The sequence below is a fragment of the Podarcis vaucheri genome, assembly GCF_965113315.1.
Source record: "Podarcis vaucheri genome assembly, chromosome: 12".
Classification (NCBI taxonomy): Eukaryota; Metazoa; Chordata; class Lepidosauria; order Squamata; family Lacertidae; genus Podarcis; species Podarcis vaucheri.
This window is the reverse complement of record NC_138750.1, coordinates 54,265,723-54,409,901: the sequence shown is the minus strand read 5'-3', so window position 1 is coordinate 54,409,901 and position 144,179 is coordinate 54,265,723.

Genomic DNA, 144,179 nt, shown 5'->3' with positions numbered 1-144,179 from the left:
GCTTCTGACAAACCAGAGCAGTGCACGGAAACGCCGTTTACCTTCCCGCCGGAGCGGTACCTATTTATCTACTTTGCACTTTGACGTGCTTGCGAACTGCTAGGTGGGCAGGAGCAGGGACCGAGCAACGGGAGCTCACCCCATCGTGGGGATTCGAACCGCCAACCTTCTGATCGGCAAGCCCTAGGCTCAGTGGTTTAACCCACAGCGCCACCCATGTCCCTCCAATGTTCACATAGCACACGACAAAGGACACAGTTCATTGCCACAAGATATCCCGGTGCCTTTGAAAAAGGATTAGACCTCACAGTTGTCCTTCAGATTTTGCTGACCTCCCTCTCCCATCAGTCGCACCCGGCCTGGCCAGTGGTTAGAAATAACGGATGTTCTAGTTCAGCAACATATAGAAACAAATGCTGGTGTCCGAGTGTCTCAAGAGGCAATGGAGTGCGCTTCCAGGGATGAAGTCAAACCGCTGCATCAGCAGCACCGAAGTGGCCTCTATGGGGTGCAAACCTGTGTCGCGTATTCCACGCGGCGTTTTCAGCGAAACACTAAGAGTTCCAGGTTTTTCAGTGCAGTGCTTTTTTAATGTGAGTTATATACAGGCATTTACAAAAGAAACAGTCCATACAGAGTACTTACAAACGAATACTCTCCACCACAGCACCACCACACTACAGCACAACCACCACACCCCCTGTTAAACAGGCTTTCCTTTTTAAAACAGGTGATAGCCAATTATCCTAATCACACTCCTGCTGAGTCACTCTGACCCAGCAGAGTATTGCATCATCCTGTTGAAGCCTGCAGACTTATCCAGTATCCTGCGAATCCCAACAACCTGGGCAGTGTGTATGGAGGTCCTGGGCTGCCCAGGTGACAAGACCCCTCTCTCAGCCTCTCTGATGTAGTCCAAAGGAAAGCAGAGCAAGACGTTTGGTACCAGCTTGGCTGCAGGAATTGCTGGAAGGAAGAGAACAAGGTGCCATCCAACTGTCTTAGGGACTCCACTCTGGATTTGTGAGGCCTTTTTTTCTTCAGAAGATTTAGGACCAGAGTTTTCTTATCCCTATATGGGCTACCTTTACCAATTGATGAGCCTCATCTGCCTCTCGCTTCCCTCTAAAACACACGCAGTAACTGCCTTCTTGACTGTTGGACCCACTATTGGTCTTGTCCGCTCAATCCGCTGAAGCCTGTCTTTGCATAGAGGGGAAGTCCCTAACTCACAGAGGGCTTGAGTCCCGTCAGCTACCCTCCCCTGGTTTAGCTGGCCAGTCACAAGCTGTTCCTGGGGTGTGGCTGCTGTCACATTCTGACACCCTCTAGGAGCCCCAGGTGAGAAGTGAGTGAATGCTTGCCATGGCTTGTGGCTTGCATGAAGAATACCTGCTTCATCAAGCTGTTAATCATGGAATTGTAGCATTGGAAGGGACCACCAGGGTCATCTAGTCCAACCCCCTGCAATGCAGGAATCTTTCCCCCAACATGGGGCTTGAAGCCATGACCCTGAAATTAAGGGTTTTGTTGAACAGATCACGCTAGTAGGATTGCAAGAAGTTTTGTAAGGAGGACTATTTGAAATATTGCAAGAAAGACTATGAGAAGAACCTAGACAGCATCTTAAAAAGCAGAGACATCACCTTGCCAGCAAAGGTCCATATAGTTCAAGCTATGGTTTTCCCAGTAGTGATGTATGGAGGTGAGAGCTGGACCATAAAGAAGGCTGATCGTCGAAGAATTGATGCTTTTGAATTATGGTGCTGGAGGAGACTCTTGAGAGTCCCATGGACTGCAAGAAGATCAAACCTCTCCATTCTGAAGGAAATCAGCCCTGAGTGCTCACTGGAAGGACAGATCCTGAAGCTAAGGCTCCAATACTTTGGCCACCTCATGAGAAGAGAAGACTCCCTGGCAAAGACCCTGATGTTGGGAAAGATTGAGGGCACAAGGAGAAGGGGACGATGGAGGACGAGATGGTTGGATAGTGTTCTCGAAGCTACCAGCATGAGTTTGACCAAACTGCGGGAGGCAGTGGAGGACAGGCGTGCCTGGCGTGCTCTGGTCCATGGGGTCACGAAGAGTCGGACACCACTAAACGACTAAACAACAACAAAGAGTAATAGAGAAATTAAGAAATGCAGAATAAGCGATAAAGAACGAAAAATCATCAGAGGTGTTGACGGAAGCCTAAAATATTGTATAAGATAAGAAGTTATGTTATATGATTGTTGGAAATGATATGTTAAAAAAACCAATAAAAATGTGTGTGTATATGTGTGTGTGTGTGTGTGTGTGTGTGTGTGTGTGTGTGTATAAGATTAAGGGCTTTGTGCTCTACCAACTGGGTTATCTGGCACATGCTGAGGTGGAGAACCTTTTTCAGGATTCACAGCAGGCCAACCTTCTAGTGGAGCCAAAGTGGGCAGGTCCTGAGGGAAAGGGGGAAAAAAAGCAAAAAAATATTTTATTGGTTTCCACCCCTTTCTCCCACTGCACCTTACTCCATCCATTTTATGATTTCTTCCCATCTCTTCTCCCGCATTTGGCCGACGGTGAGGGATGATGGGAGCTGTCGTTCAAAATACCTGGAAGGCCCCAGCCTGCGGACGGCTGGCTGGAGTCTCCAGAGTTTGCAATCCCAGAGCTCTCAGGGACACAAAGGAGAAAGGCCAGTGAATGGGCGGCAGAGTTCAAAGCGCCAACAAAGGAAGCCCCTCACAATGACTAACTGCAATCTATTATCTCTGCGGAATTAATGCCCATTCATGGGTGGGGATAAATGATATCCTGTCACTGAAGCATTTTGCTGAGAAATTCATTGTGCTCTTGCCATGCAGCGAGGCTGGTGCCAAAATCCACACACTGAGATTCCGCCGGGCAGAGAACGTGGATCTCAGCAAAGTGCCAAGTCAAAACCTTGGAGCTGGATGTTGACAGAGGTCGCTGAGTTTCCCACAGTATCGGCCCCGGAGAGACCCTGCAAGGGAGCGAAGGGAAAGCGAGGTGAGCGATGGCAAGACGGGGAGCAGGCTTTGTGCGCACGTGGAATGACGTCAGCAGATGAGTCATCCGTCGCCTATAAAGGAAGCTATACAAAATGACAAAAAGGCAGAAGTTGGCAGCCTGGGAGAAAAGTCCTGCAGGGAGGGGGATAAAGGCTGAGGAAATTCCTTTGCTTGGTGCTCAAGTAGAGGGTTGAAGCAGAGATTCCTAAACATGGGCACAGCATGTTTAATAATAATAACAATAATCCCTGCTCATATTGTTTAGGAGATTGAAGGGAGGCTGGGGTCAGGGCTTGCTGTAGGTCTGTGCTCCTTCTGGGTAAGATCCCCCATGCCTTTGGTTGTGTGTCCCCCCCATTGCAATGGGTGATGAGCAGCTTTAGCTACCCTCTTCATCTCCTGATCGTCATCATTATCACCACCACCTCCAAGGAGCTCACAGTAGGGCTTCTCCTCCCCACTCTCCTCCCCACATAGCTGTCTGGGCTAGTAGTCAGGGCTGTCTTAAGCATATGCAGCTCTGGGGTGCAAAGATCCGCCGGTGCCCCCCCAGTTGCCCACTCCCAGGAGTGCAGGAGAGTGGAGCCGGCTGGCCACCTCAGCATCTCACTGGCTCAGTTGCCCCCAAACTCGTGGCGCATAGCCACCCACAGCAAAATAGCCCATCACAGCGCTGCAACCGATGGGTGGGCTCTTCCCCAGACTCAATTCTCGGGTCCCGGACTCTTGGCCTAGCACAGGGGTCTGCAACCTGCGGCTCCGGAGCTGCATGTGGCTCTTTTACACCTTTGCCACGACTCCGGGGCGGATACTAGCAAGGGGAGGAGGCGCATTGTGCGCCCCGACACTCCCCACTGTGGCGGGCGCTGTACTGGCTGTGACGTCGCATGGGGGCGGTGCGTGCGTTAGTCACACACCGTCCCGACGTCACCTTCCCAGTTTTGCGGCTCCCAGTTTTTCCCCCCCTTCAGAAACGGGTCCAAGTGGCTCTTTTTGTCTTAAAGGTTGCAGACCCCTGGCCTAGCACCCCTGAAAGTCCGGCGCCCGGGTGTCCCACACCCCTAGCGCCTATGGGTAAGACGGCCCTGCTAGTAGCCATTGATCTATGAACAAAACATGTTGGGCAGCAACAATGTTCCTTGCTCTATGTCTCTCCAGACATTGTCAAGTACGGCTAGTGCCTCTTTGAAGAGGTCCATGGCAGCAGCAACTGTATGTGGAAACAGAAACACTCCCACGTCACCAAGATGTGACCCTGCTTTTCCTGGGACAGAGCCTGGGAAACAGGTGAGGTCACACACAGTGGCATAGCAAGGTCAGGTGGTACCCGGTGTGAAAAACGTCTTGTCACCCTCCCACATTGAATTTTTTTTTTGCCTGCAAAAATGGTTTGACTTTATTATTATTATTATTATTATTATTGCAGAGCCAGAGTTGTTTAGCTTTTTTTGGGGATATCGCGTGCCTTGGACAAGGAGTCTACCACCCGCCCAACAGCTGAGGCGAAAGCGGGGAGCCTGTGTGCGCCAAAGCCACAGCGTCTCTCACAGACGTTGACTGCCGCACAGCATTTTGTCACCCCCCTCAAAGGTAACGCCCGGGGCAGACCGCACCCACCTTGCGACGCCTCTGGTCACACACACACCCCGCTGAAAGATGTGGATTACTGGAGCTCAGCAAAAGAGTGCTGAATTAGCTTGCCCTGTCTCCAGTGGGTTTAGTTTGTATGTGTCCCTGGACAGAGATAGATGCATAGCTTGTTAGGTTTTGTATACTGTACATGGAAAGACTGCAGCTCCGTGCTAAATCAACTGTTGTCCGGTCCAATGGAAGCATTTCAAAAGAGCCTGCTAGAATTCACAAGCAAAGCAAATTCTCCCCTGGGAGAGCGTTCGTAGAGAAATGCATGGATCCAAGGAGATGGGTGGACATAGAATCATAGATTTGGAAGGGAACCCTGAGGGCCATATAGTCCAACCCCCTGAAATGCAGGAATATGCAACTGATCCATACGGGGATTGAACCTGCAACCTTGGTGTGATCAGCACCACGCTCTGACCGAACTATCCAGTAGGGAAGATGGGTGATGAAGTGTAGGTGGGGTCTCACGAGGCAGAACACAGTGATAATAGCGAGAACCTTTATTGAACTAACAGAACTGGACAACAGGGGCAACGCAACTGCTTGGCTGTCTAAACTTACAAGCTGCAAATCATGACTCAGAGTTCAAGGGCCAATGGCAGAGGCCCAAATCTTGAAATGTTCTGTGATTGGATATCATGTATCGAATCAGAACGCAGGAGCTCAGAATCCTCAATCCAGACTCAAAGCTCAGGCAAACACAGACCACTGAACACATAACAGGTGAAGTGCCTAGTTTTTTGCTTCACACAAGGAAGAGCAACAGAAGAGACCATCTCTGCATCTAGAGCAATAAATCCCACGCACAATCCAAATGCACCCTCCCTGTTACAGTAAGAGCATCTACCATCCTTGCATTTTGTCACAAAATGTGTGTGATCATTAGGCACCCTGTTAACTTCTGAGATTACAGTCAAAACTGGGTGGAATCGTGGGACATGATTTTCGCTTGGGGTTACAGGTTTGTATTCTGAATCAGGCTTTGTGGCCCTCAGAGCTATCGTTAATTACTTTGTAATGGCTCATGGTGGGAGCTGTTCTGGTACAGCCCCCCCCCCCATTCCATTCCATTCAGGTAGCACCACTAGGCTGCAGGAATTGCAGGCGCCATCACGCCAATTCAAATGAATATTTAAAGCCGCCAAGAGATAAAAGAGAAGGATTTTCAACACATCAAAAGAGAAGCAGTTGTAACATCTAATAGGATGAGAAGTCAGCCCCTTTTTCACACAGAGGTCCTGCCAAAGGGCTTCAGACCTTGCTTACTATCCACAAGAATTTAACAATGAAAACAGAGGAAAACGTACTAAACGGATATGAAAATGTGAAAGACATGGCGTAGCTCAGATCTACAAGAGTGAGAAAATAGTCTGTGAAAATCTACTTTTAAAAATATTGTGTTTGGATTCTCCGGCAAAGAGAAAGTTTCCAGGTCTAGCTTGGCTTGTTAATTTCTCTGTGAGCACAGAAGGTTATATGGTGAGATTATAATAAAATGTGTTTGTGTGTCTAGACTGAAGTACTCAATTATTGAGGTTCTGGTTGGGTACAAGCGACGGCACACTGAAAGCAGCAGCAAAGTCCTACTGATTTTTATGAAATAGGGTTGTGGCTGAAATATGATTGGAAGACATATTAGTCAAGCTTATCTCTATGCGCACAGTACGTCATGATAACCTTAAGGACCTTCTAGTGGTGTTCTGGATATTATTGCCCTCTGCTTAAATGGTTTGATGTTTCAGTGGCAGTAGGTTGGTGGCGCATGGTTTAAGCCATTTTTACCACTGCAAAACAGCATCTAACCTTTGGCCAACACTGTGTTCCTCACAGGTTCACCCTCCCACATGCCCAGTTTAGGGTCAAATAAAATCTGTCAAGAGATTTGCTGACTAGCAACGGACTTGTTCATGCTTCTCCTGAGGTATTTTGTGGGTGATCTGGTGCTTCCATCCAGATGTGCCTGATCACCCTCCATCAAAAGGTAGGTCTTCAAAAGGGGCTGCAAAGAACAATGGAGACAGCACCAGTCTGGTGTGTAACAGAAGTTCCAAAGCGTAGGTGCCACCACACGGAAGACCTCGTTCCTACACCAGGGCCTCCTGATGAGATGGTATCTGCAGGAGGACTCTTTCCTGCAGAGCACGTGGAATTCTTCTTCTTCTTCTTCTTCTTCTTCTTCTTCTTCTTCTTCTTCTTCTCTCTGTCCCTATCTCTATCCCTATCCCTTCCTTTTCCAGACCAGGACTCAAGGCGGCTTACACAAATTAAAACAACACAGAAGGCTAAAAACATATAAAACATAATAGTTAAAGAATAATTAAACTGTCGTAGAATTAAAACAATATGAAAACAGATCTGTTATCTATTATTGAACTACAATATAAATAATAAAAACAGCACAGCACTCTTTCAAAGCCCTTTCCTTAAAAAAACAGTCCTCCAAAGCCTGTCCGAATAAAACAGTCCATATGTGTGTGTGTGTGTGTACTGTTTTACCATTTAGAATATTCATTTAAACTACCTTAAAATAGCAAAGACTTCCCTTCTTCTCTTTCCATGGTTCATTTTGCATAACATAAATCCCTGCATATTTTACATAAACTAAACCATTCAGTTTATTATTGCATCCATCAAAACTTATTTACACTATTGAATTTATCTTAATGCTGCCAACATTTTCAAGTGCCGAATAAAGTAGTCTTCACCTGCCGGCACATGGGCAACTGGGAGGGAGCCACTCCCCGTTCCAAAGTCTAGCGGCAGCAACCAAGAAGCCCCTCTCCTGAATATCCATGAAGCGTGCCAGTGAGAGTGGCGGAACCAGGTGAAGGGCTTCCCAGAAGAGTCCTGTGTGGGTTTGTATGGGAGAATACAGCCTGAGCCCAAAGCCGTATAGGGCTTGATAGGTCGTAACCAGCGCCTTGAATTTTGCCCAGACTGGGAGCCAGTGGCGCTGTTGTAACAAGGGAGTCGTATGAGGGGTGAGGCAATCTTTTAGCGCCAAGACTAAGACAATATCAACATGACGGTGCCCCACTTGCCAGAACCTGAGAGTGCCAAGAGGAGAGATGGAGTAGGCAATTTGCAGCATTTGTGTGAAGCAGGAATAAACACCGTTACGTATAATGGCGTTTTGCCGAAATAATTACTGTTGCAGAGGGTGATTCTCCTCTCCCCCTCCCTTCTGAATTCGAGGGCTTTAACTGGTAAAAAGCTAGAAATGGTATAATGAGTTTTCAGTCAATTGCTTTTGACTGTCAATATAAAGCCAGCGCTACCATCCCACAATATCATTATGCAATCAATAGCAATTAGTGTCTAGTCAAGCCCGGGATTTTAATCATTCACATCAAAATACTCTGTCATTGCTTTGTTGTATGTAAATATCCGAAGATGGGGGTTGGTTTGCAAAATGAACAAATCCTTTCATTCCCCTTAAGAAATCGGGAAGGTTTCAGGGCTGAGCCCGTGGGGCGGCTGAGCAAGGACAAGATCAAACATATCAAGAGTCATGGCCTTCTCTTGAGCCAGACCATGTGAGGGAAATACTTTGGTCCTTTCTGCATGCAAATGACACGCTCTACCACTGACCTGCCGCCAAGACCACATAACACCGGTCTTGAAAGATCTACACTGGCTCCCAGTATGTTTCCGAGCACAATTCAAAGTGTTGGTGCTGTCCTTTAAAGCCCTAAACGGCCTCGGTCCTGTATACCTGAAGGAGTGTCTCCACCCCCATCGTTCTGCCTGGACACTGTGGTCCAGTGCTGAGGGCCTTCTGGCGGTTCCCTCCATGCGAGAAGCCAAGTTACAGGGAACCAGGCAGAGGGCCTTCTTGGTAGTGGCACCCGCCCTGTGGAACGCCCTCCCACCAGATGTCAAAGACAAGAACAACCACCAGACTTTTAGAAGACATCTGAAGGCAGCCCTGTTTCGGGAAGCTTTTAATGTTTAACAGACCACTGTATTTTAATACAGTGGTACTTCGGGTTACATACGCTTCAGGTTACATATGCTTCAGGTTACAGACTCCGCTAACTCAGAAATCTTACCTCGGGTTAAGAACTTTGCTTCAGGATGAGAACAGAAATCGTGTTAAGGCAGTGCGGCGGCAGCAGGAGGCCCCATTAGCTAAAGTGGTGCCTCAGGTTAAGAACAGTTTCAGGTTAAGAACAGACTTCCAGAACGAATTAAGTACTTAACCCGAGGTACCACTGTATTTTGTTGGAAGCCGTCCAGAGTGGCTGGGGAAACCCAGCCAGATGGGCAGGGTATAAATAATAATATATTATTATTATTATTATTATTATTATTATTATTATTATTATTATTATTATTATTTCAATAAGAGGTAGTGACAGCCTTCAACTTGGATAGCTTTCAAGGCAATTTAGAAGATAAAACTACCAATGACTTCTGGCCATGATGACTGGGTTCTGTTGAAGGTATCGCTGTTGATATCCATCTGTCCCAGGAGACAATGGAAGAGCGTGCTTTCAAGGGTGAATTCAAACCATTGGAGAATTACAGCACCTGCTGTGGCTGTACAGACCAATACGGGGTAATCAGGGCAGATGAAGGCATCCAGTTGTGCTGCTGCAGATGCACCATGACATTTCTTCTGTACTCCTCCCAGTGGTCAGTCCTTCTCTGGTCACTACTGTGGATGCACAACCTGACCATCTGTCCCCAGGTGTTGCAATCGTCTGTAAGGGATTCCCACATGACACAGTTAATGTTGTCAGCCTTCACATCCCGTCTGCAGACATCTTTGTAATGCAGAGTTGGTCTGTCACTACCAGTGAATCAAATCCTTAAAATACAGGGAGAAAGGAATCTGCTTGCGGTCCTCATGAGAATTCATAGTGTGGCAGCATGCAACCGGGCCTTCTCTGTGGTGGCACCACAACTTTAGAATTTCCCCTCTTGGGGATAGTTCTTTTTATATTTATATTTCAGCTTAATATATTTCCGTTTACAGCAGGGGTCAGCAAACTTTTTCAGCAGGGGGCCGGTCCACTGTCCCTCAGGCCTTGTGGGGAGCTGGACTATATTTTGGAGAGAGAAAAAATGAACGAATTCCTGTGCCCCACAAATAACCCAGAGATGCATTTTAAATAAAAGGACACATTCTACTCATGTAAAAACACACTGATTCCTGGACCGTCCGTGGGCTGGATTGAGAAGGCGATTGGGCTGGATCCAGCCCTCGGGCCTTAGTTTGCCTACCCATGGTTTACACAGGCTTTTACAAATTGAGTTAGACTGTTTTAATACCTAGCAGCTGCAGGTAGCTTTTTGTGTTTTAAGGGCTCTGGTTTTGTGTATGTTGGGGGGGGGCGTTATTTAAAAATATTGCTGTTTTCCATGTTGTCTTTAAGTTGTTTTTATTGCATGTTGCACATTGCCTTGAGACTTGTGTGGAAACTGATAAATAAATAATATTTTAGAGCTATATTTTGGTAATCCATTGTTTTATTTTTGCCTGGGACCACCAATGTTTTTAGGATTATTGGTACACTTGAGGTTTTGAGTGTTCTCTGGATGTTCCCTGGTCACTTCTCTCCACCGTTCCCTAAATTGCCCCCAAAGAGACAGAGACAGATAACTCACTTCACTTTTCCAAGAGTTATGGGTAAAAGCTGAATCCAGCAGAATTCATCTTAGCCGTTAAAAGCACACAGAGCTAAAAGATGAAGTGGCAAAGATTATTACTCTTTCAACTTCTTCCTTCACCTTTATTTACTTTTCAAATGAGGAGAAAAGGTGATCATCCTCACCAGGAAGGGGAAGTAAGTTGTGATGGTGAGCTCAGAAGTTTCATCCAGGGTTCACACCAAGTTGTCATCCTCTGATTTATGGGATGTTTTGTTGTTTTATTCTATATTTGCATCATTCTGGGCTCTCTTGGGAAGAAATGGGATTTACCAATGCAATGCAAGAGATGGATGAGAACCTAATCGTACCTAGGCCCTGAAATGATTTTAATTCCCCACCCCAAGAAGCCCTGGTGAACCCTGGACCAAAGTAGGCTGCCTGTTTTGACAGAACCTCATAATGTTCTACCAGGTACTTTTATTCAGGACTCTTAGGAGTTCTCAAACCAGCAATACCACGATGTACACAGATCAATGCTCCCTGAACAGAACATCTAGCTGAGGAAAGTTAATTGAATTCTTACTTACATTACTAGGCAAGTTGGCTTTGGGGAGGGAAGTGTGGAGAGAGGACCAGAATAAGAAAAGGGGAAAGAAAAACACAATTAATTGGTCCAGTAGTTCTTGCTGTGGGTCCCAGCTTTCGAGTACAAACCTATAGCAGGTGAGAGGGGAGGTCTGTAAAGAATCCTTTTGGATATGTGTCTAATGAGCCACAAATGGTGAACTTGCAGTAGTGTTTGAACAGTAGGTTTTTATTACTGGAAGCGATGAGCAACATGCATGTCCTACTTCTCTCGCAAGGAACACACCAGTCTGAGAAAGCATTGCACCTGTGCTCAGTTTTTCTCAATGGAAAAGCTTAAGCTATCTGTGGAGGGAGGGGTGGCAAGATGCCAGGGCAATGATCAGAGCCACAGCACTTCGTTGACTCTGTCGTTAAGGAAGGGCATGAGGCAGCTGGCAGCGGTAGCTGAAGCCCGTGTGTGTGATAATTGCATTGGCTGCTTATAATCCTTGCAGGAGCCTCGCTTATCTCCTTGCCGTGGGTGGGTGTCAGGAAGGGTTGCCAGGTTGCAAGCAGGGATGTAAGAAGCAATTTCTGTTCCGACCTGTATTCATCACGATCAGCCTTGTTTCCGTTCCACTGCAGATCAGTTCCCACCATATACTATGTTACTCATTCCCACCATATACTATGTTACTCAAGCTTAAGGGACGCCGGGGGGGGGGGCTGTGGTCTAAACCACAGAGCCTAGGGCTTGCCGATCAGAAGGCCAGCGGTTCAAATCCTCACAATAAATAGTAGATAAATAGGTACCGCTCCGGCGGGAAGGTAAAGGGCATTTCCGTGTGCTGCTCTGGTTCACCAGAAGCGGCTTAGTCATGCTGGCCACATGACCCGGAAGCTGTAAGCCAGCTCCCTCGCCAGTAAAGCAAGATGAGCGCCGCAACCCCAGAGTCGGCCACAACTGGACCTAATGGTCAAGGGTCCCGTTACCTTTACCTTTTACATGTAGGTTATGTAGCTACATATGCAACTTACATTACTTGTTTTCATAGAATCATAGAATCATAGAGTTGGAAGAGACCACAAGGGCCATCGAGTCCAACCCCCTGCCAAGCATTTGTATGATCTAGTTGAATTCTTGCATTGTAGGGGGTGGGAATAGATAGGTCCCTTCCAATTCTACAATTCTATGATTTCAGAAATGTCAAAATAATCTAACCCCCTATCACTAATTACATTTAGTTTGTGTCCTTTTATTTTTTCCAAAGGACAATTTGAATGAATACCAATTTTGGTTTTTGATATACTGCTTTCCATCAGAAGTCAGGGCAGTTTACAACATACAACACAAATGTACCATATAGCATAATAGCTATACAACAGAAATCAAAACAAGTATATAATTACCATTATAATAAGGAACACGTAATAAAATACAGATTCTTGTAACAGCAACAGCAGAAAAAGATTTCTGTTCTTGACTACAGATGAACATGGGCAGCAATTTCTGCTTCCTTCTCCACTAGAATTCTCTGACATCCTTACTTGCAAGCTGGAGAAGTCTATAGAGTTCCTTCATATTCACCACCAAATTGGAAGATGAGACATTTTCTTCTTCTCCAGCCTTATCTTCTGCAAAACAATGGCTTCTGAAGACGCCATTGTACATTTTAAATATAGATGCTTAGGTTTTAATGAGATTGTTTTATTCTGTATTTTGATTATGGATGTTTATATTTTAATTTGTGTCATTTCTTTAAAAATACTTGTAAAACTCTTAGAAGCCTATTTTGGCTGTAAGTAGTAGAACAATAACAGCAGTAACAATGCAACAACAACTTCGTGCTCAAAGCCCTGAGTTGCATTATCTACTTGATTAAAGGCTAGAGGATTCTTGAAAATCAAGGAGGAGAAAAAAAACCCCAGAAGGCTGGATCTTTGCCATATTATTTGCTTATATAAAAGGAAAGAGATGTCTTTGCAGAGGGAAGTGGCTGGGATATTTCCTCTTCCCCATCTAAAGTGATTGTTGATTGTTGGATGGTAGGAGACCTGGCCAGGAGCCAGGGTTTTAATTTTGCAGAGTCACTGCGCTGCTCCTGCTGTTAGGGCGCTCCTTGTCCAGAGTGTGGCTTTCATCCATTTGAAAACTGAATGTATGCCGCAGATAATGGAAGATTTGAGGTTTTGTCCAAATGGGAGCAGCATGAATCACATCAGAAAAGCCAAGTTAGGGAGGAGATCTCAGGAGTTGAGTCCACACAGTCTTTGAGAGAGCAGCAACCTCATCCGACTCCTAAAATAGTAATGGTGGTAATAATAATAATAATAGTAATAATAATTCAATTGATTAGTACCTTGTTAGATAAGGAGTCTCTGGATGATTTATTTTAAGCACGTGAAGCATAACATGTAATAAAAAATGAGAACAAGACGCTGCAATAAAAGCCATACAGTAATCTGTAAAACAGGTGCAATAAAACAGCAGGAAAAATATATAATCAATAAACATTACCAGTAATTAAAATAATGTAAAATATTGGTATCCTGGCTCTCTTTGAGAGAGAGAGGTATCGTCTACTGTTGCTTTCTTGGTAAGAGTCCTTCCTGCTCCTGAGCTCAGCAGAGACACTCTGCTAACCTCACATGAGCAGGATAACACCATATGATTGTGCTGATAGCTGTGCTGTAATGCAATAAAAACCCTTTGACATCCTTAGAAAGAGGAGTCTGTCACAGGTGCTGAACTTACAATCAAGCTTATGAGGAGCCTGATTTAATATCTAATAAAACAATCTTACTCCACGGTTTTCTGTCACTCTTTCCTGTACTGATCAATAGAGATGAAAGGGAAAATATGACTTTGGAAGTGAAAGCTGGTGTTGTGTGTTGTGTCGCTATCACTGTCAAAGCCAGCAATTTGGCTCCCCCCTTTTTTTGCTTGTTTCTTTCTCCAGCGTAAACTCATTTGTTGGCACCCTCCAGCGGAGGCCCAGGGCCAAGCTAGGTGTTATGTGTTGGTCAAGCATAACCTCCCGAAACTTCAACAGTTCAGTCTGAATTTAAATGGTGCCCAGAGACAAGCGAGAGGGCGAAACCACCTCACCCCATTGGCATTTCAGGGGGTGTTGGGTTTGGGGAGAAGCAGGGAAATGCTGAAACCTATCACAGTTCCCCAGTCGGGTGACTATTGGGCTGGCAGTCTCACCTTTTCAGGCCGTTTCGTGAGGCGAAACCAGCACAAAATATTTCTTGAACTGTATCTCTCCAAGAGCCAGTGTGAATACAGTGGTACCTCTGGATGCGATTGGGATCTGTTCCGGAGCCCTGTTCGCATCCTGAAGCTAATGCAACCTGCGTCCGTGCGCCTGCTCCTGCGTGGGTCACAATTCACACAGAAAGACTGACCTGAAACCATTTTGACTCCCAAATTGACCAAATGTTTACTCTGAAAAGAGGGAGGGGTGAGGGAACCTTCTCATTGTCTCAGGAATTGGGTAATCACCATCTTAAAGGAATGGCCAGACTACCAGGAAAGGCAATCAGATAAGGCATTATCAGATAACCTGGCAGACAGGGGGAAAAACAACATTCAAATTTCTGTTGTAGACCGCCTTTTCTGTGATGTAGGTATGATGTTTGTGGGGGGTGGTCTTGGGCTACACCCCTCCTGTGATGTATGTATGATGTATGGAGGGGTGGTCTTGAGCTCCAGGGCAGGGAATTTAAAGTGTCTATATAAGGGCAGGCACACCTTGGTTCTGGGTCCTCCTCCGTCCTCCTGCGTGTGAGGGGAGCACCCTGTTGCAACAGCTTTAGTAAAGATCAGGCTTACTAGCTGCTTTGCTTCTCAATATTCTCTGGTTGGCCTCTGTTATTTTCTCCTACCGATAGGGAACCCACTTAAGGGCTCTATACGGGCTCTTGGATACCCCATAAGGGAAGAAGGGCAGATTTTGTTTACAACACAATGTGCACATAGAAGTTTGGAGCTTTCGATTCTAGGCTGGGTACTTTAAGAAGCAAAATTATAACAAGCCTCCGTGTTTCCTAACAAAACAAGCACCTCCCAAGCTTTTCTTCTTCTCCTGACAGTATCTACTCCCACGTGTTTCAGCAGATGACACTGCGCTCCTGTCAACTAATTGATCCGGCAGCAGCACTAAATTCATGTTCCAAATACACCCCGCAGGGCGACAGCTGAATTATCGAACCAACACCTGTGTGTGTGTTAATGCTATTCTGGCTTCTGCCATGCTGAAAATACAAGGAATCTCCTGGAGTTAAGATGTATCCTTAGGAAACCCTTGCGTAACAGTGGCATTTCCTGGAAAGCAGTTGTGTTTACCATTTGCTTCCAAGAGTTGCCTTGTCCTAATGAGAGCTCTGCACACTGCAAGCTAGCATTAGAACGGTGTTTCTAATATTTGTCTTTGTCTTTAATAAATCTGGAGAGGTGAGTGCTGGAGTACTGGATTAATATGCCTGTATGCGGGTGGCGCTGTGGGTTAAACCACAGAGCCTAGGACTTGCCAATCAGAAGGTCGACGGTTCAAATCCCCACGACAGGGTGAGCTCCCATTGCTCGGTCCCTGCTCCTGCCAACCTAGCAGTTCGAAAGTACATCAAAGTGCAAGTAGATAAATAGGTACCGCTCCGGCGGGAAGGTAAACGGCGTTTCTGTGTGCTGCTCTGGTTTGCCAGAAGCGGCTTAGTCATGCTGGCCACATGACCCGGAAGCTGTATACTGGCTCCCTCGGCCAATAAAGCGAAATGAGCGCCGCAACCCCAGAGTCAGTCACGACTGGATCTAATGGTCAGGGGTCCCTTTACCTTTACCTTTTAGAGCAAACTAACCACTGCTATTAGAAATGCTGCTAGAGCTGTAATCAGCTTTCAGTGGCTTAATATAGATAATGTATTGTCGCACGCCACTCCAATCTCTAAACAGTGCAAAATTCCAAGGGTTTTACCCAGAGTTTGTGCTTTCTTTTCAAAATGAGGCACGGTGGAGACTGTAGTGTCTTTATGATATATGGTTTATTTACACATATATACAACCTAAGTCTGTGATGGAAGGGTTCATAGCATTAACACCCCACAAGGGTTTTCTTTCTCCCATAGCAACAGCCTTGGATTCAAGCAGAGATCTGGAATAGCTCTAGCTCTCTCTGCTTATTTTGCTTCTAGGTCACACCACTGCACTCTCAACTCTAAACCCAGGCTTTGTCCTTCAAACTATCTCTGAGTTGAGGGAGGGCCCCCCCCATTTGTTATCTAGCACAGAGCTACATCTCCTTTGTTCTCTTAATGGCCCATCACTCAGATGATCATCTCAACAGAGGAAGCTAGCCTGGCTCATTTTTTAACACTTGCTGGATCCAGGGGTTAGAAGGATCTTGCTTACAGCGTACTCCCACACATGCCTTGCAAGCTCATAACACTGTTTAGGGGACCAGATATTTCATACATAATGTAGACTGTTGCCCACTTACGGTATGATTTCAAAAAGGTTCAAAGTGTGTTGCTTCCTGGCCAAACAGGCCACATGAATGCACACATGTGATTTGTGCGAAGGGGTTCCATGCATGGAAAGGCGGAGGAGAACCACATGGCCAGCCCTGACCTGATATCATCTGGCTTCCCCAGCTCCACCCCTAACATCCACATGCTAAGTGTGGAAATCTGAGTCATGGAAGCCTATGCATCAGGTATGTTGTGTTGGACTCCAACTCCCATCAGCCCCATCCAGGGGTGATGGGAGTTGGAGTCCATCCACATGTAGAAGGCCATAGGTTCTCCATCCCTGCTACACATACAAAGGTTTCCCCTGGCTCCAGAATTCATAGGCAGAGACGCCGCATGACATTGTGGGGTAGAGATTCACTGCCTCTTTTAATGCACGGACTCATTTCAACTGAGTAATACATGTGGGAGGTTAAGGTCTCTGTGGCATTTGCCTCCTAGGTGGGTCATAAGGAAAGGGTTAAATGAGTGCGATGTGATTGGCCAGAGAGAAACTGATAGGAGGAGTCGGAGCTGTGTGGAAGTTAGTTGAGAGTTGGGAGTTGGAGAAGGAAGAGTGAGAATAGTCTGTGGGTTGGTCGAGTTGTGTGGTGAGGGAGTGAGAAGAATTGTTAGGTGGAGTCAGATAGATAGTTGGAATAATCAGTCTGAAGTTGTTAGGAACGCATAGGACAGTTAAGGAACTAAGATTAAGAAACTGCCAAGGAAAATTAACTGAAACCATAAGCTTGCTCATGCCTATAAATAAACTCGATTATTTGTTAATGTTAACAACTGTCTGGACTCCGTGTGTACCCGTGAGAAACGGGTTGGTGGCAGCGAAGAAAGTAATCACAGTGGTGGCACAGGGTCAATAGACCGTCAAACATCCAGGGACCCTGTGTGATTGCCACAGTCTCCCAAACATGTTTTGTCCTGGCTAGTTTCTGCCTACTATCTATGTTAGGTCAGGGTTTCCCAAGTTTGGATCTCCAGCTGCTTTTGGACTACAATGCCCATCATCCTTAGCACCAGTGGTCAGGGATGATGGGCGTTGTAGTCCAAAAACAGCTGGATGTGTAGGTGATGGAAACATCAGGAGGGTAGGGTGCTGTTGTCCTCAGGTTTTAGATGCAAGCTACCTGCAGGCATCTGGTTGGCTGTGGTGAAAACAGGATGCTAGGTGAGATGACCCTTTGGCCTGGTCTTTTTATGTCCTTATGGCAAGGACCGGCCCACCCATGAGGCAAGGTGAGGCTACTGCCTCAGGCAGCGGAATCCAGAGCAGCAGCAGCAGTTTCCAATGTCTATTTTTACTCAGGGCCAGCTCACTCATGAGGCAATGTGAGGTGACTGCCTCAGGCGACAGGGACAGCAGGTCCCAACGTCAATCTTTCTTCCCCTCTAGTTACTGATGTAGATCTTCTCTCATCCTTTGTTCCCTGGAGGAAAGGGAGGTGCCATTTTGGGGTCGGTCTCAGGTGCTGAAATGTCTTTGGAGCCAGAAGCCCTGCTTTTGGCTCTTCATACGATCGCATATCATTCAACAGTTTTATTAACCTCATTTTTCTCTGCAATTCTTTCCCAGAATCCCATACCCTCTAGCCAGCAAAAATATAGTTTTAATTTTCCAATGGGCTTTCCAGCAAAGGCAGAATTAATTTGTTTTAAAGAATCATTTTAAGTGTGTGTGTGTGTGTGTGTGTATTCAACATGTCAACGCAAATCAAGACATAACCCAATAAAGCTTGTTTTAATTTCTTGTCATCCCCGAGATTCAATAAATCTTTTCCATTTCTCTTCAAATTCTCTAGCTTATTATTCATCAGTCTTACTATTTTTTTTAATATAAAAAAACTAATTAACTCAGGCAGTTTAACAATCTCCCATACTTTTAATGTCTGATCCTAAGCTGGAGGCGCTTTTTCACACTTCCAGAATTTGACAATAAACATTCATGGTTCCAACAAAAATTCTGAAACCATTTCCTGTAGGTTGGTTTCTTTCTTACTTTTTGGGAATTATTTCCTACATATGAGCTAGGGAGGGATGATTCTAGAGAAAATGAAGTGCACTTAAATCCCATCAAAATCAATAGGATGTTAAGCACATTATTAAGCATATCGCTGCTGGTGAGTTCAATCAGACTCAACTTTTTCTGTATAGTTAAAAAAAAAAGAACTGAAACATTAAGATTATTTTTAAGCCAGTTCTCTGCTTGGTTTTTTTTAACAATGTACTGGCTAGAAGAGTCTGGAGTTTGCAGGCATATTTATCAGTATACACACACACACACACACACACACACACACACACACACACACACACACACACACCGGTATATATATATTCTCATTTAAAAATATCAGAGTGGTTCACAATAGTATGTGCAGCCATATGATAAAAACCATATTATAAAGTTAGAAATCAGCTAAGCATTGTGGAAAGATGTATCCTTATCTGCCTGCATGGGCCTGACAGAATAAAAACATTTTCTGCTGCTGTTTAAAAGTTGGAACAGAAGGCACTTACTGGATCTTTCTCTCTCTTTTTAAAATAATTTTGATTTGATTTTACAAGTATAGGGTTGTAACAATACAAAATACACTTTCATATTTAGAGATTTCTCTGAATCTCTTGACTTCCCACCTTCACCTCCATTATTATAAACCTTTTCAATTGCATATTATTTCATTATCCAAATTTTATGCCTCTCCTTTTTATCTTCTACATTACAAGTGTTATTGCAGTCCTGCTAATGTTTTCATCTGCTTACAGTGGTCTCTCAAGTAAATTATCATTTCCCCCCATTCTTTATTGAAGTTTTGGTCTTCTTGGTTCCTGAGCTTCCCGGTCAGTTTTGCCATTTCGGCATAGTCCATTGGCTTATTTTGCCATTCTTCTCTGGTAGGAATTTGTCTTCTTTCCATCTCTGGGCTAGTAGCATCCATTCAGCTGCCTTTGTGTACATGAAAAGTCTTTGTTGTTCCTTGGGGATCTCGGTACCTATAATTCCTAATAAAAAAGCTTTTTCTTCTTATTTTTTTATAAAAGCTATTTTAAACTTTTTTTTCTAATTCATTATATATCATTTCCCAGAATGCTTTTGTTACCTTACACGTCCACCACATATGGTAAAAAGTGCCTTCTTTTTCTTTACATTTCCAACAGATATTTGTGCTTGTCTTATACATTTTTGCTAACTTACTAGGAGTCAAATACCACTGGTACATCATTTTCATATAATTTTCTTTCAGCGTACAACATGCCGAGAATTTCACATCAGTTTTCCATAACCTTTCCCAGTCTGAAAGTTGAATATTGTGCCCCAAATCCCTTGCCCAGTGTATCATTACAGATTTAACCTGTTCATCCTTTTTTATGCCAGCATTTACTGGATCTCTATATGCAGATTCTCTTCTACAATACTGGGCCAATGGTACCAAAGACTCTGTTTCTGGTTGTCAAATGAGTCTTTCCAACTCGGAGAATGAGCAGCAATGCTCCTGCTGATGATTCATTTGATACTTGGACATAAGTTGCTTCCCGCTACTGGTTTTATTTGTGGAGCCAGTATTCTCTTTGATCTACACACAAACCTGGCTCTATTTTAAATGTTCACACTGCTCTGTAGCTAGCCTGTAGAAGAGGTAGCTGAGAGGTGGCGAGATGATGGCCATCTTCAACTATCTGAATGGCTGTCCCATGGAAGATGGACCAAACTCCAGAGTTTAGGATCAGAACCAGTGGATTCACATGGCAAGAAAGGGGATTCTGACAAAATCCAATTGGTTGCAGGACCTTCCTGAAGCCAATCAGAAGCCGCGCTTTGGTTTCTGAACATTTTTGAAGGTGAATGGACTTCCAGAACGGATTCCGTTCGACTTCCGAGGTATGACTGTATATATAAATATAGGTATATAGATATAGATATAGATATAAAGGTAAAGGGACCCCTGACCATTAGGTCCAGTCGTGGCCAACTCTGGGGTTGTGGCACTCATCTCGCTTTATTGGCCGAAGGAGCCGGCATACAGCTTCCGGGTCATGTGGCCAGCATGACTAAGCCGCTTCTGGCGAACCAAAGCAGTGCACGGAAATGCTGTTTACCTTCCCGCCAGAGTGGTGCCTATTTATCTACTTGCACTTTGACGTGCTTTCAAACTGCTAGGTTGGCAGGAGCAGGGTCCGAGCAACGGGAGCTCACCCCGTCGCAGGGATTCAAACTGCCAACCTTCTGATCGGCAAGTCCTAAGCTGTGTGGTTTAACCCACAGCGCCACCCACGTCCCCCTAGATATAGATAGTGCTTTTTTCTGGGGGGGACGCAGGGGTACACATACCACTAAACATTTTGTGAATCTAAGTTTGGCCTCATTGAGGGGCAATATTTCAATATGAGTAGGAAAATGAGAGTACCCCTAAACATTGTTTTAGAAAAAAAGCACTGGCTATAGCTATAGCTATAGATATGCCCTCCCCCTGTCAGGGCACAGTGGCAGTGTCTTTCACAGAGTTCTCTCTAGCAAACTTACAGGAAAAAACCGTGAGCTTCAGCTCCTATCTCGTGCCTATCTAGCAAACATGCAGCGTTGGTTTGACTGCATTGCAAATATCCCACACCATTTGGAGGGGCACCGCGTTGGCCGTCCCTGTTCTAAGCTCTTGTCACGCCCCATTACTGACCTAGGCAGGCATAGCTGGGGGTGGGAAATGGGGGAAGCATTCCCTTTCTGCAAAAAAGGCAATCCGTTTTCTAACGCTGAGCAGGGTGAGTGCAATTTTTTTTGAGAGACTAGTTCTCACCACAGTGAAAAGTTCTTTGTGGATACAAATTATCCTGGCCATATGGCAGACACCACACACACAGAGAGAGAGGGGGGGGCGTTGCATATTCAATATCTCTATAGCCCGTGTTGGAACCTGACTGAAATGTGCCCATTTGGAATGCAGTGCAAGCAAACACGGATGCAGCCGTCCAACGCTTTCCAATGGCGCCGCGATTGCTGGGATCGTACAGAGTGCTACGACAGGTGCATCAGAGGTAGCCAGGGAAGACTAGCCAGGCGGAGCCGGGAGAGATGAAAACAGCAATATTTGAATAAGATGGACGGCTTTCAGGGAGGCGGTCATGCTGAGACAATGTCACAAATGAGAGGGAGATTGTAAGAGGAGTGCATGGTAAATTGGGCACCGAGACACTTAAAGGTCTGGTTATTTTCTGGCTAGTTGCCTTCTGATTGTTCCCCTTTTTTTGAAAAAAGAAAGATAGAAAGAAAAGAAAGAGGGGGGAAATGAACCTGAGAGATCCACTCAGAGAAGGAGGTGCAAAAAGCCATTTATTTACAGCTTGCGACACGCACAAAGGCTGAGTGCGCACTTAAAGCACATTGAATTCGCCTAAGGATCCTGTGGACTGTGGTTTGCCCTTCCCAGAGCTACAGTTCCCAAACAAACTACAGTTCCCAATATTCTTTGAGGGGAGCTCCGTGCGCTTTAAATGCCCTTTAAATGTGTGGTGTGTAAGCAGCCAAAATCACAAACACACGCTGCTCTTGAGAGCCAGTGTGGTGTAGTGGTTAAGAGCGGTAGTCACGTAATCTGGGAAACCGGGTTCGCGTCTCCGCTCCTCCACATGCAGCTGCTGGGTGACCTTGGGCTAGTCACACTTCTGTGAAGTCTCTCAGCCCCACTCACCTCACAGAGTGTTTGTTGTGGGGGAGGAAGGGAAAGGAGAATGTTAGCCGCTTTGAGACTCCTGAAGGGGAGTGAAAGGCGGGATATCAAATCCAAACTCTTCTTCTTCTTCTTCTCTTTGCGCCTTGCCATTATTGCCCAGGCTGTTATGCATACATCACGGCGACATGGCTTGTGACAATGACAATGTCACCCAGGTGGCAGCTGCTCACAGGACGTCCATTTTACTTATTTATGAACTTATTTCCATTTATTATCAGCCCTCTCTTTCTGCCCAGCAGAGTCCGGAGGTGACTAATGCTTGCAAGCATCAAGAAGCCACACCATTAAAACCAAATCAAACCACTAAAAAACCCCCAAAACCTTAATAGCATTAAAACAAACTCACTGGGCTCTCTGAAAATAAAATGTATTTCTTAGCATCCTAAAGACCCACCAGCAAAGGAGGCAATCCACCATTGGGCCACTTCTTTTATCAAGTGCCACTTATATTCAAGCTGCTCATTCATTGCAGGGTTTGCTTAGCTAATGCTGTGCAAAATTATATGGAAAAAAAATACATATATTATGTATATAACATGACATAGAAGAGTTGAGCCCCATGAGGTGCTATATAGGGGTAACTGTGCCCCTAAAGGACCAAGTGTGCAGCCTTGGCCCAGTATACCAGAAGAAGCGTCTCCACCCCCATCGTTCAGCCTTGACACTGAGGTCCAGCTCTAAGAGCCTTCTGGCAGTTCCCTCACTGCGAGAAGCAAAGGTACAGGGAACCAGGCAGAAGGCCTTCTCGGTAGTGGCACCCGCCCTGTGGAATGCCCTCCCACCAGATGTCAAAGAGATAAACAACTACCTGACATTCAGAAGACATCTGAAAGCAGCCCTGTTTAGGGAAGCTTTTAATGTTTAACAGACCACTGTATTTTAATATTTTGTTGGAAGCTGCCCAGAGTGGCTGGGGAAACCCAGTCAGATGGGCGGGGTATAAAATTATTATTATTATTATTATTATTATTATTATTATTATTATTATTATTATTATTCACAGGTGCAGGTCAATTCTATGTCCAGGGCAGCTGTCTACCAGCTCCATCTGGTACACCGGCTGAGACCCAGGTGCTTGCACACTGTCTTGCCAGAGTGGTACATGCTCTGGTTATCTCCCGCTTGGACTACTGCAATGTGCTCTATGTGGGGCTACCTTTGAAGGTGACTCAGAAACTACAACTAATCCAGAATGCGGCAGCTGGACTGGTGACTGGGAGTGGCCGCCGGGACCACATAACACCAGTCCTGAGAGATCTGCATTAGCTCCCAGTACGTTTCCGAGCATAATTCAAAGCGTTGGTGCTGACCTTTAATGCCTTAAGCAGCTTTGGTCCTGTGTACCTGAAGGAGCATCTCCACCCCCATTGTCCAGCCTGGACACTGAAGTCCAGTTCTGAGGGCCTTCTGGTGGTTCCCTCATTGCAAGAAGTGAGGTTACAGGGAACCAGGCAGAGGGCCTTCTCGGTGGTGGCACCCACTCTGTGGAACGCCCTCCCATCAGATGTCAAGGAAATAAACAACTACCTGACTTTTAGAAGACATCTGAAGGCAGCCTTGTTTAGGGAAGCTTTTAATGTCCGATGTTTTACTGTGGTTTTATAGCTTGCTGGAAGCTGCTCAAGGTGGCTGGGCCAACCCAGTCAGATGGGCCGCGTATGAGTAAAGTGTCGAGTCCCCTGAGGTACTGTATTTCTCTTGCATTGTTTAATATAAATGCATACTTTTTATGTACCAGAGTAGCGACAAACCTAGACAGCATCTTAAAAAGCAGAGACATCACCTTGCCAACAAAGGTCTGTATAGTTAAAGCTATGGTTTTCCCAGTAGTGAGGTATGGAAGTGAGAGCTGGACCATAAAGAAGGCCGATTGACGAAGAATTGATGCTTTTGAATTCTGGTGCTGGAGGAGACTCTTGAGAGTCCCATGGACTGCAAGAAGATCAAACGTATCCATTCTGAAGGAAATCAGCCCTGAGTGCTCACTGGAAGGACAGATCGTGAAGCTGAGGCTCCAGTACTTTGGCCACCTCATGAGAAGAGAAGACTCCCTGGAAAAGACCCTGATGTTGGGAAAGATGGAGGGCACAAGGAGAAGGGGACAACAGAGGATGAGATGGTTGGACAGTGTTCTTGAAGCTACCAGCATGAGTTTGACCAAATTGCGGGAGGCAGTGGAAGACAGGAGTGCCTGGCGTGCTCTGGTCCATGGGATCACAGAGAGTCGGACATGACTAAACAACAACAACAACAACAACATGCATCTGCTTGCATACTGGTTCAAAGGAAACGTGCATCGTGTACGCATGTCATACATGTAATGATGTGTCTAATGATCCATGTGGCAAGTGAGAATTGTTTGTATTTATAGCAGGATTGGTTAAAAAAAGAAAAAGGGTAACTCGCTTCTCTCAAGATTAAAGAGGAATTAAAAAACAACAACACACGACTCCTGGCAAATCACATCATTGAGATTTTCAGAAAAACCTAGCCCTATATGATACTTTTGCCAGTAACATTTGTAGACACACATCCTTAAAAAAGCACAATGTGCTAAGTGACCCTCAGAGCCTGCCTTCAAACTGGCTGAACATCTGCTATGCAACCTCTCGCTTGGAGGGAAGGAAGCCCTGAAATCCCTCAGCTCAGAACTTCAGTCAAGTCCAGGGCCTTCCTTCTGAAAAAGCTCGGCCTAAACATTTTTGGAACAAAATCAGCCCCTGCCCCCACCCTTTGGAGATATATGCCTTGCTGTCAAGGGCTCATAAATGGATGAACAGCTCAGCTCTTTTTAATAGAGTGAGGCACGAGGCGATAATAGACTAGCACCACTTCCCCCCCCTCCACTGCTTAATTCATCTTTCTAAAAATCATTAACATTGCTGGAATAATTGCTATCATTAGATGGGTTTTCCTTCTTCCAAACGCCGGCCTGAGGGGTTTTAACAGAAAGTTGCGGGCAGTGGGGGAGAGCAACGAGACTCTGAGTGAGCTGCGTAGCTCTGGCTGCAAATAGGTTAGGGGGTTCTGTGTTTGTGCGCGGGCACAGTTGTCTGAATGAGAACTTTAAAAATCAAATGTCTCCAGAGAGGCAGGAGAAGGTTCATCTCCTCCTGCTGGTCTGTGCCATATTTGCAAGGAGGTGAATATGGTCGTCAGGCAGGGTAGAAAGGACAGGAATAGCCATAGCTGTCAAGTGTCCCTTATTTGAAGGGACAGTCCCTTATTCCAGCGCCATGTCCCCCTGCTGTCCCTTATTTATGGATGTCCCTTAAATGATGTCCCTTAAATTTCAAAGGAAGCAGCTCCTCTCCCTCCCTCCCTGCCGGCCAGGGAGGAGGGAGGCTCCAACTGTGTTGCTTGGCTGTGTTGCTCACCCAATAAGAAGTCTAAGAACGACTGGGGTGGAGCTTGCATGCCTTGTGTGTGGCTAGTTAATGCAAGCTGAGGGGTTTTTTGAATGCTGGACACCATTTTGTTGCACGTGCTGCTGCAAACTTTGCAGTGCAAAGCCAGGCTGGGGAGCCATCTTACGTTGAGGCTGCATAGGCCTTGTGGTGCATGTGATTCAGATTCTATTCAGTTGAACCTCTGGTTACAAAGTTGGTTGGACAGTGTTCTCGAAGCTACCAGCATGAGTTTGACCAGACTGCAGGAGGACAGGAAGACTGGAGTGCCTGGAACAAGTGAGGCTGCAGGTCCCTTATTTGGGCTGCTGGTCCCTTATTTTCAAGGCTGCTGGTCCCTTATTTTCAAATTTGTAAGTTGACAGCTATGGGAATAGCTGGCAAGGTGCCTTCAGATATTGTTGGATTATGTCCTGCATTATACCTGACCATTGATCATGCTGGCTGGAGAGTCCAGAAACATCTGGAAAGCACATGTATGTTCTAAGAGGAAGATATGGAACCTCAAACCTGGAGCCAGAATGCAATTCTCCAATTGCCTCACAACACTCTAGAGCAAAACCACGTTGAGGGCAACTGGCAGTACTCAAGCTTTACTCACTCATAATAATGAACAGACCTAATCTAGCCATGTCCACTCATTTCAGTGGACTTACTCTGAGTAACATTTAGTATAGACTACCACCCAATGTGTGCATATCCCGTGAGTGTCCCAGAAAAAATGGGACACCCTTCTTTTTACTTGTGAGAGGATGGCGGCCATTTTGGTTGCTGTGATTTCGCGCTTTAATTCCCCTACTCTGCCCCAGAAAATAGTGCTTTTTCAGGGCCACGTTTTCATGTGTTGCCCCCAAACACACACTTTTGGGTGCAGTGCCCCCCCAAAAAACACTTTTTCGGGGAAATAGCAGCTCAAAATGGCCACTGTCCCCTCATGAGAAAAAGCGGGAAGATGATGTTTTGGTTTTGCAATTGAAATGTTTGCTCCAAGATTCCCACTGCATGCTGCCTGTTGCTCACTGGAGTGCTTCTTCTTCTAAGCTGCTGCCTGATAAACCCACTGGGAATGGGCAATGGCACAGGGCATTCCTCAAAGCCCCCCCAAAATTGTCGCCAGACCAGGTCCCCCTATTTGCTTGTTACTGTTGGTGTGGGCAGCTGTGCTGAACCTATTCCGCAGTGCCCCAGATCTGAGCCCAAGCCACAGTACCTCTGTTGTCGCTTCCATACTGTCTTAAGGACTAGAAACTTTAGAGGGGGTTTTTTGAAAGAAAGAAAGAAAGAAAGAAAGAAAGAAAGAAAGAAAGAAAGAAAGAAAGAAAGAAAGAAAGAAAGCCAAGTTGCTCAGGAAATGTTGTCGTGTGCAATCATAGAATAGAAATAATTATGAGTGCCCTCACACTCTCTCCTACATATAAACATTTGCCTGTACAAGTCTCTTTCCCTCCTCCATCCAGCTTAGCAGGTTCATCTACGGGGACAATTTTTGAATGGTCTTTCTAGGTCAAAAGGAAAGCTTTGATGCAGCCTGTTTTCGACATGGGCTCTGTAAGCAGGAAAGATTTGCTTCTGCCGGTCCATTAATACAGGCGACGACTTTTGCATTTTTATTTTGGTGGTAAGAATAAGAGCAAAGCTTTTACTTATTGGCTCCCTTGTGTGATATAAACCATCATTATGAGATACATTTTCTTTCCATTATACCATAAGAAAAACCTTCCACCTTGCGATCTAAATATACATTTCCTCCGGGGCATCCTATTTGGTAACGAACATGGTGGAAATCTAATCTCCTTTTAATCAATAAAACACCAAATGATGTTTCTATTTAATGCAAACTTTGCTCCTTGCCATGTAATGAACCTGTTTCTATTAAGGATACAAACATTAATGGAATAAGTAATGTGTTCCTGCTTAGGTTTCTGCTGCTTCGTGGCTTTGGTTTCCCACTGCAGTTCAGTTATAAAGCTTAATGTCTAAAGGTCTGTAATTCGGCAATAAGGATGCAGTTTTGCTCATGAAACCTCAATTTCCTGCCTCTGTTTTTATATAAAAAAATACTGTTACCATTATTATTTTATGCGTGTAGTATTAACGGGATGTCAGGTTCGTCGCTGCAATTTTGGCAAAAGCCACATGACCTTGGTGATGAGCCCTGGTCCATTTGGCTGTAAAACGGAGGCTAAGCTGTACACCATCAGGAAGTACAAGCTGAGTTCTTTAAAAGAGGCTCCGTGGATACAGAGTATACATGTTCCACGGAGCCTCTTTTAAAAGACTCACCCTGTACAAAATGATGCACCTTCAGTTCATTTAGTGAAGGCACCTGCTAGTTGACTGGTGCTAGAGACTGGTCTAGAGACATCACCTTGCCAACAAAGGTCCATATAGTTAAAGCTATGGTCTTCCCAGTAGTGATGTATGGAAGTGAGAGCTGGACCATAAAGAAGACTAATCGCCGAAGAATTGTTGCTTTTGAATTATGGTGCTGGAGGAGACTCTTGAGAGTCCCATGGACTGCAAGAAGATCAAACCTCTCCATTATGAAGGAAATCAGCCTTGAGTGCTCACTGGAAGGACAGATCCTGAAGCTGAGGCTCCAATACTTTGGCCACCACATGAGAAGAGAAGACTCCCTGGAAAAGACCCTGATGTTGGGAAAGATGGAGGGCACAAGGAGAAGGGGACGACAGAGGACGAGATGGTTGGACAGTGTTCTCGAAGCTACCAGCATGAGTCTGACCAAACTGTGGGAGGCAGTGGAAGACAGAAGTGCCTGGCGTGCTCTGGTCCATGGAGTCACAAAGAGTCGGACACGACTAAACAACTAAACAACAACAGAGACTGGTAATGGGTTTGGGGAACTCTTGGTTTGCAACATTTATGCTCCTTAACAAACAAACAAACAAAAACACAAAGCAGCCAAAGTGCTTATTTATTTCCTTCGTAAGATTTATATCCTGCTTGAAAATAAAACCCTCAACCAGGTTTACAGAATGAATAAAGCAATAAAATTATCCACAAAAAATGGATAAAAAACAGCTGTTTTAAAACATGCTCAAGAAGGAAGTGTGGGGCAGATGGGGCTCATCCACCTGGGAAGCTAGTCCATCTAGAAGGAAAACTCCTAAACCACTGCCGCCTTGCGAAATATATTCTGCAGCCAAGCTGGTGCCAAACGTCTTGCTCTGCTTTCCTTTGGACCACATCAGCCAGGCCAAGAGGAGGGTCTTGTTTTCTGTGCAGCCCAGGACCTCCATACACACTGCCCAGGTTTGCACCTCGGGGCATTCATTTCGGTGCTACTAATGCAGGGGGTTGACTTCACCCCCAGAGGTGCACTCCATTGTCTCTCGAGACAGACAGATGCCAACAATCAATTATACAGTAATTATAATGTGAGATCATTGCAAGTCTCCGTGTGTTGCTTTTCAGTGGGATCTACAGTCATACCTCGAGTTGAATGTGCTTCGGGTTGAGCGCGTTCGAGTTGCGCTCCACGGCAACCCGGAAGTAACGGAGCACGTTACTTCTGGGTTTCGCCGCTCGCGCATGTGCAGATGCTCAAAATAACGTCACACGCATGCGCGGAAGCAGCAAAACGCGACCCGCGCAAATGTGCCGTCGCATCTCGCGTTCCGTTTGGGATGCGAATGGGGCTCTGGAACGGATCCTGTTTGCACCCCGAGGTACCACTGTACTATTTTCCATGCACATATACAGGTAAATGATTTGGAGTGCTCCAACATCTTCTTTTGGAATTACTTTAGTTGGGTTTTCCGTGACATTACATTTACATGCCACAGAACGTGCACACCATTTTTCTAAATGCTGAGCATTTGAGTATGTAGTGCTTTTAAAAAGTCCCCTTTTCATATTGATTGCAGTCTAAGGCATATTCCTAGGTCCCTCACATTTGATCCATCAATCCAAACACAGCCTCCAGCCAGGTATTGCAGCCTTCCAGATACCAGGCAGCTTTCCTGGTTTCAGAGGCCGGCAGTGACACCAGGACGGCTGCGTCCTACCATACCTGCGACTCGGCACTCATTCCTCTGTGGTTCTCTGGTTCCCATCACAATAACCCCCACGGAGCCTGAGGAGCACCGCAGAGAATTTATCATCATCTTTTCTTTTGACAACTCTTGTCATTCCCATCCCGTAAATAAGGAAGTGATGGCAATATGATGAACCAGGGTCATAGAACCCGAGAAGAGAAACTAGGAAGCGATGTAGTATAAATGATATTTGAAGTTTGCGATGCAAATTGAGCCCCCCCAGCCTCCCAAACGGCAGAGAAGTGCAGGGGAGGGTGGGATATTGGGGGAGAGGGAAAGATGAAAAACGCCTTTCTGATTTGCAATCTGACAATCTTTCTCCATTTTGAGTCCCTTTTTAAAATGTATAGGTGCTGTTTCAGTCTTAATAAATGGCCCTTTTGGGCAATAAAGCATGTAAATTGGGCTGCCAAGTATTTCAGAGGCGAGAAATTTCCCTGTTCAAATATCATAAATATCACCATGTAGATGCTATGCTAACACACAGAGAGGCCATCTCAGCTTCAACTAATTCCCACAGAAGCACCTCTTATCCAGCAAGGAGTTTGTTCGTATGCTATCTATCAGCTCTTCTTTTTAAAGAAGATGACTATGGAGACAGATCCTTACCTGATGTAAATTCAGGGCGGCACTCAAACAAGCAATTTATGCTAGTGAAGGCTTTGACCTCTGCCTTTGCTGCCTGTGTACCCTATGTAGGAACATCGGCACAAGATAAAATTGACAATATTGGCAACTAGTGTTGGATGGGAGAAAAATAGCGGGCAATATCTTGGGGTGCTGGTGGTGAATCTTCATTTTTAAAAAAGAGCAAACCAGTGAACCAAAATCAAGCCCTTTCGCTTCATTAGTGTTACCTGTACAAACAAGTGGGGATCCAAACCAACAAGTTACAAATGTACTTCCCATTTGAAACTCTGGAACTTGCTAGAATCGAAGCCCTGGAACAACTTGTACAGATCATAAAAAAGTTACAGGGATGGCCAGGGATTGACAGATTGGATTGATTGTTCCTTCTGCAGTGAAACATCAGCCAGGTCTGACGATCCAATAGGTCTTCAGCTGACCATCGCTCTCCTCATGGGACCAAAGTCTCTTCCTTTAAATTCCTAGGAGTTTATCTCAGTGAAGACCTTACTTGGAAAATGAATACAACCCAGGTGGTTAAGAAAGCCCAACAGAGACTCCATCTCCTCAGAGTATTGCAAAAGAACGATGTCAATCCACATTTGGTGATCTCCTTCTACCGGTCCACAATAGAAAGTGTCCTTTCATACTGCATCACGGTGTGGTACGCTGGTTTGACATCAACTGATAGGAAGTGCCTACAGAGGGTGGTGAATACAGCACAAGATATTATGGGCTGTCCCGTGAATCCGCTGGATGAAATAGCGGAAGAAGGTTGCCTCAGGAGAGTGAGGAAAATTCTCAGGGATGATTCACACCCTGGCCGGCACTTTCTTGATCTCCTGCCCTCAGGCAGAAGATATAGAAGCCTGATTAGTCGCACCAACAGGGTAAAGAACAGCTTCTATCCGTGGGCTGTTAGGCTGCTGAATGAAAAGATAACAACAGGGCAACTGACTTTCGGGTTTGGTGTGTGTGTGTCAGTAAACGAGGGGAATTAAGACTAAGAGAGCTGAGTGGGGGGTGCTGGTGTAATCTCACTGTGTGCAAGTTGTATGAGTGACAATAAAGTATTTCAATTTCAATGGTGAACACGGGGAGGCATGCTCTGCAAGTATTCTCCTTTCCTGCAGGCCCCCTTTGCTGTCTTATTGTGTGCAAAACCAGATCAGTTTCTCTGCTGCTGCTTCTGCTTAACTCTGGCTGGCAGCCAAATCTTCTTCTCAGTTCTGCTGCACAACACTGGCACCCCAGTTGCTTTCGTGTCTGCTGTGCCACTCTGTAATTCTGTTAAGTTTTGAATAGCAGTTAGACTGTGTCTGTGCATGCGATGGCCTGGGAAACCGATTCAGAGGCTGAACCGGAGGAATCCCAGCCTGCACAGGAGTCCCCACCTCCAGGGCCGGCTGAACTGGGGCAGGGCCTTGAGTCTGAAGCGCCTGCACCTGTGCCGGATCCTCAGGAGCAGGCACCAGGTGAATCCACTCCGGCTCCGGAGGTGGTTGAGGACTCAGTGCCTACAGGTGAGTCTCCCCCTGGGTCCAGTAACCCTTCAGCCTCTCCTGAACTGCAGAGGCTCAGGGCAGAGAGGCGAAGGGAACTGGTTTCTCCCAGGAGGAGTGCTCGCCTTAAGGCCAGGAGAGGCGGGTCTCCTGGGGGCCGGGACCGCCCCTGGCCTCAGAGAAGATAAAGGCCAGTCAGCCCGGTCCCAGGTTGCCGGAGCAACGTCGTTGATGAGCTGTTTCGGCCAGCATCCAGTCCTGTTTTCCCCAGTGTTCCTGTCCCCGCCCGGCTTCCTGCTTCGGACCTCACCTCACTCCTTGTGAACTGTTTCCAGCCCAGTGACCCAGGACCGGACTTTGACTACGCCAACGGTAACCTTCCCTCCGGGACCAGCACAATGCACCTTCTAAAACTGCCCATGAAACAAAACCTTTTGACCTTTCCGAAATGTGACAAGTCTGGTCTTTTTGGAGGCAGTGTTGGCTGCTGAAACATTTCTGCAGGAAAACAGAGAAGTTACAGGCAGAAGAAGTGCAAACATGTCTCCGAGGAAAGCAATGAGAAGTTGGCAAGGATGTGGTGCCATTTTAAGTGCCTCTAAGACTAGGACTTTTGTCCAATCCATCTGAAATGTGGCGGGTGTGCAACTCTCTCTGGATTATGCTTACTTGTTCTAAAACAACAACAAAAGGAGCCACAAATTCAAAGATCTTTCAGACTACATTGGAATTGAATGGGAGGCGTTTTCTTAAACTGTGCTTAAGTCCCTCACTGAAATGAATGAAGCTTACAAGTGCTTAACTTTGGCTGGATCGTGAGCTGATTGTGGATTGGATAATGAGGAAGGCAAAAAACAAAACAAAACAAAAAGCAGGCACAACATTTGAAGGTCTGGAAGCTCCAGCCAGTGTGACCTCTTTTGAAATATTCAGAAACCAATTTCCTCTGCCCCCTGTTTATAAGCATCTGACAGTGGCACATGCAGTCATCTACAGACATTACTTGGCCATGGCTGGGCTCTTTCGAGTCCTATTTGCTGATCCATTACTGCATCAGAAATGACGAGATTGAATTTGATCCCAGCAAAATTACATTACGCACCCCAAAGAGTTCTTTTACTTCAAATTGGATGTGGCAGTTTCCTCTGGTATTTTTAATTCGCTCACACACCAACACACACGCACCCTGATGCCAAAATGCAAGGAGAAACATTCTCAAGGTGTTGTTTTTTTTTAACCTTCTTCCATGGCAGCCTTGACCAACCTGGTACCCTCTGGATGTTTTTAGACTACAAATCCCACCAGCTCAAGGTGTAGCCACTCACCTGCCAATCCCCTGATGTCATGGGGACATTAGGAGATGTTGTGCTTTGAAGCATTGACTGTTGGGACTTCAAAGCGCAGCATGGGGCTGTTTGAAAGTGCTTGTGCAAAGAGCCCTGTGGTGTTTTCTCAGTCTATGGTATCAGCTGATGGACAATTGGGCATGGTTTAGGGAAAACAGCCTCTCAGGCCAACTTGGATCTCCTGGCAGGTCAAGACTGGCCCACGACCCATGGGTCCTGGTCCCCACCCCCCCAGCTGATAAGTTTAAGAACCCCAGGGCACTCCTTCCTGCCCTGCCTCACCAGCTAGGTCACCTTGATTATGAAAAAAATGTTTAAAGAGTCGCAGACATTGCATGAAGCTTTCACCTACCACCAACTGCCCACCAGACCTTGCAAGAATGTGTGTCCTAAAGAAAATTCCAAGGGCCGGATAGAGGTCTGGAGTGCCACATCCAACCCCTGAACATAAGGGTCTCCACCTCTGCTCTCCATGAAAATAAAGCGTCATGGTTGGGCGTTATGACCAACCAGCTCCATTTATTTGCTTCTCCATTTTACCCTGCTAAAAACCAGAATGGGGGATGAGAGAGAAGCATTTTTTGGGACTGGGAAAATGATGCCATTGTGCAGGTTGTGGAAGCTGCTTACCTTAAGAGCAATTATTTTTAGTCTCGTTGCCATTAGAGGGAAGTGTGACATCTCTTCTCCTGCTGTGATTTGTCATCTCACAACTGTGCTTAATCAGACGGTGCTGAAAAGCAAACTGAAGAAATAAGTGTGTGTTCCTCCCCCGACTTGACACAACCATAAAATATAATAAACAAACATGCAAAGTGCTGGGTTAATGCCCTCTGGACATCATTACTTGTTGGTTGTCACGAGCTGGCTGAATAAATAAGTATATATCAAAATCCGGGGGAAAGGAAAAATCTGGACCCTTGAGTAAGGGATGCCATGAAATCTTCAGGAGGGAGATTTGTAGACATGAGCCCACAGTCCAGAACCCCAGGAGGATCTGAAGCGCATCTCGCAGATGGAAGCAGAAGCAGGGGAAGGTTTAGGTCAAAACTAGAAGTAACATTATTTGTGCATTTTACAATTGCATAAATTCTTTTCAAATGCAAAGCAGACGCAAAGGGCAGAGGGCTTTAGCTTTTGCCTCTGCCATGGTCCTGATCGAATATGTATATAGTGATATTTGTATCATTAGCAACTAATAGTGATGGGGGATAGTGGCGTAGCGTGGGATGCCAGCACCCGGGTGGTGGGTGGGAGGGAAATGAACAGAGTATGCATGCCGGACTCACTTCTCATGGAAGTGAGAGCTGGACCATAAAGAAGACTAATCGCCGAAGAATTGATGCTTTTGAATTATGGTCTGGAGGAGACTCTTGAGAGTCCCATGGACTGCAAGATCAAACCCCTCCATTCTGAAGGATATCAGCCCTGAGTGCTCACTGGAAGGACAGATCGTGAAGCTGAGGCTCCAATACTTTGGCTGCCTCATGACAAGAGAAGACTCCCTGGAATAGACCCTGATGTTGGGAAAGATGGAGGGCACAAGGAGAAGGGGACGACAGAGGATGAGATGGTTGGATAGTGTTCTTGAAGCTACCAGCATGAGTTTGACCAAACTGCGGGAGGCAGTGGAAGACAGGAGTGCCTGGCGTGCTCTGGTCCATGGGGTCACGAAGAGTCGGACACGACTAAACGACTAAACAACAACAACATGCATGCTCATTCAACTGCCTAATGGCATCTGAATAGGGCTGCCATATGTCCAGACATTACGGGGATTTCAAAGGTGGAATTGACATTTGGGAGGACTTCCTGAAAGGTGGCACTTTGTCCTGGATCTTAAGCAAGTCAATTGAAAAATCTAAGATGTTTGGTGTTTGTCTAAGAAAAGCTCAATAACTTTTGGGTTTTCCAAAAAAAAGCTCAATAGTTTTGGGGTACTCTTTGAAATATGGCAACCCTACATCCGCGTCACCCAGCAGATTGCAGCCACAGAGATAAGAAAAGAAGAGTCGTTCCATTGTCTGGAGAGGTCACTTCCTGGTTCACAATGAGAAGTCATTTTCAAGGGAGCCCAGCAATGAAAGTACACAGCTGTATTGAGGCAGCACCGGGCGATTTTGTGACCCGAACAATTTTGCACCTGGGGCAGCCGCCCTTATGGCCGCCCCGATGCTATGCCGCTGATGGGGAATGGCAATCCAGATTGAGGCCTTGATAGAAGAACCCTTTCCTGCCATCAGAACTCCATCTCTCAATCTAGAACAGGTGCTAAATGCAATAGGTGTTAACATTGCTACCTTTGTCTGAATCAGGCCCAAATCGCGTTGCTTCCAATATGCTGAACCAATCCATCGGCCTGTTGCAGGCAGCCGGTGTGATGCTCACCATCAGCAAGGATCCATCAGGGCTAAAAATGTATCAAGTCTTGAGTGGAGCTTGCCTGGTTAATTAGCTGTATGCAAATAGAGATGAAGCTCCTTCCTTAGCCCTCCACCCATCAGACACGTATCCGCAGGGGAGCTGATGGCCCTGCTGTAGAGATCCTGAGAAGAGATCGGCATTGAAATAAAGGATTTTAATTATTTAGCTCTCCCCCGCCCCCACTTCACGTTTACTGGAGGTGACGTGTGATCAAAGTGCCTATTCAAGGATGTGTCTGAATCCCTTCATTTCAGGAGCAATCTAAACAATTGTTTTATTGTGTTTGGTTGTGTGAGGTGGATATCAACATCAGAAGCATTATTTATAAAGGCATGAATAAGAGGAATAAGGTTGGCGGGGAGGGGGAGGAGAAAGGATTTACTTCCTACGATTCCACACACGCCACAGTCAGAGCAAAATTATGCTCTCAGGTGCCGCAGAATGATCTGGAGACCAGTAGGGCTTCCCGATTTCCCCTTAGGGTCATACTGTTAGAATTCCTGCTCCGTGATTGCAGTCATGGGATTTATGTCTATCACATGACGGTATATGTTTTGACTCCACAAAGTGGGAAGTGATAGAGACAGAATGTTTGTGTTACTGTGTTCCGTGAAGTGGGACTATTGTCCTTTGTTCTTTCTCTCTTTGCTGTCTGATGCTAGAGAGAGAGGGAGCCATGTTGAAGTGCTCTGTGTGTGTTTATATGTAAATAAAGTAGATTAGCCAAAATGCTGTGTTGCTGAGGTCTGTTGAGCATGATGCGCAAACTCTGCGGATCCCTAGGTGTGCTGGTGTCGGTTGGCATCAGTCGCTGTGATGTTCGGGCAGAAAAAAGCTTATGAAGCTCCCAAACGATCGACCAGGAGGGAGAGAACATGCCAGTCAGGCATGTGTCTCTGTGTCTCTGCCAGGGTCCTACTCGAGTGTAGGCTGAGCTCCTGACACATACTGGATCAGAAGTCTGAAAATAACAACAACAACAACAACAACAACAACAACAACAACAACAACAACAATTTATTATTTATACCCTGCCCATCTGGCTGAGTTTCCCCAGCCACTCTGGGCAGCTTCCAACAAAACACTAAAATACAATAATTCGCCAGATATCTGCCGCACATTCTCAAATGAATTATCCACGATGGGAAAGAGTTTTCGAGTTGACTCTACCAGCAAAGAGCAGGCAAGAAGCTTCGCTGAGGGCAGGAATGAGAAACCCACTCACCTCAACTGTTACTTCAGGGATGGTGGATGTTGTAGGGCTGCAACATTTGGAGGGACAGAGTTTCCTCACTCCCCCCCCCCCAAGTATCATCGATATATTGGCCTTTCTTTTAGCAACAATACTCAGCTGAAATACACTGTTCCTGGAAACCCTGAGGTGACTGGTTGAGAGAACGCCCTTAACTACTTCTAGGATGCTTTTAATTTTTAAAATTATTATTGTTGATGTGTGTGCCACCCTGGGTTCCTTTGGGAGAAAGGGCAGCACGGGTGGGGGGCATGGAATAATTGAAGGACCATTGGGGGATTGTTTGTACCATTTAAACTGATGAGATAGCTCAGTCGGTAAAGAATGCGACTCTTAATCTCTGGGCTGTGGGTTCGAGCCCCATGTTGAGCAAAAGGATTATTGAATTCTAGGGCACTGAGCTACATGACCCCATGTTGTGGTCCCTTCCAATGCGGCATCTCTATGATTCCATGAAAGATGAAGAGTGCTAAGATAGGAGGCCTGCAGGAGCCTTGGAGTTGCCCAGTTAGCAGCCTGAGTAGGTCACAGTTTTCCCAGCCATGGCACTGGGCTGCAGTAGCTAAAGCTGCCTTCAGAGTAGACTAAAGGTGAAGGGACCCCTGACCATTAGATCCAGTCGTGACCGACTCTGAGGTTGCGGTGCTCATCTCACTTTATTGGCCGAGGGAGCCGGCATACAGCTTCCGAGTCATGTGGCTAGTATGACTAAGCTGCTTCTGGCGAACCAGAGCAGCGCACAGAAACACTGTTTACCTTCCCGCCGGAGCGGTACCTATTTATCTACTTGCACTTTGAGGTGCTTTCGAACTGCTAGGTGGGCAGGAGCTGGGACTGAGCAACGGGAGCTCACCCCGTCTTGGGGATTCGAACCGCCGACCATCTGACCAGCAAGTCCTAGGCTCTGTGGTTTAACCCACAGCGCCACCCATTCAGAGTAGACTACAGTCAAGCAAAATAATGGAGCAAGGCAGAGAGTTTACTTGATGCATACCCTCCAAGCGCCCCAATTTTCCAGGGACAGCCTGTTGTAAACAAAAATCTGCCCTTTTCTTCCTTATGGGGTACCCAAGAGCCCATATAGAGTCCTTATGTAGGTTACCTATTGGTAAGAGAAAATAACAGAGGCCAACCAGAGAATATTGAGAAGCAAAGCAGCTAATAAGCCTGATCTTTATCGATCTGTTGCAACAGGTTCCCCACTCACACGCAGGAAGGGAGGAGGAACCCAGAGCAAAGGTGTGTCCGCCCTTATATAGACATTTTAAATTGCCCGCCTTGGAGTCCAAAACCACCCCCAGAAACATCATACCTACATCACAGAAAAGGCGGTCTACAGCACAAAACTGAGTGCGTTGTTTACCTCCTGTCTGCCAGGTTATCTGTTAATGCTTACTTGATTGGATACCCTGGGGAGCCTGGCCAGTCTTTTGTAATGATAAATACTTAGTTCCTGAGCCAGGTCACAGGCTCACACCCTATTCGTATCTTAAATGTGCCCTTAAGACAGGATTTGTGAGGAAAGAGACAATGGGGAGGTTTCCCACTTTGACCTTGCAGAGAAATATTTGAGGTCAGTTTGTTCAGGACTTTTTTCTGTGGATTTATATATTTATGTACGTGTTTGCTTGGTAGATTTATGAACATTTATTACATATCTAAGACCTTAAAATTCTTATAACACAGCCCCAGAATTGCAAAAGTCATCCTAGATTCTGCTTTGACCCCAGAATGTCCCCATTTCCCCTGCCTGTGCCACCGCTGCCAAGCTCAGGGAGGAGCACACAAGCTGATTCTCAGGGGCTGAAGTCCCTTTGGTCACCCCAATAAAATATTGAGGGAGCCGGGCCCCTGCCAAGCTGATGGGCATCACCATTCCACCTGGGGGGGAGGATGGGCCAGTGCTTGTCCCAAGCGGCGGCTGCTGCAAGAGAGCTTCTCCTTGCTTCCCCATGGCCTTTCAATGGCAGCTGCTGCTGGCCTCCTACCTTGGGCGGCCTGTAGCAGCTGCTGGAAAGTGGGCAAGGAGGAGGGGAGGAGGGGATGCCACCGCCAAGGCCCAGCCCCTTGTGCCGTGTCGGCTCTGAGGGGCATGGAATAAATTGGAGTTCTTGTTATTAAATATACGAAGAAAAAAGCACACCAAGAACTCAGGCCAATGTAAGTTTCAATAGTGGGAGTGGTCCCTACTCACAAATCAATAGTCAATTTTAACAATAACTGATTCATTCAAAAGTATGTACTCTGATAAAGATTACAAACTCAAATAGAGATTACAAACTCTAACAGAGATTACAAACTCAGACTCATAAAGATATGTATAACACAATAATTTGTTTCAATCATTTAGCAGAAGTCAGAAGTCAATTATGGATCAGAAACTAGGACAGGGCTCTGTTTCAATGTATTCACCTTCATCAACTAATTTTTAAAGGGTTGTGTAAGTTTGAAGACTTTTGGATAAATATATCCTGTTATTTTCTACATTTCTCAGAGATAACAACTATGTGTGGGTAGATCAACGTGTATTTTGAGCTTTTCTGTGCGTTTTTTTGAGGGGCAGGCAGAGGGCAGGGCTGCCCTGGGCAGGAAGAAACGGGGAGCGGGATCAAGGAGTTGTTGTTGTTGTTGTTCTTGTTATTGCTATTATTATTATTATTATTATTATTATTATTATTATTATTATTATTAAATGTTTTGTGCATCCTCATCTAATATTTATTTATTGCTGTCTGTTTTTCTTTCTGTAGACCTACCAAAGAATGAAATAAAATAAAATAATTGGGATTAAAGGGTTTTCTCAGGACAATGGAGGGTGTGTGTTCTGTGTCCCCTTGGTGTGGGGGGTGGCACTCGCCCTTCTTCTGATAAGAAATGTTCTGCAGGGGGTGGGGACAAAAACGGGGGGTTGAGGAGGGTCAGTTAGGGGATGAAAAATGTCCCTATTTTCATCTGAGAGACGTTGGTGGGTATGTTGATGGTGCTGCTTGAAAACGTGATGTGGCCAAAATAAACACAAAAATTATCCACGAGGGAAATTTCACCAAATCTATTAAGTGTCAAATGGCTCCCCTCCCCCCGCCCACCATCTCTCAGATAGCGCATGGCCTCAGGAGTCATTCTGATGCCTACAAGCTACGTTGGGACCACAGCCAGAAGCACATAATCTAGCAACACGGGGATAAAGAGCTTAGAATTCATTTCCCCTCCTACTCCTCATTCAAGGATAATAAGCTCTTTTGAAAGCATATCTTGTAATATAGGGTTTTGCCCTTTGTACGATTTCTGGGAGCGATCAGATCAGAACTCAACTGCCTTTCTTTACAGCCAAGGCCACAGGTATTAATAAACCAGAGTGCTAGTTTGTCAGTTGCCCTCGCGGTCCCGGGAAGTCGCTGACTTTTAGTACAGGGATAGCTGGCGAAGAGGGGGGCGGGTCGTTTTATGAAGCGAAGCCCCCGCCACATTCCGCAGGGTGATTTGGGCTGTAACATGGGGACCCGGGAGACCTCTCTTAAAGCAAAAGATAAATGATTTGTGTTGGGCTTTTCTGAGCAGTAGTGACCAAACTCATTTTTCTCGGGGTGACCTCAGCCAGAGTGATAGCCACATCTCATAAACTGAAGTGAAACGGTTATTATTGTGAAGCCCTGAACTGAGCTGACACTGGCTTGCCGTCGCCAATGAAGCTGTCAGAGCCCAAGAGGATTTGAGCATGGCCACGGGTCTGGCTGCCTCTCTCCCGGACAGCGGGAGGAAAGGGCTGTGGCTCAGGGACAGAGCTGCTGCTTTGCATGCAGAAGGTTCTGGGTTCAATCCTCGACATTTCCAGGTGGGGGTGTGGAAAAGCTTCTGCCTGAAACCCCAAATAGCCTCTGCCAGTTTGTGCAAACAGTATTGAACTATGAGGGCCATTTTGGGGAGACAGGGGGCGGGCAGGTGTGGGGGACTCCCTGATCCTGAATAGGGTAACTGTGCCCCTGAAGGAGCAGGTGCGCAGCCTGGGAGTCATTTTGGACTCACAGCTGTCCATGGAAGCGCAGGTTAATTCTGTGTCCAGGGCAGCTCCATCTGGTACGCAGGCTGAGACCCTACCTGCCGGCAGACTGTCTTGCCAGAGTGGTGCATGCTCTAGTTATCTCCTGCTTGGACTACTGCAATGTGCTCTAGGTGGGACTACCTTTGAAAGTGACCCGGAAACTGCAATTAATCCAGAATGCGGCAGCTAGACTGGTGACTGGGAGTGGCCGCCGGGACCACATAACACCGGTCTTGAAAGACCTACATTGGCTCCCAGTACGTTTCCAAGCACAATTCAAAGTGTTGGTGTTGACCTTTAAAGCCCTAAATGGCCTTGGCCTAGTATACCTGAAGGAGCATCTCCACCCCCATCGTTCTGCCCGGACATTAAGGTCCAGCGTCGAGGGCCTTCTGGCGGTTCCCTCATTGTGAGAAGTGAGGTTACAGGGAACTAGACAGAGGGCCTTCTCAGCGCCCGCGCTGTGGAACGCCCTCCCTTCAGATGTGAAGGAAATAAGCAGCTGTCTTATCTTTAAAAGACATCTGAAGGCAGCCCTGTTTAGGGAAGTTTTTAATATTTAATGCTGCATTGTTTTTAACACTTGATTGGAAGCTGCCCAGAGTGGCTGGGGAGACTCAGCCAGATGGGTGGGGTATAAATAAATTATTATTATTATTATTATTATTATTATTATTATTATTATTATTATTACTATTATTACTACTACTACTACTTCTGACTCAGTTTAAGGCAGCTTCCTTTGTTCCTAAAACTACCCCAATTTTCTCGGAACAAATGCACGGCCAAGTGCCAAAGCAACTCACCTTCGCTCGTCTGTACTTTGTGTGGTTGTTTATTTATCTCCACCCTTTAGATGTTTTGAGATGGTGTGCAGCTAGGGATGGAAAGGTTTCCCATTTCTGGCCTCTCAATCTCCCATTTTTCAATCCAAAATTCCATGCTCAACATTGCTACAGCAATTTGGGATTGAAAAGAAATCATTCTGAAAATTCCTTGGTATTCTAGTGTGAATCTCTTCTGATAAAGGTCCATGTTTTTGCAAGCATTTCCCCCATATAAAATGAATTTTTGTATGATAATTTTCACCATTTGCATTCTTTTTTCTGCACACTTCCCCCTAATACAGGGTCGTAGCTAGTGGGTGGTAAGGAGGGCCTTCGCCAGGGTGCAGGCAAAATCAGCTAAAAATATGTCCATAACTATGTCTTTTAATAAAAATATCAATTATTGCCTCATAAGAAAAGGTTTTTAATAGAGGGTGAATTGAATGGGTGGGGGGGTCAGAGGAGAGGCAGAAATAATAGCTAATTTGTCTGTGGCTAGGGGGTGCAATCTGGACGGTTCTGTCAGGGACACAAGACCACCTAGCTACGCCCTAAAATATGAGTTTTTGAAAAACTTTGATTGGAGAACTACATCGCAATATTTGGATAAGTGTGAGTTTTGAAGGAGAGCTATGCTTCAGTTGACACTATTTCTGAAAATGAAGATTTGGTAGATTCGTCTTTAAACATGAACTGAATTAGAATTACTCCCCTATCCTTTCCCCTCAGGGTTGTAAGCTTTAGTACACAGGGAGAGGGGGGAATTGTGGCCTTTCAAATGTTGTTGGACTCCAACTCCCATCAGCCCCAGCCAGCAGGGTCAGTGGTAAGGGATGATGGGAGTTGTAGTCCAATGAGATCTGGAGGGACACTGGTTCCAATCCCTGCTTTAATATGTTTAGTTGATTGGCATTGGGGGTGTGGTTTCAACTGGCAGCCCATGTGTTGAATCCAGCCAGAGAAAAACTTATCTGGCACCTAGTGGTGACCCAAACAATCCTGAATCAAAATATGCTACCAGTTTCAAGATACAGCGGTACCTCTGGTTAAGAACTTAATTCGTTCTTACGCTTCAGGTTACATATGCTTCAGGTTACAGACTCCGCTAACCCACAAATAGTACCTCAGGTTAAGAACTTTGCTTCAGGATGAGAACAGAAATCGTGCTCCGGCGGCGCGGCGGCAGCAGGAGGCCCCATTAGCTAAAGTGGTACCTCAGGTTAAGAACAGCTTCAGGTTAAGAACGGACCTCCGGAACAAATTAAGTACTTAACCCGAGGTACCACTGTATAAGAAATTCTGCACATAATATCACATCTCTGTTGGATTTTGCATGGAAATCTGTTCATAATGTGTTAGCATCCATATTATTTAAACATGATATACCTGATTGAGCAGATACGCTCCATGATGACTACCTGGGCAGCAGTTTTATTAGGCAGCCTGATCAGCTGCATGGGGCTCAGAACCTAGCAGGTGGCTTCTGTAATACATAAATTTATTTTCATTGAATAATGATTAACTAATTGAAAGGCTTGTGGTTAATCAACTAACATTCTTTCCTCGGTTGACGGCTTATCCCATGGGGTCACAGCGTAATATTTCCCCCCCTCCCCAAGTCCATTCCCACAGGTTCCGCTTGGCACAGGAGATGCCCTTTCGACAATGGGGAAAGTAACTTAAACATTTATTCTGTCCCTTATCCATCCAGCTTCCTTTTGAAAACAATCAGTTCCCAGTGCCCTGCAGAAACAATTAATGAGTCCGAGTTTGCTTAGCCTTCTGAAGGTGTGAAGTACTTGAGAGGTATTGCTAAGGCTGCTTTATTAATTATTACTAGCAGTAGCGAGGAAGCCAAGAAAAGCAGCAGCCATACATGCGTAAGGAGAAATTTCTTTGACTATTCTGGTTAATTGCTTCGGAAGTTACACTGGCTAATTAAAGACAGGCACAGGAACCCAAAGAGAACATAGGCTGTGAACTTTGCAAGTGACAAACTGATTCAGAATTAGCTGGGGAGATACAGTAACCCAGATATCAAAACTTGAGAGTCAGAGGTACCCCAACCCACACCTGTATGTACATATCACATAAGATTTGCATGCTTAGTTCTTCACACCAGGATGGCAGTAATTGGCAGTCACATGACTGTTGTTGTTTCGTCGTTTAGTCATGTCCGACTCTTCGTGACCCCCATGGACCAGAGCACGCCAGGCAGCGGCGTAGCGTGGGTTGTCAGCACCCGGGGCAAGGCAAGTAATTTGCGCCCCCTAACCCGTGGATTTGCGCCCCTAACCCTACAAATCTATGCCTATGAATGATGGTGCCTCTCTCTCTCTCTCATATTCCAATTGATTCCCATTTCCGCTGATCGATCCCTGAAGCTCTCACCCAGCAAAATTTGTGCGTAATTACGCTTCGCCATCCCTAATACTGCCGCTTCCACCGGGAAATCATGACGGTGCGTTTCTCCTCTCCAAACTTTCCCCGGCCCTTTGCCGGCCGGTGCAGCCCTTTTGGCTACGAGCTCCCCTCCTTCTCTGCCCGCTTCCGACCCCACCTCCCCGTCCAGCCTTCCTACCTTCTGAAAAAAGGCGCCGGCGCCGAGCAGGACACCCCCGCGGCCATCGGAGAGAGGCGGGGCCGAAGGAGGCAAGCCAATGGGCGAGGCGGGGGTAAGTGGCCATGGGGGATGGGCGCTGCCACAGTCCTCGGGTGGGCAAGGTAGGAGCAGGCAGAGGCTGGCCGGCCACTCTGACAATAGGGGCGGGCCGAGGGCACGACGGGGCTGAGCCCTCTGGACTTGTGCCCCCCCAGATGTTGCGCCCGGTGCGGCCGGCACCCCTGGCACCCCCCATGCTACGCCACTGACGCCAGGCACTCCTGTCTTTCACTGCCTCCCGCAGTTTAGTCAAACTCATGCTGATAGCTTCGAGAACACTGTCCAACCATCTCGTCCTCTGTCGTCCCCTTCTCCTTGTGCCCTCCGTCTTTCCCAACATCAGGGTCTTTTCCAGGGAGTCTTCTCTTCTCATGAGGTGGCCAAAGTATTGGAGCCTCAGCTTCACGATCTGTCCTTCCAGTGAGCACTCAGGGCTGATTTCCTACAGAATGGATAAGTTTGATCTTCTTGCAGTCCATGGGACTCTCAAGAGTCTCCTCCAGCACCATAATTCAAAAGCATCAATTCTTCGGCAATCAGCCTTCTTTATGGTCCAGCTCTCACTTCCATACCTCACTACTGGGAAAACCATAGCTTTTACTATACGGACCTTTGTTGGCAAGGTGATGTCTCTGCTTTTTAAGATGCTCTCTAGGTTTGCCATCGCCTTTCTCCCAAGGAGCAGGCGTCTTTTAATTTCGTGGCTGCTGTCACCATCTGCAGTGATCATGGAGCCCAAGAAAGTAAAATCTCTCACTGCCTCCATTTTCCCCCCTTCTATTTGCCAGAGGTGATAGGACCAGTGGCCATAATCTTTGTTTTTTTGATGTTGAGCTTCAGACCATATTTTGCGCTCTCCTCTTTCACCCTCATTAAAAGGTTCTTTAATTCCTCCGCACTTTCTGACTAGCCTGGCCTAATGTAGGACACCATGGAAAGCTACCACAAATCCTACCTCTTGGCCCTAAGGCTGCAGAGGGTATGGAGAGCTTGATCTTGTGCAGTGTGTTGCAGTGTGTTGCATTGGCTTGGCTCCACCATCAAATGCCTTGCCCCTCCCTCTCAGGAAGCACCAGCTACTGCTGATAAGTGATTGCACTTGTATTATTAATTGATATGGTTTGACTGATTGTTTGATTGCTTTGATGGATGGATGGCTTTAAGTGTCATAACGGTCGTCTAATCCAGCTGAGTTGTTTGCTGGATGGTTTGTTGCGCTCCGAAATGATTTCCCTGCATTTGATCCGTTACTGTAAGGATGTATTGATTCACATTTTTTTTGGTTTCTCTGTCGTGAGCCTCTCTGAGCATATGTGTATGGAAAAGAGGCATAGGAATTTACATAACAAACAACAAACTCAGAGAGGCTCACGACAGAGAAACCAAAAAAAATGTGGATGTATTGATTCACATTTTTTTTGGTTTCTCTGTCGTGAGCCTCTCTGAGCATATGTGTATGGAAAAGAGGCATAGGGGGGACTTCCGGCGAGCCGCGATCCCAGCGCAAGCAAGGGCTAGCACCGCGAGGTGAAGCCCGAGCTATTCTGAAGGATAGGGGCGCCTCCAGGGCGCGGAGACCCCCCAAACTCTTTGGAAGGGTGTTCAAAGAGTCTAGTTCCCAGCATGACCGAAAAAAGGATCAAACCGGCTACCAGGTAACCCCGAGAGAGGCGACGAGAGTAGCGGAAGATTCAACGGGTCTAGGGGAGCCATTTTCTTACCTTCAGATAGCGAAGCCCTGCGCTTGCAGGAGAAGCGGCTTGTTTGCAAAAAATAAGAACTCCGATATTTGTAACTTTGTGGCTAAGAGGGTAAACAAAGAAACTCCGGAGTAACAAAGAAGACGAATGGAGTTCAGCGGGAGGCCGAAATCAACTAAGACACGGCAGGAATGCAGTACAAAGAAAAGTGAGTGACTTGCCCGGGCGGTAAAACTGTTCCCTTTCGGTTTCCCCCCCTTGAGAAAATAACGAGGTTACGAAGGGAGAAGGGGAAGAAAAGAACCACTGAGGAGAAAGGGAAGAAACCGGAAGGGTCTAGGCAAGAGGGAGAGTGGAGGTCTCTGACTTTTGGCGAACAGGAGGCTGCAAGGAAGCGAGGTTTCTTTTTTTTCCTAACAAGTGAGACTGGTGTGAGAGAGAAAAGCTGTAAGAGAAGCCTCGCCGCCATTTGAAACAGGAGCGCAGCGTCTGTGCGGAGGAAAAGGGAAACAAAGATATTATGTGTAGGCGCTTTACAGAGGATTATATATTTTATCGGGAACTGCATATGGGAACAGGAGTTTGAAACGTGAACTTTGAGGACAATTTAAAGACTCGGCAAGAGTCAATGCAGACTTTGGGCAGAAGTGGGGGTTAATTTGGAGGACAAAATGGAGAATATGAGTGGTGTTTAAACCTCCCTCCTTCCTCCCCCCGGCGCTCCCCCTCCTCCTTTACTAGATACCCGCTGCGTTCGTACCTTTTACCACCTGACCCCTCTCCTTTCTTTTTTGTTAAACCTCCCCGAAATTTAAGCGATCTCTGGACTAAGCAGCAGGTGAATTAGAGAAGTCGCATCGGCTTCTGGAAACTGCAGCCTGCTGCTGGGAACACCATACACCCAAAGGATCTATTTCTGGTATCATAAATAGACATTGACCGATAAATATGACCACGACTGGACTGTGAGAACTTGTTAGGATTTAGCCTTATTGTTATTATTTGTTATTTATTTAGCTTTATTATTGTTTTGGAGTGATATATAAGAGTCTATAGTTTACGGTTATAACTTACTGATACTGATCCGAATTTAGAGAAGGCAAACACGGGGTGAGAGATAAACTATAATAAGGAAAGGAAGCAAGGAAAACGCGGGAGAGATAGAGAAGGAAGTGTGGGCGGAAAGGGACGGCGGGGAAAGGGACTACATAAAATACAAGATGTCTCATACAGGAAAGAAGGGAACGAATGGGGGTACACCAGGAGATAGGAGAGGCTCTAAACAGGATACAGACTTTAAGACAGACATTCTGAAGATGTTTGCAGAGATCAAACAAAGTCAAGTAAATGTCGAACATAAGTTAGAATCGGTGGACAACAGAATTGGGAAATTAGATAAAAAAATGGAGGAAACTGTGAATGAAATTAAGGGCCAAATAAAAGAAATATTTAGGAGAGCGCAGCTCACAGAAGAAGGTTTGAAAAGGACAAAGATAGAAATAAGAGAGGTTAGAAGAGATAAAGAAAAGATCAAATCAGATGTGATGGAAATATGTAAGACACAGGAAGAGATAAAAGACATTATAGCAATGAACGAACTGAGGCAGAGGGAGGTAAACCTGAGGCTGAGGGCAATCCCAGAGATACAGAACGAGAATATTAAAGAAAAATTGACGAAGGAGTTAGCAGAATGGATAGGTCTGCCTGTGGAAGAAATGGCCAATAGTATAGTAAACGCATTTAGAATGCGTGTTAATGCAATAAAAGCAAAGAAATTCCCGGGCGACTGCCTGATTACATTCGAAAACAAAGTAATGAGGGACAGGATCCTCCAAAGGAATAGAGAAAAAAGACTAAATATAGATGGAAACTATATAATTATTTTTAAAGATGTTCCAATAAGACTGCTTAAAAAGAGAGATGCTTATAAATCTTTGGTGCAAACATTGAGGAAAAATAGAGTTGAGTTTAGGTGGGAATTCCCGGAAGGGATATCATTCACATATAGAGGAAAAAAACACAAGCTGATAAATTCTGAAGAAACCGGGAAATTCCTTAGGAAATATAAGGAACTTAAAGCGGAAGCCCTAGAGATAGGAAGAGAGGAGAGAGCCTCACCAGGAGAGCTAAGAATGTTGGAGGAGGGGGAGGGGGGGGAGAGGGGGTCGGAGGAAGAAGAGGAAGAAGAAGAGGAAACAGAGGATCTAGAAAATATACAATAGATAAGAAAATTTAAAAAAAAAAATAACAAAAGGATAATACACGGGCTATGGGGTTAAAAATCTGGAATTGGAATGTTAACGGGATGAATGACAAAAGAAAGAGAAATAAAATTGAACAATGCTTGAAAAGGAGAAACCTGGATGTTATCTGCCTCCAGGAGACGCATGTGGCCAGAAAGCATAGAAAAGTGGTAATTAATAAACGGTTGGGAAATGAGTACGAAGCCCTGGACAAAGGTAAAAAAAGAGGTGTGGTATTGTATATCAGTAATAAGATAGAAGCTAAAACAATGTTTAAGGATGAGGAGGGGAGGATGATAGCGGTTAACATTAATTGGCAGGGGAAAAAAATACTGTTAGTGGGGATATACGCGCCGAATGGCAGCAAAACTGAATTCTTTAAGAAACTAGAAGAAAAACTAATGGAATACGCCGATCAAAAAATAATATTAATGGGAGATATGAACGCAGTGGTCTCACTTGAGATGGACAGACTTAGAGATAGAGCAAATAAAGAAGGGAAGTTGCCAAAATCTTTCTTCTCTATAGTGGAAAACTGCGGTTTAGTAGATATTTGGCGCTTGAGACACCCGCTAGAAAAGCAATTTACCTTTCATTCAGAACCCAACCAATCCTTTTCTCGACTGGATCAGATCTGGATTTCCAAAGAACTATGTCCAAGAATCAAATATATCGAGATAAAGCCAAAAGTAATTTCAGATCATAACCCACTAGAGATGGAAGTGGATAGTTATGAGAAAAGATCTTTCAGATGGCGATTAAAAGATTACTTGCTGGATGATCAAAAGGTGGTGGAAATGGCAAAGGAAAAACTGACGGAATACTTTAAGGATAATTGTGGTAAAGGAACGAGAGAAAATATAGTTTGGGATGCCAGTAAGGCGGTCATAAGAGGACTTTTTATTCAACAAAATGCAATTAAAAATAGAAACAGAGAAAAAAACAAAGAGGAAATTTTAAGACAAATAATGATAAACGAAAGAAAATTAGTACAGAATCCCAATTGTTTAGAAACAAAGGAAAGAATAAAAATTCTTCAAACTCAGTTTGCCACAATAATAAATAGGGAGGTGGAATGGAACATAAAAAGACTAAAACAAAGAAACTTTGAACATGCTAACAAACCAGGCAAATGGCTTGCCTGGCAAATTAAAAAAAAGAAAGAACAAGGGATAGTTAACAAAATAACAGTAGAGGGTGAAGAAAGAACTGATCCTAAAGGAATAAGGAGAGAGTTTTTAAGTTTTTATAGTAACTTATATAATGATCAAGAAAATGTAGGACAAAGAAAGATAGAGAGGTTTTTGAAAGACAAAGGAGGACAAAAAATTTCATTGGAAGGAAAACAAAGACTGAATAGACCTATTGAAAATAAGGAAATAGAGGAGATAATTAAGAATTTAAAGAGGGGAAAAGCCCCAGGTCCCGACGGGCTTACGGTCGGTTACTATAAGGAAATGAAATCAGTCTTGGTGGAACCCCTGAAAAAAACAATGAATACAACTTTAAAGAAAGGGGAAATCCCGGAAACCTGGAAAGAGGCGTTTATCACATTCCTACCCAAACAAGATTCGGACCTAACTCAAGTCAGAAATTATAGACCAATTTCATTGTTGAACGTAGACTACAAAATATATGCAGGTATCTTGGCAAGAAGGTTAAAAGATGTACTGGTAGATGTTATCCACAAGGACCAGGCGGGATTTCTGCCAGGTCGGCAGATGAGAGATAACATAAGACACATTGTGGACATGTTAGAATTTCTATCTATTAGGTTTAACAAAGATGTTGCAATGATGTTCATCGACGCCGAAAAGGCGTTCGATAATGTGATATGGAACTTTATGTTAACAAACCTGGAGCACATGGGAGTAGGCAGTGATTTTTATAACGGGGTGAAAGCAATATATACGGATCAGAAGGCCAAGCTGATTGTAAATGGCACAGTAACGGAAGAGATTAAGATAAGGAAGGGTACAAGGCAAGGATGCCCACTCTCTCCGTTACTATTCATAACAGTGCTAGAAACCCTCCTAAACTCTATAAGGAAAAATGGAAATATAAAAGGTGTGACTTTAGGCCAAAACATATACAAAACCAAGGCTTTTGCCGATGACTTAGTGGTGATGACGGAAGACCCATTAACATCAATAGGAGAGATAATGAAAGAAATAGAATTATTTGGAAAGGTGGCTGGATTCAAATTAAACAGGACAAAAACAAAAATGATTTATAAGAATGTGGACCCAAAGACAATAGAATTAATCCAACAGCAATGGCAGATAGGGATGGTAAAGAAAGTTAAATATCTCGGCATCTGGATAACTTCTAAAAATATGGACCTTTATAAAAATAATTATGAACCAGTATGGAGGGAAATAAGGAAAGACTTAGAGAAATGGGGACGATTAAAACTATCATTATGGGGAAGAATAAACATGATAAAGATGAACGTTTTACCAAGATTGATGTTTTTGTTTCAGTCTATACCTATAATAAAAGGGAGTAAGACTCTAAAAGAATGGCAGAGGGTAGTTTCGAGGTTCATATGGCAGGGCAAAAAACCCAGAATCAAATTTAAACTACTCACAGATATAAAAGAAAGGGGGGGATTTGCGCTGCCAGACCTTATGTTATATTATGAGGCGACATGCTTAAGTTGGCTAAAAGACTGGGTCAAATTAGAAAACACGGAGCTACTTGATTTGGAGGGTTTTGATAACCACTTCGGCTGGCATGCCTACCTGTGGAAAAATAAAATGAAAGCACACAGGGGATTTAGCAACCACATTTTCAGAGGACCGATAATAGAAGTGTGGGAAAAATACAAAAATATATTGGAACCAAAAACACCTCACTGGTTGGCACCACTCGAAATAATAAACAGGAAAACCATCAACATGGAAAGTAACTGGGCAACATACAACCAACTAGTAACTAAAGTGGACGGGAAATGGAGAATTAAACCCTACGAGATGATTAGAGAATATGTGTACGATTGGTTTAGTCACCAACAGATTAACCAGATGCTTAGTAGAGATATTAAAGAAAGAGGGTATGTAGACAAAGACTCAAAATTCCAGACGGAAATAATAAACAACAAGGAGAAAAACATATCCAAAGTGTATAGGATGCTACTAGACTGGAATCTGGGAGACGAGGAGGTGAAATCAGTGATGATCCGTTGGGAAAAAGACGTAGGCCACAGTATACAATATGAGGACTGGGAAAGATTATGGAGAGATGGATTGAATTTCACAGCGTGTACGGCGTTAAAAGAAAACGTTATGAAGATGTTTTACAGGTGGCATTTGACACCTGTAAAACTTTCAAAAATGTACAAAGTGAACAATAAGTGTTGGAGATGTAAAGACGCAGAGGGCACCTTCTACCATATGTGGTGGGAGTGTGGAAAAGTAAAACAGTTTTGGGAAAAGGTATATACAGAACTGAAAAAGATTTTGAAGTACACGTTTATAAAAAAATCAGAAACTTTCCTATTAGGGATATTACAACGAGAGATAAGAAAGGAGGATTGCAAAATGGTATACTATGCGGTTACGGCAGCAAGGACCTTAATAGCTCAAAGATGGAAACAGGAAGAAACTCCAACAGTAGAGGAGTGGAGATGTAAACTAACAGAATATGCAGAGTTAGATAAGTTAACGGGAAAGATCAGATACATAAAAGACCAAGTGTTCTTCAGGGACTGGGGAAAATATGTAAACTATCTGGAAAACATCAGTGATGGACAAATAACGTTAAGAGGCTTTAGAGATGTACTGTGACAGACTAAGGTTATTGTATAAGGAAAATAGAGAACAAAAATTGGACATAATGACAATATAAGGGATGAAACGTGTGACTTTATATATTTACCTCGTATGATCTGCGGCCAGGCTGAAGGAAGTCCCAAAAGAAAGAAATATGTTATGAAAAAAACTATGAAAATAAGAATTTTGTGTGCTTTTTTTTGCTGTTATTGAGACTTATTGTTTTTGTTTTTTTCTGTATATGTGTGTGTTTTTTCGTTGATTTTCTGTGTGTGTTTGGTCTGTATGGAATAAAAATAAAAAGAATTTGAAAAAAAAAAAAAAAAAGAAAAGAGGCATAGGAATTTACATAACAAACAACAAACTAACCAACCCAGTCCTGTTGCACATACAATCATACCTTGGGTTGAAGTAGCTTCGGGATAAGTATTTTTGGGTTGCGTGCTGTGGTGACCCGGAAGTAACGGCGCATGTTACTTCCAGGTTTTGCCACTCGCGCATGCGCAGACAGTCAAAATGACGTCACGCGCATGCACAGAAGCGGTGAATCGTGAGCCACGGACTCAGGTTGTGTTCATTTCTGGATGCAAACGGGGCTCCGGAACGGATCCTGTTCGCATCCAGAGGTACCACTGTACTTAAGTACTCCTGATTTCAGGGGGTCCTTAAAGTCAAATTGCATTGTGCGCTATGTGGAGTCCCCTGCAAATTTCCCACAGTGGCGTTCTGTATTCATTTGAAAAGTGTGTACCGAAGGCTTCATTCTGGCATGGCAGGTGCACAGGGCTGGGGAGGGATATTTAACTTCTTGCTGCAGGCCATTTTTCTTCTCAAAAGCACCTATCTCAAGCGGCTTTCCTCCCTTCCGGGGAAAATATCCAGGCAGAGGTGGATTGCCTCAATGGGCGCCACAACAACGGCAAACAATGGAAGGTGATAGGTAGGTGCAGGTGATGAATTTTGACGTTGCACAGGGTGCTGCTGGAATTTTAAAGCCCAAATCCTGCTACTGATCCAGGGACCTGTTTTACTCAGTGATAATGTGGCCACTTAACTTATTGTTCCCCACCCAAAGGAATTGCAGGTGCTGTCAAGGCAAGACTTCGAGGCAGGCAGACGTCTATGGCCCCATTCAGCAGATCCCCCCCCCCCCCGCCAAACGCAGCAGAGAAGTCTTGCCACATTTTGAAGCAAGTGAAGTAACGCATAACACTATCTAAAAAGTGATACATGGCATTGTTTACCAGAACACACTCTGCTTGGAGCTGCCTTTGAAGACTGCTTGGAAGCTGCAATCGGTTCAAAATGCTGCAGCCAAGCTTCTTACAGTGGGTGGGATATAATTGTTGTTGTTTAGTCGTTTAGTCATGTCAGACTCTTCATGACCCCATGGACCAGAGCACGCCAGGCACTCCTGTCTCCCACTGCCTCCCGCAGTTTGCTCAAACTCATGCTGGTAGCTTCGAGAACACTGTCCAACCATCTCGTCCTCTGCCATCCCCTTCTCCTTGTGCCCTCCATCTTTCCCAACATCAGGGTCTTTTCCAGGGAGTCTTCTCTTCTCATGAGGTGGCCAAAGTATTGGAGCCTCAGCTTCACGATCTGTCCTTCCAGTGAGCACTCAGGGCTGATTTCCTACAGAATGGATAAGTTTGATCTTCTTGCAGTCCATGGGACTCTCAAGAGTCTCCTCCAGCACCATAATTCAAAAGCATCAATTCTTCGGCGATCAGCCTTCTTTATGGTCCAGCTCTCACTTCCAATAGGGCTCATGTTATCCCTTTTGTACCAATTGCATGGGCCGTCTATTTATTTCAAAGCACAAATCAGAGTTTTGTTTCCAAGCATAATTTTGACCCACAAAGGGCCTTTGAAAGCCTTGAGAACCAGCCACATACACACCTTACACTGAAAACACTATTATGCCACCATTGACAGTCATGGCTTCCCCAAAAGCACCCGGGGAACTGTAAAGGATGCTGGGATGCCTGCTCGCCTCACAGAGCTAAAATTTCCGGAACAGCTTAACAGTCCATCTTTTTCAGCGAACTTTGGCACTCTACGAGAATTAGGAGTATGCTAACACCTATCGGCACCCTTAACAAACTACAGTTCCCAGAATGCTGGGGGGGGAGCACTCTGGTACCACTTTATTGCTTCCCCCAGGGTGCTGTCCTCACAGACCTACAGTTCCCAGTACGCTGAACAAACTAGAGTTCCCAGAATTCTCTGGGACTGTTAAAGTGGCATAAAACTGCTTCAAAGGCCTGGTGCGGATGTAACTGCAATGACAATAATGTGTATTTTTAATTCTTCATGTGGGATGGGAGGGTGAGAGAGAGAAAGAGAGGACTTCTTTATCCCGGCTAGTTCTTTGTATACACTGACTGAAGCGAACCAAAACGTTGGAAGCCCCTTCCTCTTTGCAAATAATGCTTTTCATTTCTTTATTTTTTTGCCGCTGCTTCTCTCTCTTGCCGGGCCCGGCTTTTCGCTCCGGACTTAATGCAATCAGCTTATCAGCGAGGGCGGCCTTTCGAGGCAGGCCTTGGTAGTGCAAGGGGACTCCTTAATCTAATACAGCAGAGTGGAGAGGGGAGGAAAAAAAGAAGAGGCAAGGACAGATGTTCAAATACTTTCACCTTGGCAACAGGGAGCTCAAGCATGCCGGGGAGGTCGGAAGGGCAAAGGGCAGAGGGGAAAGAAAAGCTGCCTAAGCAACAGGCATAGCTTAAGGACGGCGCTTTAGGCCCAAGGCTGAGAAAACAAAATGGTGGGGCAGGGCTGGACTTGCCTGGAAACAAAATCATGAAGTCAAGGACCTTCTGCGCTCACTGGGGAAGTGCTTAGGTCTTCAACAGTCCTATTTAAGTCTGTCACGATAATACTATAAGTTTCAGGGTGATTGATTCCTAACCCCAGGTGCTGGGTTTGCAACCCCGCCCTCCTCCAAAACACCTCTCCCTCTAGCAAATTGCAAAATTCCACTTGGAGATGATGATGATGATGATTATTATTATTATTATTACCGTGTTCTTTTATTCTCCTTAAGGCAAGAAAGGTCCCTGTAAGGCTTTGCCGAGAAGAGCATTGTTTGTTTTTGTTTTTTAAAAAAAACTCTGCAAAAGGCGAGGTGGAGGGAGAACGACGCCCAACTGCCTTTTCCACGCCCCCTGTTTTGACGGACTGAGCAAACACGTTATTTGGGTGACAGGCAATTTTCATACTGATTAATTCCCAAACATGGGGAACAATGGGCTCCTTGGTCTTCTGAATAATGCATGCCAGGCGGCGCAGGCTGCTGTCAGCGGGGTTCCCGGCTAGTGACAGAAATTCACACTCGAGGGCTATTTTAAGAAGTCGTCACCGCCGAAATTGTTTGCGTTCTCCATCTCCAACATCCGTGGCGCAAACATGTCAAGAAGAGGGGATGTTGTCAGAATATAAACCTTGTTGACGACGGTGTCAATTACGCAAATCTGATATGGACAAAGATTGCAGGCAGGGGTGAGCCTGCCTTTGTCCTCTCCCGCTCTCTCCTGACCAGCAGGGCTGGTATCCTGCACTGATGGATCGCTTGGGTTTCAATAGGTGATGGGAGCTGTCATAAAGTCACAGAGTCCTCTCTGGAGAAAGTAGCACATCTCGTGTGTGTGTGTGTGTGTGTGTGTGTGTGTGTGTTTAAAAAATATTATTTATATCCTGCTTTTCCAAAGAATGCATGGTCGAAGCAACCCAGAATGCAAGAGCAATAGGACATAATTTTAAACGGAAAGAACAGAGTGGAACAACACAAACAAGAGTGCAGAACCAGAAGAGGACAATCTAAAACAGTGAAAATAAATAATAAAACATCACCTGGGATTTTAAAAAAAGTTTTCAATGCCCATTTGTGTGTGGGAGATGTCTCTCCCTGCACCTTACAGCAGAAGGCAGTAGGCAGTCTTGGCTCCTGTCTCTTGCCTTCCCTATTCCTCTATCCTGTAACAGGCGGATTGTTGGAGATACCTTGGTGAATACCAGTCGCTGGAAGCGCAGAAGAGGAGAGGTCTGGTGCTTGGGCCCTGCTTGCAGGCTGAACATAGGCACCTGAGAACAGGACGTATGAGTAGATGGGTCATTGGTCTGATCCAGGCTCTTCGTATGCTCTTAGGCGCTTACCTGGGTAGGAAGGAGAAAAGAAGGTGGAAGCAGGAACGGGGACACAGTCAGAACCAGCAGAACCAGCAGCACAGCTAGGGAAGTGGAGGGAAATGGAGGGTCAGCTGTCAGGTGGCATTGCGTGGCTGCAAGCATGTCCAACCACGCCACATGGTGCCTCCAGGTCTAGTGCCCATCTAAAACCAGAATGCGATCAGGAAGCTTGATAGAAGGGAATCCCACAACTGAGGTGCCACTGCTCTCTATTATTATTATTATTATTATTATTATTATTATTATTATTATTATTATTACCGTATTTTTCGCTCTATAACACGCACCTGACCATAACACGCGCATAGTTTTTAGAGGAGGAAAATCCGTAGGCATGCCACCCGTAGGCATTCCCTCCATAACACGCACAGACATTTCCCCTTACTTTCTAGGAGGAAAAAAGTGAGTGTTATGGTGCAAAAAATACGGTAATTTATTTGTACCCCGCCCATCTGGCTGGGCGGCTTCCAACAAAGATTAAATAATACGGTACATTAAAAAGTCACACATTAAAAACTTCCCTGAACAGGGCTGCCTTCAGATGGGTTATACTGGGCAGAGGCCGTTTAGGGCTTTAAAGGTCAACACCAACACTTTGAATTGTGCTCGGAAATGTACTGGGAGCCAATGTAGATCTTTCAAGACCGTTGTTATGTGGCTTGGCGGCCGCCCCCGTCACCAGTCTAGCTGCCGCATTCTGGATTAGTTGTAGTTTCTTTTCTGAAGCTGGGAAGGGCTGTAGTTGAATGGCAGAGCAGTCCTTGGCATCTCCTGGTAGGGTTTGGAAAGTCCCCAGTCTGAAACCAGTCAGTGTTGGTAATACCAAGCTAGATGGATCAACCGTTTGACTTACAGAATCATAGAATTCTAGAGTTGGAAGAGACACCGAAAGTCATCCATTCCAACCCCCTGCAATGCAGAAATCTCAATTGAAGCATCCATGACAGATGGCCACCCAACCTCTGCTTAAAAACCTCCAAGGAAGGAGATTTTGTATATAAGTGCCTTTGGAACTTCAGGGTGATAGTCCTTTTTTATAAAATAACCCCAAAGCAGAGTGCAATACCAGTTAAACACTATAAAATCAACTAGTAAACAACAAAAGAGTAAAGAAAACAGCACATACACAGTCAAACAGCTGTTTATAGAGGGCAGCAGCTACACAGTGTCAGTCCAAAGTCTGGGTGAATAAGCTGGTTTCAACTGGTGCCGTAAGCTTATAAGACGTGGTGCCAACTGTATTGGGGGCTGATGGGGGGAGTTGGTCAAGCCAGGTGCCTGTATCGAGAACACCCTCTCTCATCAGAGTTTGCAGGGCAGCAGTTGAAGAAGGAGCAAAAAGGGTTTTCTTGTGTCTGTGTGTTTCTTTGTGGCTGATTAGCTGTTTTCCCTGTGTAAAGGTCGAGGGGGCAGGGTTTCTGTTGAGGCAGGGGATTAGCTGTGGGAGGAGCTTATCAGAGTTTGCAGGGCATCAGTTGAAGAAGGAGCAAAAAGGGTTTTCTTGTGTCTGTGTGTTTCTTTGTGGCTGATTAGCTGTTTTCCCTGTGTAAAGGTCAGAGGGGGCAGGGTTTCTGTTGAGGCAGGGGATTAGCTGTGGGAGGAGCTTATCAGAGTTTGCAGGGCAGCAGTTGAAGAAGGAGCAAAAAGGGTTTTCTTGTGTCTTTGTGTTTCTTTGTGGCTGATTAGCTGTTTTCCCTGTGTAAAGGTCGAGGGGGCAGGGTTTCTGTTGAGGCAGGGGATTAGCTGTGGGAGGAGCTTATCAGAGTTTGTAGGGCATCAGTTGAAGAAGGAGCAAAAAGGGTTTTCTTGTGTCTTTGTGTTTCTTTGTGGCTGATTAGCTGTTTTCCCTGTGTAAAGGTCGAGGGGGCAGGGTTTCTGTTGAGGCAGGGGATTAGCTGTGGGAGGAGCTTATCAGAGTTTGCAGGGCATCAGTTGAAGAAGGAGCAAAAAGGGTTTTCTTGTGTCTGTGTGTTTCTTTGTGGCTGATTAGCTGTTTTCCCTGTGTAAAGGTCGAGGGGGCAGGGTTTCTGTGAGGCAGGGGATTAGCTGTGGGAGGAGCTTATCAGAGTTTGCAGGGCAGCGCCGCGCGCCGCAGTTAGATCCATCTTTTAGGTTTAGGGGAGATAGTCTCAAACGTTTGTTGGGGAGATCTAGGTGTTTTTTTGTGTGGGGGAAGTTATTTGTCCTGTCTTCAAGCTTTTTATGATGGAGGACCTCTGTAGCCAACCCCAACGACACGATCTCAAGATGGAAAGGGAGGGAACAGCTGCAGTCGCCTGTGATTCCTGCGCAATGTTTGCCATCTTGCCAAAGGTTGCAGGCAGCTTTACCTGCAGCAATTGCATGTTGATTGCCCTCTTAAAAGACAAAGTCCAGCAACTGGAGGAACGTGTAGCTACGCTCCAAAGAATTAGAGAGCTGGAGCTCTTCTTGGAAGCAACAGAGCACACCGTCTCCACCAAGGAGGAGACAGGGGACTCCCCTGAGAAGGAGTCTAGTTCACCAACACAGGAGCCAGATATATGGAGAAACGTGACTCAAAGAAGTAGGAGGCCCAGGGTTCACTCTGATTGCTTGGAAATACACAATCGCTTTGAGGTCCTCTCCCCTAGCATGGAAGACGAAGAGCAGACTCCATTTGAGGATCTCTCCCTCATTACAGTCGATCAGGTATATGAAGACGAGCAGCAAAGTCAGTCCTCAGGGAATGTGCAGGCGACCTTGGAACGGACAGCTCACGGAAGAACCCCGACCAAACCCAAGAGGAGGCGTGTAGTGGTGATAGGGGATTCCCTACTGAGGGGAACAGAAGCAGTGATCTGTGGGCCTGACAAGATGTCTCGGGAAGTGTGCTGTCTCCCCGGGGCTAAGATCCAAGATGTAACTGAACGACTGCAAGGAATCATAAAACCCACTGACAAATACCCCTTCCTCTTGGTTCATGTGGGAACCAATGACACTGCAAGCAATAGCCTCCAGAAGATCAAAAGAGACTACGAGGCTCTCGGCAGGAAATTGAAGCAACTAAATGCACAAATTGTCATCTCATCTGTCCTCCCAGTTGAACGACGTGGCCCAGGGAGAGAGGGGAAAATAGTGGAAGTGAACAGCTGGCTTCGCAAATGGTGTAAACAGGAACGGTTTGGATTCTTAGATCATGGACTGCAGTTTCTTGAAGATGGACTTCTGGCAAGTGATGGGCTGCACCTCACAACGGTTGGGAGAAATGTTTTTGCCAAAAATCTCAGAAACCTCATCAGGAGGGCTTTAAACTGACTAATGTGGGGGAGGGAGACAGTGCTCCTGAAGGTAGGAGTCTATCAATTAATGAAGATGATCATCCAAATGTCATAGACCAAATGGAGCAAACAGCACGCGGACCTAGTGGTGGGAGGAAAAAATCCTTAAATAAGAGACACGGGGGAATGATTAATGGACTTCAATGTCTGTACACTAATGCGCAAAGCATGGGAAATAAACAAGATGAGCTTGAGCTCTTGGTACAGCAAACTAAATATGACATAATAGGCATCACTGAAACCTGGTGGGATAAGTCCCACGATTGGAATGTAATAATGGGGGGATACAATCTATTTCAGAGAAACAGACCAGACAAGAAAGGAGGAGGAGTGGCGTTATATGTCAGGGATGTGTATACCTGTGAAGAGATCCAAGATTTAGATCCTCAAAGCCAAAGTGAGAGCATTTGGGTCAAAATTAAGGGAGAGAAGAATAACAGAGACCTCATTGTGGGAGTTTACTATAGATCCCCAAGCCAAACGGAGGACATAGATGATGCCTTCCTGGAACAGATGGCCAAGCATGCAAAAGGAAGGGAGATAGTAGTAATGGGGGACTTCAATTACCCGGATATTTGTTGGACGTCAAACTCAGCCAAGAGCATAAGGTCAAACAGATTCCTCACTGGCCTTGCAGACAACTTCATTGTCCAGAAAGTGGGAGAAGCAACAAGAGGAACAGCCATTTTAGATCTGGTCCTAACCAATGTTGATGACCTGGTTAGTGGGATAGAAGTGGAAGGATCATTAGGCGCGAGTGATCATGCTCTTCTGAAGTTTACTATACAGCGGAAAGGAGCAGCCAAGCATACTAGGACTCAATTTCTTGACTTTAAGAAAGCCGACTTCATAAAACTTAGGGAAGTGCTGGGTGAGATCCCATGGACAACAATACTAAAAGGAAAGGGAGTTCATGATGGCTGGGAGTTTGTTAAGAGGGAGATACTAAAAGCACAACGTCAGGCAATACCAATGAGACGGAAACATGGAAGGTGCCTAAAGAAGCCAGGGTGGCTATCTAAAGAACTTTTAACTGAATTAAGATTAAAAAAGGATGTGTACAAAAAATGAAAAAGGGGGGAAACCACCAAAGAGGAATTCAAACAAATAGCCAGCACGTGTAGACACAAAGTCAGAAAAGCTAAAGCACAGAATGAACTCAGGCTTGCTAGAGAGGTTAAAAGCAACAAAAAAGGCTTTTATGGGTATGTTCGTAGCAAAAGGAAGAACAAAGAAACAGTGGGGTCACTCAGAGGAGAAGATGGTGAAATGCAAACAGGGGACACAGAAAGGGCTGAACTCCTCAATGCCTTCTTTGCCTCAGTCTTCTCCGATAAAGAAAACAATGCCCGACCTGAAGAATTTGGAGCAAATGATTCAGCAAAGGAAACACAGCCCAGAATAACTAAGGAGATAGTACAAGAATATTTGGCTAGTTTAGATGTATTCAAGTCTCCAGGGCCAGATGAACTGCATCCAAGAGTATTAAAAGAACTGGCAGATGTGATCTCAGAACCACTGGCAGTCATCTTTGAGAATTCCTGGAGAACAGGCGAAGTCCCGGCAGACTGGAGGAGGGCAAATGTTGTCCCTATTTTCAAAAAGGGGAAAAGAGAGGACCCAAATAATTACCGCCCAGTCAGTCTGACATCAATAGCAGGGAAGATTCTGGAGCAGATCATTAAGCAAACAGTCTGTGAGCACCTAGAAAGGAATGCTGTGATCACCAATAGTCAGCATGGATTTCTGAAAAATAAGTCATGTCAGACTAACCTGATCTCGTTTTTTGACAGAATTACAAGCCTGGTAGATGAAGGGAACGCAGTGGATGTAGCCTACCTTGATTTCAGCAAGGCATTTGACAAGGTGCCCCATGATATTCTTGTAAAGAAGCTGGTAAAATGCGGTCTTGCCTATGCTACCACTCAGTGGATTTGTAACTGGCTGACTGACCGAACACAAAGGGTGCTCATCAATGGTTCCTCTTCATCCTGGAGAAGAGTGACTAGTGGGGTGCCACAGGGTTCTGTCTTGGGCCCAGTCTTATTCAACATCTTTATCAACGACTTGGATGATGGACTCAAGGGCATCCTGATCAAATTTGCAGATGACACCAAACTGGGAGGGGTGGCTAACACCCCAGAGGACAGGATCACACTTCAAAACGACCTTGACAGATTAGAGAACTGGGCAAAAACAAACAAGATGAATTTTAACAGGGAGAAATGTAAAGTATTGCACTTGGGCAAAAAAAATGAGAGGCACAAATACAAGATGGGTGACACCTGGCTTGAGAGCAGTACATGTGAAAAGGATCTAGGAGTCTTGGTTGACCACAAACTTGACATGAGCCAACAGTGTGACGCGGCAGCTAAAAAAGCCAATGCAATTCTGGGCTGCATCAATAGGAGTATAGCATCTAGATCAAGGGAAGTAATCGTGCCACTGTATTCTGCTCTGGTCAGACCACACCTGGAGTACTGTGTCCAGTTCTGGGCACCACAATTCAAGAAGGACACTGACAAACTGGAACGTGTCCAGAGGAGGGCAACCAAAATGGTCAAAGGCCTGGAAACGATGCCTTATGAGGAACGGCTAAGGGAGCTGGGCATGTTTAGCCTGGAGAAGAGGAGGTTAAGGGGTGATATGATAGCCATGTTCAAATATATAAAAGGATGTCACATGGAGGAGGGAGAAAGGTTGTTTTCTGCTGCTCCGGAGAAGCGGACACGGAGCAATGGATCCAAACTACAAGAAAGAAGATTCCACCTAAACATTAGGAAGAACTTCCTGACAGTGAGAGCTGTTCGACAGTGGAATTTGCTGCCAAGGAGTGTGGTGGAGTCTCCTACTTTGGAGGTCTTTAAGCAGAGGCTTGACAACCATATGTCAGGAGTGCTCTGATGGTGTTTCCTGCTTGGCAGGGGGTTGGACTCGATGGCCCTTGTGGTCTCTTCCAACTCTATGATTCTATGATTCTATGATTCTATGTTGCTTCCGCTCTCAATTCATATTGCTGCTCAGGAATAATTTTTTTGGTAAAAATACATGAAATCAATAACAGCAGCATTTGTGCGGTGTTTCAGCCTCTTCAAAGCATTTCCGCCATCACAGTGGTTCCCAGACTGTAGGCCATGACATACATACACACACACCATGGGGCCAAGGAGTTACCCCCAAGGGCTTCACAAAGTTCTCAAGTAATGCCTGTGTGAGTGAGGAGAGAAAGTGTGAGTGTGAAAGAGAACGAGAGAGGAATATGTGAGCAGAGGGGAAGGGAGGAATCGATCAGACTGCAGACGGTTTGTAAAATGATTGAATTTCATTAATTTATTATTTCCTGCCATTCACTGTAAGGTCCCAGGGTGGGTCGAAGCATTAAAAATGTAATACAGCCGTACCTTGGTTTTTGAACAGCTTAGTTCCTGAATGTTTTGGCTCTTGAACACCGCAAACCCGGAAGTAGTTCCGGTTTGCGAACTATTTTTGGAAGCCGAACGTCGACGGGGCTTCCGCGGCTTCCGATTGGCTGCAGGAGCTTCCTGTAGCCAATCAGAAGCTGCGCTTTGGTTTCTGAACATTTTGGAAGTCGAACAGACTTCCGGAACGGATTCCGTTCGACTTCCAAGGTATGGCTGTACAGTATAGCTCAGTCAGTAGAGCATGAGACTCTTAATCTCAGGGTTGTGGGTTTGAGCCCCATGTTGGGTGAAAGATTCCCTCATTGTAGGGAGTTGGACTAGATGCCCCCTGTAGTCCCTTCCACCTCTACAATTCTATGGTTCTATTAAAAGCACTTAGAACAAAAATAAAATAAGGTGGGCTTTATGGCCACTGCTTCCAGTCAGTTCAACACCATTCACCATGGGTGCCATTGAAGATGAAGCCCAACTCTGGCTGGTTCCACCACCAAGTGCTGCAGAGTTCAGGATACTCAAAGTCACCCATTACTACAGGACTTCCTCCTTTGATTTCGTTCTCTTAAGATCACTCTGGGTCAGGGGAGACAGTAGTACAACCCTGTGGCGTTTGCCTCCTAGGATGGGTCATAAGGAAAGGGTTCAAATGGGTGTGATGTGATTGGCCAGTGAGAATGCAAAGGGGGAAATAAAAGTTAGAGTGGGAGGTTTTGAAAGTCAGTTGAGTTGGAGTGAGGTTTGGGAGTTGAAGAAGGAAGAGGGAGGTTTAGGTGTGGGTTGGTAGAGTTGTATTGTGAGAGAGTGAGAGGAATTGTTAGGTGGAGTCAGATAGACAGTTGGAATAATCAGTTTGGAATTGTTAGGAACTAAGAAAGAAACTGACAAGAGAAAAATTAACTGAAACCATAAGCTTGTTCCTGCATTTAAAAATAAACTTGATTATTTGTTTATGTTAACTGACTGGACTCCGTGTGTCCCCGTGAGATACGGGGTGGTGGCACAGGGTCAATAGACCGTCAAACGTCCAGGGGCCCTGTGTGTGATCGTCACAAATCCCAGAACTAATTTACTCTTGAGGCCCAGGAGCAATTCTCTCGGGATTTTTACCTTCTTGGACTCTAAATGCCATCTTTGACGTACATTAGGAAGATTGATATGTTGCAGATGTCGAAAGAATCAGCTTGCACATGTTCGCCACACAGCCATTTTAAAAAATATGCTCCTCCAGCCACCTGGAAGCACAACTTATCTGTACATCCTCGACCTGCCCCAGATAGATAACACTCTTTTGAATTTATGCACTAACAAGGCTTTTCGTTTTCTTGAGGCTGAGTAAAACTATTCCGCTTAATCAGGACCTTGGGAGGACGAGGTGTTGCACCCTTTTGTTGCAGTGAGTTTGTGAGCTGGAAAATTCTGATGGTAGATTGGTTTTAAGTTGCTTTTATATAGGTTTTATTATGTATCTTAACTTTATGTGTGCCACTTTAAGAACCCTGCATACTGGCAAAGAAGCAGACTGTACATTTTAAAAACTAAATTACAGTGCAATCCTATATATGTCTACTCAGGAGTAAGTCCCACTGAGTTAAATGGTCTTACTCCCAGAATATAGGATTGCAGCTTTAATTAAATTATCTGGGATAATAGCTCCCCGAGAAAATTACATTTCCTTTTATAGGTTGTCTTCATGGCACCCTCTCCTTTTCACCCTCAGTTCCCCATCTGTGAAATGGGAATAATTATGACCTCCCCTGCAAACACAAGGCAGTTGTTGAAGCAAACACAGTAAAGAAGACTGCATAGTGGTTATATATGCCAAAGCCCTTTGCAAATTTTAAGTGCTATCTCATTATTACACTGGGGTGGCTATTACTCTGTATTTGTGCTACAATGTGTCATTCCATTTCCGTGTTTGGGGACATTTGTAATGGATTTAGGCTGCAGAAAACAACTTAAGGAAAATAACAAATGCTGTAACGATCCTTGAAGATGCTTGATTGATACAACATTAGGATCCAATTTTCCGCTCACCTTCAAGAAAACCTTCATCTCTGGTCTGGAAACATGTGTGAGAAATTACATTCTGATATTTCTTGGGGAAGGAAGGGGGGGTTGACAAGGCGACTGGAGTTTCAATCCAAAATCAAGCTCTTCCTTCTCTCTTTCACTCCTCCCAACCCGACATTAAAGTTCTTTTCCTATAGAGAACAAAAGTTAGGAGTTTGTATTTTAGAGAATGGCCTGAGATTATGAGTTGTGCAAACAGAGAAGAAGAAAGAAGCCCCAAGGCTGCAATCCTATACCCTGAACATGTACAGTGGTACCTCAGGTTGCAAACGCTTCAGGTTACATACGCTTCAGGTTACAGACTCCGCTAACCCAGAAATATTACCTTGGGTTAAGAACTTTGCTTCAGGATGAGAACAGAAATCATGATCCAGCGGCATGGCAGCAGCAGGAGGCCCCATTAGCTAAAGTGGTGCTTCAGGTTAAGAACAGTTTCAGGTTAAGAATGGACCTTGGGAACGAATTAAGTTCTTAACCCGAGGTATCACTGTATAGGACTGCAGTTTCAGTTCAACAATGGAACCGTCTCCCTGGGGAGATTATGGACTCCCCTTCCTTGGAGGTTTTTAAGCTGAGGTCGGATGGCCATCTGTGATGGATGCTTTAGTTGAGATTCCTGAGCCTTGGGGTCCCTTCCGTCTCTACAATTCTGTGATTCTAAAAAGGCAGCCCAAGTTCCTCTCGATCTCTGGGTATGGCAATCTTTACAAAGTGATGCCAGTCATCCAATTAAATTTCCCCTTCACAAAAATGTTGCAGGAATTATTCCTGTGTAGGATAAGCCACATGGAAAGCGTTACTCAAAGGAACAAATCCATGATTCTGGTTTTGAAGGAAAGCCCTTTGAAGTCATTTGCCATTTGTCACGGATCCTTCCTGTAAAATCCATGTGGATTTTCCTTTCCAACACAACGCTATGCAAATTGTGCGTCCATCAGATTTCTCGGGAGACTTAGCTATAGCTGGTCCTCAAAATGTTGCTAGCTTCTAGCCCCGGACGGGAAGGATTAACGACTTGGGAGTTGCTGCGTCATTAAACTTCAGACAACAGATTTGGACAACAACCCGGATTGGAATGGAGTCGGGGGAAGCTGAGCTGGCAGATAGACAGTTGGAAAAATATACATACACAAATAAAGCTGTATTCGACGGACGAAAGGATATTTGATTTCTGACATGATTGAGAATCGTAGAGCCAGGGATGGAGAATTTTAAAGCGTTAAAATCAGGATGTGGAAGATATGGTAACAACGAGGAGAGTCAGGACTGAGATTTGGTGATATGCTTCAGAGGTCTAGACTATGGGTAGCCCCCAAAAATCAACAATTACAATTTGGATTATAATTTGGTCTTTTTTTTATTGGATTGTGATTGGATATGTTGATTGGATTTTTTTTTATTGGGAAATCAATAAAAAATATTTTTTGAAAAATGTTGCTAGCTTCCAGACTCTAAAGCTCAACTTCTCTCTCTCTCTTTCTCTCTCTCTCTGGGCTTGTCCATACCGTTGTTTAACGCCAATAGTAAGCTTCTTGCAGCTCCATTAATTCTCTGTTGGTCATATGACATTCACTGGCTTCCCAACATTTTCCCTTCCCTCAATCCAGATTTTCTCACACCCTCTTCCTTTTCCGAGTATCCCCAGTACAATAAAGACGATAAAGTGCCGGAAGACAGTGGTTTAGATTAGAGGAGAACATACTGTTATGAGTTTGGGTGCCAGATATTGTGGGTGCAAGACATCCATAATTCCTGGATTTAGTAAATGTTAGAATTTCATCAGTGCTTGGAGTATTGAGATGGGCTGACAGACGCTGGATTTAGCAAAGTGCTAAAATACAGGCCGGGGACATGGGTGGCGCTGTGAGTTATACCACAGAGCCTAGGACTTGCTGATCAGAAGGTCAGCAGTTTAAATCCCCGTGACGGGGTGAGCTCCCGTTGCTCGGTCCCTGCTCCTGCCAACCTAGCAGTTCGAAAGCACGTCAAAGTGCAAGTAGATAAATAGGTACCACTCCAGCAGGAAGGTAAACAGCATTTCTGTGCGCTGCTCTGGTTCTCCAGAAGCGGCTTAGTCATGCTGACCACATGACCCGGAAGCTCCCTTGGCCAATAAAGCGAGATGAGCGCCGCAACCCCAGAGTCGTCCACGACTGGACCTAATGGTCAGGGGTCCCTTTACCCTTTAAAATACAGGCCAAGCCCATTTTTCCCTGCTCAGGGAAACACCAGAGTGGCAGGTCATTAACACAGAACAAGGCTCATCAGCAAGACAAAAAAAAAAAAAAATCATTCCCGGCTGCCAGATGGTGAAGCCTGAGCTCTGTGTTAGTTAGCAGAAACAAAGGCCAGCAGTAGTAGAAGTTTTAGGATTACAGTTTCCCCTGATGTTTCTGTTGGTAATCAGCGACAAACTGGATAATAAGGATGGACAGAGCACAATGGGGGCTGACAGTTTGACCCCTCGGTGGCCACCCAGGAAAGAGAAGAACCCCCTTGGGGTTTAATGCTGGAAGCCCCTCCATGGTAGTCTCAGGTTGTATACCTGTGTAAATAAACCATACAGCATAAAGACACCACAGTCTCTGCTGTCCCTCATTTCCAAAAGGAAACATGAACCCTGGGGAAGCTCCTAGACCCCAGAATTTTGCATCAACAAAGGAGAATCAGCGGTGGTGCAGGAAGCCTCCTATCCACATCAAATGGATGAGCCTTCAGTCATGCCAAGCCTGCCAGTCAATTGCTCCGTTTCTCACACAGACAACACCTGAATGATATTGCCTACAGCCAGGGAAGGGGGAAGAAAGACATGGCTCTCTTTTGCCACGCTGCCTCTCACTTCCAGATGAGTCTGCAGGTATTTAGTTTCCATAGCAACATATTGCCCTTAGCTTACATAACAAAGGGGATATGACAGATCTGCTGTTTACATAACTAAAGAAACTGGTTTGACCATTTCAGCTGTCCTCCTCTTTTCTGGACCCCAGTCTCACAACTATATAATGGTAGGGCTAGATTACCCCAAGGGATATCCAGCCCACCACATTAGTATTCTCCTTATCTTTCATGGGAAATATATTTCAGTACCAGTCACATAGACTCTATGAAGTCTACGGAGAGAGAAACATCACGTTATTTTTCATGGTTGGGCAAAAGATTCCTGCATTGAAAGGGGCTGGACTAAATGAACCCCGTGTCCCTTCCGACTCTACATTTCTATGATTCTATAAAATGATCCAATTTATATGTTCACCTTACCTTTTTTAATGGCTCCCTTAGCTTTTTTTCTTTTTCTTTTTAAAGCATGGGGATGACTCCAATCAGATGGACTCGGGGTTAAGACTTCTGGACTTCATAAAAAAAAACACCACCCCAGCCTTTCACTCCAGAATTCAAACATAAACTGTCTGCTGTTATTTCCTCAAACATGAGGCCTAGAAACTTGCTTGTGAAAATTTGAAAAGTTCAAAAACTATTATTCCTAGGGCCTGCAAATTCCCTTCCAGTTCTCTATCCGATTTTACCTGTGGTTCCACAAGTGTGTATTCACAGAGGGAGAGGCAAAGTGACTCGTTCTCTCTGGGGATTATCTGAAAGTACCTAGTAAATTGATCATTCTCCAAGTCCCTGGTGGGAAAGGAAGTCTCTCCAGCCTCTCCCTTTTCTTGGAGCACTCTTTGCTGATTGCAAACAGTCCTTAGTCGCTGAAATGGAAACAGCAAGCAGCTATTTTGAGCACGGGGCCCTCTAGGCAAGCTCAGTCCGTTGAACCCTCTCAGCTCTAATTTATTGGAGCAGATCAATACTAATTATTTTAGTGCTTAAGCCTTATGATGGCCCCTCTCAGAGCCATAATGATGATCTTTTACTACCTGTTTTGTAGCTTTACTGTATCATCCTTCATTACAGGGCACAGGGCTCCAAGCAGGCAGAAGGAGAAGGCCGCTCTAGGCAGGGTGACATGATACACAAGGCTCTTCAGAGCCACAACTTTATAGCTGTTTAACCGGGCAACATCCTTGAGCGTCCTATTGACAAAAAGGAGGGTGGATGCTGAAAGACTCTGGGAGAGGATGATTTCATGTCAGCCAAAAATTCACACCAGATTCCAGGTGCTGGGAAATTGGGAACTTAATGTTACAAGCTGGAGATCGACTCTAAGGTGCCGGCAACCCTTTAATGTAGTGGTGCATGCTCTAGTCATCTCCTGCTTGGACTACTGCAATGTGCTCTACGTGGGGCTACCTTTGAAGGCGACCCAGAAACTGCAATTAATCCAGAATGTGGCAGCTAGACTGGTGACTGGGAGTGGCCGCCAGCACCATATAACACCGGTCCTGAAAGATCTTCATTGGCGCCCAGTACATTTCCGAGCACAATTCAAAGTCTTTAAAGCCCTAAACGGCCTTGGTCCTGTGGTACCTGAAGGAGTGTCTCCACCCCCATCATCCAGCCCGGACACTGAGGTCCAGCAACGAGGGCCTTCTGGCGGTTCCCTCCCTGTGAGAAGTGAGGTTACAGGGAACCAGGCAGAGGGCCTTCTCGGTAGTGGCGCCTGCCCTGTGGAACGCCCTCCCAGCAGATGTCAAGGCAATAAACAACTATTTTACTTTTAGAAGACAACTGAAGGCGGCCCTGTTTAGGGAAGTTTTTAATGTCTGATGCTGTATTGTTTTTAATATTCAGTTGGAAGCCGCCAAGAGTGGCTGGGTATAAATAAATTATTATTATTACTATTATTATTATTACTATTATTACTATTATTACTATTGTTACTATTATTACTATTACTATTATTATTACTATTACTATTATTAGCATGTTTTGTGTTCTTCTGGCACCATGGAACCACAGAATTGTAAGTGACCGAGGGTCATCAAGTCAAACTCCCTGCAATGCATGAATTTTAAATGAAGAATCCCTGGAAGGTGGCCATCCAACCCCTGCTTTAAAATCTCCAATAGCGGAGAGTCCACCACCAGCTTCTGAGGGAGTCCATTCCAAGTCGAATAGCTCTAACTTGGAAACTCTCTTCTTGAAGCATCACTCCATTGGTTCTGGTCCTACTCTCTGGAGCAGAAGAAAACAAGCTTGCTCCATGTTCCATATAACAGCCCTTCAGATATTTGAAGAGGACTATCATATCACCTCTTGGTCTTCTCTTCTCTAGGCTACACATACCTAACTCATTCATGGTAAAGCTTGGTTTCCAGACCCTTGATTATTTTGGTTGCCCTCCTCTGTGGACGCTCCAGCTTGTTGATATCATTCTTAAATTGTGGTGCCCAGAACTGGACACAGTATTCCAGGTATGGTCTGACCAAGGCAAAATAGAGCGGTATTTTTCCTTCTCTTGATCTGGACGCTTCTGTTGATGCAGCCTGGCATTGAATCTCATCAACAAAGTGTCCTTGCAAAAGAAACAGCTGCAAACTTAGGATGCTTCCATATCTGCTTATTTACAAATACATGACCTGAACTTCAGGGGAGCAGGCCAGCATCCAGGCAGGCAGTGTTGGCCTTATCAGTTGATGCAGCTCCTTCCCCCACTGTCAGGGCTGGAGCCAGGCATAGGTCATCAACAAAGCAATAACTCACCCAAGGCCAGTGAAGTTAACTCTTTATGCAAGGAAACAACCACAGCTCGGGCCTGGTAGTGTCAGCAACTCTTGCTAGGAAGCCTTGCCCTGATGAAGCAGTTGTCAGGACTTAAGATCTCCACCTTCCCAGGGCTCACAAGGACTCCTCCTTTCCAGGGTCTTTCCCACACAGTCTCAGGCTGTGTCTACGCACAACCACCCTCTGTAATGCCCATTTCATTTCTCTGCGTGTTCTAGGAGACCAGGTAGGAAGAGGAGCTGGTCACAGCAGGGTGGGGAGACTCCCTGGATTCTTCAGCAGCCAGTTTCAACTTTTGGCCACTCTCCCCTCCAGCCTCTGCTTCAGACTCAAGAGTCTGAACTGCTCTCTGCCGCAGCCTCTTCCTGTTCACTAAACCCCATCTCCTCTTCTGCTGACACCTCCTCCTCTCAGTCTGCTCCTTCTCTCTCTGGCCACTCATCGTCGTCCCACCACCAATCCCCTGGCTCTGAGCCTTCTTCCCCTAGGGGTTCTTAGGGGGTTCCCTGGCTGGTGCCTCCCAAAACTCCTCTGCCTCCGCCTGGACCATGACACCCATCAGCCAACATTCCCGCTTGCTACAGCTCCTCCTTCCCAGGAAACCGCAGAAACTCAAGCTTCCTTATCCTTTTCCGGCTGCATGCCATTGTTCTCTTCAGGCCAAATACATGCTCACTCATTTCAGCTCTTGCCCAAGTCAGTGAGATACCCTCAACAGCTTGCTGCCACCAGTCGTCAAGGCCTTTAAGCAAGCGGGCTTTGATAAAAGATCACTGCACACATCCAACAGTTGCAAGGCTGGGCATTGGTTTAAAAAATGACTCCCCCGCCCCTTGTCTTCTCCTGGAAGGACTGTTTCTCTCCTACTCTCTAAGCTTGCCTGCAGATCATCGTGATTTTTGTAGGAGAATTCCAAGCACATACCGTAAATCGAGGCATGCACAATTAAAGTGGATTAAAGCACAAGAAAGCATACTTTTGGAAAAAGGACTTTTTGCAGTTGGGGAAATGAGAAGGAAATCTGCTGAAAAGTGTTTGATGAATGAATAAGGTTATAAAGCTGTATAACCAACACACAAGCAAATCAGTAGAGAACGGGCATAATCTAACCTCTGTGTAAGCTTTGTGCAAGCAAAGCTAGATGCAATAAACAGGACATTGGGAGGAGCTCTGACCTTTTTGCATTTTGTGCCAAGTGCCACTATGTGTGCATAACCCATTTAACCTTCACAAAACTGTAGAGTTCCCTCCTAGACCTTGGGTGACATGATACATGCTGCACAGGAAGCAGAATTTCACCCTGTAAGAACCTTTCCCCCAGAAAAGCTGGCTTTAAGGATTCTCCCTCCGTGCACCTTTTTGTAGACCTGGCCCCGAGAGGCAGAGCAATGCCAAAGTGTTCTAAATTCAAATTGGGGTGACCCCAGGAGGTCTCGCCAATTCGGAAGCAGCTGACACCAACGATATGATTCAGCAGATTGAGTCTGTATTAACAAAAAGCAGCAGATTATTTTCAGCCGGGCAGATTTCTTGCTATCAAAGCACTTGTTCAATTTGGGGCCGATGTGAGAGAGTTTCCCAGACAGCTTGCATAAACAGGAGTATCTCAAGAAATGAAGGGCCTGCTGGATTTATATAACCTTTATGGGAGGAAATAGATTATTGGCAGCGAGAGTGATGGAGAGGCATAAAATTACCCGGCAGTGCTTTAAAAAGAAAACTCTCGGAGAATTCCCATGTGCCCCTGGAAATCCTTTGTGCATGGCTCAGAATATCTGATTCCTTTGTGATGGTAGGGATGGCTGAACTGTGAAGAAGCAGGCTTTATTCTGACCCAGAGCATCATTTTGCTAACAATTCAAGCAGCAGCCAATGAAGTGAAGCAGGGAGAAGGCATGACGACATCACTTCCTTCATTGTGTATGAATGGACAGAGGAGGAGGAAGAGGAGGTGGGCATATAGAGGAGGAGGAGTTTGGATTTGATATCCCACTTTATTACTACCCGAAGGAGGCTAACATTCTCCTTTCCCTTCCTCCCCCACAACCAACACTCTGTGAGGTGAGTGGGGCTGAGAGACTCCAGAGAATTGTGACTAGCCCAAGGTCACCCAGCAGCTGCATGTGGAGGAGTGGGGAAGCAAACCCGGTTCACCAGATTACGAGACTACCGCTCTTAACCACTACACCACACTGGCTCTGATGTTTTAAGCAGATTACCACCCCCTAACATCACAGGCTCACATCCTGCATAACACTAATTCCCCCTTGAGGTGAATATAATAGGAAACAATTGCAAGGAGTTGATATTTTAGTGTGCTTTGGAACTCCCTGCCTAGTGACAGCCGCCCTCACTATATTGGTTTAGACGCCTGCTGAAACCTCAGCATGAGAACATGAGAAGAACCCTGCTGGAACAGGCGAATGACCCACCTAGCCCCACATCCTGTCCTCACAACCAGATGCCCTCAAGGAAAGACCACGAGCAGGATCTGAGTGCCACAGCCTTCCTCCTCACTTGTGACCCCCATCATTCAGAAGCATAAAGGTAAAGGGACCCCTGACTGTTAGGTCCAGTCGTGGCCGACTCTGGGGTTGCGGCGCTCATCTCGCTTTATTGGCCGAGGGATCCGGCGTACAGCTTCCGGGTCATGTGGCCAGCATGACCAAGCCGCTTCTGGCGAACCAGAACAGTGCACAGAAACGCCGTTTACCTTCCTGCCAGAGCGGTACCTATTTATCTACTTGTACTTGCGTGCTTTCAAACTGCTAGGTTGGCAGAAGCAGGGACTGAGCAACGGGAGCTCACCCCGTCGCGGGGATTCGAACCGCCGACCTTCCGATCGGCAAGTCCTAGGCTCTGTGGTTTAGACCACAGCGCCACCCATGTCCCCATTCAGAAGCATACTTCCTTCAAAAGTAGGGATCAAACAGAGGCATTCTGGCTAGTCGCCATTGCTAGCCCTCTCTGCTATGAATTTGTCTAAGCCTTTTTTAAAGCCATCCAAGTTGGTGGCCACCGCGCCATCTTGTGGGTAGCACAATTTTTATCGTCTATATATAATTTAATTAAGCATAGATAAAAGTTCCATTGATTTTATCTGTGTTTTAGTGATGATGATATACTTGCTTTTTAAAGAGTTTTGTGGATTTTAGCTGTCTTTTACCAGTAATTGCGCTGCGCACCCTGCTTAGAGTTCTGTGATTAAGTACTTTTTTCTAAATGAAAGAATAAATGAAATGTATTTTAACACATGGTTGGACGGTGTTCTCGAAGCTACCAGCATGAGTTTGACCAAACTGCGGGAGGCAGTGGAAGACAGGAGTCCATGGGTCCATGGGGTCACGAAGAGTCGGAAACGGCTAAACAACAGCAACAAATTTTAACACAGTGTGTGTTTGTGGTGCTGGATCTTCAGTTCATGGGGCCCCATGGGACCCACATATTAGGAGTATAGGTTGACCACAGATAGTAATAAAACATCGGAATACAGCAATTGGTACATCCCCTTTCTCTGCAGATATAGAATCATAGACTCATATAATTGTAGACTTGGAAGGGACTTTGAGAATCATCTAGTTCAACTCCCTGCAGTGCAGGAATATGCAGCTGTCCCATACGGGGATTGAACCTGCAGCCTTGGCTCATAGTTGTCAACTTTCAGATTTGAAAATAGGGGATCAGCAGCCTCACCTGTCCCGGGGACAGTCTATGGGATATCTAACAATCCAGGATAGCAGCAGGAAGCAGCATGAAATGGCACTGGAATAACAGAATTTCCCGCAAAGAAAGGGAAGGTTGACAGCTATGCCTTGGCTTTATCAGCACCACACTCTAGCCAACTGAGCTATCCGTGGTACTACAAGATAGATAGAGTAGATGATAGATAGATAGATAGATAGATAGATAGATAGATAGATAGATATAGATAGATAGATAGATAGATGATATAGATAGAGGATAGATAGATATAGAATCAGAGGTGTGTCTATAAGGAGGGTGCACCTTTGATTAATTTGAGACATTTGAGTGACAATTGATTGCATCTTCAACCCTTCAAGTGAAGCTTCCAAATGGGGATTTATTTGATCTGACGTTCTTGCAGCTTTGATGTCCTCTGCTGTTTTCTTGGGAGCAGATTGTGCTCCGGTGTGATGACATTTGCCTTGCTCCTCCCGAGCCCTCTAATTGCATCAGCCCTGAGTTTCCCTTCCTTTATTGGTTTTAAATCCTTTTGTAAAAGCAAAAGTCGAAGGGATTCATCCCTGCCAGGAATATTCTATGAGAGCAGAGGAGGAGTCAGTTACAGATGGGCAAAATTGGCTAAGGCAACAGGAATTACTGGAGGAATATTCCTATTAAACAAGGCAGAATTCTGTCACTTTCTTAATCATGAAATGTTGATGAAGCCGTAAGCAGCCCCTCCAAGGTGTTCACCTTTGCCCTGTTCTCCATTTGTGTCTGTGCGTTTGTGTGCCTGCATGCAAAGACGGAAGAAGTGGAAGGGAAATTATCATTACTAGTGTTATGTGCCATCCTAATCTCTGAGCGGTGCAGTGGGATTCTGCCACGGATTTTGTCACATGAAATTACAATGCAGAGCTCGCGCAATTTACTGAGTAAGCAGGGTTGCAAACCACCACCCCCGCCCCCCTGGAAACAATTCACTTGGAAATGAGCACTAAACTTCTGCTAGATTTCCAGAGGTGGCTTTTATGTTGTGCGAATGATCAGACAAAATGCAGGAATTATCAGGTAAGGAAAATCGGAAGTTCTGTCTGAGTGCAGCCTCAGACTCTGATCTGCAGTGAGAAGAGTGACAACCGAGAAGAGATATACTTGCAAAATGCTTGCTATCTTGTGGCATATCATGTGTGAGTTTGTGGTACAAGGGGCTCCCTGTTTTTGCATCCTTCCTGACCACAGAAGACACACAACCTGATCTTAAGCATTAACATCTTTTTTATTTTACATTGGAAAACTTGGTTACTATTGACAATAAACAGGTAATTCTTTTTGCATGGATCAGTTCTTCTTCCTTGCAGGCTCCTCCTGCTCTTCCTGTCGCTCTCCCAAGGCTCTGTGGCCTCAAAAGGCCTTCTAGAAAAAGGGGGGAAATGTGTGCTTTCTCCTTTAAATGTTAACCACAGGGCTAGAGCCAATTACTTGTCCTTTGATCAGCTACTGCAGCTGACAAAGACCACCTGATGTGATGTAACACAGCAGGACAGGACAGAACTAGCTACAGCAGAGCTGTCCTGTGTCCTTGCAACAGAGCGGCTGAGCTACTAAATGTGGTTTTCCTGTTGTTTCCTCCAGTCGCACACACACCACCCCCAGACGAAACCTCCTCCTACGCATTATGGTTATGCCAGTCACAAAAGGAAAACGCTTCAGTGGTTCAAGACCATCAGTCACAAATGACTGCTTTGAGCTCTGAGTGCTGCAATCATATACACACATTTAATTGGGGAGTAGGTGCCATTGAACTCAGTGGGGCTCTGCCATTGAGTTAAAGGAGTATAGGGTCTCGCTGCACACCCTTAAGCATTTTATGTTCAGTGGGACCTTTCACAACCGCCATCCAGACTGGTTTATGCTTTAAGGTAACGATGGGAAACTTGTGACTCATCAGATGTTTTCGTTGGACTCCAGTTCCCATCAGCCCCAGCTAGCATAGTCAGGCATGATGGGAGTTGTAGTCCAGCGTCATGTGAAGAGCTAGAGCTTTCCCACTACTGCTCTAAGGCTGCAATCCAAGTTCTACTGGCTACACTAAGACTTATTTCTGAACAAACATGCCTAGCTGCAAAACACGCCTAGATAGCTTTGTGGCTCTACTGAACACGATTAGATTTGCTTCCCACTCTAGATCTGCCTTTTGGAGCTTCTGGTCCTCATCTTTTGCCCTGATCTTCTTCTCATGACTTGTTTGGAGTGTCTTCTTCCTTCCTTCCATTTGTATCCTTCCCCTTGAGGGACTGTACTTCATGGGCAAAGCTAAGTGGCCAGTGCACCCTTGGAGGAGGGTGGGGAGGGGAATGATAGAAGACATGGCTTTATCATCATCCACAGCACCTTTCCCAACCTTGGTCCTCAGGTGTTGTTGGATTACGATTCCCATCATCCTTGACCAGTGGGCCATGCTGGCTGGGGCTGATAGGAATAGCAGTCCAACAACATATGGGGACCCAAAGTTAGAAGAGACTGATGTAAAGCAGAGATGGGGAGCTGGTGACCCTCTAGATTAGTGGTTCTAAACCTGTGGGTTTCCAGATGTTGTTGGACTACACCTCCCATCATCCCTTGCTAGCAAGCCCAGAGCTCGGGGATGATGGGAGTTGTAGTCCAACAACATCTGGGGACCCACAGGTTGAGAACCGCTGCTCTAAATCAATGTTTCCCAAACTTGGGTCGCCATTTGTTTTTGGACTACAACTCCCACCATGCCTCGCTAGCAGGACCAGTGGTCAGGGATGATGGGAACTGTAGTCCAAAAACAGCTGGAGACCCAAGTTTGGGAAGCACTGCTCTAGATGGTGCTGGCCTCCATCTTCCAAAATCCCTGACCATTGGCTGGGCTGCTTAGGGCTGGTGGGTGTCAAGCAACATCTCATTCCCCATCCCTGATTTGAAGTCATGAATTGCAGTAGAGATATTAATATGAGATTGCCTTTCAATTAAGGTGGCAGATTGGAAAGAAGAAGTGATGGATTCTGGCAGGGATAACTTTTCCTTGGCTCTGTATCACAATCTTCTATGCATATTTCTGTATATACAAGAATTTTGTCCTCTGTTGCTGAATTTCACACCAGCATCCTCTGTGTCGCGGGTTCCATGCAACCCAATGAGATTTGCATGTGTAGGATTGCACGGTTATTTTCAATAATTTGATTTCACCAGCATGTCGAAACGTTGCAGCAGTCCTTCTAGGGGAGGAAGCAAAAGGTTACTTCCTCTCGTACCTTTCCTTCGTGCGGCTCTCTGTTCCTGCCTCCAAGTCCTGACCTTTTTATTATTTTATTTTACTATCACATTATCCCATGTTGCAATTGTAAAAGCACATTATAAAAGCAACCAATATTGAACTAATTTTATCACAGGCCTGGTAATAAAGTTTAACACCAACTATAATGTTGCTGCACACTGGAATATTGCGAGAGCGCTGTAATATCCTGTTAAAGTCATTTTTCCAGTCAACACCATGAGATCTGCCAAGAGGTGTGTGTGTGTGTGTGTGTGTGTGTGTGTGTGTGTGTGTGTGGTTTGGTAAATTTGACTGTGATGTGCCTGGTGTGCTCGTAGCTTTGTTGGTCCACAACCACTGGAGCTGGGAAGGGGAAGAAATCAATAGAGCAAACTGATACAGAGGAGTGAATAGGGGACAAGGGAGGAAAGGAGGGGAGAGAAGAGTGATGGATTAATCTTTTCCATTTTGCTGAGCCCAGATGAAGACTACTGCAAAAGGGCAAGGAAAGTATATTGATCAATATTCACCCTCAAGAAGCGCATGGGAAGGCCTTGCTCTCTACCTGCATACATACAGAGTTGAAGCTGATAGAAAACCTAAATACATACATGCACACACACACACACACACACACACACACACACACACACACACACACTGTAACGGCTACTAGCCATAAGGCTATACTCTGGCTCCATAGCTGGAGGCAGGAATACTTCTGAAGACCAGCTGTTGGGAACCACAGGAGAGAGCTCTCGTGCTCAAATTCCGCTTGTTGGGACATCAATGGAGAGCTAAAATTCCATGGATCTCTGATGACAGATGAAGGTCCCGGTGCAGAGAGTGTGGCTTGAGTCACCCAACCTCTCTTGGTGCAAAATGGAATTAGCCTAAGCTTACCAGAGGAGGGACACGGGTGGCGCTGTGGGTTAAACCACAGAGCCTAGGACTTGCCGATCAGAAGGTTGGCGGTTCGAATCCCCGCAACGGGGTGAGCTCCCATTGCTTGGTCCCTGCTCCTGCCAACCTAGCAGTTCGAAAGCATGTTAAAGTGCAAGTAGATAAATAGATACCGCTCCGGCGGGAAGGTAAACGGCGTTTCCGTGCGCTGCTCTGGTTCGCCAGAAGCGGCTTAGTCATGCTGGCCACATGATCCGGAAGCTGTACGTCGGCTCCCTCGGCCAATAAAGCGAGATGAGCGCCGCAACCCCAGAGTCGGTCACGACTGGACCTAATGGTCAGGGGTCCCTTTACCTTTACCTTAAGGTTACCAGACATCCCCATTTCCCGGGGACAGTCCCCAAATTTACAAATCAGTCCCCATAGAAAATACACTGAAGTTGAAAAGTGTTCCCGGATTCATTGAAAAAATCTGGTAACCTTAAATTAGCCTGTTCCACGCCAGCTTCAGCCAAAGTTCTTGAGTTGAAAACCACTTTATAGGCACACGGAAAACCCAGGATACATTTACCATAATGCTGTCTACACTCAGTCCCTCCCAAGAGCCCCTATTCTCCAGGGACAGTCCTGGATTTACTATCTCTTTTTCTGATCCCAGAATGTCCCACTTTTCCTTAGGATGTCCCTATTTTCAACGGGGAAATGTTGGAGGGTATGGAGTTATCTGACCCTCGAGCCGTCTGAAGGCAATCCTGCAAAGAGAAGTTTTTTAATGTTTAATGTTTTATTATGTTTTTATATATGTTGGAAGCTGCCCAGAGCGGCTGGGGCAATCGCGTAAGAAGTGTGGGGTATAAATAGTAAATTTATCATTATGGAATGGGACGTCCCAATTTTCATCGGATAAATGTTGGAGGCTATGTACACTACCTGGCAGTGGCTCCCCAGGTTTCAGGTTGGAGTCTTTCACAGCCCTTCCTGCAGATGTTGGGGGATGAAAACATCTGCTTTGTGGCCGAAGGTCTAACAAGGAACTGCAGCCTTCCCTTGTTTAATTCTTTTTATTTTTTTTAATTCAAAATTATAACAAGACATATTATCCAAAAACATATCATCCTTATTCCCCCCCCATTTTTTCTCCCTCCCCACTCCCACACAAAAGCCCCCCACCCCCGCCCCCCACCCCGACTTCCCTCGGTTCCAGTCTTTGGTTTCTCTAATAATGCTGTTTTCTGCATGTTACAAAGTTGTATAGATCCTCAAACTGTTTAGCTGATTATTATCAATAAAAAATTTGTGAATGTTTATTCAAAACCTGCCAAGGAGTCCAGTTCGCTTTGTTGCGTCTTTAGATACTTTGTAAAAGGTTCCCATTCATCCTTAAAGTCACAGTTATCCTTGTCCCATAGCTTATATGTCAATTTTGCCAGTTCTGCATAGTCCATCAATTTTTCTTGCCATGATTCTTTAGTTGGGGTTTCTTCAGTCTTCCATCCTTGTGCTACCAGAACTCTCGCGGCCATTGTCGCGTACATGAAGATGTTTTTCAACTTTTTTGGCATGTCTTTCCCTATAGTCCCCAACAAAAAAGCCTCGGGTTTTTTAACAAATGTTAAATGGAACATTTTCTTCAATTCGTTGTATATCATTTCCCAATTTTTTTTAATTACAGTGGTGCCTCGCAAGACGAAAAGAATCCGTTCTGTGATTCTCTTCGTCTAGCGGTTTTTTCGTCTTGCGAAGCAAGCCCATTGACGGATTAGCAGATTAGCGCTATTAGCGGCTATTAGCGGCTTTTAGCAGCTTATTGGCTTATCGGCTTATCGGATCAGCTGATAAGCGGCTTAGAAAAAGGGGGGAGGGGAAAAAACCTGCAGGAACTCGCAATACATTTTCGTCTTGCGAAGCAAGCCCCTAGGAGATTCGTTTTGCGAAGCACCTCCAAAATGGAAAACTCTTTTGTCTAGCGAGTTTTCCGTCTTGCGAGGCATTTGTCTTGCGGGGCACCACTGTACCTTACAATCCCACCACATATGATAAAATGTTCCCTCCTTTTCCTTACACTTCCAACATATATTTGAACTAGTTTTGTACATTTTCCCTAACTGCACTGGTGTTGTGTACCATCTGTACATCATCTTCATGTAATTCTCCTTCAGTAGGGAACAATCTGTAAACTTCCCTTGTTTAATTCTATTGGAATGACAAAATGGCCTCAACCTTGCTATGTCTAGTTAATGGTTCCTATTGCAGTCCTACTCCCCTCCCACCGCCAACCATATTGTGTTAAGTCTGCATTTTATTGAGGCTGTGCTGAACTTTGTGCCTGCAGCTACAATTTATATTTCATATGGATTTTGCATATTGAGTACGCTGTGTTTATGCTGATCAATGAAGAATCGTCCTTTGTTTTGCTTCTTTCCATATTTTCCATGCGCAAAAGTCTAATTGCAAATGGCTATGGAGATAAAAGCAGGTCACTGGTCTAAGTTTTGTAATCTATCAAGGGGCCCCAACAGCAAGTAACAACAAAGCAGAAAGCAGTGTTGCCTAGAGTGTTGCTTTATGTATTTATTTAATGTATCATTTCATGTTTCAACAGGAAGCTCTCTTTTTTTTACACAGGAATCAGTGTAAGAAATACAACATGAATTTCTCATTCAAAACCCAATAATATTGAATCTCTAAGAGACAAAACTTTTGATCAAATACAAAACAATGCAATAGCTGAGCTTTTCCAGAACAAGCAAGTAATTCACATGTTCTCTGCAAGACAGTTGGCCATTCTGTTAATAGCGAAATAAAGCTTTTTAAAAAAAACAAACCAAAAACACAGCCCAATAATAATAATCCCACATTGTAGGTAACAATTCAACAGCAATAAATATCTCTGGACAATTTACACAAGTGAAAGAACAAAGAGGCACAAGACTAAATCATATACATCAAGAGAGAACATAAAAAAACAGCTATTATAACAAAATACATCGTAATGAGAATCCCTTAAGTATTACAAAAAAAACAACAATTAAATCTTTCATTCAACAATCACCATGCTAAATCTTAATCATTCACACCTTCAGAGTGCTGACCACTCACAGTGTTATATAGTGAACCAAGAACTTGGGAGTAAGGGTGGGATATAAATTTAATAAATCAATAATCAATCAATCAATCAATCAATCAATCAATCAATCAATCTTCTTCTGCATCCCAGGTCTTCCCTAAACTCCTCTTTGGTGAAAGAAAGAGTGCCCCAAAAGTAAAGAAGGGGCATAACTGGGACACCAGTTGACCAAGGACATTAGGCAAATTCTTGGTGGCTAAGAGTGTCCAAAGTCATGGTAGCTATATATTACCTCCAGTTTCAGTGCCTCCAAGAGCAGATAGGGTGTGTGGGCATCCCATGGGCTTCTCATGGGTCATTGTGGTAAGCAGAATGCTGGACTGGATGGTTCTTTGGAGGAAGAACGTAAGAACAGCATGCTGGATCCGGCCAACGTCTCCTCTAGTCCAGCATTCTGTTCTCACAGGGGCCAGCCAGACGCTATGGGAAGCCCGCAATACGATGAGCATCACAACACTCTCTTTGCATGCAGAATGATACAGCAGGGCTCTTCTCAATGTTTTATGTTTGGAGATTGGTATTGAGGGATCTGTGTTGTTGTTGCTGTTGTTGTCTTTTTAAATATCCTAGCAAAGTGATAAAATGGGCCCAAAGGGAAGCGGCAATAAGCCAGGCCTGTGCAATTTCTGACTGGTCAACAACATTTTATGGAGACCCACCTCCAACTGCTTAATAATCCTTCCATTTTTCTCTCTGGGGCTGCAACCAAGGAGTCGCCAAAGCCTTGAAAATTCATGATACGTTGCTGATGGTCTGCCTTGGGCCCAGTGGACCACAAAGTGGGCAGGCTTGCTTTGGTTACAGGTAGGTAGCCGTGTTGGTCTGCCATAGTCGAAACAAAATAAAATAAATGAAATAAAATAAAATAATAAAAAATTCCTTCCAGTAGCAGCTTAGAGACCAACTAAGTTAGCTATTGGTATGAGCTTTCGTGTGCATGCACACTTCTTCAGATTTGCTTTGATGGGACTAGAAGGAGCAAACTCTCAATATTATCCAGGGGGACTCCATGGCTGAGCCAATCTTTATTTTATTTTTTTTAATGTAGGGTTCCTCCAACTACCTATTCAGATCCAGAACACGCAGTCCATCTGTTCTTTTGACAGTGTTCTTAGGTGCATGTTTTGGTGGAAGAGTGGACTGTATCTTGCGAGGCCAGATCTGGTGATTGTACTGTATTTTTCCTGAGCTAAGGTCCTGTCAGATGGAGCTTAGAACTTAATATATTGTCTATGTTTACCAAGCTGTCTCTGGGAATGTCCATAATGATTCTGTTTTTTATCAGGCAACAAAGGAGGACGAAGGTGCAGCGATGCAAAGAAAGATACATTAGCTGTCAACGCGCAGGTAACATATCACGCTAACACCCTTCATTCTCTTTTCACCCACTGCTTGGCGCACTGTTTTCCTTTAAGAGTCGCCCATCAGCCCTGACAGATGGATTAAACCTGAAAGGCATCAACTCCACTGGAAAACCGGTACCCACTCAAAAGCCAGATGCAGCTCTGTCATTCAAGAGGATTTTGTTTTCCTAATAGGTCCTCTTCTCGGAAAATGGTGGCCGTTCTTTTTCAACTTCTTTTAAAATCTACCAGCATTTTGCAGGGAGACGTATTATCCACGGGCTGCAGAGGGATTGCGAGAGTATTAGATACCAATGTGGCTTAAAGACAGGTGAAAGGATTGCCACGGTTCTCGTATATATAAGAAAGGAGAAGCACGTTTTCCATAGCCTTTGCTTGCAATGAAAAGAGTTTAATAATAATAATAATAATAATAATAATAATAATAATAATAATAATTCAGTGGTACCTCAGTTTACAAACTTAATTTGTTCCTGAAGTCCATTCTTAACCCAAAGCATTCTTAAACCAACTTCTGGTTTTGCGGAGTTCGTTGCCCAAATAGTTTGTTAACAGGACTGTTTGTAGACCGAGGTAGCACTGTAATAATAATAATAATAATAATAATAATAATAATAATAATAATAATTCATTTATACCCTTTCCACTCTGGGCGGCTCCTAACAGAATAATAATAATAATAATAATAATAATAATAATAATAATAATAAAGCGATAAAACATTAAACATTAAACATTAAAAACCTCCCTAAACAAGCCTTCAGATGTCTTCTAAAAATCAGATAGTTGTTTATTTCCCATCTGATGATGGGAGGGTGTTCCACAGGATGGGCGCCACTACCGAAAAGGCCCTCTGCCTGGTTCCCTGTAACCTCGCAGTGAGGGAACCACCAAAAGGCCCTTGGAGCTGGAGCTCAGTGTCCGGGTTGAACGATTGGGGTGGAGACGCTCCTTCAGATCACACTGCTGCCAGCTCAAGCCCCACCCAATTTTGGCGTCAGCCCCATTCACACTGAGCAGGTGGCCCCAAAGGGAATGCGACCCCTTGACATGCAAAGGACTTCTCTACTAGAGGAACCTGACACTGGAGTACTGGGTTGTGTGACCCTTTGCCCTTGGTGGTGTATGAGCGCCGGAGAACATGGTGCCTATTAAAGCTACGGCGCAGCCAGTCCCATGAAATGACTTTCCCAGCTCATGGCTGGTGGCGCCATGAGATGGCTGCATGGCGGCTGCCTATCTCGCGCCCCAGCCTACGAAACAGAGCGTGGAGAAAGTCACTTTGAAAAGAAGAACTGCCGGCCTAAAAAATGATCATTTACTCATAATCAATTTATGCCCATATAAAGGTTTTATAAGGAACTCGGCCGTGCTTTATGGGAATAGCTTATTCTATCACTTCAAGGCTTTGTAGTTCTTGCTCCATCAACTCAATATAAGCAGCACTGCAGTTTGCTGGCTAAGACAGCCTTACTCAAGCTGGCTCCCTCCAGATGTTTCAGAAGGAGAGGCAGTCCTAAGCATATGAAGGGGCCCAGGTTGGAGTAGGCTGAGCCAGAGACAGTGTGGTGTAGTCGGGACTGCAAGATCTGGGAGACCAGGGTTCAAATCCCCGCTCACCCATGAAGCTCACTTGACCTTGGACCAGTCACTTTACCTCATCCTAGCCCACCTCACAGAGTTATTGTGGGGGATTTTCCTTGGAGAAAAAAGTGATAAAAAAGAGATAAAAGCAACAAACAGATAAATAAGAGATGGATTATAGACCACTAAAAATTATACTTTTCCTATTAACGGACTATGCAGAATTAGATAAATTAACAGGAAGGATTGGAAACCTGCGGGATCAGAGATTCTTAGAGGACTGGAATTATTTGAATTATTTGAAAAGCAGTTGTGATAAACAGATAATGCTAGTAGGACTGCAAGAAGTTCTGTAAGGAGGACTTTGTGAAATATTGCAAGGAAGACTTTGGAAAGAATTATTAGTTAAGGACAATTAAACGTAATAGAGAAATTAAGAAATGCAGAACAAGTGATAAAGAGCGGAACATCTTCAGAAGTTGTTGACAGAAGTCTAAAATATTGTATAAGATAAGAAGTTATGTTAAATGATTGTTGGAACTTATATGTTAAATATATGTGTGTGTGTGTATATGTATAACTTTATATTGTTCCTGTCCTGAACTCAAAAGGCAAGCTCCTATCAAAGAAGATGAGGCGAGACCTGTTGGGGGAGACTTCAAGGCCTATCAAGTCCAGCATCCTGTTCTCACAGTGACCAAGTAGATGCCCTGATGTAAAGCCCACAGGCAAGACTTGAGCTCAGTAGTACTTTCCTACTTATGATTTCGAACAGCCACTGCTCTCGGGCATACTGCCTCTGATCTCCTAGCTCTCACTTGCATTACAGGGGTGGTGGTGTTGACGACAACAGAATACTCTCAAACCTATTGAATCCCCAAACCGGGGTGCATGTTTCCGTGCCCATGCAAGTCATGTGACCTGTGTGAGTTCATGGAAGACCCCAAAGATGCACTTTTTTGGGGGGGGAGATCTCAGTGCGAAATCGCACGAAATCGTGGCACACAAAATGGCTGCCGTGCTCCTGCGTGGGAAAACGGGATGTCCCGTTTTTCCGGGAAACTTTCAGGGTATGTAGCAGCTAGTTTAGGGAGCATATTGGACTTGGACTGGGAAGATCTAGGTTCAGACCTCATCTAAGTGTACAAGCTTCCTGGGTGATCTCCGCGAGGCGCCATCTGTCGGCTTAACCACGACACAGCACTGCTGTGAGGGGAAAACTGGGGGCATGTATGACACCCTTGAACGCTGCGAAGGAAAGGTGGTTTTAAAAGGAATGTAACAGATCAATGCCAAGATTGGTTTCCCTTGCAGGATCGTCGTAAGGACTGGGGTGATAATGTATACCTGAAGGAGCATCTTCACCCCCATCGTTCAGCCTGGACACTTAGGTCCGAGGGTCTTCTGGTGGTTCCCTCACTGCGAGATGTGAGGTTACAGGGAACCAGGCAGAGGGCCTTCTCAGTAGTGGCTCCTGCCCTGTGGAACGCCCTCCCTTCAGATGTCAAGGAAATAAATAATTACATAACTTTTAGAAGACAGGTGGCCCTGTTTAGGGAAGTTTTTAATATCTGTTGTTTTATTGTGTTTTTAATATTCTGTTGGGAGCCACCCAGAGTGGCCAGGGAAACCCAGCCAGGTGAGTGGAGTATACATAATAAATTATTATTATTATTATTATTATTATTATTATTATTATTATTAGTGAAGTTTCAGCAACTCTGCAGCAAATATATGCCTGGCACATTATTAATTTAACACATCTTTTGCTAATCTTTTTTTTTTAATGTCTCCCTTTACATGTGGCAATATCAGGTGTCCCACTCTTAACTTTGCACAGTAAAAAAAGGAATCTGGGGGGAAGCGCTGGGTTTTCAATCTGTCTTCGCGGTGCTATTTTTCAGGTGAAGTGACATGTTTATTCCACTTGGTATATCAACTTTTACAAGGTCAGCCTGGACATTGAGTTCCCCTTTGATTGATCGTGAAGTGCAAAGCACTGTGACTGATCCGCACATTCCTCATTCTTCTCCCCAGCCACAATCTACCAGCTCAGCTGCAGACCAGCCCCACCTCAGAACATGGCAAGCTGCCTTATATTGAGTCAAATCGTTGGGCTGCCTAGCCCAGCAATGCCTTCTGCACTGAACGGCAGCAGCTCTCCAGGGTTTCAGACGAAGATCTCTCCCAGTCGGAGGACTGAACCCGTGACCTTTTGGGCGAGAAGCTGATGTTCAATGGTCCTTCATTTCAGTGGGACTGGAGAACAGGCAAACTCCCCAATGTCATGCGCTCCTGCTTCCCTCTGTACCAACCTCAAGATGCACAGTTGGCCCTACCATTAGGCAGAGTGGAGCAGCTGCCTCAGGCGGCAAGGATGGCAGAGGCTTTCCACCACTACCTCCCTGAGTCCCTTATGCTAGCTTGCTCTACACTTCCTCCCCCCCCCAAATAATTTAATTGATTTTCTTTTCTCATAACAATTATTCAATATCATCATTTAACATCCATTTTGTAGTTTCCCCCCTCCCTGTTGACTTCCCCCAACTTTCATTTCTGGTTTGTTACACCAAATGTTACATTCTGCTGCTTATACATAATGTTCTGTTATCACTAATTATATTTCTTGTCATCTGTAAATGAAGTTGTAAATGTTTATTTAAATCCTACCAACAAGCCCATTTTGGTTGTTGTTTCTGCAAGTATGTTGTAATGGGTTCCCATTCTTTTCCAAAGTCACCATTGTCCTTTTCATGCAGTTTATGCGTTAATTTTGCCAGTTATGCATAGTTCATCCATTTTTCTTGTTCTTCAGATGGTATTTCTCCAGTCTTCCAATTTTGTGCTATTAAAATTCTTGCTGCCGTAGTAGCGTACATGTCTAATGTTCAATTTTTCATAGGCATTTCCTGTCCTAGAATACCTAACAAAAAGGCTTCTGGTTTTTTTGTTTTTTGTTAAATAATCTTTATTAATTTAAATTACACACATATACAAAGAATTTACAATCTCACACTACAAAAAGAAAATTGAAGAAAATGCAGAAAAAAGAAAGAAGAAAAAGCAAACTTGCGTGCATAAAAAACCTTAATCTTCCTAATTAATACTTAAATAAACACTTAAATAAAAGAGACTTCTGACAAAATGAGTCTTCCAATCATTCTCATTGTACTATTTATAGTCGTCGTTTTTCCTGCACAGTTTTATTTTGTTCCCGTCTACTCCACAAACGGTATTTGTTGTGTTTACAAGTATCACTCAAGTTCTGCTAATATGGTGTGGTTGGTACAATATGATCTTATATAATCCTTAAATATTTTCCGGGTTCTGGTTTTTCCACAAACGTCATTGCTCTACACTTCCTAACGTAGTCCGCTGCCCTTGGGTATGGTAGAAGATGCTGACCCATTGCCAGCATTCCAGTAAGGTTCAACCGTCAACCCCTTTGGAGTCTGGACATGGAATTGGGGTCGGAGCCGCCATCAAGTCCTTCACCACAGGCAACAAAATGTTTGGGTCCAGCCCCGAGACACATAGACCCAAGTACCTGATTGGCTGAGCCCCAATCCACAGCAATGAGTTTCTTCCCCAAACTTGTCGAAGTATGACTGAAGGGGGAAAAATCAGCCTCACGTCCATAAAAATGGCTTTATCTCTACTTTGTTGTTGTTGTTTAGTCGATTAGTCGTGTCCGACTCTTCGTGACCCCATGGACCAGAATACGCCAGGCACTCCTGCCTTCCACTGCCTCCCGCAGTTTGGTCAAACTCATGCTGGTAGCTTCGAGAACACTGTCCAACCATCTCATCCTCTGTTGTCCCCTTCTCCTTGTGCCCTCCATCTTTCCCAACATCAGGGTCTTTCCCAGGGAGTCTTCTCTTCTCATGAGGTGGCCAAAGTATTGGAGCCTCAGCTTCACGATCTGTCCTTCTAGTGAGCACTTAGGGCTGATTTCCTTCAGAATGGATAGGTTTGATTTTCTTGCAGTCCATGGGACTCTCAAGAGTCTCCTCCAGCACCATAATTCAAAAGCATCAATTCTTCGACAATCAGCCTTCTTTATGGTCCAGCGCTCACTTCTATACCTCACTACTGGGAAAACCATAGCTTTGACTATACGGACCATTGTTGGCAAGGTGATGTCTCTGCTTTTTAAGATGCTGTCTACAGGCCCCCAAATCCAAAGATTGGCCCTGATGTCCCCGCTCGGCCACCGTAGCCATGAATGATGCATTTTTCACAGCTTGTAGTTCCTCGGCAGCACAAAAAAGGAAAGCTGAGCATGGATTTGTAGATGAATCACACCGCAGAGTAATTATGCATCCCCGCAGACTACTCAGCGCTGTAATTGCACTGCACTCTTTGCTAGGTGGCTAAGGGGGGAGAAAATCATATATTTACTTCATATTGCAATGTACCATATACAGTAATTACCTTTCCTTGGCACTTAACATATCAATGAATGTTCCACAATTATCACATTTTATAAAGAGCCCTCATGGAGGTGATCCACGGCCGGTAATTTAAAGCTTTTTAAGCTCCTAGCCATTAATGTTTTTAGCGCAACCCTGTGAAAAGCTATATTTATTGACACTGGTGCTTCGCACATGGAACATCAGGATCTAAAGATGCTTAATCGTGAAATTCCAGGTGTGTTCCAGCAGAGGGGATTACCATCTTAAACTCTTAAAGAGGGAGACTATGAGACACCACAGAGTTAAAGGACAACGGGAGTCAAAGAATAAGGTAAATTTTAAGCAGAGATACTGACTTTTGGATCATAAGTTTGAATTAAATGGACCCGTGTGTGGAGGAGGTGGAGTCTCAAGGAATCTGGGCGGGGCCAAAGATACAGGCAGAGCTACAGGAGACCTGACACAGGTGACATCAGACAGAGGGAGGCAACTATAGCCCCCTACCTGTCAACATCCCCATTGCTGTTTGATTGAATTATTATTTCATTATTTATTAAATTTGTATATCACCCTTCACCCGCAGATCCCAGGGCGGTTCACAACATAAAAACGCAATTAGTTTTTTATTTATTTGTGCTTCTATCTCGTCTTTTTACCTTGAGAATCGCCGTGAGATCTTTTGATGATGGGCGGTATATAAAATCTAATGTATCTGGTAAATTAATAAATGAGATAAAAACACAAAATACATAATAAAAACAAGAACAGCTCCCCCCACCCTCCGCAAACCAATAACTCCCAACTTGCCACCATATTCTGTATTAGAACTTAAAAAACTCGCAGTCCTTAGCATGCGAAAGCCAGCCCCATCAAAATCAACATGGCTAATGTTTAGATGCGAGTGCTGATATCAAATTGATATGCCATTATTATTATTACTATTCCAGAAAACTAAAAGGTGGGACAAAGCTCCCATTTTCTAGCACTGTATTTTTCCCCTTCTGTGCCCTCCCCACCTCCAATCTCAGTTCCTCCCCTGGAACACTAGCAGAGAGGGTTGGATCCTTGCACTACCTGGCAGGACAACGTTTTAATGATCAAACCAGAAAAGGGAAAATACTGCCCGGCATATTGTACATTTTGCACAGTAATGGTGTGTGTTACAGGTGGATGGGGATGCAGGTGGCGCTGTGGTCTAAACCACTGAGCCTCTTGGGCTTGCCGATCAGAAAGTCACGGATTGAATCCCTACGACAGGGTAAGCTCCCATTGCTCTGTCCCAGTTCCTGCCAACCTAGCAGCTTGAAAGCATACGAGTGCAAGTAGATAAATAGGTACCAGTGTGGCGGGAAGGTAAATGACATTTCCATGCACTCTGGTTTCTGTCACGGTGTCCTGTTGAGCCAGAAGCGGTTTAGTCCTGCTGGCCACAAGACCCAGAAAGCGGTCTGTGGACAAACGCCAGCTCCCTTGGCCTGAAAGTGAGATGAGCGCCTCAACCCCATAGTTGCCTTTGACTGGACCATCCAGGGGTTCTTTACCTTTTTACCTTACAGGTGGATGGCCATTCTCCCCTTCTAGAAATGTTGCTCCATTGCTAGGAATGCACTTTCACCCATCATCTACCCTTGTGGATCAGTTCCCAAGTAGATGCTGAGCATGGGGAAAGCACATATCTGAAATCAGGACTGCGTGGGCCTCGAGAGCAGGGATGGGGCCAAAAATCAATTCAGTTTGCATTTGAAGGCCAGCTCATCTCATTTGCACCTCTCCTTTTAACCAAACGCCTAGGGTGACCACATCACATAGTTGAAGAAGAGTCTGCAGATTTGCATTCATTTTTGCAATAGAGTGGTACCTCTAGTTACAAACTTAATTCGTTCTGGAGGTCCATTCTTAACCTGAAACCGTTCTTAACTAGAGGCGTGCTTTCGCTAATGGGCCTCTTGCTGCCGCTGCGCTGCCGGCACACAATTTCCGTTCTCATCCTGGGGCAAAGTTCTCAGCTCGAGGTAACTCTTCCAGGTTAGTGTAGTTTGTAACCTGAGGCGTTTGTAACCTGAGGTGTTCGTAACTTGAGGTACCACTGTATCCGCATGCGAATTTAAAAAAAACCACGAGTTGAATTTAAGTAAAAAACCAAACAAAAACCCCTCCATACCAGACCTGAGGTCTGCGAAGAAAAAGAGCAGGAGCAATAAATATGTCGAGCAAGTTGGGAGCTGTCAGGGAGAAAGCAAATGGCCCTGTATGACTGAGTGCCCCTTGAACCTGCTCATCAAATGTCTCTGGGAAGAAAGTGGCTTTGAGGGTTGCCTCGGAACGCGAAGCAAACTCAGCCCCTGATAATTAATGCAATAAAGGTGGGTTTTAACGCAGCGAACAGGAGTGAAGGTCACGCTGCCCAAAGAGAAGAGAAGCAAAAGCAATTATTCAAACCAATTTGCGGCTGGATATAACTCTAGGGGGGCTAATATGCTGCGCAAGGTGGATTTGAAGTTTTGGTCAAAGTTTGGAAAGTAATAAACAATGGCTCCAGTCATCACCGTTTAGCAGAAAATATTGTGGATATCTGATATATTCCCTGACAAATCTTGCTCTAAATAGTTTTAAAAACAGGTTCTAAAAGACAACACACACACACACACACACACACACACACACACACACACGGTCTTTCCATATCCAATGCATTCGTTTTCAGAGGCCTTGCTCCAAAGTGATGGAGGGCCAGTTGGCCGGGACATGGGGCAGAGAGACTTCTCTGTGGTGGCGACAAGGTTGCAAGGTTGTGGAATTTCCTGAATAGACCCCCATTATTGACATTAATTAAAATATATATAAATGAAGACTGCAGATTTTTTCCTGCAAGCACCTTTGTCTCGCAGACATAATGCATCATGGTGTGGTTTGCTGGCTTGTTGGTTTGAGTCTCATGCCTTGCATGTATGTATTGTACTCTGAACTGTACTGCATTGTGGGTTTTGTAGTCTTTAGGCTGCATCAAGATCTTGCTTTCCTCATGGATGTGGATTTTGGTCTTGGAGAAGAATGTGGGTACCTTCCAGATACTACAGGACTTTAGCCCCATGCAACATTATTTACTTATTTATTTCTTGCATTTATAGTTCATCCTTTTCTCCAAGGAGCAAAAGGTGGCATACACGGTTCTTCCCTTCCTCATTTAATGCCCTCTGAGGCAGGTTAGGCTGCAGGGAGCCTCATTGCTGAGTCGGGATTTGAACCCATGTCTCCCAGATCCTAGTCTGACATTCTAACCACCACACCACAGAGGTTGATAGGATCAGAGGAGGGTATTTCAACATCTGGAGGGAACCGTTTTGGCTACCCAGCCCACTCGCTCTAGGTCTTGTCTGATATCATAAAATTGAAATACTTTATTGTCACTTGTACAACTTGTATACAGTGAGATTACACAAGTACCCCACACTCAGCTCTCTTAGTCTTAATTCCCCTCGTTTACTGACGCACACCCACCAAACCCGAAAGTCAGTTGCACTGTTGTGATCTTTTCATTCAGCAGCCTAACAGGCCACGGATAGAAGCTGTTCTTTACCCTGTTGGTGCGACTAATCAGGCTTCTCTATCTTCTGCCTGCGGGCAGGAGATCAAGAAAGTGCCGGCCAGGGTGTGAATCATCCCTGAGAATTTTCCTCACTCTCCTGAGGCAACGTTCTTCCGCTGTTTCATCCAGCGGATTCACGGACAGCCCATAATATCTTGTGCTGTATTCACCACCCTCTGTAGGCACTTCCTATCAGTTGATGTCAAACCAGCGTCCCACACCGTGATGCAGTATGAAAGGACAATTTCTATTGTGGACCGGTAGAAGGAGATCATCAAATGTTGATTGACATCGTTCTTCCGCAATACTCTGAGGAGATGGAGTCTCTGTTGGGCTTTCTTAACCACCTGGGTTGTATTTATTTTCCAAGTAAGGTCTTGACTGAGATAAACTCCTAGGAATTTAAAGGAAGAGACTCTCTCCACACAGCCCTCCCCGATTTACAGCGGGGCTAGTTCTGCTCTCTTCCTCCAAATGTCTGGGTGAGATAGCAGTAGCAGATGCAGACACACCACACAACCTGCAACAACAGGCCTTCCCCTTTGTTTTCCCCCAATTAGTCCCTTGGGAGATGGCTCCATTCCCCTGAGAGCTCTCAGGCAGGACACCAGTCGTCACCAAAACAATTCCCATGATCACAGAAATGTGGGATACTTGATTTCAGACTCTGCCACACAAGGCCTCTCTGCTCTCTGATCCTTTCGGGCTTGGCAACAGAGAAGGATGTGGTATAGGGAGGAATTAGTCTTGTAAATGGTTGCGCTGCAGCCTTTTGCTTTAAACCACACTTTACACCTATAAAATAAATGGCTTGAATGAAAGGAGTGGGGGGGGGAGAGCAGGGGGGAGGAGGAAGTGAGCACACACCAGAGATCGATAGAAAGCATTTAGCAGGCAAGGTGACAGAGACAGAGTGCATTTAAATCAGAGAGGGTCTTTACTTCAGAGTTTTGGGAGCACGGCTGTGCGCGTTCAGGCTGTGTCGCACTTCTTAACAATTCTCTGATTAGCAGTTTGCCGTCCTCGGCTGAGCTATAAGGTCTTGGGGAGCAGCTACTGCTGCCAGGACCATTTGATTAGTCTGAAGTCGCGGCATTTCCCACACGGACGAGTTCCCAAACAGATTTACGGGCTGTGTGGATTTCACATTGCGAAACTGTTTAGCAGAGAGTTCTCTCCCTTCTGCCATGTGCAAAAACAGAAGCAAACAAACAAATAAACACCCACCAGCTGCAGTGGGAGAGAAATAAGGGACCAGCTTCCACAACGCTAGCCTGCCCAAATGCTACACCCATCAACCAATATTCTTTCCCAGGTCCCACCACCACCACCTGAAGCCAGGTGACAGGGGAAAAGGGGAAATGGCTGGGCATTTGCCTTGCATGCAGAAGGCCCCTTGTGCAGTCTCCAGTATCTCCTGGTAGATAATAATAATAATAATAATAATAATAATAATAATAATAATAATAATAATAATAATTTAGTATTTATACCCCGCCCATCTGGCTGGGTTTCCCCAGCCACTCTCGGCGGCTTCCAACAGAATATTAAAATACAGTAATGCCTCAAACATTAAAAGCTTCCCTAAACAGGGTTGCCTTCAGATGTCTTCTAAAAGCCTGGTAGTTGTTCTCTTTGACATCTGGTGGGAGGGCGTTCCACAGGGAGGGCGCCACTACCGAGAAGGCCCTCTGCCTGGTTCCCTGTAACTTGGCTTCTGGCTGCACCTTGGTTTCCGAACGTTTTGGAAGTCAAATGGACTTCCGGAATGGATTCTGTTCGACTTCTGAGGTACCATTGTGTATGAGTCTTTATCATCTCTTGAATTGACAAGGGAATGAACCAGTTCCGTCCCTCCATCTTTCCCATTAGTTTCAATAATTACTTCGGGGAACCCACATAAGGTGTAGATTATGGGTGTCCATAATCTAACTAGGGGAAAATTTAACTGGGACCCCAGTTTGACCCAGGCACAAAACGTACACAGAACCAAAAAAAGTGTGTGTTTGTGGCTTAGATATAACTTTAAGGTGCTTCAAATGAGGTTTTTATTTTAAATCTCCTTTTAACCCTGGTTCACAGTAGAGAACACTATAGCTCCACTGCCAGATGGAGAATGTTTTTGAAGGATGCATCACTGGGAAAGCTAGACTTTCCCAATCACCTTTTGCCCACAATAAACAGCGGTTGCAACGGCTTTCCAAACTTGGTCCATTTTTCATGCTGACTTTTTTTCTTATGCACAAACTACAAATATAAAGCTTTTCCAATAACAGCTCCAGTTCCTTTGCTATACAATTTAACCTCTCAAAATTGTATTAGGCCACCTGGTCATCAAGTGGCCATTACAAAGCAGCAAAACCGCAACTTTCCAAATGGCAGAGCGATCAGCTTGAAAAAAGTGCTCATTACATAATCAGGTTGCTTTCAGCATCTCAGGAGGATGAATTGTGATGACTATAAAGTTGTCTCTAGAGTGCTGGGCAAAGACTATAACCACCCACCCCCTCCAAGTTTAAAAACCTGTATTAACGGAGCAATCCAAATACACTTTGTGCCTTTGAGTGGGTGGGGGCTGGCAGACTGTATTGAGTGACAGTATATATCTGCCCAGTACTGCTGGCCTCTGCAGCCTCCACCTGCGGAATGACCCCGGTGCTAGTCCTTCTTAAAGTAGTAAGTTTAATATGCATAAAATGTAATGTTTGTATGCATTCAAATTTAAACTTAAGTCAAGGTTTCCATTTCCAAAGCAGAGAAGTGTGTATTAGGTGAGAGGTTTCACTCTAGGTGAAAGCGGAAGGCTGGTGTTTTTCCATTTCAGAGGGTTTTGACTACTTGATGACTCATTGCTGGGAACCTAAGCAAATCCCTTGTCATTAGGAAGTTAAAATCTAAGAAGCTCAGCATCTCACTCCATGGTGGGAAGCCAACAGACCATCAGCTCACTGTGTTGGATGAAGAAGCTTCCAGCATGATGAAGTCTCTGTCTGGAATCAAAGAGAGAAGTTCCTGAACTGTAATAAAGGACTGAATCGCATTGCTTGCTACTTGAGTACAATGTGTTGCTTTGTTTGTTTGTAACATTTTCTTGGGGTTTCTAACTCATTCTTGGGGTGGAAGGCTCATTAATTTCTACACAAGGTAGAAAAGATCAGGTATTCTACTGAACAACTCTAACAGTCCTTCGGTGCAGACTTCCACTTCTGCCACACACAAACCTGGTCTGTGGTATCCCTGCGATTATTAGGCAGTGGAAAGCCTTGAAACGGGACATTCTTAGGGTGGGGAGGTACTGAATCATTCCAGCATCTGTTGAATCTTGAGCTGGCTCTGCTGCCATCAGGGGACAGTATCAGACTTAATCCAGGCCTGATTCTGCACCTCTTCATTCCCCCCTTCCCCAACTGCCATGACCAGGAGGGCTGTGAGAGAGGCCCTGATTCAGTCCCATCATTCAGCAGCTAGAGTTAGGAACACCCCTAAATTGTTCAGACTTGCTTGAATATCAGTGTGTGTGTGTGTGTGTGTGTGTGTGTGTGTGTGTGTAGTGTGTATGAATGTATGTGGAGAGAGAGAGAGAGAGAGAGAGAGAGGGAGAGGGAGGGAGGGAGGGAGGGAGGAAGGGAGGGAGGGAGACTGGCAACCCAGTCAGATGGGATGGGGTGTAATCATCACCAGCATCTGTGTTTTAATGTTATTCTATGTTTGCAGGCTACCCTAAAAACCTTTGTCGAAGGGTGATATAGGGGTAAAAACCCCATAAAAAAAGAATCACGCAAATACAGTGGTACCTCGGGTTACATACGCTTCAGGTTACATACGCTTCTGGTTACAGACTCTGCTAACCCAGAAATAGTACCTCGGGTTAAGAACTTTGCTTCAGGATGAGAACAGAAATCGTGCTCCGGCAGCAGCGGGAGGCCCCATTAGCTAAAGTGGTGCTTCAGGTTAAGAACAGTTTCAGGTTAAGAACGGACCTCCGGAACGAATTAAGTACTTAACCCGAGGTACCACTGTAAATAATGGTTTGCTTATCGCCACTTCTTCAACTCCAAGGAGCTATCTAGTGTAGCGTATTTGCTCACATTATCTGTGGCGATTTTTACCATCTTCCCAAGTGGAGTCATTTTGCAAGGTACTTGAAGAACTCAAGGCAGAGGGGCATAGCACAGATCTGCATGGGATTTGCATATGCTAATTAATATGCATAAAGGCCTCTGGGCAAATTACAATGGTTGGAGGCTTCAGATTCGGGCAGCCCTGGCATTCTGCGCTGTGCCCAGGTACGCTGCAAGCAATTTGAAAAAGAAATATATTGTTTGCTAAAATTTTAGGAAAGGAAAAAGAAGGGAGAGGGGCGAGTGCCTGGTGCAATTGACCCAGGGGTTTAGAATGCATGGGTTATGTGACGTTAACATTTGAGAGTGCTGGAGGTGAAATAGTTAAACAGGTTACCCAATCAGAACCCAGGGAGGTGGAGTCAGAGGGACTATAAAACCAGCTCTGGGAGGAGCGAAGGGGGAGTTTGTTGGGAGTTGGGTGGTTGGTTGGAGTGGGAGTGAATTGGGATAGAGTCTGTGGGTAGGTTGAGTTAGTGTAGCGAAATAAGCTGAGTCAGGAACAGTTAGGGGCTAGGAAGACAAGTAAATATCTGAGAGGTGGTTTAGTGAGTGAGAGCAGGTAGCAGAAGTTATAGGTCTGGATAGACACCCCATGAATGTAACTGACCGATACCATTTATGAAACCACATGCTTGTTAAACGACAATAAATAAACAGAAGTTTATGTTCCAATTTAACCCTGACTGGACTCAGTATTGTACCAGATAGGGCCTGGTGGTGGCAGCGAGAAATAAAGTGGTGGCACAGGGATCAATAGATGGTGAAATATTCTGGGGACCCTGTGTGATTGCCACAGGTACCCCCTGGGTTCCTGAAACAAGGTGAAATCCAGGGTGGGGGGATGAGGGGGACATGAACATGGCAAGAAAGATTCCAGCAGGAGTTGCATAAAGCCGTCCAGGTCAACCCTGGAGCTCTGACTAATTTTTGGACATATGGGGTGTGGTTGCTAATATAAATCTACAATTTAAAATTTTATTTTTAAATGACTCCTGCTTCAGAATTAACAGGAGCAAGGAGTTTTAATGTGACTTTTGAGCAATGTCTCCTTCCCCTCCCTCCTTCCGCTAGTTTCTTTGGAATCCTACACACACAAAAACAAACAAACACAAAAACACACATGGATGGATGAATCCATCAATTTCAGTTCCTCTCAGTTCCTTGGTTTTTTCCAGGACTGAGTTCAGTTTGCCACTGCTCCATATCAGTTTGCATTTTTAAAAGAAGAGTCTTTAAGAAAATTCACCAGCATTTTAGGTTTGAATCCAACAAAATAATACACAGAATAGATCCACTGAAGTCAGTGGATGTGACTAACTTACTTCCATTGATTTCAATAGGTCTACTCCGAGTTTGACTTCCTGGATACAACCCTAGTATACATATTTTTGAATGACATTTTGCCGAATGCACACACTTTGGCAAGCAATGTTCCTAAATATAATGGCCGTTTGCATGCTACTTTCACTAATATATGCACACTTTCTCCTAATATACTTCTTTTTGTATGATTTTTCTTGGTCAAAAAACTGGCCTGCAGAATTCAGAGATCCGTGAATTTCAAAGGATTGTAGAGATTCAGTTCACATACAGTTTCAGAAAGTGCAGATTAGATTACTTTGCATTGAACTGTGAACTAAAATAAATTTCTCCCCTACCCCTAACAACAACAGCAACAACAACAATTTATTACTTATACCCTGCCCATCTGGTTGGGCTTCCCCAGCCACTCTGGGTGCCACGATAAAACATGAAACATTAAAATACAGTAATGCCTCAAACATTAAAAGCTTCCCTAAACAGGGTAGCCTTCAGGTGTCTTCTAAAAGTCAGATAGTTGTTTATTTCCTTGACATCTGATGGGAGGGCATTCCACAGGACAGGCACCACTACTGAGAAGGCCCTCTGCCTGGTTCCCTGTAACATCACTTCTCACAGTGAGGGGATTGCCAGAAGGCCCTCGGCACTGGACCACAGTGTCTGGGCTGAACAATGTGGGTGGAGACGCTCCTGGGCCGAGGCCGTTTAGGGCTTTAAAGGTCAGCACCAACACTTGAATTGTGCTTGGAAACATACTGGGAGCCAATGTAGGTCTTTCAGGACTGGTGTTATATGGTCTTAGCGGCCACTCCCAGTCACCAGTCTAGCTGCCAAATTCTGGATTAGTTGTAGTTTCCAAGTCACCTTCAAAGGTAGCCCCACGTAGAGCGTATTGCAGTAGTCCAAGCGGGAGATAACCAGAGCATGGACCACTCCGGCGAGACAGTCAGTGGGCAGGTAGGGTCTCAGCCTGCGTACCAGATGGAGCTGGTAGGCAGCTGCCCTGGAAACAGAATTGACCTGTGCCTAACAAGCAATGTGCCCAATTATTTCACTGGGTCATGTACACTTTTTCTCTTCAATTTGTGGCTAGTTTAGCTAAATCCTACATTCCATGATCTGCCTTCTGTAGTAAAACAGGTTCTGCCTCCTCTATGCCTTACAGTCCCTGCAATTTCTTGTTGTGGGGTTGTTACTCATTCCATCTATATAATATACATATTGCACTTGATGCCTTTAAAAAAAATGTTTGGTGATTTTCTGGCCTTGGTCTTCAAAAGGGAAGCAATTAAAATATATCCCATAGTCGTACTGGGAAGATGAAAAATTCCTTGTATTACAGCCCCATATGTCACCAATATGCTGATTATTTACTGTCTCTAAAACATATGCTTTAAAAGCAGTGAGATGGACATCCATCACTTCCTTGGCAACATGTCCTAGTTGCTTTTTCGCAGCCTGAAATTCTTTATCCTCCAGTGCTTGTATGATGTACTTGTGAAATAGTGGTTCTTTTTCTTTTTCAAACAACAACAAGCGGCAAGATGCGGGAAACAGGGAGTTCTGGATCTGGTGCGTACTGTTTGCAAAATGGGCACTCAAAAACCATGTTGTAAACCGACAGCTATTAAATCCTGTTAAGTTATAATGTGTCTCCTGTTGCCAGCATGGAACGACTGAGCAGCTTTTCAACAGGACCCATGCAAATGTGGACCAAGTTTCCTTGGAGACTTCCTTGGAGGGTGTGAGCAGCCAGCAGGTTTTTTGTATCACCTTGTGGTGTGGACTTAGAATTTGGAGCAGGGGGAGGGCACAGAACTGAGCACAGAAACTACTTGTGACCAGGGCTGCCAGCTCCTGGGGACCAAGCCCTTTTGGGGGGACGTCACCTTGCCAACAAAGGTCCATATAGTTAAAGCCATGGTTTTCCCAGTAGTGATGTATGGAAGTGAGAGCTGGACCATAAAGAAGGCTGATCGCCGAAGAATGGATGCTTTTGAATTATGGTGCTGGAGGAGACTCTTGAGAGTCCCATGGACTGCAGGAAGATCAAACCTCTCCATTATGAAGGAAATCAGCCCTGAGTGCTCACTGGAAGGACAGATCCTGAAGCTGGGGCTCCAATACTTTGGCCACCTCATGAGAAGAGAAGACTCCCTGGAAAAGACCCTGATGTTGGGAAGGGGACGACAGAGGATGAGATGGTTGGGCAGTGTTCTCGAAGCTACCAGCATGAGTTTGACCAAGCTGTGGGAGGCAGTGGAAGACAGAAGTGCCTGGTGTGCTCTGGTCCATGGGGTCACGAAGAGTCAGACACGACTAAATGACTAAACAACAACAACAACAAATTTTGAGGGTGGCACTGTGGGTTAAACCACAGAGCCTAGGACTTGCCGATCAGAAGGTCGGCGGTTCGAATCCCTGCAACGGGGTGAGCTCCCATTGCTCGGTCCCTGCTCCTGCCAACCTAGCAGTTCGAAAGCACATCAGTGCAAGTAGATAAATAGGTACCACTCCGGCGGGAAGGTAAACGGTGTTTCTGTGGGCTGCTCTGGTTCGCCAGAAGCGGCTTAGTCCTGCTGGCCACATGACCCGGAAGCTGTATGCCGGTTCCCTTGGCCAGTAAAACGAGATGAGCGCCGCAACCCCAGAGTCGGTCACGACTGGACCTAATGGTCAGGGGTCCCTTTAGCTTATATTTTGAGGGTAGAGGCTGGGGGGATGTTTAAAAAAGCACAAAGGCAAAGTGTGGAGCTGACCGTGGTGCTGGTTCCTCCTGCTGCTGCTGCAGCAGAGGAGAAGGTGGGTCAAAGGTCCCAGTGGCAGCACCCAGGGCCTTGCAGAGCCAGGCAGAGGCCCAGGCCAGGTAGATAATGTGCCTCCCCCTCTTTTTATTACCCTGGGGATAACTGAAGTCTTAGAAAATAAGTAAGTATATAAATAATTTTCACAAAAGTTATGCTGACAAATAATTTTATTTCAAGGATTGAACCGTATCTGCATATAAAGACAAAATGGAAAATATAGATATGCTTTTAAAAAATACATAGGGAAAAGGATTATTTTAAGTATTTACATTTAAAAATGCTTTCCTAGCTTTCTTTTCTGCAAATTCTTGAATTATGCCTTTGCGCCTCCGCGTTCGCCCCAGTGCATCCCCTGCGATTGTGAATATGCTGACCGAGGCCCCCTTTGGAATCGGGGGCCCGGGCCAAGTGGCCCCTATGGCCCCCCTTCTGTCTGGGCCTGGCAGCACCAAGAGGAGGCAGAGGTGGTGCTGCCTGCCATTGAAGCCATGTGGCCACCAAGTTCAGCTCCATCCCTGGCTCCTCCTGATATCTTGATGTTGCACGTGTGACATTGGGGCTCCCCCAATTGCCCTCATAACCTGGTGCCTCTGGTTGCAACCCTATATTAAAGGTAAAGGTAAAGGTACCCCTGCCCGTACGGGCCAGTCTTGCCAGACTCTAGGGTTGTGCGCTCATCTCACTCTATAGGCCAGGAGCCAGCGCTGTCCGCAGACACTTCCGGGTCACGTGGCCAGCGTGACAAGCTGCATCTGGCGAGCCAGCGCAGCACACGGAACGCCGTTTACCTTCCCGCTGGTAAGCAGTCCCTATTTATCTACTTGCACTTAAGGGTGCTTTCGAACTGCTAGGTGGGCAGGAGCTGGGACCGAACGACGGGAGCGCACCCCGCCGCGGGGATTCGAACCGCTGACCATACGATCGGCAAGTCCTAGGCACTGAGGTTTTACCCACAGCGCCACCCACGTCCCCAACCCTATATTGGTAGGGTGCTAATTCAAGCCAATTCGTACCCAGTGGGGGCTGGGTACTTTGGTTTATCATGGTAACATTAACCTGATATCTCCAGGTCAAAGTCGGAAAGGGAATGGGTGCTTTTGAAAGAAGGGATCTATTATGGAGATGGAAAGGTCGCAGTGAGGGCAGGCTGAAAAGCCCAGGCTGTGAAAGAAAGGAACAGAGAGGCAGCAGGAACATCTGCGGCTAATTTCACATCAGCCAATGATCGCTGGCACAACGCTGACTGCAGCTGGGGCACCATTGCCGTCCTTCCCCCTTGTCCCCACGTCAACATGATTTCAAATACAGTGGTATCTCGGTTCTTGAATGTAATCCATTCCAGAAGTCAGTTTGAGTTCTGAGACGTGACTGTATACATGGTGCGCATGGGAAAATGTATTAAGGAAGGGGAAATGGCTTGCAAAGTAGTGTGTGAGAGGCAAAACTGAGCAGTAAAATGTGTCTATTTGTAGAAAAGCACAGTAAAATGCTGGTGAATTACTGGGATAACTTTTAAAAATAAACAAATGCAGTGGTACCTTGTTTACAACCATAATCCATTCTGGAGGTCCATTTGTAAACCAAAACAGGTTGTAACCCAAGGTGCGCTTTCGCCAATTGGGCCTCCAAAATTTTTTTGTTCGTAATCCAAAAAAATGGGTTGTAATCCAAAAAAAAAAGATTGCAAACCGGGACACACACTTCTGGGTTTGACGTGTTTGTAATCCAAAACGTATGAAAACCAAGACGTATGCAAACCAAGTTACCACTGTATATTTATCATAAACTGGCAAAGTGAACTTAAAGCTGGAAAAAATGAGAAATTGAGAGACTGTAATGGATTTGTCCATCCCTACCAGGCAATTTATTTGGCAGTTGGAACAACAAAGGCAAATGCCTGCAGTGTCCCCTCTCTTCTGTCCCCAGTGAGTATTGGGGAAAAGAAAGGGATTTATTGATAAACCCTTCAAGTATTTAACAACAACAACAACAACAACAACAACAACAACAACAACAACAACAACAACGCTGCCTCCTTTGGAAAGGTAGAGTCCCACTGCACACTCTTTCTGAGATTAATGACAGCTTTGGAAAGAAAATGACTAGTGGCTTTATTGATGAATCCCAATGATTATTACAGAGAGATGGATGGAGGGATGGATGGATATAAAGGACTTGACTTCACAGAGACTGATCACTGGGAACACAGAGAAAATTGTTCGTTCTATGAGGTGCATTTATTTTTAAAAGAAAGAGAAGAACCCAGGGAAGATTAATGGCCTTTGTCATAACCTCTCTTGATGACAAACAAGGCTGGCTCGCCAGGTCTTTGCCCTGGATCACTCGCAGTTTAGCCAAGTGGTATAGATAGGATCTGGGGGGCAAAGCATGCTCTCCTACCCCTAAAGTGCTGACCTTTTGTCTTGACCCCCCCAAATGCCTTTGACTAGGAACAGAGGAAATATATACTCTGGAAGGCACAGTGATCAATACTCAAGTGAAAGGGCTTTCCCCAGAGAGCCAGTGTGGTGTGGTGTAGTGGTTAGAGGGTTGGACTAGGATCTGGGTGACCAGGGTTCAAATCTCCGCATGGTCATGAAACTCACTGGGTGATCCTGGGCCATTTACCGCCTCTCAGCCTAACCTACCTCACAAAGTTGTTGTGGGGATTAAATGAGGAGGCGGAGACCCATGCATGCCTCTTCAAGCTCTTTGGAGGTAAAAATGGAAAAGAAATGTAGTAGATCTCACTTGCAACAGGTTATCCAGCGCTAGAGATTATTATTATTATTGCAAATTTGCAAATGGGAAGTAAGATTGTTTGTTTACAGCATTTATATACTGCTCAATTAGCCCTGACCTCTGGGCACTTCACATTTTAAAGATCAATACAGCAGAAATACAATCAAACCGAAAAACAATTCAGCTAATTAATAATAAACAACTCACTAGAACAGTACAAGGATCACATAAAAACAGGATAAAACCATCAAGAGGCAGCGGAAGATCATAAAACAAGGACAGCGTCACTAAAACCCAACGAAAGGGGTTGGCGACAAAGTAGGTCTAAGAATTTAAAAAGTGCTGAACCTTAGGCTGCAGTCCTAATTCCACTTGCCTGGGAGTAAGCTCCTTTGAATTCAACAGAACTTACTTCTGAGTAGACATGGCTAGAATTGCAGCCTTACTCCCAAAGTATGCTCAGGATTTCACAGCTTTAATTTCACATGTTACACTGAGGCTGCTGCCCTGGGCTCTTTCAGGAAGGACAGGGTATCAATTCAACGAAGATGATGATGATGATGATGAAGAAGAAGAAGAAGAAGAAGAAGGGGCTGTATCCAACATCAGTAATTACTCAGAGCAGCCCTATTAAATTGAATGGATATAACTGACTTGGATCCATTAATTTCAATGGGCTAACTCTGAGTAAACATTCGTTGGCTACAATCCAGGATGTTTTAGTTGATTGCTTATCATGCCTATTATTAGTAGCAGTATTACTATAGCAGCTAACAATAAAAATAAATTGGGCAATTCCCAGAGGAAGGCGCTTCATCAATCAGCCATGGAAAATTGAGCGAGCGAAAGGAAATGAGCAATCGTCAGGGCGTTAATTCAGATTGACTCTCGGATGCGTGAAGCACAACGTTGCAGCGGAGGAAATCCTCTGTTGCTTTTTCATCTTTGCATAACGGAGGCTTCCTCGAGTGCAGTCCTTGTACGCTTTGGGGGCCAAGAGTTTGAAGAAGTGCCAAATCTGACCCAACCCACGTATTCCTTGGGAGCTGCACAGCCGGTCGGTTTGCCTCTCTGTTTGCTACAGATGAATTCTTTGTGCTTCCCTGCCTCTGAGGAGGTCTCATCTAGTTTTTGTTCTACCCTGGCGATGCAGCAAAATGATAAGAGGCATGATAGATGGGGAAATGGGTCAGGTACGCACCTAGCCACTCGACAAGAGCATCTTTCTAGCCGCCATCTCAGGGGCTATCAGTGATGCAATAGTGATTATTAGTTATGATGGCTATGGAGAAACTCCAGGCTCAGAGGCAGCAGTGGACCAGCACCATAGGAGAGAGCTACTTCCCAGGCATTCAGCTTATGGCTTGCTATAGACATCTGGTGAGTCACTGTGGATAACAAGATACTGCATTAGTCCTTTCTGCTCTTACTTAGCAAGACTCTTCCTATGACCTGTTTTGCTGATGGTTGGTGGTGCAACCATAGCTTCGTCCAACATCACTCTGGCCCTCCAGATGTTGCTGGGGAAGAGAAGCCAGATGGGTGGGGTATGAATAATAACATCATCATCATCATCATCATCATTACCACCACTCCCATCATCCCTGGCTATTGGCTGTGCTTGTTCGACCTGATGGGAGTTGTAGTTCAGCAAGTTCTGGAAGGTCAAAGGTTCCTCAGCCAAACAGCTTTGGACTGTTTATCCTACATGAGTGTCAAATCAGGCAATCCACAACAGAGCCACCTTTCCCGAAGCTGAATGAAGCAGGCAGAGTATGTTGCCAGGTCACCAGCAACATGGCAATAAATTTCTGCAGGCAAGCCTATAAAAACTTTGATTTTTATATTCAGGCAACTTAACTGACTCCAAAATACATATTCAAAAGGAAAGGGATGATGACGAGGTTAGCTTAAATTCCATGGTAGAATTACCATGTCCACTGAACACAAAACCGAAATCACTTATCTTAAGTTAATAACGTATACCTTTTAATATCCAAAGTTTAACAAAGAGACAAAAAAGAAGCAGCAGCGCCCTAAATCATCAACACAAAAAACTGAGAATAGGACCCTCCTGCCTACCTGTCCATAGGTGAATGATGATCAAAATATAAGTTGGAAATGATGTTATGTCAGTTTGGGAAAATGTAATCCGTATTAAAATCATTTGCATGATGGGAATCTGAATTATCTGCATGGCGCTAATCTGAAATATTCCATATGAAATCCATAGTTCTAATTAGCTGAGATTAAGCTGGTCTCATTTTCCCATGCAAACGAAACCTACGAGACTGGAAAATAATAGAGAGAAAGGCCTAAAGGAAGTTCTTAATCAAGAAGTTGGCTGCAATCCTGCACACATTTTACAGGGGTTGTAAATCCCATTGACTTCAATGCAATTTAGATGTGTGTAACCTTGCACAGGATTGTGGTCTCTGTCAATGCGAGATTCATTTATTTGGATTAATTTAGGGCGTAAAGATTACATCCTGGGCTGAAACTGTCTTTTCACTTTCAGAGCAGTTGATTCTGGAATATGAAGATTGAAAATTAATCAAAAGGTGTTAAAATACTTCCTCCCGTTTATACATTGGGCCCCAGGCTTCACTTTGCATCCATAGCTGCTGCACTTTTAAAAATTCCGGTCTGTTTCTGAATCCCTCCGTGCTCTCTCTGCCTCTAGTCTGTGTTTCATTCAGGTTCTAAACCACTCTGTATGAATGATACTCTATGATCCAAATTGACTATAATTTCAAAACAGCTATCACTTTCCCCCTGCTTGGCCAAAGTGGATGAAATTTACAAGCCCCTCAGAATGGATTAAGCCTGCAAGAATATAGACAAATCAGTGTCAGGGGCTTTGGGTAAGGAAGTAAAAGGGATTCACTTTCCTTCCTAATCTCTTATTTATAATCAGCCTTCCCATTGCAGTGCTTGTTCCTATCCTCCCACAAACCCTGCTGACCTAGAACTTTCCAGGTCCTTGATATGTCCTACAAAGCGAGGCTGTCTAGAATGTTGCCTGTAGAGTTCTGGAGAGTTCTAAATTCTTTTGTTTGGGGGGGGGGGATGTTGTTAAAGTAGAGCAATGAAGTTTTTGTTTTTAAAGAAAAAATTATCCACTGCTGTGGTTTACGGTAACTAAAAACAACCCAGAGCACTTCAGTGTAGACAGCTTTTTGGACAGCCTCACATCTTGCAAAGCCCATGGACTTAGAAAAATATAGAAGTATATAGGAAAACACAGAATTTTGTAGTTCAGAAAGAGAGTGATAGAGATGCCTGAGGCTTTTTTGAGAGGGTGGGGCTGATCCAACAGGAAAGGGTGGTTTGGGCATCATGATTCAAGCCAGGAAAAAGTAAAATCACCCCAAATCACTCCAGTTTCCCTTTCCCAGAATGGTTGCGCTTCCTGAATGCATACATTAAAGTGGTCTATAACCTGAAAGAAGACTGTCTACACAGCTCTAATATCACCCCTACAACATTTTCTCGCATGATTGCAACATTTAATATAAATGAAATAAGTCAAAGGTTAAGTACTGTTCTAAGAATGCATTAGAATGGAAACAAAGGATACGCTAATAATGTTAGGTATATTCACCATCAGAAGGAAAACACACATCGGGAAATGATAGGAAGTCCAATTATGTGGTTTTTTTTTTGTTTTTAAATCTATGTTAATAAATAGAGAAGAAAACAAGAGATAGTAGAAATATAAATTAAGTTTATTGTTTGTTAACAAATGGAGTATTATTTGTATATGGTTGTTGTTTTGTTTCTAAGATTTATACTCTAGTTAAAGAAGATGTATGCTATATTTGTTGTATAAGATTGTCAGTAAAGTATTAAAAGGGGGAGGGGGGAAGAAAAAAAGAAATTTCTGCGAATGATTGTTCCCAGCACCCTTAACAAAACTGCAGTTCCCATGATTATCTGGTGGGGAAGCCATGTGTATTGAATACAGTGGATGCTCGGGTTGCGAGCGTGATCTGTGTGGGATGCACGTTCGCAACCTGCAGCGTTCGCAACCCACAGTGGCGCTTCTGCGCATGTGCGACCGCCGAAACCCGGAAGTAACCCGTTCCGGTATTTCCAGGTTTCGGCGGGTCTGTAACCCAACCTGAAGCGGCTGTAACCTGAGGTATGACTGTACCGTGGTACCTCGGGTTACATACACTTCAGGTTACATAGGCTTCAGGTTACAGACTCCGCTAACCCAAAAATAGTGCTTCAGGTTAAGAACTTTGCTTCAGGTTGAGAACAGAAATCGTGCTCCAGCGGCGTGGCAGCAGCGGGAGGCCCCATTAGCTAAAGTGGTGCTTCAGGTTAAGAACAGTTTCAGGTTAAGTACAGACCTCCGGAACGAATTAAGTACTTAACCCGAGGTACCACTGTATATGGCATGGCTGTGGCCTTAGCCCCATCCCCTCTGAGACCTGGGATGAACCAGACTTTGAAAAGCCTGTCCACCCCTAATTTGGAGGGTGGGGTGGAAGGGAGGTAGCAGGCAGCAAAACAGCTTCCGCAGACCCTGCTCAGTGATTCCATATGGGTAGACTAAGATACATCACAGTGCACTGACTCATCCTCTGCTTTGGTGCAATGAGCTCTGCAGATTTAGAATCTCGAGAATTCTTGGTACAGGATTCCCTCCCCTCCCCCAATTCAGTACCTATTTCTGCAAAAGCCTTTCAGACGCATGCCAAGCCCAAGAGCTGCAGGGCTGCAGAAACAGGTGGCGGAGGCCAGGCTGCTACATCAACATATCCAGCAGGATATAAAATGGGTGTGGTGTCAGAATACTTACGCTGAGCATCCCAGGCTGCACTTTATAGATCTCTGCGGAATTCCCTTTATAGCTTATATGACACAATCAAGCAAAACGCTGAAAGGGAATGAAAAGCGATCCTTTCCCTCGTAGACGTCGGGTCATAAAGCCAACCGTCTTTCCCTCTCTCCCCATCCCCTCTTTTTTCATGAGTTCCTTTGCTTCAGTGTCACCAGGTAGTTTAATGTAGGAACACAAGAAGGGAGAGAGAGTTGCTGTTTCAGGCCCAAAGGCCTACCTAGGCTAGCACCCTGGGCTGCATAGACATTTCAAGCACTTGACTCGGCCCTCCCAAGAATCCCAGGAACTGTCGTTGTGCAGAGAAACTACCAGAGGACAGTGAAGCTACAAGAGAACCCCCTCTTAGCAACTGAAGAGGGTCTGTAGAGAAGGTAGAAGCCTTTCAGGTCTTCTTCTTCTTCTTCTTCTTCTTCTTCTTCTTCTTCTTCTTCTTCTTCTTCGGCAATCACTTGTACCCGAGTCTTCCATAAACACAATTTTAACAGTGAGTCTGTAAGTGACTGTGGAGGCCAATTCTGGATCCACACGTTCTTCCACAGTGGGGACATAAGTTTCCAGGCAGGAGTTGATCATGGTGCGGATTTGCCAAGTGTGCCTTCCTCTTAGCATATTTCTCCCTTTCGTCCTGAGTTCGAGCGTCTTCAAAGCCCATGACACCTTTGGTAAAGGCTGTTCTCCAACTGGAGCGCTCGCAGGCCAGTGTTTCCCAGTTGTCAGTGTTTATACTACATTTTTTTAAGATTTGCCTTGAGAGAGTCTTTAAACCTCTTTTGTTGACCACCAGCATTACGCTTTCCATTTTTAAGTTCGGAATAGAGTAGTTGCATTGGAATACAGTAATCAGGCATCTGAAAAACATGACCAGTCCAACGAAGTCGATGTTGAAGTTGATGCCTTTCAGGTAATGGGGGCCTGATTTGTTTAACCCTAGGTATAGGTAAAAGTAAATGGACCCCTGACCATTAGGTCCAGTCGTGACCAACTCTGGGGTTGCGGCGCTCATCTTGCTTTACTGGCTGAGGGAGCAGGCGTACAGCTTCCGGGTCATGTGGCCAGCATGACTAAGTCACTTCTGGCAAAGCAGAGCAGTGCACGGAAATGCCGTTTACATTCCCGCCAGAGCGGTACCTGTATATCTACTTGCACTTCGTGCTTTCAAACTGATAGGTTGGCAGGAGCTGGGACCGAGCAACAGGCGCTCACCCCGTCGCGGGGATTCGAACCGCTGACCTTCTGATCGGCAAGTCCTAGGCTCTGTGGTTTAACCCACAGTGCCACCCGCATCCCAACCCCGGGTATAAGCAGTGCTCCCTCCCAAAAAAATGTTTAGGGGTACTCTCATTTTGTCTCAAGAAAACCACCATTTTATAGTTTGAATTGGGGGAAATAAATACAGTGGTACAGACGGTTCAGGTTACAGACGGTTCAGGTTACAGACTGTGCTAACCAGAAATAGTACCTCGGGTTAAGAACTTTGCTTCTTGACGAGAACAGAAATTGTGCAGCAGCGGCGCGGCGGCAGGGGGAGGCCCCATTAGCTAAAGTGGTACCTCAGGTTAAGAACAGTTTCAGGTTAAGAATGGACCTCCAGAATGAATTAAGTTCTTAACCCAAGGTACCACTGTACAGTAAAGTAACAAAAGTACAAAGATTCACAAAATGTTTAGGGGTATGCGTACCCCTGTGTACTCCTAGGGAAAAATGCACTGGGTATATGCATCCTTTGTCCCTACCCACTGCTGGTATAAGCACATCCTTCCCCCCAAGGGGATGTTTCAGTGAGTGCTGTTAACTTTCCCACAACCCTGCTGTTAATGCAGCCCAGATAACATTCCCTAATCTTATGCTATCCATCTCCGCAAAACTCCTGTTAGTGAATTCACAGTCATTCCTGTTTAAAAAATGATTGCTGCGTTAAATAGTTGGGGGTGGGATGTGTGGGGGGGGACCCATCGTGTGCTAATCCACTTCAGCGCCAGGACCGCCAGCTCTCCAAATATGCAAGCCAGTCTGCTGCACTGGGGTAAACACAACCCAGGGAGGAAGGCATGTTGATGTTTTCTCCCTGTTTGGGTGGAAGCAAACAAACAGAAGCACAAAAAGGGAAGGAAGGGCCTTCTTGGCACAGACCGGGCTGTTTTGCATGTTGCTTTTCCCACACCACCCACACTCGCAACAATTTCCTCTTGAATCAGCACAGCTCTGCAATAGCCCGGCAGGTTGTTGGAACTGCAGCCCTGTTTGTGCGCCTGCTATTTGTCGAGAGGAGGGGGCTGCCTCGTTGCCGGCGGCTGCTCATGCGGCATGGACAAGCGCTTAATGTCAGCACGTTGGTGTAAATATCATCTGGGCTGCTGGCAGAGAGAGACGTTGCACAGAACTGGCTCCAAGAACGAGGAGGTGGGAAGGAAGGAACCCTAGGAAGCAATCTTATTCTGAGTCGGACCATTGGTCCATCAAGCCCAGTGTTGTCTACACAAACCGGCAGCATCTCTCCAGGGCTGCAGTGACGGACTCCCTCCCAGCCCTGCGTGGAGATGCCGGGGATTGAACTTAAGACTTTCTGCATGCCAAGCAGATGTTCTGTCACTGAGATCTGGTGCCACCCAATGAGATGCTTTATGATTTCCCCTGGTCTCCTTGGAGCCTGTGTGAGCAGAACAAGGGCCCCAGACCACACAACGGACACCGTGTGCCAATATGTTCCTTGGGAGAAACTCTAGAGATGTTTTGGACTACAGGAGAGCAAAGAAAGGAATTTCTGATAATTCCTCTTACTTCTCTGGTTGGAGGACAGAGGGGGCTGTGGGAGCTTCTGTAGGAACTACTCCACTGTAGGAAGGTAGCAGTTACATTCATTGCTCCACCCACTTATTCATTTGGCCCCTCCCACTACTGGCATGTGGCCCTCAGAAGCTTGAGCAGAAGGGGATGTGGTCCCTGGGCTGAAGAAAGCCGCCACCCCTTGTTATAAATCATGACGATGAGCCAACATTTAGGCTGGTCACATTTTACTCCCGGGAGTCCTGCTCAGATCCTGTCTCTGCTTCCTGAGATACCTCCAGGGCCAAGTTGTACATAAGAACTTTAGGGGCTAGAAAAACCTTTCCTTAAATCTCAAATTAGTGATGTATATATCTATATCACAAATTTAGGATTGCCAGGTATGCTTTGGTTGCCATTAATGGGATGTACACAGTTTGGGATGAAGGACTTTGCAGTCTGTAGAAGTGGAAGTGCTATCTCATAAGATTGTGTCAAATATGGAGCAATCTCTTGGAGGGCAACCAAGATGATGAAGGGACTGGAAACCAAACCTGATGAGGAATGGTTGAAGGAGCTGGGTATGTTTGGCCTGGAAAAGAGGAGACTGAGAGGAGATATGAGAGCCAACTTCAAGCATCTAAAGGGCTGCCTCATGGAGGAGGGAATAAGTTTGTTTTCTCCTGCTCTGGAGGGTAGGACTCAAGCTAATGGATTCAAGAAAGGAGATTCCACTGTGGAACAGTGGAATGGACTCTCTTGGGAGGCTGTGGACTCTTCTTCCTCGGTTTTTAAGCAGAGGTTGGATGGCCACCTGTCATGGATGTTATAGCTGAGATTCCAGCTAGATGAGCCTTGGGGTTCCTTCCAACTCTACAATTCTATGATTCCCAGGGCAGGCCTTCTTGACCTGAGACCCACCAAGCACAGCTCATCGTTCATATAATACATATTCCTTCAGACCCCATCCTGCCCCCTTTTGTTTCCAGACCCTAGAGATTGATCCATCCCCTGCCAGACCACCCTACGTGGCCTGAGAGGCTGCATACGGGTTGGTGGATCACCCGTTGATCAGGAGAGTGACCACCAGCTGATCCCGAATCCACAGCACCAGGAGGGGATGCACAAATTCATTGCAGGAAGGAAAATGCAAAGCCATGTTAAGACCCACATTTTCCTGGTGTTGAAAACAGACCCTAAATTGCACGGCGCAGCTTCTTCTGCCCTTGCCAAGCAGAGGTTGAGTTGCTCAGTTCAGGTCAGATTTCGTTGAAGAAAGCAGGTTTATTTTTGTTTTTCGATGGCTCCTCAGCAGCAGCATCCCTTGAGTAAACAATCAAGAGTCGGTGCTGCCCAAGTAAATTCTTTTCCAGACTTGGCACAAAAGGAGCGTATCGTTGCAGGACGCCATTGCGAAGGAGGGAGAGGCAGAAGGAAACTCAACATAAGCTTCCCCTGCCTTCCCAGCCATGTTTACAGCTGTAAATAATAATAATAAAAAACAAGGTAGGCCTCCAACAGGGTGATTTAATTCCGGCACATGCTGAGCTGTTCTTCACAACTAAGCGGCTGGCTACCTTTGCAAAAGACAACAAGCCAGCGCAAGCAAATTAGCATTCACAAAGGCCGCTCCTGAATCTGCAGGGGCAGAGAATGATGTTGGATGGAGGCCCAGGCACTGCCACAATTTCAGTGGGCAGGTGCTGATCTCAGGAACGGCCTAAACCGGCATTCGGAGTTTGGCACCTGAACGGCCAGTTCATGTCAAACTGCCCAAGACTCCTGCACACTGGGGAAACTTTTAGCTACTCGCTAAAAATCAGAGAAATTCTTTTTTTAAAAAAAGTTATTTATTGAAAGTTTTTAAAATATAGCAAAAAATGAAAAATAAACATACAAAATAAAAAACAATTAAAAACACACATTAATTTTCAATAACATAACTTCCATACACTTATTTCCTCAGACCTCCTCACACCTCCCCTCCCTGTATTCCAATTCAGTTTGTTAGTTCAGCAAATCCTTACCATTAAACTTTTACCCATTTGTGGATCTTTTTTTTTCCATGTCTCCTAAAGCATTACAGCTGGAAACCACTTAGTTTCTATCCAACATCCTTCTAACATTCATTAATTTTACAATATTTCTTTAAATAGTCTTTAAATTTCTTCCAGTCTTCTTTCACCGACTCTTCTCCCTGGTCTCGGATTCTGCCAGTCATTTCGGCCACTTCCATGTAGTTGATCACCTTCATCTGCCATTCTTCCAGAGTGGGTAGATCTTGTGTCTTCCAATACTTTGCGATAAGTATTCTTGCTGCTGTAGTAGCATACATAAAGAAAGTTCTGTCCCTCTTTGGCACCAATTGGCCGACAATGCCCAGGAGAAAGGCCTCTGGTTTCTAAAAATCAGAGAAATTCACAGCCCGCATTTCAGTGGTACCCAGTGACGGGTCGTTACAGTTCAGAACCGTGATCTCTGAAACGCCATCGAATTCAAAAGTGCTGTATGCACTCAGGCAATACTTTTCTACAGTAGGAACTTGGACAATAACTCTTGTGAGCCACGTATTATTTTATCATTTATTTTTATTCATTTCATTTATGTTCCAACTTTTCCTTCAAGGAAACAGCTCAGTTAATCTAGGGTTGCCATATTTCAAAAAGTGAAAATCTGGACAAAAAAAGTTGCCCAAAGTTGTTGAGCTTTTTTCACCCCTTCAATTTTTTTGAGCTTTTTTTTTTTAAGGAAAATTGCCAAATAAAATACTTTTTATTGCCAAATAAATTGCCAAAAATTTACTTTTTTCCTACTGCCATATTCCGGCTATGTCCAGGAAATTCCATACATATGGCAACCCTAGTTAACCCAGTGACTGGCCCAAGATCACCCTGTGAGCTTCATGGCCAAGTGGGGATTTGAACCCTAGTCTCCCAGGTCCTAGTCCAACACTCTAACCATTACACCACTGGCCCGTATACATGCCTGAGGTCCAATGCCCACACTTAAGCAACTGGAGCCACCACATGAAATTGCTTCCAGTTGCTGCATCCTCAGTATCTTACAGGCCTTCACTGCCAGGTCTACTCATGTTACTTTTGGTTTGGAGGTGATGGAAGAAAGATCTGCCTATGAACAGCAACTCAGACAGCTCCTACCAGCACCAAGGTGCATTGCCCTTAACTTGACACCTGTTCTTTCTGGATCAAATGGAGGAAAGTCTAATGACTGTAGGCTTGCTTGGAGGGATGCTACTGTACTGAAACTCTCTTGGCAGATGGTATTTGAAATAGAGGACTTGCTAGCTTGGAAAGCAGGCATCTTCGCTTGCTACCGTTGCTAAATTTCAGGTGTTAATCAGACTAGCAAAGGTGACCTGCTTCTCTGATTGGTAATAGTTGGAAAGGCGTTAGAGATGTGAAGGTCTGGAAAAACACTAGAAAGATTCCAGATTTTCCCCCTGAATATTTTTTTGGGGGAGGGGGTGTTTCCCCACCCCCATTTTGTGGGAGCATTTCCCCTAATTTTCATCAGGGTTTTGGAGAGCCTTCGCATTTCTAGGAAGGATCCATGTGCTTGTTTGTCTATGCTTCTAATTTAGATTATTTCTTCTAAGTTCCAGCTGCAAGTGGACTTTAAAATAAACAGGCAATTTAGTGGCATGAAATCTGCCCGTTAATTTGATACATTGATGACGATAATAATAGCCAGCTTATGCATGTTTTCTTGTTTTATTTCCTTGCAGGGGAAACCATCACTTTAAGTTGTCAGATAAACAAAGCCTTTTAAAAGCACTGGCTAAAAATAATGTAGGTAGATAGACAAGACACCAGCAAGGATGCCAGTAAATACTGTATGTGCAACAGTTATGCTTTTGCTGTTGTTGTTGTTTTAATATATATTTTATTCAGGATTTTCTTGTTTTACAGAAGTGTAGTGCCTCGTTTTGTTTTTGTTTTTGTTTTTTTTCATGTAACATATTTACAAATCCGTTTCATTTGTTGAGGCATTAGGGGGAGAAGAAGAGGAAAAAGAAAAAAGAAAGGGGGGTGGAGAGAGGGAAGATGGATAGGGGTGGGGTCGGGTGGCGGTGTTTCTATTATGTTTAATGTATGTAGAGTTTGGTGTCAGCATTGCTTGTGTTGTTCACTTGTGTTCCTTTGGTGGTGAGAGAGGTTGGGGTTGGCCTAGGGTGTGATTGTTTGCTTGTGATTGGCTGTGGTGATCTTTGTTTTCGTGTGTGGGTGAGGTGGGTGGGTGTTTTGGATCAGGTTAGCCATATTGATTTGTATGCTGTTGGTGGATTATTGTCACTGTCGTTGCTTAGACGGTTCGTTTATCGCCCTTTGCTCAGGCCAAAGGGCGGTTTGCGACAAAGTCAAATAAATGAATGAAAGGAATACAGAAAATCTATAAAATAGCACACCCCTTTAAAAACACAACAACTCAAAACAACTCATTAAATAGCAATTTATCAATAGTGGCAGCAACTAATCCATTTGCCCAGTCGGGTCTCTTCCCTTCCAAACATCTCCTAAAAATATAAAGAAATGGGGCCAGACACACCTCAGTAGGGAGTCCCACATGCATGGAGCCACCACTAAGAAGACTCTTTCCTTGTCCTCCACAACACATACTTCATCCTGCTTAGACCCACCAACATACCCTCCAACATTCCTCAGATGAAAATAGGTACATTTCTCCCTCCCCCACCACTGGACCTACTCGGATCCCCCCCATTTCTGCACCCACCCACCCACAGACCATTTCCGCCACCATTGCACCAACGGGACACAGCACATGAGTCCTCCACCATCCTGAGAAAACCCCCTTAATTCCAATTTTATTTAATTTTATTCTTTGGTAGATTTGCAAAAAGAAAACACACACCAATAAATAAATTTTAGAAAGGGCCGAGATTAGACATGGACACGCAAAGCGTTTAAAACAACAACTCAAGACTCCTCCTGATCTGATCTGCTCCACCTTTCTTCTTCTTTTGGTTGAAAAAAAGTATGAATATTTTTAGAATGAAAACAAAATATCCTCTATCTGTAGTTGTTGCACTGTGTGCCTGCGCTGGGCACTGGAAATTTCAAAGGAAACATGTGTGTTTTCCTGTCTTCCGAACACGTACATAGAATTCTGGATCCCTCAATGTTCTTCCGTGCTTAGTCAGAACATCTGTTTAGGAATATTCTAATGCTGAGGATCCACCTCTATCCCTTTCTTTTCATGACTTCTACTCCTTTGGCTTATAATATTTGTCTATACAACATGAGGGAGAATAGTTCAGAAACTTTACCTACACCTTCTTTCTAAATACTTGCTAAAATGCTTTGTTCAGAGTACAATCAGGGTCCACACATGTGTACACATGTTGTAAAGGAGCCATGATTTGTTGAAGCTTCGCGTTGAGTACGATGTTGGTGACAACCAGGGCTTTCCCCCCCCCCCAGCCAGAACTAATCAGAACTTGATTCTGGCACCTCTCGGGTGGGTGCCATTGCCATTATAAGAAAACAAGGGAGGGAGGTATTCGTGGTGAGTTCCGGCACCCTTTTTTCTAGAAAAATAGCACTGGGACAACCCATCTGGCCAAAAAAAGCCAATTCATGTCCTATGGAACCACCAGCTAAATATAGATTTATGGTGGTAGTGTGAAGTGTGTGTTGATTGGAGTGATCCAACTGGTTCTTCCATAAATCCAGTGTCTGGTCAATCTGACAATGAATCAAAGTTAACATCTGGCCTTGAAGAATGAAACTAAACAAAACGTACCACTGAAACACTCAGTTGCTCTGGAGGGAAGAAGGGCAGGAACAGCCCCACTGGGGTTGTTAAGAGAGACCTATTAGCATAACCCTAAAATTTAATCCCATTGGGCACCATCTACAATATTAAAACAGCCCCTCACTTAATTGAGCAAAACATGAAAGGAAGCCCATGGAATAATGAGATCCACCTTCAAGTTTCTGAGGTTTTGTGTGAGCGGGGACATCAAGGAGACTTGTCAGCAAGGCTCTTTCTCAGATATTAGGTGAGCCTCACTTCAGCCAATGGGTCTACGCCAGCGTAAATAGCCACTGAATCACCTATTAAGGCAGCTATTGTGAGGAGCTGGGAACGCTTGAAATCCACTGAGGCCGAAGTAATTCCTCCTGAATGCTGGCCCTAAAGGCAATTGTGCAACCGGGAATAAAGATATCAACATGGGCCTTTCATCGTTGGGTGGCAGGGCTGGTCCTGTGCATGGAGAGCTCCTTGACCATTTAATTAATGAAGGAGGCCAAGCTGCCGGAATTAATGCGCTCCTGAAAGCATCAAAAAGCCCAAGCGAAGGATCAAGCTGATATTTTCATTTATATATTAGCTTCTTCTGACGCCTTGTTGTGTCCCCTCTTTCACACGACAGAGCTGGCCCGTCCTTTGCGCTCTCCTCACCCGTAAGCTCCTTTTCAATCTCCCTCCACATCGTTTCAGCGGGATGAAGGCTCACTCACCCCAATTAACAGGGACAATCGGAGTGGAGGGGGATTTTTAGCCAGCTCAGCAGGAACGCTTTTCTGTCCCAAATTCTTGGGGGGAGGGGGGGGGGTGGGGAACGGGATTATCTGAAACTCGTGGGATGTGCCCCTTTCTTGTTCTGATTTGTAGTCGTCCCCCCCTCTCTTTCTTCGAACACAACACACAAAAATTGCACAATTCACGTGACCCCATACAGTTTCTCGCTACTAAGTTTGGTATGGACAACTGTTGTCTTTGCGGCGCCTGGTTGGTTGGTTGGTTTTTAGAAGAGCAGGACTGCAATACAGTTTGTGCCACTTTAGAACGTAAGGAGAGCGTGCTGGATCAGGCCAATGCCCCATCTAGTCCAGGGGCCAACTAATAATAATAATAAATTTTATTTATACCCCACCCTCCCCAGCCAGAACCGGGCTCAGGGCGGCTAACACCAATAAAATCACAGTAAAAACATAATGAGGGGAGACCAATTAAAATACAGGTTAAAATGCAATTTAAAATACAGCCTCATTTTAAAATTAGCCAATAGATCAAGACCATAAGGGGAGGGCAACATAAGGGTCAGACTGGGTCCAAACCAAAGGTCAAGCGGAACAGCTCTGTCTTGCAGGCCCTGCAAAAAGATGTCAAGTCTTGCAGGGACCTAGTCTCTCGTGACAGAGTGTTCCAACAAGTCGGGGCCAGTACTGAAAAGGCCCTGGCCCTAGTTGAGACCAATCTAACCACCTTGAGACCTGGGACCTCCAAAATGTTGTCATTTGTGGACCTTAAGGTCCTCCGCGGGGCATGCCAGGAGAGGCGGTCTAGATGCCTGTGGGGAACTTGCAAGCAGGATTCGAGCAGAAAATCCGCTCTCATCCCCTCCTGTGGTTTCCAGCAATAGGTCTTTGGAAGTGTTGCTGGTTGAATCTGTGGAAGCAGAACACAGCCACCATGGCTAGTAGACACCGATAGCCCTCTTCTTCTCCATGAATTTGTCTAATGCTTTAAAAAAAAATTATTAAAGATTTTCTTGATTTATAAAAGTGTGTGCAATGTCTCTCTCTCGTATATATATATATTTCCATGTAACATTTTTACAAATCAATTTCATTTGTTGAGACATTGGGTAGAAAAGGGGGAAAGAGGTGGGGGAACGATGGGTGGGGGTGGGGTGGGGTGGCTATGTTTCTATTTTACTTACTGTATGTAGGGTTTGGTGTCAGCGTTGTTTGTGCAGATTCTCTGCTGTTCACTTGTGTTCCTTTGGTGGTGAGAGAGGTTGGGGTTGGCCTAGGGTGTGGTTGTTCATTTGTGGTTGGCTGTGGTGGTCTTTGTTTTCATGTGTGAGAGGGGTGAGTGGGTGTTTTGGATCAGGTTAGCCTTATTGATTTGTATGTCGTTTGGTGGATTTTTGTCATTGTCTTGTTGGGCTGTGTATGTGATAAAGGGGAGCCAGGTGTCTTCTTCTGTTTGTCCCCGTGTCGGTTTCAGCTTATTGGTTAATTTTTCTAGTAGGGCTGTTTCCCATACTATTTGGTACCATTGGTCCATGCTTACTCCTGACAGGTCTCTCCAGTGTCTGGCTATGATGCTTCTGGCTGCTGAAAGTAGGTGGGTTATGAGTTCTTTGTGATGTAGGTGGGCATTATTGTCTTAGAAGGTCTAATCCTTTTTAAAAGCCACCCACAATGGTCGCCTTCAGGGTCTCCTGTGGGAGGGAGTTCCACAGTTTAACGATGCACTTCGTGAAGATGTAATTTGCTTTGTCTGTCCTGAATCTTCCAACATTCAGCTTCGTTGAATGTCCGTGACATCTAATGTTATGAGAGACAGAGAAAAGACTTCCCCCTGTCCTCTTTCTCCATGACATGAATAATCTTGTACGTTTCTAACAGGTCTTTTACTTGTCTTCGCTCTAAACTAAAAAGTCCCAAATACAGCCAGCTTCTCCTAATAAACATGTATCTGTGTAGCGTTTCCTCTAATATGCAGACCTCTGTCATTTTTCCTAATATAAGGCACTTCTATGGTTGGTTGGTTGGTTGGTTGAATGAATGAGTGAACTTTATTACGGTCTCAGACCAGGGTTAAAAAGCATATAGATAAAATAGCAGTTAGGATTTTTTTTAACCGATAAGGCATAGGATAAAACATCTGGATAAAATACAGGATTAGACATGGATAGTGGATGGATAAAAAGCTGATAATTAAAACAAATAAGAACTAAAAACAAACAAGGACACGCAGTTAAAACAACTGTGAGAGCAAAAGAACTAAAAGATTCGCAGTTAAAACAACTATAAGAGGCTGCAGAGTAAAAGCCTCTTAAATAGAGGACACTCACATTTAAAAACTGCTGTGCAGATATGGTTAAAACAGACAGTTAAAACAATGTACAACACTAAATTTAGCAGCAATGTACAACTATAAACTGACCCAGGGAGTTGACTCAGAATCATCCATGGAGCCGTATTTGGGGCTTTTCATGCCAGACTATTTTGAGTTGGGCGATGGTCTGCGCCTACAGATCTGTACACTGTACACTTCTACGGTTGTTTTCACTAATACGTGCATTTTGCTGCGCACTTTAGCTTGGTGTGTGCACTTTTGTACACACTGAGTGGCTAGAGAACTGCCCTGTGAAATTTAGGGAGCTGCAGATTTCGAAGGATAGCCATGTGTTGGTTTGCATATAGATGCAGCTGGAAAAGAATAACGATAGAAACCATGGAAGGGTAGAGGGAAGCCCAGGATTGGAGCGCCATCGTCTTGTTGCTGTTGTAGGTTTTCGTTTGTGTACGAGATTTGTGTCTTTAAGCTTCCTGTCATTCAGGTGCTAATGGGGACTCTCAGTTCTCCTCCTGTTCCAGTACCTGAGGTGCACAGAGACAAAACAAAAGGAGCAGCTTGCATTAACAGTAATTTAAAAAGGGTTCCCTTATTGATTTTTGGATGAGAAAAAAGCTGGCAGAAAACCCCTATCACCACTCTGGGTAGTGTTTTCAAAACACACACACACAGTGCTCTCTTCCCGGCTGCCTGACGCCAGAGCACAGAATACAGTTTCCCTTTCTCATCTTCTGTGGCTGACAAGGCAGGTTGCCTAATGATCCCCAGAAAGGTTTGCTTTCAAGCGGGTCATGAATCATGGAGTGGCTTTTCCACATCTTGCAACATTTTCCAAGGGCTGCAGCATCACGGTGCCTCTCTGATTGGGAGCAGGTTTATGAATGGCTATGGATGCAGGGGTAAAAGTTCTGGATGGAAAATATGAATGGTGGGTTGAACTGCCCGTAGGAACGCCAGATATTCAGGACAGAGAAACGAAAGTTCAAGTTCGTAAGTTCATTTTTCTAGCCAAAGGCCATGAGAGACTTGTGTTAGGCTATAGGATTAATAACATAATACAGAACATACCTGTACATCCATAATATGAAAAAGACTTAGCAAAGTTCCTGAGCATTAAAGCCCAGTTCCCCTTGTGCATCTCTGACAACTCTAATTCAATGTTATTTTGCCTTTTGGAAATCCAATCTGCCAACATCCATAATGTAGGAGATATAATTTGCTCAAGACACTAACCAACTCAAATCTGTCAGCAAACATATGAATTGCAGACCAAAATACATCAGAGTCCTGAAAGGTTAGTTAGATACCGCCTCTGTATTCACAATTAGACAGGTATTTACAACGTAAACCATTTCCTAAAACCAGGGGAGTACCTCCAATGGCTTGAGTTCCTGCTTGCAGTTCATTTTTTTAAAAAAAATTATTTATAATTTTCATTTATATACATTGCAACAATTATTTAACCATAATTTTAACATTTTCGGCTCCCTTCCCCCTCTTTCTGATGTACCTTAAATTTATTTCTGTCCTGCATACTCCAAATTGCCTCAACTTATTCTTTAAATTATTCTCATTATATTATATCATATCATAAACACACACACACACACACATACTGCAGTTTTTACAATAATGCAGGTTTTCACAATAATCCTGCTTGCAGTTCAGATTCTGTTTTCATTATTCCACTGCCTTTCTTCACAGACCAGTTATGAATGACCATCTGTGGAACATCTGGGCACCTCTTTCTAGAATAAACATTGTTGGAATTTGGGCTTTCGTCTCCATTCTCTACCTTTCCAGGTGTGTTTATTAATCTACTGTTTGCTGCCTTTTATTCCCATCTGCGCTGCAGGACAGGAAACATGTAATGTTGACCTGAAGCCTTCAGAGTTCCATTGAAAGGCGCCAGATTGGAACTTGAACAAATTACCGTAGATTAGGTGGCAGGCCAAGATAATTTCCTTGGAAACTAGCAAGTGGGTTATCAGCATACTCATCCACTATCAGTAGCCCTTGAATCTGAAGGGGTTGAGAAAGGAAAATGATTTCCTGTCACTTTCCTTACTGCTAAAATATCTCACCTTTGGGGGGAAAAGAAGCTTTGATGCCCAGTACTTCTCAATCAACTATAGCTGCACAACGGAATTTGTTGGTATGTGATTGAATCCCATCTGAAAATAGTGACAGTCTGGAAATGGCCCTGTTTCTAGTCCTCAAGACTGTGAGGATGACTCTGAAAATGTGGGAGCAACGCCTCACAAAGAGTGGCAGGAACTAGAATGAGCAGGATTGCCAGTTGTTGTTTTCCAGCTCTTGGCTCCTCCCCATGAGAACACAAGTGAGTACCCGCAAATGATTAGTGGAGGTTGTACGAGTGAGATGCTCTCATGTCAGTAAATGCAGTGCTATTTCTCTAGAAAAAGAGAACTCGCCATGAACGCCTCCCTTGTTCTCTTATAATGGCCATGGCACCCACCTGAGAGGTACAGTGGTACCTCGCAAGACGAATGCCTCGGAAGACGAAAAACTCGCAAGACGAAAGAGTTTTTCGTTTTTTGAGTTGCTTCGCAAGACAAATTTCCCTATGGGCTTGCTTCACAAGACGAAAACGTCTTGCAAGTTTGTTTCCTTTTTCTTAAAACCGCTTGAAGAGGTGCAGTTGCGACTTGACCGTGCTTCACAAGACGAAAAATTCGCAAGATGAAAAAACTCACAGAACGAATTAATTTCATCTTGCGAGGCACCACTGTACTGAAACTGAGTTCAGATGAGTTCCCTTTGGGGGGGGGGACCCTGAGTAAATGTATTATTAAAGTCCTGGTATGGTCAAAGTGTATTGTTCAGCAGATTGAAAGAAATATGCCAGTTTTTCCTGGTTCAGAATTTGGAGAACCTTGGAGGTGTTCTGTTGAACCTTGCCTATAGAATCATGCTCTAACAGGTTTTCTAAACAGCTCTCTCCCTAACAGGGCTTTTTCTTCAATAACAGCATCTTTACCGTATTGTGCAAAACCACAATATTACTTTTTAAAATAGCATTATTCTCCCATCTATCAATAGGCTTGGGATAGGCTCTAAATGCCAGTGCCTAAAATGAAGGTAATTCATTATATAGAAATGGCCACGATCCATTTAAAGCTAATCGCTTTTAGCTTGAAATCAGTGGTTGGGAATGATGGGAGTTGTAGAATTTAGTGGGACTTACTTCTGAGTAGGAACCATGCGGCCAAACCTTATATTTTCAGTAGGAAAAGAAAGCATGTTCTAAAGGTTGCAATCTTAAACCTACATTGCAGCAGGGTAGACTAAATGGACTCTTTAGGTTTCTCCAACTGCAGTTTTGTAATTCTACGAGAAGCTGTACTGCACCTCTTCAGTTGAAATGTAAGGCTGGATTGTGGCTGAATAAATCCCTTTAGTTTTGTTTATATTCTCAACAAATCAACACGATCTATATATTCTCTTGTGCTGTGCAATTTTCATATTACATGAGCTTAGCGCATCTTTTGAAGTTGTTCTTTCTCCCATCTTCTCCTGCCCCCCCAGACCCAGTAAAAGGTTAACTAGAAACAGCTGGCCTTTGTGCCCTAGACATTTCCTTTGTGTTGTTTAGTTTTTTAGTTGTGTCCGACTCTTCATCACCCCTTGAACCAGAGCACACCAGGCACTCCTGTCTTCCACTGCCTCCTGCATTTTGGTCAAACTCATGCTGGTAGCTTCAAGAACACTGTCCAACCATCTCATCCTCCATCGTCCCCTTCTCCTTGTGCCCTCCATCTTTCCCAACATCAGAGTCTTTTCCAGGGAGTCTTCTCTTCTCATGAGGTGGCCAAAGTATTGGAGCCTCAGCTTCACGATCTGTCCTTCCAGTGAGCACTCAGGGCTGATTTCCTTAAGAATGGATCGGTTTGATCTTCTTGCAGTCCATGGGACTCTCAAGAGTCTCCTCCAGCACTATAATTCAAAATATAAATTCTTCGGCGATCAGCCTTCTTTATGGTCCAGCTCTCACTTCCATACATCACTACTGGGAAAACCATAGCTTTAACTATACGGACCTTTGTTGGCAAGGTGATGTCTCTGCTTTTTAAGACGCTGTCTAGGTTTGTCATTGCTTTTCTCCCAAGAAGCGGGCGTCTTTTAATTTCATGGCTGCTGTCACCATCTGCAGTGATCATGGAGCCCAGGAAAGTAAAATCTCTCACTGCCTCCATTTCTTCCCCTTCTATTTGCCAGGAGGTGATGGGACCAGTTGTTCTTTCTCCCATCTTCTCCCGCCCCCCAAAACACAGTAAAAGGTTAACAAGAAACAGCTGGCATTTGTGCCCTAGACATTTCCTAGGGGAGTGTTATTTGGAAAGTGATGGAGTATTTTAAAAGAGATCTAAGCTGAAAAACCTCGAGAGTGTATTGATTAAACAGAGCTTGGTATTGATATTCACGTAAAATTCAAGGTGGCGTTTTGCTCCGCACACGTAATGCACACACAAAAAGAGGGAGGGAGCTTTCTCTGTGTCATGAAATCCAATAAAGCTGTTTAATCATTTGGTGTTTGTATATGCACAGAGAGACTGGTGATCTTTTCACACACAGAGGAATTTTTCCTAAGGATTTGTAACGGAAAACAGCAACGGTGTGAGCTATGCATAAAAGGCAGGGGTGGGGAATAAATTTGATTCAGTTTGGATTTATAGGCAATCCTACCCAATCTGCACTTTCCAGAACTATATGCAAACCAACACAAAGGTCCGTTCTTAACCTGAAACTGTTCTTAACCTGAAGCACCACTTTAGCTAATGGGGCCTTCTGCTGCTGCTGCTGCCGCGCCACCGGAGCACGATTTCTGTTCTTGTCCTGAAGCAAAGTTCTTAACCTGAAACACTATTTCTGGGTTAGCGGAGTCTGTAACCTGAAGCGTATGTAACCTGAAGCATATGTAACCCGAGGTACCACTGTACTTATCATCCATCAGAAATGCTGTTTCAGCTTATCTAATTCTAATTCTCCACAACCCAAACTGTTTCTATTTAAACTGTTTCCTCCTCAAATGGCTGTCCACTTTGCTCTTCCTGTAAACACACCTCTAGCCCCTTTCTAGGTCCTTTTCCTCCACGTGAGGAAATTGAACATGTTTATCCTGCCTGACAAACCCTTAAGTGCACCTAACAACTTCCCTAGCCAGCTCTAAGGGTCTAACTCTCTCTTTTCCACCCTCACTCTCTGCTGATTGGCCGCTACCGTGATTGGCTAAAGATCTCCGGAATGACGAAAGGATGACCTGTCCATCAAAGCGAGCATCACCAAGTTGAATGGAGCTGAGCACCAGGTAAAAACAGGCCTCGGGCTGCAGTCATACGTACCACATGGCTTCCCAGAGATCTGAACCCAGGACTCACCAGCCCAATTCCCACATGCTAACAATCACACCACCCATTGCTGCTTCACAAGTGTCAGGTGATCCTAAAATGGACTTTATGCTATGAACTTCTGCTCATTGCAGGGCGTAGACTATTTCCACAGATTAAAAAGGAATCAACCCAGGTGCTTGGAGTCTCTCTGGGGGTTGTGAGGGCTGTCGTGACGAATTCCTTCACTTCAAAGTTTGCCACCTCACCATGGGATATTTACCATCTCCCCTTTGGGGCTCCGTTGCTGTCTCTCTTAACTACACTGATTCAAATGCATCACCCTTTTGTGAATATTAACCACCGCGGCCGAGGCACCCAGGGGCTGATCATTAAAATTTTGTTCCCATTTGACTGAAGAGCCTCAAACCTGTTTGGCCAAACTTCTTAGGAGACTGTCCGAGAGCCTAGCTAAGGAATCTCCTCCCCGCTCCCTCTCCTCCTTTCCAAAGAGCTTCCATGAATTGTAGGGTACAGTCAATTAACTTGAATATTAATTATCTATAATGAATGTACCCTTCCTGAGGGCTTGAAAAGAAGCAAATTACTTGGAGAGGGACTAATTAAGATGATGTAATCTTGACCACGAAGAATAATTCCTTCCCGGTGACAAAGATGATCTAATTGAAGTATCTCATTAATTAACGTCTCGTGAAATTGACTGGGGGAGGGGGCATTTCGATGAATGCCATCTGAACCCGGGGCCAGCCGAGCATTGTAACGCACACAATCCCCTTCCAGACCCCGTTCCTGACAATATAATTAGCCCCTAGAAGCAAGCTGGCTTCAGAAAGATTTACGGCTCTGCAATGCCTCTGAGAAGGCCCTACGCACGGAGCTGAAGCAAGACTCTCCTCCGTTTCCAAACAGAGGAAAACATTTGAAGCCAGAGAGAGGGAATAGATGGCCATGAACAATTCTCTGCCTTGGGATAATTACAAACTTCTCCCACTACGATTGAGCCCTGGACGGTTCCTCCCTCCCTGTAAGAAGTTGCCTACTACCACTGTTGGTTTATGGGTGGGTCATGGCCTGAGCTTATGGAGGGTGGTGCCAGAATCACTGTTTACCTTTTTCTTTATATATACAGTGGTACCTCAGGTTACATACGCTTCAGGTTACAGACTCTGCTAACCCAGAAATAGTGCTTCAGGTTAAGAACTTTGCTTCAGGATGAGAACAGAAACCGGGCTCCAGCGGCGCGGCAGCAGCAGGAGGCCCCATTAGCTAAAGTGGTGCTTCAGGTTAAGAACAGTTTCAGGTTAACTACGGACCTCCGGAACGAATTAAGTACTTAACCTGAGGTACCATTGTGTGTGTGTGTGTGTGTGTGTGTGTGTGTGTATGTATGTATGTGTATATATATATATATATATATATATATATATGCAGGTTTTGGTGTCTTCGGGTGTCTTCCCGTGTAAGAGTCGGGGTGTCTGTGCGACGTTTCGACGAGGTCTCACTCGTCATCTTCAGGCTGGTGCTTTCGGCTTCTTGTTACTGGAACAGAGCAGAATCTGGTGTTTGAGTTCCTATAAATACTGTTGAGGGGTGTGGTGTATAGCCTCCAACGTTCTACACCACACCCCTCAACAGTATTTATAGGAACTCAAACACCAGATTCTGCTCTGTTCCAGTAACAAGAAGCCGAAAGCACCAGCCTGAAGATGACGAGTGAGACCTCGTCGAAACGTCGCACAGACACCCCGACTCTTACACGGGAAGACACCCGAAGACACCAAAACCTGCATTCCTGTACCCGTGAAAATCTACGAAAGCATATATATATATATATATATATATATATATATATATATATATGCTTTCGTAGATTTTATATATATATATATATATATATATATATATATAAAATATATATATATATATATTTTCGTAGATATATATATATATATATATATATATCTCGAATATATATGAATGAAAATTGTAAGAAATCGGGTCATCCCTTAAAGAGGGCATGTATTGCTGTGAGACCTGGAGAACCCACACTCTGTGTTGTGGGTTGGTACATTTGGACAGCCACAACACCCGATTGGTAGGTCCCTCGAAGCTGGGTACAATCTGGCCAATGGGACGCAGTCCAAATGGTTTGAGGGACCTATTTATGCCCATGCACATGACCCAGAGCTTCCTCTTTCGGCGCGTGCATTCGGAACACCCGCCCACCTCTCCCTATTTAAGGGCTTATGCACTTGACCTTGCTATGCCGCCATGTGTCGTCTGTCGTTGGGACAGGGGCACAGCAGGAATTTTCCCCACTTGGCTGATTGGCTGTTGCCATTTGTGTTTCGCCTGCCACATAGCAAATCATCACAACTTGTAAGTTGCGGATAGGCTCCGGTTCAGGTGATAGGGATGGGAGAATGCTCTCACCATCCCTACGTGAAGGGTATTCCGTTAAAGGAATCCAGGGACTCGATGGTTTGGTCAACCCCTGAGAGGGGGTTGTGCCCATGCCTGAGGGGGACATTTGGGTGGTGGAGTTAGCCCGTTCCAGGCTTTCCGCTTATCCAGGTGTTCACCCTTGGCTGACCTATGCTGGAACCCTGGGTCAGCGCCACTGCATGGCAGGAAACTAGTTGAACTAGTGCCTATGCAACCAGTCACTTTCTGTAACCAATAAAGTTGTGGCCTAAATTCTGCCAAAAACCAAAACCAAAATTTGAGTCATGTGTGAATTTATTTAGGGGGGAGGTTTCTGGGTCTGAACACGCAAATTCTCCATTTAGGCTACAAATATGCACTTCCCTGAGCATAGGGAGAAGGGGCAGAAATTCGCATCTAAAGGTGCATCTGTCAAAGTTGCTCTTCCCAAAACAACATGAGAACCAAAACACAGCTATCCATCAAAATTCACACGCATCTGAATTTCGCAGTGCAGTTCTCCAACTGAACAGCGTTTATTTTATTTTATTTTTAAATGTATCCATTAGGTGAAAAGGAATATATTGGTGAAAATAACATACAAAAACGTGTTATATTGGAATGTCAGGGGTTGGTCTGGGACTCAGCTGTGGCCCATCCCCAGGAAGAAATCAAATCCAGAGACAAAAAAGTTGTGGAAAAGTGGACTTGCAAGCAAGGCGTGCGGGCCTGCCGCCTCTCCGTCTTCATTTTCCTACAGTACATCTCCAGGCCTTCCTTCTGGAACCTTTTTCAAGCTTCCATGACTGTGGATGCAAAAGGGTAGTCAGGATGCAAAGGACACAAACTGAATTATTTTGTGCACACACCATACGACCAGATCTCTCAAAGAGCCGAGCCCTTCACACATACACCCGGCGCCATGATGCATATGCCATTCCCTATGAATGCGATATTTTGTTTTTATTTGTTTATGCTGCTGCTGTTAAACCTTTTATCAAGTATGGGCCTTTAATTGACTTTATCTACTGCGGCTAGGACTCCTAATTACATTTCAGGCAGCTACCAAATATACCATAACTAACATTTATTGGGCAATGAAATGTTGCACAGTTAATAATTACAGATTCATGCAGATAATAAAATCCGGAGCGTCGAAAGGGTGATGGCCGATTTACTGGGGATGTGGCATTTTGCAAAGCTGCTGGCTGCTGGCTGGAGCTTTTAGCAGCTTCGCCATCTGGGTTTTTATCTGGATGTGTGTGGTGTTTTTTTTTTGGGGGGGGGGTTGTAGCTCAACGTAAAGCATTGCATGCAAAAGGCCTTAGGTTCAACCGCTGGCACTCCTGAATTAAATGGACCAACAAGCTGGTGGCTCCACCATACCTTCCAAGCGCCCCTATTTTCCAGGGACAGTCCCGGAATTCCGAAAGCCGTCCTGGCTTCTGATTTGATTCCAGAATGTCCTTATTTCCCCTGCTAATGTCCAGTGGCGGAGCTTCATACTTTGGCACCGGGGGGTGGAGAGGTGGGGCGGGGCTGGCGCATGTCCTGGGGGGGCGTGGCATGCATCCTGGGGGCGTGGCACCCAGCGTAGCCGGGGGGCAGCCATGATGGCACCCACCGGGATCGCACTGCTGGGGGGCGGTGCGCTCCCCCCCCCCACTCCTCTTCCTCCGCCAGTGCTAATGTCACCACCGCTGAGCTCAGGGAGGAGGTGTGGACCAGGCATGCTGCACTCCAGATTTTTGGGATGAGAATTCCCATCAGCCCTGATCAGCCGCCACCTTTAGGACACCATATTGCAGTGGTCGGCAACCTAAGGCCCGGGGGCCAGATGTGGTCCAATCGCCTTCTCAATCCAGCCCACGGACAGTCCAGGAATCAGTGTGTTTTTACATGAGTAGAATGTGTCCTTTTATTTAAAATGCATCTCCGGGTTATTTGTGGGGCATAGGAATTCGTTCAATCCCCCCCCCAAAAAAATATTGTCTCCCCCCCCCATGGTCTGAGGGACGGTGGACCCACCCACGGCTGAAAAAGGTTGCTGACCCCTGCCATATTGGCTACCCCAGTGTAGTCCGTACTGCGCTAGGTGGACTAAGGTTCTGACTCAGTTTAAGACATCTTTAAAAAATAACAAACAAACAACAAACAAACAAGAAAACTCTTGCTTATTAAAAACAGGAAGCATGCTGCATCTGCAATTAGCTAACACACCTGAGAAATAATCAGGTGGAGGCCTGAATGGATCACTCACTGCAATGGAAAAATCAAAACAAACTTGTCTTCCATTTTTGTTCTCCTAGGCCTTTTGCTTGAGTTAACATACTGCACTGTTAACATTAACTCCCCACTGTATATTGCTGTATAGATAGACAATCGATACAGGGACTGAAATATGGTTTTGTTAAATTGTCTAGGGGGCCGTACACATTTAGCTTTCGCACTATTTTCAGAAAATGAACATCAATATAAAAATAATGAGCATCATAAAATAGAACCCTGGTTCAGGCAGCTGAGCTGGCTTTTAAGAAACAGGCAGAGATTTATATGAAGGCACCAGGAAAGACTCAGGTTAGAATAACAGTTAACGTCCTTCAGAGGAAGGACGTTCGGAGCCGAGATGGAAACTCTCAATCCCTTTTGTCCGAAGGTTGAAGGATGCAAACATGGCTGCCGCACAGAGGTGGGTTTCAGTAGCTATACAAGGCACCTATATTTGTTTGGCTCACTAGAACGCTGAGTGAATCTCTGTGAAGATAAAGGAATTTTCCCTACACTGCTGAAAAATTATTGCAAATTTAGGTGTGTTTGCATTAAAATGTTATATACGATATCTTTATTGTCACTGTCCCTTGCGGAACAATGAAATTGAAGACTACATAAAACTACATAAAAACTACATAAAACTACCACAAAACTACATAAAACATTCAACAACCCCTAAAAACTCTAAAATGGAGATGAATGTCTCTTCCATCTCTATATGTACTGATTCTGTCTTCCTTCTGCCCTCAAAGTAAGTTTCATCAGGGAGGGGAGAGTATTGCATAACCTCCGACGCAAAGCACCCCAAATCTGGGACAACATCTTCTGGGTTCGAAATCCTGTGCGAGTCACGTGACCCACGCAAAATCGCAGAATGGAAAAAAGCTCTTTTTTCAGGCATGGTGCCCAATCAGTACTGTCGCCCACGTTGCTGTTGGCAAACCAGACAAACAATTAAAAATATTACTTTGCAGAGAGGCACAAAAATAGATTCTTCCTGGGTAGTCCCTTCTGAAGTTCGGAAGGAATTCTGTTGATGAATCAAAGAATAAACCCTTCGCTCAAGAAAGGAGCACTATAGCTCAGTGGTAGGAGAGCATCTATTTTGCACGCAGAAGGTGCCAGATCAAATCCCTGGCGTCTCCAGTTAAAAGAAACTCAGGTATGTGGAGAACTTGTTCTATTTTAACAGAGGACAGTCACCGTCAGCTCTGTGGGCTAAAGACAGAGATGGTCATGCGTGGGATTTAGTCCTCTTCCCCTATGAAGGATGTGCACAGAGGTGAGACAACACACACTTCTGATCAATGAGTTTTTTAAAACACAACTCTATTTGTTAGCATCGCCACACCAGCCTGTTTTGCTTGCCTCAGGGAATGTCCTTTCATCTATCCTATTTTCTGCTTGTGGCTGGATTATGTCATATCAAATCCAGTCACCTCCTGTCATGTCACTCGCTGAGGAGACCAGAGCAACACAGCTTGAGGTGACGGGATGTGTTGGGCGATTCATTCCCTGTCCAAACAGAAGCTCGTCCTGGGTGCCGAATGCCCCCGGGGCCCTGTATTATTTACAACCCTCACGGGGAAGAAAGCTGACCTCGCTCCCAACCCAGAAGAAACTTCTCCACTGGAACATAAGCACAGATTTGCCTAGAAGACCCTTCTGTGCTCATCGTTGCAGCTCTGCTCACAGGCTGGTGGAAAGATGATCGGAAGAGCAAGAGGAGAGGTTCGCTTGCGACTTGTTTGCTTAGCACTTCAAGGGTAAAATTGTGTGCATCCGCCAAGACTTGGGACTTCGTAATTGTAACAGGTCTGTCTGATGAGAAAATAGGGGCAGGTCTAATATTGATAGATGAATTTCAGATGATGCAGTCAGGGTAAGTGGAGAAGGCACTTGGTTGGGGGTGTGTGATGGTTTGTGGCCTCAATGCATTATTATTATTATTATTATTATTATTATTATTATTATTATTATTACATTCATTTGTACACTGCCTTTCTCCTAGGACTGGGACTCAAGGCGGCTCACAGAAACTAAAACAAACACAATTGAAACAAAGCTGAAAGCACACAAAAGATAAATACTTAATTACCTTGGGTTAGGTACCTCGGGTTAAGTACTTAATTCATTCCGGAGGTCTGTACTTAACCTGAAACTGTTCTTAACCTGAAGCACCACTTAAGCTAATGGGGCCTCCCGCTGCTGCCACGCCGCCGGAGCACGATTTCTGTTCTCATCCTGAAGCAAAGTTCTTAACCTGAAGCACTATTTCTGGGTTAGCAGAGTCTGTAACCTGAAGCGTATGTAACCTGAGGTACCACTGTACCACTGTATTAGCCGGTGGACCTCTTCTAACAAGGGAACACTATGCTCCCTCATATCTTGTAAAACATAGCAGAAAGAGGACGATCAGTTGGGTGAGGGAGACTATTCATTAAGAGAGGGAGTCTGAAAGAGGTAGTGGTGAATCCAGGAGATTTTAATTTTAGGATGGTTGCAAATGTCCCCTTTCTGGGCAGGATTCTGAAGAGGGTGATTGCCTATCAGATCCTGACCCTCCTGGATAAGACTGATTTCCTGAATCCATTTGGATTGGGATTAAGGCCTGGTTTTGGCACAGAAATCTCCCTGGCCTGCAGAATAGTCTTTGTCAAGAGAGAACTAATTTGCAGGTGAGATTGACAAGACTTTCCCAAGCTATACCAATTTCACCAGAGCTCAGGGAGGAATATTCAAGGAAATGGCTTGTACTATAGATGCCCACAGCCATTGGAAGGGAGGAATCGGATAAGGGATTTAACAGTAATCAAAGAGGCTTTTATGTACAGACCTTAAAATGTGCAAAAAAAAGCCTTTCTCAAATGTATACAACTCCTTCCTCCCCACTTTCCAAATTGCCCAAGGAAGATGTAGGCTAAATTTTAGCTTCTAGTTAAACTTGGGTCACCACAGGATTATTTTTGGCCATTCAGGCGTTTTCCTTCCACATTTGCTCGTGAGGGCATTTTGCAGAACCGCCATTATTAGCCTACTTAAGTGATGCAGCGATGCCGTACTGCTGTAGCAGAATGCTTCCATTAGTCCTTTAGAAACCCACATATTTGGCAGGCTAGTTTTTCTGTCAGACCAAAGTCCCACAACCTGTCGTACAACAAGTCCACTGAGTATACAAGTCGTATAAAAAGGAAATGGCGAGAGGAGGACTAACAAGGCATTCCAGATTGAACACATCTGTTTACAGGTGATACAAAAAGAAAGAAAAAAAAACAGCAGAGAGGCTGGAATGTGTTCAATGACCAAACAGGAAGAGGGTTTACAATCTTTTTTTCTTTTTTAAAAAACTGATTAAAACCCCCATCTGCTTACATATTATTAGCTTTTTTATCGGGGGTATTCAAAGGGTATGCAGTACTGGCACACACACCCCCAAAATTTTTTAAAAGTGTGGCACTTACTGCAACAATTTCATGGTGAGTAACAGGACCTTTTTTCCTTTTTCCCTTAAAAAAAGCACTGCCTATAAGGCATTCCATGCCAGGAACTTCGTGTCTTTGATTCAAGATCTAGGAGAAAAACTGTGGGTTGATACAGAATTGGAAGATCAGAATTTTAGGGCATGGCACTTTCTTACTATTACCCCAAAATTAATTTACCAGGTGGAAAACCCATTTTTGCTCAGTACATTAAGTGTTTGGCAAACAATACTCAAGAAAGTCACTTCTCTGATCTTTCTGCTGATTCCACTCAGCTACCACCCCATGTTTTGTGAAGCTGGAGATACGATGGCTTGGGAGGACTGGGAACAAGCAGGTCTATGGAAAGAACAGATTATGGCTAAAAATTTCCCAATGTAACATGGTCATTATTTAATTTTAATCAATTGTTTTTCCTTTTGTTGAAACCATTCAAGCAGACCAAGGGTTGACCACTTTAAAAGAACTAATGGTCAACGTTCCTGCTACACCAAAGGGCATAGTATCAGCTATATCAAAATACTGAGGTAGAATTTGGCCATCTTATGGCCTCAAAAGAATTATGGTGCTGGAGGAGACTCTTGAGAGTCCCATGGACTGCAAGAAGATCAAACCTATCCATCCTTAAGCAAATCAGCCCTGAGTGCTCACTGGAAGGACAGATCCTGAAGCTGAGGCTCCAATACTTTGGCCGCCTCAAGAGAAGAGAAGACTCCCTGGAAAAGACCCTGATGTTGGAAGATGGAGGGCACAAGGAGAAGGGGACGACAGAGGACGAGATGGTTGGATAGTGTTCTTGAAGCTACCAGCGTGAGTTTGACCAAACAGCGGGAGGCAGTGGAAGACAGGAGTGCCTGGCGTGCTCTGGTCCATGGGGGTCACGAAGAGTCAGACACGACTAAACAACTAAACAAACAACAAATGGCCTCAAAAATTCCCTGGGAGATGGCCCCTCAAGTAATAATCTCTAATTCAAAAAGGAACATGATTTGGGGGGGGGGAGAATCTTTTAAAGCAGACTTCTCCTGTGAAAAGGAATTTGTTTGCATGATTGTGAGGTACTGATGAATCCAGCTAGCAATGGCTCCTGGAGAGGCATTGGCTCTTGAACTCTGCTCTCTGGAGGAATGCCACCCTCCAGTTATTTACTTTGCCACTTCTCCTTGCTGAAAGAGAAGTCAGCAATTCCTGATTGCGCCAGAACTGGCTGTCTCAGTGCACTTTTTCAGCCAATCAGAGTCTGAATTGGGTTCAGGGATGGTTATCTTGGGATAGCTAATTGCATAAACAAGAAATACATCAGAAGGAGGCAATTAAGGGAGAAAGGAAAGAGAATGCCTGAAATAAGTTCAAGAAAGTATTTGAAATTTGCCTTCAATATTCAAAGAAGGGATTATCTAATCTGCCTGACCTTCGGAGCTTCCACCTTCAGCAGTAATAAAGAGCTCTGTGACTTAGATCAGATAGGATTGTTCTTTGCCTAGAATTGTGTTTTTCTTTGTTCCTATACCCAATAGGAAAGGGGGAGATAGAGAGCACCAGAACTTGGAGTTCTCTCTCTCTCTCTCTCTCTCTCTCTCTCTCTCTCTCTCTCTCTCTCTTTCAATAGAGAAGGCATTGCTCAAGCTATGAGCCTTTGATGGGAGCCATATAAATGTGAACAGAACCCCTTAGAGATAAGGGAAGTCCCATTTTAACTGTCGGTGAAGAAGGAAGAGAGCACAGAGTTCTCTTTGAAACTTTCTTGCTCCCCGTGCAACACATTGTATTTCTACACTGGATGACGGATCTTCTGTTTCTTTCTTATTTTTTGTGCTGTATTAGCCTTTGCCTGGATGGGACTAGGAGGTGAACCTAGGACCACAGAAGGAGGGAAATGCCCCAGCATTTAAGTTGTGCGATATCTAAATGTTTTGGAAATATGCAGCCATGTACTTTCATAAAAAGTAAGGTCCCATTTAGGTGACGTTCTCAGGCATGACCCGTAATGACGATCAGCAAGATGGGACAGGCACCGTAGTCCTAAGCACATGGGGTATGATAGGTAAGGTAAAGGGACCTCTGTCGTGTCCGACTCTGGGGTTGCAGCACTCATCTCGCTTTATTGGCCGAGGGAGCCGGCGTACAGCTTCCAGGTCATGTGGCCAGCATGACTAAGCCGCTTCTGGCGAACCAGAGCAGTGCACGGAAATGCCATTTATCTTCCTGCCAGAGCGGTACCTATTTATCTACTTGCACTTTGACGTGCTTTCAAACTGCTAGGTTGGCAGGAGCAGGGACCGAGCAACGGGAGCTCACCCCGTCGCGGGCATTCGAACCGCTGACCTTCTGATCAGCAAGTCCTAGGCTCTGTGGTTTAACCCACAGCGCCACCCGCGTCCCTATGGGATATGATAGTCATCTTCAAATATCTCAAGGACTGTCACCTGGAAGAGGAAACAAGCTTGGTTCCTCCTGCTCTGGAGGGTAGGACTTGAACCAGTAGCTTCAAATTACAAGAAAGGAGATTCCGACTAAACATCAGGAAAAACTTTCTGACAGTAAGACCTATTTGACAGTGGGATGGTCTCCCTCAGGAAGTTGTAGACTCTCCTTCCTTGGAGGGTTTTAAGCAGAGGTTGGGTGGCCATCTGTCATGGATGCTTTAGTTGAGATTCCTGCATTGCAGGGGACTAGACAAGATGACCCAATTCTATGATTCTAGGAAGTTGGACCAACCCATTGAAAGGCCTTTGTTTTGCTCTAGTCTTCTTCACTCGGCTTGCCGCCCATCATCTTATTGCACTCACAGCAAGGGTAACTTAGGACTCAGCTATACAGCTGCAAATAAAACATTTTGAGTGTGTTTTAAGTGCAATATACAATGTGACACTAGATGGAGATGGCAAGACTTATGCAAAATTCAATGTATTTTTAAGAACGCTTAAAAAAAAATTCAGAATGGCTTTTATATGTGTGTGGATTCCACCAAAGATATGTTGTGCACGATACACTTTCAATGCACACTTTCATGGGAACTGGGGGTTCCAATGGCCATGACCGAGTGTGAGCAGTGGCCCCAGGGTGCAATATTGCACCCATATTCCAAAAGACCAAACTATATAGGTTTGGACTCGCATAGCTGTCAACTTTTCCCTTTTCTTGCGAGGAATCCTATTCGGAATAAGGGAATTTCCCTTAAAAAAGGGGAAAGTTGGGATGTGAGGGCGATCTGGCTGCGACATCTGTCACCCCATTGATCGGAAGGGTTGATTCGGCTGATCTGGCTGGCTGGGCGGGTGTCCCCTTCCTCCCTCGCCGCTCCATGTGCGTCCCTCCCAAGGCTGCGCGCTCGGTGGAGGAGGACGGCCATCTCAGGTGGAGGGAGTGTACCGTTCTTCGGTCAGGGGTATACGATGGCTGCGCTCCCCTGCTAGAACCTCCAAACAAGCTCAAAAAAGGGGAAAGTTGACAGCTATTGTTTGGAGAATGGCGCTGATGAAGGCCAAGACCTCAAAAAAGGATCGTCTGGTTGAGAAAGGGCTGGTTGTAAAGAGATGCATCATCTAACAAAAGTTATTTGTGCACACAGCATGGCCCAAAAAAAATAAAAAAATAAAATCCCTTCACCAGCACATCAAAGCTCTTATGGGAATGAACATTTACTGAAGGATATTGTGAGGAGACACACATATACGCAACTGTGAAGATGACATTAGATGGAGATGGGCTCAAAAATTAACATGAAAACAAAGACCATAAATCCCGTCTTCCTAACAGTGAATGGGTGCCAAAGGTTTTTTTAATGGCGCCAGCCAGGAAGAGGTTAGCTAAAGAAAAATGGTTTGCATAATAGCTTCTCGATAAATCTTATCCTACTGACCAGGTGAGATGGGGGAAAGAGACGAGCATATCTTTTGGACTCCGCTGGCGAGATCCTCAGGCTATTGAAACTTATTGATTAGTGATTGGGAGTGGCATGTTGGTGACGGCATCTTGGCTGAATACTTCCAGGAGTCTGAGGATCATGATTACTTTTAAATTTGCAAATGATAAGGGAGGGGTGGCAGAGAGTTACAGTGAAAGGAGACAAAAAATTTACTGTTGCAACCCAGCTTGCTCCTTGGGACATGGAAGTCTGGCTTTCTGCAATGGAGACACTGAGACGTTCCATCGAAAAAAGCTTTCTCTGGACTGACTAGAAACATGCCAAGTTCTCTTGCTTCCACCTGACAATTAGAGGATCCAGCCATCTGTTAATCGTCCTCACAAGCTGAGAGCCTTCTTTGTTCAGTAATTATCTTCGGCTGTGGTTGGCATTTGTGGTTTATTTGCTGTTTAGTAAAATCGAGTCGTATCTTTTTCCCTTTTGCGGTCTGGATTTCTATTCCGGATTACAAGGCCCGTTATACTCTCAAATTGACGGACGTCAGCACTTCCACTGCTGATCATTAGTTAGTTGCACAGAAAGACGGTGAAGAGAGACTGGAGATGTGCTTTTTGAAAAGGCCGTGACACGTGGCTTGACTTGCTTGCACGAGTCATCTGCGCAAGGGGCTCTTCTCACATGGATAATCTTGCTCAAGGTCCCAACAATTTAAGAGCCACTCATTTAGAACTTGCCAGCTGCACCGAAATGCAGACTTTTGGATTTGTTTTGCACAGACTTTTTTGTTTTTGATAGCTCAGAGTCTATCCAGCCTTAAATCTCTCTCTCTCTCTCTCTCTGTGGACACACCATCTAAATATAACCTCCTCTTCCCTTGCCGCATGACACAGCCCATGATTTAACATGGAGCCTTTCTGAGCTGTTCCCTTCAGGTTAGCATGAATGTGCTCGCTCCCTATCGATCATTTGTCAAATATCATACACCCGACTCTGAAGCTGATTAAGAAGCATTTCCTCGAAAAGTCAATATTTATTCATTAACAACCTTTTAGCAAGTTAATTGAAAGTGACAGGTTGCTTTTTTCTTTTTCTTTTTTTAGCTTAACGGATCGGTACATTTTTGTTTCTCTCCACCCCCCCACCCCCCAATTTCTAATTTACAGTAAAGATAATGAGACATAGAAGTTGGTTCTGCAGATCAGGATAGACATGGCTTATTCTTCTAATGCTCAGCACCGGCAAACAAAGATTATGCAAGGCACTGGAGAGGAAAATGTGAGCTTCTGCAATCTCCCCATCCCAGAATTGCCCTAACAGGGCCAAGGTGTGATGCCGCAATAAAGGTGGTAGCAAATTTCACTAAATATGAGCCAAGTATTGAAACGACATGAGACCTGAAACACGCAGCCATCCTTTGAAGTTCGCACTTAACCAGATTTTGTGATGCAGTTTTCCTACCAGTTTTTGAAAATGTATATATTAGGAGAAAGTGTACAGTGGTACCTCAGGTTACATACGCTTCAGGTTACAGACTCCGCTAACCCAGAAATAGTACCTCGGATTAAGAACTTTGCTTCAGGATGAGAACAGAAATCGTGCTCTGGCGGCGCGACAGCAGCAGGAGGCCCCATTAGCTAAAGTGGTGCTTCAGGTTAAGAACAGTTTCAGCTTAAGAACGGACTTCCGGAACGAATTAAGTACTTAACCCGAGGTACCACTGTACATAAAAACTGAATAGAATAGTGACGTAACTGAAAAGATGCATTGTGGTAGGAGAAACTGCTTGCAGAAATGGGTACGTTAGTCAAAACTGTGTACAAAAATGTGTTTACTGGGAGAAATTAACACTAAAATGTTGATGAATTCCTAGAATTGTAGAGTTGGAAGGAACCATGAAGGTCATTGGGTCCAACTCCCTGAAATGCAGGAATCTTTTGCCCGGGGCGGGTCTCGAACCCATGTTCCTGAGATTAAGAATTGGGGGAGTATATACCGTACTTTTCCATCTATAAGACACCCCCATGTATAAGTTGGCCCCTATTTTGCTGGACTCAAATTTAAGAAAATGTGGGGAGATGGCACAGAGTTGTGAGCTTTTTTAAGGGGGGGATTGCCGAAAATCGCTCACCCTCATGCATCGCAAAATCCACCTCCCATATATCCCATCGCCGGCAGAAGCTGCCAATCACCCGCCAAACTGCCGGAGCGCCAGCCAATCAACGCCACCCATTGATGCGGCAACCAATAACATGCACAATAGTTGGTGACAGCTGCGGCAGCGACCAATCAAACGCCCACCCTATGCACTACCTATGTATAAGACGACCCCCACTTTTCCAGCTGAGGCACCAAAATGTCTTGGGCTGGTCCTGAATCTATAGTGCTGCTTCAACCCAAACCTGAAAATTGCTCCATCTGTCCAGTTATTACTTTCTCTAGCTTGCAGTAGCTCTCCAGAGGTGTCTCTCTCTCACACACACCCTGTTAACTTTAACTGGAGATGCCAGTGTCCAAACCTTCAACATTTTGCATGCAAAACATGCACTGCACCTCCAGGAAATGGGCCCTTCTCCCCACAGGGGCTTAAATTTGCTTCTCGGTTACCTATCATTCTCTGCCTGCCACAAAAAACCATTGCTGGCTACATTCTAGATTCCCCAGCAAAACAAAACAGAGCCCTCCTGCACCAGCCTTTCAGCAAGGCATGCAAATGGAGCAGATTTATGCAAAACAAGGACATCTGCATATGTCGCGTTGATTGACATCACATATTTGGAGCCCAGAAACGGAGTTTCCGCCGCACGGAATTGTTTTGGCCACAGATTTATGAATAACCTTGGCCACCGCTCTGCGTGAGCCTGCCCCCAAGCTGTTATTGTTTAAAATATCTTGCCTAGTACCTTTGCAGATTATAAAGCGGCGATAATTCACTCGGTGTGGCAGGCCAAGAGAGTGGAAAGCGAATTCTCTGCCCAGCAGCCTGTAGCACCGTCTTCTAAGCGTCACTCTGCATAATCGCAGTTCAAGCCCTCAGCCAGGAATGGCTTTCTTTCTGACGCCCTCTAGTTACATTTCCCGCTGCGAGACTTTTGCATCAGAATAAATTGAAGTCCGCTGCAACAACTGTCATCGTGCAACATGCTTCCGCAGAAACAAATGGATTGTCAGCTAAACAGAAGAATAACCATTTTTAATAGAGCATGGCTGTTTCAGTGCTCGGCCAGCAAACCCAGTCTCAGAGCAGCGCAGGGTGCCTGGCGCTGCCTGAATAGCACATGGCTACCTGTGCTTGTTAAACGATATTTATTACTTCTCAGGGCAGAAAAGCATGCAGCAGGTACAACAGCTCAGAAAGTCCACTTTAGCCGTTGAAGCAGCAAACCATTGGCCTTAAGAATGCAAGTGCAACTATGGTTTCTACTTGGCAGTTCTTACCACCATCTCCCAAAAGGAAGTGAAATGGGAAGAAATTACCGTATTTTGCGCCCCATAGGACGCTCCGGCCCATAGGACGCACCTATTTTTTTGGGGGGGGAAATAAAGGAAAAAAATTTTTATTTCCCCCCCAGGTGCGGGGCAGGAAGAACCAGGTCGGGGAACAGTGGGAAGGCACGCTCTGCCTCCCCGCTGTCCCCCGAGCTTGTGGGGCTGGTGATGGGGAGAAGTGCGCTGATCCCGCGACTGCAGGCAGCTCTGCACCGCCATCCAGAGCGGGGCAGGACTTAGCACCTCGCTCAGGATGGCGGCGCAGATCTGCCTGCAGTCCCGGCACGGCAGGCAGCTCTCCGCCGCCATCCGGAGCGGGGCAGGCTTCGCCCCCGGCTCCCGGTGGCCACGCAGAGCTGTGCTGATCCCGGGATGGCAGGCAGCTCTGCGCAACCCTCGGAGCCGGTCTCCCGAGGGTTGCACAGAGCTTCCTGAAGCCTGGAGAGCGAGAGGGGTCGGTGCGCACCGACCCCTCTCGCTCTCCAGGCTTCAGTGAAAGCCTGCATTCGCCCCATAGGACGCACACAGATTTTCCCTTCATTTTTGGAGGGGAAGAAGTGCGTCCTATAGGGCGAAAAATACGGTACAAATTTGCTCCAGCCCAGTGCCAAATATTGCCTACAACAGAAGCCAGCAGAAGTAGATCAGGATCTGTTCCTGGAATCCTGGGTGATTTGCAGTAGATTAACCAGGTTTTCTGAATTCCAATCAATAAAGAATAGCAAGAAAAGTGTCAAGAAAAGTGTTTCTCCATCATGACTGGCCTTCTGCAAAACACTTGTCTCTTGGCTTCTGTGTTTCTGACCTGTGTGGCCAGTTTGGTGTAGTGGTTAAGAGCGGTAGTCTCATAATCTGGGGAATCGGGTTCACTTCCCCGCTCCTCCACATGCAGCTGCTGGGTGACCTTGGGCCAGTCACACTTCTTTGAAGTCTCTCAGCCCCACTCACCTCACAGAGTGTTTGTTGTGGGGGAGGAAGGGAAAGGAGAATGTGAGCTGCTTTGAGACTCCTTAAGGGGAGTGATAAAGCGGGATATCAAATCCAAACTCTTCCTCTTCTTCTGTAAAAACTGAGAATTAATTTGTTGCCTTTGACCAAGCCTTTGTGCTGCTATGCCAGCCAATGTTGGAGTTTTGTGTTAAATCAGTCAGATGTAGATCTGTAGTCTTATATTCAGGTCGTCCTAATATAAAGCTCTCAGGGTGCCATGGGGAATTGACTCTGTCCCCTGAGTCACCATTTTGTGCCTGGTTCTTGTTGGTAGATTTCAGAGTTCTAGTTGTTGTTTTAACAAAAGTACACCTTGCAGATTTGAAGCCTTACACTTCTTCTCTCTACTAGAGGTTTCCATGCTGTGTTCCTGGTAACCATGAGGTTGCTTGGAAGTTTATTGGTTGTCCCTCAATGGAAACATCAGCGATGGTCAGTAACGGCTGGTGCCTTGCAAAAATGTTTGGTGGTGTACAGCCGTGTTGCCTTCCTTGCCCAAATTTCACCCATCTGGGATAGGTGCCGCCTTTTTGCTCCACAATGAAACAAAGGGTAAATAGGGTTAATGGGGCAAATAGGATTCCCAAGGGAACTGACCAGACCTAGAATTACTTCACTTTAGCGAGATAACTGCATCACATAGCTTCAGACTTTGCCCCAGAGATAGAACTGGAACACCGTGGATTCAGTTGCTTGATTGCCACCGTCCTAAATTTGTTTCTAGCCTGCTCTGCAGAAAATGCATGCCATAGCCACTCACAAGGTTAAAGTGGATTTACTTAAATGTTTTCGAGAACTCTGTGTTTTAAAAATGGTTTTTTTCTGTTTATCAATCCATAAAGAATTAGGAACACTCAGCTTCCCACCAACCCATCATTGCCCAACAGTGACACGAAGACTTATTGAAGCAACATCAAACTTATTTCCAGATCTCTCTCTCTCTCTCTCTCTCTCTCTCTCTCTCTCTCACACACACACACACACACACACACATGCACACACACACACACACACACACACACACACACACACACAGCTTTCTCATTATTCCCCTCCTCTGCCAGCACCTTTGAGTAAAAAAAAAAAACACACCAAGAAAAGTCCACAGGGAAATAAATGTAGCAAGTGCAATTCATACCCTGAATGCCAGGGTAATGCTCAGTGGGCTTAATTATGAATTGTACATCTCCGAGTGTCTCTTGTGAAGCACAGAATCTCCGATGCATCAATGCTGTGTTTTAGAACAACTTTTGCAGAGGAGCCAGTGAAACTATAAAGAATTCAGGAACATCTGCTTCAGTCCAAAATAGATGTACACTGGGAGAGAGCCAGCCAAGCAGGCATCTTCGTCTATATAGCCCTTCTCTCACCGCAGATCTGACTAGGACACCTTTCCCCCTCCAGAGAAACATGGAAGAGACTGGAAAGTCCATGGTACTGTATAGGAGAGACAGGCACCTTGTGGCCTTTCAGGGCATCCCCAGCTGATCCACAATTGACCCACACTTCTTCAGGTAGAGAAAGCGAGACTCCACATACCTGCCCCTCGTAATGGGCAGACAATTCCATCCAGGAATTTCTCCTACTCCAATTTGTTTGCTTAATTCAGCACCCACAATAGAAGTTAGGAGAAGCTCGCCAAAGAATAGGTTACGGGGCTCGTATGATGTTGCACCTTTGTTTGCGTGAAGAAAACCATCCCTCTTTACCCTGTCAATGATTTACAAGGATAAGATGAACTCAATGCCTTTACTATAATGGTTAATGCATTTGCCTAGTGGGCATAATGCAAATAGTTAAAATTTATGGCATCCAATCAGGAGGCGTCGGGAAATTGCTTAGAAAGCGCCTAAACAAAAGAACAGGGGTGGTAAAGAAAAAAGAAAAAAGATTCATCCTAATGTTTGGCCACACAGAATTCAAACAGAAGGAATTGGATTGGTGCCATCTAGAGCCTGGAGTCCACAGTTGTGTGGCTTTCAACACACTTGAAACTGGTGGATTTGCATTTGGCTTTAATCCTTTATAGGTAACACCCGCACTGTGTGCGTCTGAGTTAATGGTTTCCCCACCGAAACCTGGGGACTCTAGCTTACCCCCCATAGAGCTGAAATTCCCAGCACCCACAACAATCCTACAGTTCACAGGATTTATAAGCATTTAAATGTGCAATAATAATAATAATAATAATAATAATAATAATAATAATAATAATAATAATAATTTATTATTTGTACCCCGCCCATCTGGCTGGGTTTCCCTAGCCACTCTGGGCAGCTCCCACAGAGACCAAAAATACACTAAAATGTCACACATTAAAAACTTCCCTGAACAGGGCTGCCTTAAGATGTCTTCTGA